The sequence below is a fragment of the Pinus tabuliformis genome, chromosome 7, assembly GCF_031772625.1.
Source record: "Pinus tabuliformis cultivar Carrire ecotype Pingquan chromosome 7, CPIR1, whole genome shotgun sequence".
NCBI lineage: Eukaryota > Viridiplantae > Streptophyta > Pinopsida > Pinales > Pinaceae > Pinus > Pinus tabuliformis.
In genome coordinates, this window is record NC_142293.1 from 1,191,413,150 (window position 1) to 1,191,557,328 (window position 144,179).

Consider the following 144,179-nt stretch of genomic DNA (forward strand, 5'->3'; position numbering starts at 1 on the left):
TGAGTTCATATTATGGAAATCAATTTCTGCACTGTGTAAAAATGAAATTGTATGCCGTAAATGAGGAAGAAAGTAGAAAACATCCATCATGCGTAGCAATTCCTCCCCCTCTCTGAAGAATTAGCATGTCCTCATGCAATGCTAGAAGACAAATAGAGGTGGTTGCTACCAGCTGTTGAATTCTATGCTTGGTGTAAAACAACATGGAATAAGGGAGGTGTTGAGAAGGAATAAGAATAGCAATGGATGATAAAGAATATGAATAACATGGTTATAAGGAAGAAATGAATGAAAGCAACACTCCCCCAAACTGAAAGATGATATGTCGCTGAAAAATGGGAAGTGGTACAGATGTGGACTGAAGGATGATAAATAATGCTCAAAATGGATTTTTATGAAATTCTCCTAAATTTGTAATAAATCAGAAAATTATGCGATTTTACCTCAAGTTTTACCTCCAAAAATGTGGAATGACATATATGGACTGGCATTTGTTGAAGCTGATGTAGGCAGAGTTGGTGCTGAAAGTGATGCAAAAGGTGGAATCCAGGTAAGCACATCATGTCTGAAGAATTGTTCACGTTCGCGAGCCTCTTCTGTTAAGTGCAATAGTGTGGTCATGCTATGAATAGAATTCTGCCCATACTTGTTGTTTTCCTGTAAACAAATCACTATTTTGCATACAATGTTCTTGAATCCACAATGTTAGTTTTGAATAGCAATAGATTAAGATGCATGCAAAAAGTTCAATCAGATATTTTATCAAATCAACAAGTTATGGTAGAGTGTAGTAATCATATCGCATGCAATCCCATAATGCATACATTCCCCCCTCCAATTGGAAAAGGGATTCCATGACCATAAAGCATATGAAAGGTGTTGTGCTAAGAGCAAGGCAAGGGAATGAACAATACAATAGTAAATTAAGCAGAGTACACATATCAATGATAGGACAGCGGGATTTATGGTTATAATGAGAGTAGAGTGTGTAAAGATAGTTATGAATAAGAGATATGACGCTTTGGATTGATGATAAGTTAAAAAAGAGAAAAAGGACAGCAATATGCCAAAAATATGTTTGACTAACAGCATTCTAGCTGAAAATGATGCGATTGATCTGAAAACAATTTCTCATGCATAAAGGTTCAAAACAGGGAAAATTAAGGAAATAACTTCTCTGATAAAAAGAAAAAAATAAGAAAAAGGTATTATAGTAATAATTGACGATAAAATATAACTTCAATACCATAACCAGAGCCTCTGCTGCCAGCAGGCGTTCATAGCCTCGGCAGGGTTGCTTTTTAACCCATATGAGCCAGGATCCTCAATTTATAAATGGAGAGTTCCAGTGCTGTTCTACAGAAAAGATCAGTTTGTTAGTGTGGTAACCAAATAACCACACTGCCATTCACTAGGATGTAGCAAAAGTGATCAGGTCGGCTCGTGATGAGACCTCCTGTTCCAAAGATAATTTGGCTATCCAATGGATCATAACCCTGGTGTGGTGGCCATAATGAGAATGTCACTTTGTTACAGCGTTATGAACATGGTAGGCTGGCTCGTAATGAGACCCCCTATCCTCCATCTGCGAACAAAATTTTGTTATTATTACACATTTTTATGATAAAAAGAGGGAGGCTCAGTACTCCTTAAGAGCAGGGATGGTGGAAGAAGTTGAACATGTCAATAGAAAAGTATACCCATAATCTCATTTATTACAGACAGAGAAGATTATAATCCAGAAGAGTGGAACCAGCATGGTATTAAGATGATCAATCAACATCATGTTCAATAGAAAACAATGCAATAAAGTAGTATATAAATAATTGTGTCCTTTTTGAAAATAAGTTATCATCAAGGAGTTTTCCTCTTAAAGATCATAACATGAATGATATTAACTCGCTTCAAAATAATCCATAATTCTTGTCCTCATAAAAGTAGTGTACTTCATGCCATGAAAGAAAATTAGGAAAATGTGGTTGAGATAAACTAGGAATCATTCCACAAAAGGAAGAAAAGGTTGCTCTCAAAAATACTCCCAAAGGGTTGCTCTTTTTAAGGAACAACAAAAACACTCAAAAAGTGGTGTTCCGTGTAGGAAACAGCAAAGGAAATGCACACCAAAAAGCAAAAATACACATAAAAAAGTGTGAAAATGCAAATGTCGTTCCTTTGGAAAAAGGAACAGCAAAAACTAAAAGTGTCATTCCTTTAGAAAAGGAACAGCAAAAACACAAGTGTCGTTCCTTTGAAAAAGGAACAACAAAAATGACAAGTGTCGTTCTTTTGGAAAAGAAACAGCAAAAATGCAAGTTACGTTCCTTTGGAAAAGGAACAGCAAAAAAGACAAGTGTCGTTCCTTTGGAAAAGGAACAGCAAAAATGAAAAGTGTCGTTCCTTTGGAAAGGGAACAGAAAAAATGCAAGTGTCGTTCCTTTGGAAAAGGAACAGCAAAAATGAAAAGTGTTGTCCCTTTGGAAAAGGAACAACAAAAACGCAAGTGTCGTTCCTTTGGAAAAGGAACAGCGAAAATGAAAAGTGTCGTTCCTTTGGAAAAGGAACAGCAAAAATGAAAAGTACAGAAGTGTTGTTCCATTCGAAAAAGAACAACAAAATGTGAAAGTGCAGAAGTATTGTTCCACTTCGAAAAGGAATAGCAAAACGTGCTGCTCTATTTGGAAAATGAACAGCAAAATGGACAATCATAAAATGCAAACATGTAAAAAAACAAATTAGTTGTTCACGGCATTGATGCTGAAGATATGTTACAATTTGAATGAAGCAACACCTGAAACACAAAATATAAGAGAAATCAGAAAAGAAACAACCAAAAATAGTATGTAAATAAATAAATTAAGTTACAACCGCTATGATGTTATGTCAAAAAAATGATTTATTCGAAAAATGTTTTGGCAGCAAAGACATGACATAAATCTTCAAATGGAAATCAATTCTTCATTTCTTCTATTATGAATCCGTTGGGTAATGAGTTGGATGAAATTCCTTTGTTTCATTTAAAATTTATTTCAAAAATCACTCGTCCATAAATTGACGACCTTTATTTTCCCAAGACCTACAAAAAACGAGTATCTACTTGCAATAAAACATTAAATCATAGAGAAAGAGAGGTGCACGGGCTCCCCTAATCCAAGAATTATGAAAAAAAAACTAACAAGTAATTACTCTGTAGAACAAATCCACGGAGAAAATAACAAAGTAAAATTTATTTGTTACCTGCGGGAGAGCAGTGGCCAATCATGCTAACCTGCAGTGTTTTAATCATAACTTCTTTGTTTTTCGTCGAAATTGAGTGATTCCAAAGCCAAATGAGAGCTAATTCAAAGGTTTATCTCCAGTAGAAACAGGATTTAAATATTCAATGATATGATATGTCAATTTTAGTTAGAACAACCTGCATAATAGAGTCATTGTCGATTACCCGGCTTAGACCAACAGTTGATATTTCAAGCGTAACTTTTTCGTTTGATGTCAGATTTGAATGATTCAAATTAGAAATGAAAATGGATTCATTTATTTATCTCCAATAGAAATGGGTTTTGAAAACAAGAAAAATTGATAGATCAAATACTATAAAGAACATCCGGAAAGGCAGGGTTTTAAGAGTGCTGATTTACAATAGACAGTCAGTATTTTGATCATAACTTTCCCATACGATATCGAAAATGAGTGATTCCAATTTCATTGTAAACTATATTCATAGGGGAATCTACCATAGAATCAGGTTTTAAAAATTCATTCATTTAGGCCTCCACAAACTGACTGTCCCAACTCTGTTCCTGAGTTGCCCGCTAGACATCCGGTCAATGTTTTGGTTCTAACTTTTTCATTTCAAATCCAAATTGAGTGATTCAAATTGGGTTGGAAAGTATACATCAAGGGCTACTTAGGATAGAAACAGGTTTTAAAAATATTCCCTTTTGGTCCCTCAAAACATGATTGTCCCGACTGTTTTTGCAAAAATTCCATCAAGCCCACAAGCCAAAAAAATATGATATTGAAGCATTTTTTCAAATTGGTGATAAAAGTGAATATGAGTGTTTGTAGAACTATTATTTCCATTATAAGTCATCTACATACACAAATGAATTAAAAAATTATCACCAATGTTGATTTGCATAACATATTGCAACAAAAAACAACTAATTTTACATAAAACAACAAAATGCATTTATTTATTCCCTTATTTATTTTATTTTCTACACTAACCTATTTTGATTTGAAAAATGAATATGACTACGTATATGAGTACTTCCAGTGGAGCCATTTTTGAAATAAGGCTTCACGTATACACATACCCAAATTTGAAAAATGCATATTAATGAAAATTAGGGTATGAGAAGCCAACTTCCCTTGAAAAAATGGTATCAAAAATTGTTGAAGCATAGAGTGATGTTGCAAACAAATGATGGAGTGAAACGAATCTTCAATGTATCCGTTACTTTCTTGATTTCTCATATCCATCAGATCATGAAGTTCTTGAGCTTTTAAAATAGCTTGTTGATACATACTATAAGAAACCTCATTTTCTTCCATAGCTTCTACAATTTTTGAACTTAAAACATTCTGAATCTCATTGTAAGTTTTCTCTAATGGCGCATGTGAGATAGAATGGGTGGGAAGGGTGGGTAAATTTGGCAGTTCAACATTGTAAGCATGTTGTACTGGTTTATTGTGGTGAGGGTGTGGAATTAGTTGAGCAAGAAAATGTGTAAGGAATGGAGCATTGTGATGATGTGGTTGGTTGGGTTGAGTGGATAAATTTGATATGCAAGCATGATGTTGTGGAAGAGCTGGTGGAGAATATGGAAAATGTGCTTGTGCTACAAGATGAGGGATAGTGGTCATGCAATCATAAGGTGAACCATGCCAAACTTGTAGATAAGATTGGTGGTTATATTGAAATTTACATGGCTACCCTAGAACATGAGTATTCCATAATGGATTATGCAAGTAAGAGAATGGAGAAGATGTGTTTTGAACCATACCTGTAGGCCATGATTTCCATGGTTTTAACCTTGTTGCAGCTTCCTCACCTCTTTGATATGATACTTCCATCCTAGATAAGGAAGAGTAACCATCTATGGTATGCTCCTTTCGGTCATGAACAAAAAACACTTCATCAAATTCTTGATTTTTATGAACCTGCAAAGCATCCAATTTTGAACTTAGAGAGGTAATAAAATCAACTTTAAAATGTTCAAGTAAATCATTGATTTCAGCTCTTATGTCTCCTATTCTTGTAGCAGATTTGGAAAAGAAAGACCAAACATCTCTAGAATTCTTACCAACCTTGGAGATTCATCTTGAATACCTTATGCACAATTCACAAACATCATCATATGATAACTGAAAAACATCACCTTTTCCTATCAGATTTAAGAGTTCTAGAGATTCATCTTTGATCCCTTTGAGTAGGAGTGCTTTTAAAATTTCTTTTTCCAAATGCTTATGTTTTGATTTTTGAAGGTTGTATTGAAATCGATCTACATAATCCTCCAAGCTTTCATCTTCCCCTTGTATCATATTGAAAATATCTTCAACGGCCTTGCAATAGTCTTGGTACTTCTTCGAGAATATGTTCTTCATGTCCTTCCATGTTTGAATGCAGTTCCCACCTAGACTCATGAACCATCGGAGAGCTGCTCCTTTTAAAGTAAGAGGAAACACTTTCAATCTTTGATCATTAGTGTAATAATCATATCATCTACAAAGTATTTCGAACTCAAATAAGAATGTATCTGAATCTTCATTTGTCAAGCCATAAAAATTTGGTAGAAACAATGGGGGAATTATGTGCATTTGTGTCACTCCTCCTAGATCTTTGATAGGAAATTCAAAAGTAAAAATGTGATCCATTTCTTACCATAATAGAAGATGTTCTTCATGTGTTTCTTCAAGCCTCCTTCAAATGTTCCTGTCAATCGGTTAGTGAAATGGGTGGTGCTTACATCACCACTTGAGAGAAATCATGAGATTTGTTTTTCAAAATTTCTATTTTTTTTTTCTTTTAAGTCATTCACACAAAAATTCAAACATCTATTTCTACTCTAGGTTCTTTAACAGTTCTGCTAGAAAGCGGGCGGGGGAGCAGGGCTTTTACATGCTCCGTACGCAGGTTCTTACTTTCTGTTTTTAATACCCAATTTTCTCCTAACAGGCACTCATCAGATGCACACTACTCTTTAAAAATGGCTACACTCTCCCCGGCAACGGCACCAAAATGTGAAGCGATAAAAAGGTGTCTTTTTAACGCCTAATTACCTTCACATTAATTGTCAACCCAGAGACGACTTTTTATTCCAAGAGTGTACTCAGTCTGAGGCGGCTATTTACTCAAGAGTAATGTTTTGCAGTATAGTGCTTAAAATCCAAAAGTAAATGAATGCTTGAAACAAAATCTAATTAGAACAGCAAGAAACTCAAATGCTCTGTAATTAAATCATTCATTCAAACAACCATCAATTGAGGATACAGTGGCAATAACTCATTCCTCTAGAGATTGATGCAATTGAAATCAAACTGGAACAAGACAATCAATCTGGGAACGAGGAAGCAATAACCAATGTTCTCTACAGTTAACAGTCCTGCTTTAAAGCAATTAAAAGGAAATAGAAATTGAACTAAAGCTGCTATTGAAAGTAAACTAGGAAAACTCTTCAAAAGCACTCTTGCAATGAATCAACAGAAATGAACAGCAAAGCTTCATCTAACAAAAATGATTTATTAATGGAAAGGAATAGCAATGCTAAAATACTAGAATTAAATAGCAATCTTAAATGGAACCGAACAGCAAAACTAAGTAATTAAAAAGACACAGCAACTATAAATGTAATTGAATCAGCAACCTTAGCAGCATGAACATTAATCGCAGTTATTGAAGCAACAACAATCGTAGTTATAATTGAATAGTAACTTAATTGAACAACCATTGCAATTGTAAATGAGCAGTAATTAAATGAACCATAGTCTTAATTAGATAGCGCAGTAGTAGATCAGAATTATCAGCAGGACATTTCAAGTTATAATTAATAATTCTATCACTGACGTAATCCAATTATGATTTCAACAAAATGTTCATAAACAAAAGATTACTGAACAAAACAATTTAAAGAAATGAAAAGGAAATCAAACCATCACACAGAAGCAATTGTAAAGATATGATACACAGCAGCAGCATACTCCACCAGAGGCTGGGCCCTTAGCCGCCAGCGGATGCTGCTGGGCTACTTCAGATGAAGAGAATGAATAACAACTCCCAAATCAAGTATTAATCATTAAATGGTAAAATCATTACAACAGCAGCAGCTTTGAGACTTACAGCCTGAAACAGTCATTTCTTCCTCCTATCCTATCATGAATTCTTAATTCTAAATCCTCAATTCCATCATTTTTCCATCCCCCAATCATCCCCATCCCTGATCTTTGTTTTCATTTAAATAGGGAGAGATTAGAGAGAAGTTACAATAAAGATAAGTACAACATAATTTCTACTACAAAATTAGATTGTTTCCAACCAATTGATCAACAAGAAGATATATTTCCATCCATCTTTCAACAAGAGCAAGACGAATTTGGCTTTGCAACTGAGATTTGGAGGACGGTCGCAACAACAAATCTGAGAAAATCATGCTCAAAGAACCATGTGTTTCTCTCAGTACAAGCCGAATTTGGGCAAGCCGTTCTGTGTTAAAATTAACTGGGTCCGTTCTGGACAAAACCCATGTTTCGGATTTTCCATATTCTGCTTCATTTGCTCAAAATCTCAACCGTAAAACTGTCACTTATTATTCCAGCACATTTCTGAGTTGGCACTTTTAATGATCAAATCTTCAATCTAGAAATTATCTTGAAGGCTAAAAAATGGTGAATAATATTAAAACCACTTTATTTAAACTATAATTGATAAAATCATGCATAATAATCAATTTATTAGAAATAAAGGAGAATAAATAGCATTTGTTCATAAGAGCATAAATCATTATAAGATGGAATTATATAATAAATTATAATAAATGATGTGATGAAGAATGGTAGAAATGGGTGGAATAAGCGTTCAAAAATGACAATAATAATGGTATATTAACGACCCAACATAATAATGGTATACCTCTGCAGCTGATAGTGCCACTGCAGATTGTTTCTTACTCATCCAACTGAATGCACCTCCAAATAGGTTAAACACATGCCCACTTGTAGATCTTCTTTGATCCAAATCTCCAGCCCAGTCTGCATCAACAAGGCCACAAATATCCAACACTCTGTCCAATCCTGGTCTTTCTTACTTGCACCCCTTGTGAGCCCCCCCGCTACGCAATCGGCGCAACGAAGGGGGAGCTCTGCCCCCCTTCTAACCCCCCGTTAACCACGTGGGCTAGTCGTGGAAAGAATATAACAAAACCCAACATTCTCCTTTACCAGCAACACCTTTTTGTCTTCTATCATATCCCTAACAAAGTGATACTAAACATCAATGTGCTTTGTCTTTGAATGATATGCAGAGTTCTTTGCCAAAAAAAGTGCACTTCGGCTGTCACAGTCTATCCTTATAGCTTCATGTACTAACCCCATACTTGAACACAATCTCTACAACCAAACTGCTTCCTTGCTTGCATGAGTGGCTTCCATGTATTATACCTCTGTAGCTGATAGTGCCACTACAGATTGTTTGTTACTCATCCAACTAAATGCACCTCCAAATAGGTTAAACACATGCCCACTTGTAGATCTTCTTTGATCCAGATCTCCAGCCCAGTTTGCATCAACAAGGCCACAAATATCCAACACTCTGTCCAATCCTGGTCTTTCTTAGTAGCACAAACCATAATCACTAGTGCCATGCAAATACCTGAAAACTTGTTTCACTGTTGTCCAGTGCTCCTTCCCTGGTTTCGACATAAACCTGCTCAATACTCCCACTACATGTGCAATGTCTGGTCTAGTACAAACCATCGCATACATCAGGCTACCGACTGCACTTGCATATGGAACATGGGACATGTCCTCTTCCTCTTCTTGTGTCTTGGGACATTGTTTAGCAAATAATTTTACACCTACAAGAATAGGAACTTCACCGATTTACTATCCTGCATATTAAACCTATGCAATATTGTCTCTACATTCTTCCTCTGGTTTAATCAAAGCTTTCTCTTTGTTCAATCTCTTTTAATTTCCATGTCCAAAATATAGTTTACAGCACCAAGATCTTTCATGTCGAATTTGGAGGACAAATGGGTCTTCAAATCCTGGATAATTTCTTTGTCATTTCCAACCAGCAACGTATCATCCGCATACAAGACCAGATAAATAACACGGTCACCAATTAACTTAAAATACACACAGTGATCTGCTTTGCTTTTGGTGAAGCCATAATGTATCAAATTTCTGATACCACATCCTTCGTGATTGTTTTAACCAATACAGAGACTTCTTTAACTTGCATACCAGTTTTTTCTTACCCTTCACCTCAAAACCTTCAGGTTGTTTCATGTAGATCTCCTCTTCCAAATCCCTGTAATGAAATGTTGTCTTCACATCCATCTATTCTACCTCAAAATCAAAAGCAGCAGCAACAGATAAAAGTAATATAATACAAGCTACCTTGGCAAAAGGAGAAAAAATATCACCAAAATCAATTCCCAGCACCTCGGAATAACCTTTTGCTACCAATCGAGCTTTGTATTTCTCCACCTTTCCTTCTGCATTTGTCTTCTTCTTGAACACCCCTTTTCTTGCATTAGGTTTCCTTCCAGCCTACAACTCCACCAGATCCCAAGCCTCATTTTTGTGCAAAGATGCCATTTTATCGACCATTGTCTCTTTCCAGAGTTTGTCATCCTCTGAATCTACTGCTTCCTTCACAGTTTTTGGATCATCGTTAGTAATAGATAAAGCAAAATTTGAACAGAAATTAGATGGACTATAATTTTTTAGCTACCTTCTTTTTTGAATTGATCTTCTCACACTCAGAGTTTGTGGCTCTTCATATTCGGATTCCTCCTCTACTGTAGAGTCTGATTTTTTCCTCTTAAGCTCAAACTCTATCTTCTCAGGTTCCTTTGGTTGGACTTCATGTTTAATAACATCTTTCACCTCTCTGAACACCACATCTACACTGTACACAACCTTCCTTGTTACTGGGTTCCAAAGCTTATAACCCTTTAAACCATCGTTATACCCAATAAAGATGCATTTTTTAGATTTACTATCCAACTTGGTTCTTTTCTCCTTTGGAACATGTACATATGCATCACATCCAAATACCCTCAGATGTGAAAGAAAAGGTTTCTTAGCAGTCCATACCTCTTGTGGAGTCTTATCTTCCAATTTTGATGAAGGTGATATGTTGACCAAGTAACGTGTTGTCTCCACCACCTCTGCCCAGAATTGTTGTCCTAACCCGGCACCACTGAGCATGCTTCTTGCCCTTTCCATAAATATCTTGTTCATTCTTTCTACAACTCCATTTTGCTGAGGTGTATATGGAGTAGTCTTCTGTCATGCTATACCACACTTCTTACAGAATTATTCAAATTCCTTACTGCAAAACTCTCCACCATTATCTGTCCTCAGCACCTTTATCTTCTTCTCTGTCTAGTTTTCCACCAGAGCCTTAAATTCTTTAAACCTGTCAAAAACTTCAGATTTCTTATTAAGGAAATATATCCATGTATTCCTTGACTTCATAAATGATACATAGTACACAAACTTACCCAGTGATGGAGCTTTCACAGGTCCAAACACATCACTGTGCACAAGCTCTAATATCTGTTTCGCCTTCTTACCACTAGAGGGGAAACTCACCCGATTACGCTTCCCATATACACAATTTTCATAGAAATCAAAATCCAGAGAGCTATTACTCATACCTTCTACCATACCTTTACCATGAATTATTCGAAGGCCCTTCTCTCCAATATGTCTAAGCCTTTGATGCCATAGCATGGTCTTCTCTCCAGAGACCACTCGATTTTTTTCTCCACTTTCAAGAACCACGGAACTTTTGCACCCATCAACAACAATGCTACCTTGCAGCTTGTATAGAGTTCCAATCCAAACTCCTCACATCAATACCAATGCTCCCCGAACCATCTTGCAGGTATCCTTCTCGAACACTATTTTTACACCTGCATCATCCAGCTTGCTTACAGAAATCATATTTCTGGCTAATGCAGAAATATGCAGAACACCCAGAAGTGTTCTAACCCTTCGACCTTGTAACTTCAACTTTACTTTTCTGCGACCAACGATTCTAGCCTTTCTGTCATCCCCCAATAAGACATCACCACCATCATATTTCTCATACTCGCAAAACCACTCTCTATGGGGAGTGAAGTGAAAGGATGCACCTAAATCAATCAACCATGCCTCATGATCTACATGTGTGCTTGAAGAAGCCAAGTACACATCCCCACCTTCATCTGATGTGGTTTTCACCTCTGCAGAAGGAGCATCATCAGATCTCTTTCCTTTATCAGGAGCTTTAGATTTACAATCCCTTTTGTTGTGCCCTTCCTTTTCACATTTCTAGCACACCACCTTTACAGGTTTCCTTGGAGATTCAGATCTCCCTCTAGATTTAGGTCTCCCACTCGATGACTTATTTTTGTTTCTGTTCTGGGACCGTCCTCATATAAACAAGGCATCACCATTCTGGCTCTCCATATTTTTCCGTCTCATCTCCTCCGTCAGCAAGGATGAGACTATTTCATCAAACTGCAAAGCAGTTGCATTGCTACCTATTGCAATAACCAGACTATCCCACGAATCTGGTAGAGAACACAACAAACTGATGCACTTATCTTCATCTGAAATTTTAATATCAACAGATGCTAACTGACTTACCATAGTATTAAAAGCGTTCAGATACTCTGTCATCGAGTCTCCATCTTTCATCCTGAGGTTATACAACTTTTTTCGCAGGAACAGTTTATTCACCAGAGACTTAGATTGGTACAAAGTCCCTAACTTGTCCCAGAAAGCCTTCATTGTAGCTTCCCCTAATACATTGAGCAATATTGAATCCGAGACACACAATCGTATTGTGCTCTTAGCCTTCCAATCTAAATTCTTTCATTCTTCATCAGACACTCCCGTTGGTTTAGTACCAAGATCTACCGTGATCCACTGATCTTTATCCACCAACAAATCCTCCATCTTGAGTTTCCACAACTCAAAACTCTAACCATTAAATTTCTCGATCTCTATCTTTCAACTGCTCGCCATCTTCTTTCACCACCAGAATCGATCCCACAGATCTCCCACTGAACAGGGTCTACCACAGGCCCGAGCGAAACCCCTCGACAACAAAGGCATCCCCTTGAAGCCAAAACAACTGTGATACCAAATGTAGGTTTTAACCCTGTACAGAAATTACCTGCATACGAATTCTAAAACCTAGAAAATAAACAATGAGAGAGCATAACACATAAAACACATATACACGAAGATTTTCCCCTGGATCCCAAAACTGGGACTACTAGATTGATTTTTCATTATGTTCCTTTCAATGTTACAATACATATTTACATGCCGAAGCATCCAATACCATGGACCGAAAACCATCGCGTCCAAAACCATGGACCGAAAACCATCACGTCCAAAATCATGTGCGAAAAATCATGCACAAAACCATAGGTAGGTCCCCCCCATCTAATATAGGGTCCAAAAACAAAATTTTCCGGGGCGCTGCCTTGAACCCCATAGAGTGGGGTTACCTGCACCCCTCAAACCCCCTATGACCCCCCGCTATGCAATCGGCGCAATGAAGGAGGGGCTCTGCCCCCCTTCTAACCCCCCGATTAACCACATGGGCTAGTCATGGAAAGAATATAACACAACCCAACAACCATCTATTGATTGGTTGTTGGTCGGAGAACTCCTAATAAATCCTCAGACTCTAAATTCAGCTCGGGGGTGGTCAACTACAATAAATATTGCAGTATAGCTAGCCTACAGTTGGGTGGAGAGTTGAAATTCCTCCCTCGGTTGCTAATCATTAAGTTATATAGATAAGTGTATTACTTGTACATTTGTTGTATTATGAACGTTGGTTTTATTGTTATGGATTATAACAATTAATGTAGTAGCATTGCTCATGGAGGAATTCTATTATTCATGGTTTCTCCCATGGTTGGAAGGGGTTGCAAGTCCCTATAATTGTTGATAAAATCTTGAATGCTTGGTCACTTACCTAGTATGTATTGTTAAATTGCTAAGTTCGACTAATTGCATTGTGTGTGATTTTTATGGGTGATATATATGAATGATATGAATGTTTTTTATGCATAGACGAGTGGAAATTTATGGTTGTTGTAAGGCATGCTATATCAATGAATCTAATCATGCTTGTTGTAGAAACATGGGGAGTTTGTCTCTCTATTATGGTTGTGTTTAACGTCTGGAGCGTTGGTGTGGGAATGAGGGATTTATCCCAGCTATATTAATGGTGTGGAGTATCGTTGATCATCTAGAACAAATTCATGAGCCATTGAAGTCCTTAAAACTCGAATTTTGGTTGTTGTTGAATTATGGGCTTGCTCTCGGGATGGATGAAATTCATTAAGATTCACAAATAATCAGAGCCTGTGTATGGCATAGGGATGTCTGTCAGCACATTGAGATATTCACATCCTGGGAATCAAAGATTTGTCTTTGTGGGACAAGGACTTAGTGACTATGACAAAAGTCGTAAACTGACAGAGGGCGTGGGACACGAAAATACATATCACCTGCCGCTAGGATTTATGTCATGTTGCGAAGGAAAGACAAGGATTCGCCCCTATCGTGAGTACATTGGCCATGTTGAAAAATTGCAAGACAAAATGCCCCCTCCCCTTGTTGAACAGGGAAGTGTTGCTTTCAATAGAGATCCGGGAACCAGTGGGGCCTGGGATTTGAGCTGAGGTAGTGGAAGCCACAAAGGACACTGACGATGTGAACCTATGATATGACAAGGATTTCAATGTGGCATGTTGTCAACATGACATGTGGCAAGCAGGTATTATCCTTTTGGGATGCCAAGTGGCCAATTTTTGGATGAAATGTGGCACCTCAAGAGGATGTATCATGGATGGGTGGCGTCACCCTGACACCATCATGACATCGACAAGACATTGTGGAATTGGATGACATGGAGGTTGTGTTGACAAGAAAGTAGTTTTTGGTGCCACCTAACATGGGGTGCTACATGGTGTTGTCAAGGTAGCACATGTGGTTGAATGCTACAACATAGTGGGGCTCAGGACTGCGGAAGTGCTCACAGTGTAATTCTACTATGAGGCACAAATTATATAGAACTCGCAGGATGATAATGTCAATTAAGTGATGCTAAAATGTATGGCGCACCGCAGAAGACCAAGTGGGTTTGATTCTTAAGAATTTGCTTGGGGCGCAGTGGCATTAAGGTGTTGTGACATGGAGGGTGCCACAATGGACTCCACTTGAGGTGGTAGTGCCACTTGAGTTCCACATGGTGAATCCTTGTTGATGTAGCAGTGTTGTGGGGCTGAAACTTCAAATGGGCATAACTTTCAATCCAAAGGTCAGATTGAGATAAAATTTATATCGTCAAAAATCTATCGACGAGTTGAACGTGATGGTGTTATCCAGAGTGAGTTCAACACATTCTAGTTGAGAAGAACTTTTGTAACTCCATTTCCATAATGAGACCATGGAGGTTGGGTTAGCTTAAGGTAACACCTCCCACTCTGCTAGAAGACTCTAAGGGGGTGGGAGGGAGCATTACACCTAGTAGGAGTAAATTCAAAAATATGGATCCTTGGATGCATTTTAAAGTCTTCTTTGGAGACAAGGACATCGAGGAAAGGATGATTTGCTCATGGATTGACACTTAGAGAAATGTGTGGTGTTCATATTTGCTCTCATCCATTTCTCAACAACAAGACCCCTCCTTGCTTAATGCTTGTCCTATTCTCTCCTTTACTCTATTTTGTGACCCTCCATTGTTTGAAGCTCTAAGTATTGTCTTTGATAAGTTCATAGGTTATTTTAACACATTCATCAAGCATTGAACTTTCTTAATTTGTTGAGCAAAGTGCCAGATAGTGGTCCCTTCTATCCTTTTCTTGACATAGCAACAATTATTTGATTTTATTATTTTTTTCATTGAGTGTCTCAACATTTTAATGAATGAATAACCAATGGGTGTGGGTATCATATGGCATGGCTCAATTGGATATCGTGCAAGCATCCCTCTCTAAATAAGATGCTCAAAGACGTATTCTATGTGGTGATTGTTAAACCTTAAGGGAGTTAAGGTATCTTAAGTGTCTTTGTATTTTTATAATAATTTGGAAGAAAAATATTTAGCATAGCAATGGAGTTAGCTCGTGCAAAACAAAGATGCAGATCTAAGTGTGAATAGTGATAACAACTTGGGGACAAAATTCCCCCGTGGGATGCTGAGAACACTAGAATCTCATGTCATTACACCTTTGCTTGTAAGAAACCTACAATAGAATGTTACATGTTAATAAAGTAGAACTTATCATAGAGACAAAGCATTGCTCAAATCAATCAACATAAAGATAAGGTGGAGAGGATGGGTAATTCAGAGGACATAATGTCTCATACCACTCCCTCAAAACTCATCTGGTCTTATCATGGAAGAAAGGAAATGAGGGTTTACCTACATCTCACATGATTAGCTTAGGACTACTATATAGGTTGTGTGGAGTTATAGAGTTAAAGTAATAAAGCATTTAGCTTCATAATTCACTTTAATTATCAACTATGTGGTGTATAAACTTTAAAAGTGTTGTGCGCTATCTGTGTAAACCACATAGATCTGATCAACTAAGGAATAAGGTGTTGAAAAGGTCCCAAATGCCTTAGTTTTTTATGCAATAATAAAGAATTTAACTACCTATTAGCTAACAACATAAATCAACATAGCTCCATTTAACTTAAGCTAGAAGAGAATGGTTTTTCTTACCATCTCTTACTTAAATTTAGATGATGTCTTATATCATTGCTCCAATGAAGTGAGGAGTTGTGGTAAATAATTAACTTGGTTATTCTCTTTTCACTCACCAATTGAAGCTTGACAGAGCGACAACATTTACATCCATCAAAAATAAAGAATTCACAAAGCTATATGATACAATTATTGTAATTAAATTATCAAGTAATGCAAGAAATATGAATCAAACAAGATTTTAAGTAGTTGAACTAAACATAATGTGAACAAGATTGTAAGTAGTTGAACTAAACAAGAATTTGAACAAATTGAATTAAGAATGTAAACAAACTAAACTAACCAATATCATAGGATTTGTGCTATTCTTCCATTGAATAGGCTCTACCAAAAGGAGTCCTACAAACTCTATCATGGATTCTTAAATCAAATTACTGGAGCTAAATCCTTACTCAACAATGGTGCAAGAATAAAATATTATTTAAAAATGGTGCAGGAATTACAGAGATATCAACAAGTCTTTGTTCTCAATGAAGCAGTTCAAACTACTAAGATTCACAATGCCAAAAGTGGCATAGACTTGGAGCCCTTACTCTCCCATCTCAAGTCATATATATCATAAAGTTCCTTAGTTTTTGAAGAGACCCAATGGTTCTATCACTCAAATCCATAAATTATAGGAGGAAATTTATCTAACTAAATCATATTTAGGCATCATTGAGTTGAGTTTGAATACTATGGTTTGTATCTCCTAATTAGACCTAAGTTAAAATATTGTTGAAACTCAAATTTGAACTTCATATGAATCAATAGAAGTCTCTTGCAATTTGATTGTTTGTTTAGACATCCCCCTCGATTGAGGTGACATGATTCCATAAATGACTCATATTGCTTCTTAATTAAAGTACTTTTGCATCTTTTATATGTGAATTAGCTATATAGAGGAGTGAGCCTCTTGTTGGTGGAAGACACTCAATCAATCACAATGATTGATATACTAGATTTTGCAACACACCTTAGGTTTCCAACAATCATTAGTGCATCACATTTCAATCATCATAATAAGATCAATTATCCAATACATACCATGTACTCATCACATTTATTTGAAAATAAGGCAAACACATTAATTTAAATAGCAAATATTAAAAAAAAAAATGAATTGGGACTTAGAATTGGTAGCTTTAAATTTTGGGAAGGAATATAGCTCAAGCCTCCTTTGTTTAGGGTGAGACCTTCCCATTTATCCTAAAAAATTTACAACATCCTTTTGATTTCTTCACAATATTATAAAACTATATCAGTGATTTGTCATCTCCCATTAATACTAGAATCAACACCTATAAAATTATGGTGACATGAGTGGTTAATACTTCTTCAAACCTAGTGCTCTCATCCCTCACCCAAAAGCGAGTAAGAAGTTCATTTTTAATATCTTTGGGCCTCGTTGAACCCACTCTATCTATTCTTGCATCCAAAAAAAATCTCAATTACACATCCTCCACATATGGATTGTGAGACCACTTCATGGGATCGAGGATTGCATAATTTTGGAGATAGAATTCATATAGAAAATTCATTTCCTTATCATCACACTGGTCGTAAACTTGCATTACCTTATTATATTTGTCCTCGTATTACCTTTGGTGAATTTTTACTCTTTAGCTATTTACCTTATATTTATAGTTGATTTAAGTTTATTTATTTTTATTTGTCATAATAATATTCTGTACTAATAATGTTATATTTATTTACTTATTTTAGTTTTTTTAGATTTTATTTTATTTATTTCAAAATAAAAATATTTAACCGTTCTATTCATTTATTAATAACCTATTTATAATCCATATATATATATATATATATATATATATATATATATATATATATATATATTAACCTTATATTGATAGTTGACTTAGGTTTATTTATCTTTACTTATAATATTAATATTAAAGATTAATAATATTATCTTTATTTACTTATTTTACTTTTATTTTATTTATTTTACTTTTCTTTTATTTTTTAGGTTTTATTTTATTTATTTAACTTTTCTTTTAGATTTAGGTTTTATTTTATTTATTTAACTACATTTTTAAAATTTTGTTGTACTTATTAATAATATTTTTGAGTCTTAATTTTATTTGATTAATATATATATAGATAATTATAATAGTTATATATTATTTGAACAACAAACAAACTCATAACAACTTATAGGAGGCGATGGAGCGAAGGAACCTTAGCGGCGAATTGCATAGCAAGGTGTGGTTTTCTTTGAGTTTTTCTTCCTCCTCCATTGTAATTATACTATTATATTGTTTTTCCCTCTTTCGAATATGGTTTTCTTGCATGGAGTGAGGACCAGGGAGGTTGGAACCCTTGTCCCTTGGTCCATGCTTCACAAACTTTTTATGGAGCTAGTGATACTATGTCTTCCCTAGAGGGCGTCTTTGTTTTTGCATGTTTTCATAAGAGATGTGGATGTTTGGTTCTCGGGTAGACATGGGGTCTTGCTCATTACCTTCCTGCTTTTCTCTAGTCCTACGCTGCAGTTTTTCTTATCATCTGAGATCGATGTCAGCTCCTTTTCTTGGGCCCTATGGCCTCTTTCTTCTACCATTGAGGGTTCATTTTATGGGCTCCTAATGCAGGATTCTCATCTCGGTTGTTCATCTTTGTCCCTGGAAGGTTTCTTTTTGGCTGTTGCGGTCTTCCTTTGGGCATAGCGGCTCTTTTCTTCTTAATTTTTCCAGTGTCTTCCTTTTGAAGTTAGCATTGGGGTTTGTTGATATTCCTGGGGTGTTGCTTATATTTCCTTGAAGCATTGTCTCCTTTGGGGTTTTCCGACTCATTTGTTTATTGGCCCACTGTTTGATGGGTTTTATTGACAGGTTTTCTAAATGTAATGATCGTCTATTCTGGGCTTCATGGGTTTTTAAGTGGCCTAGATGCCATGTATATTGATTTTTTTTTAATATTTTTTGGATTCATGGGTTTTTAAGTGGGCCTGGATGTCATGTATATTGATTTTTTTTTTAATATTTTTTGGATCATTATTGCATAAGCACATCATGTTTCTACAAAATGTAATTTTTATTTTCATTAATAAAAATTACAAAAAAATATTCAAATAAAAAAATGATGTATTTCTAATAATTATTTTATTTATAATAAATTATTATCTATTTAATCTTAATTTTGATATATATAAATTATTAAAAATATATATAATTAGAATAAGTTTTTTTAGTCAATTTGTCTAAGATCTCAAGAGATTATGGTGAAACTTCATTTCCACTACCATTACCCATTAAACTACCCCAAGCGGACTTATATTTATTTATTTTGAATTATCATAATTATTTATATTATTTATTATTATTATTGAATCTTGTATTATATTATTTTTTCTAATGGTTAATTTCTTTGTAGTTTGACTTTTGACCTAGCTTCTTCTCCTTTTTTATAGATCTATTGGATTAGAGTCCATTTAAATCGTCATGAAGATGGAGCACCTTGGCTGATTTAAAAAGCGTCGACAATTAATTCATGTATGTAATGGATCTCGAAGAGAGATATCTAAATATTATGGCTTATCAATACTACATGCCAAAAAAACCATAACTCATTTGATATGACATGTGTTCATCACATTTTTGTGCAAGAAAGACATTTAAAAATAATACAATAATACTTACATTAATAAATTAGAAATAGCAATAACAAAAAAAATCAATATGGACCAAAATAAAATACTTCAATTTTCGTCTTAATTTCAAACCAAGTTTATATAGGGACAAAGTAATTGGAAATTAAGAAAGACAAAATATATTTTAGTATAATGGAAAATTATATACTTTATTTATTATTGACATTATATGATGTGTAATTCATTGTTATATTTATTTAACAAGTAATATTTAAAACAAAAATTAGTGTTATTCATATCTAAAATATTTAATTTCTATATTAAATGACATAATTTTATATCAATTTTATACCAAGAAAATTAAAGTAATTTAAATTAATAAATTTCTTATATTTTCACTTTTCATTACCAGAGAGATATGTAATTTATCACACTCTTAATATGGAGATGATAAATAATATTTTAAAAAAGGTTAATAACCAAGAAAATTTAACGTTGGTTATAAATTAAATATTTCAAAAAGTTGAGTAAACAATTTTAACATGAAATATATATAAAAAGTGAGTTTTTTTTTTCATTATGACTATAGATAATATGACTTGACCTGTAACATTTTAGAAAATATTAATAACAATTATATATATAGACACACACAAATAGATAGATAATAAGACAAATATCTAACATTTTAATAAGGGGCATTTATTAACATTTTAATGTGGAGAATGTGATTCTTATAGTTAAAACATTACATTAGTATTCCCTCAAACAAGAATCAAATTTCTCTAGGTGCAAACATTTCTCCAAGTTTTGCACTTAAATAGATTTACGTCTTGGCATTTGGAAGATTGCAAGTTAAAATGGATCTATGTTAATTTTTAGTTAATAAATTTATTTAAAAAGACAATAAATAAATGCTTTAAAAATAAATCTTAGTTTTTTTTTGTGTATACCACTGAAAATATTTTAAAATATTTGATGGAGGTTAAATTCTATAATCTACCAAATAATTATTGATAATTAAATTAAAATTTTAAATATATTATTCCAAAATAAATATTTAATAATTATAATTTATAATTAAATTTAAAAAATTTAAAACCTTTATTACAAAATAAACATGCTTATAATAATAATAATAACATACCATTGTTTAAAGTGAGTCAAAGAATAACGATTACTCCCATGGTGACTGTGAGAAGGATTGCAGTATGGCTCAATCGAGGGCGAAAGTGACTAAGAACGATTACTACCATGGCGACTACGAGAAGGATTGCAGAACTGCTCAATCTAGGGTGAGAAGAGAAGATGTGCAATTCAATAGTGCAATAAGGACAAGGTATTTTCATTCACAAGTAAAACACTCCTAATGTCTTATATTTTCATTGTAAATCCTTTAAATTTGCAAGCTAAGGATTTAGATTGGGATTGTTCTATTTTTGTGCAGATACAACGCAATTTTCAAGGGTTTATTGTTGGTTTATTCCTTTCATGCGACGACCATGGGTAAAGAAGAAAATGCCAAAGGTTTGATGGGGTATCCATGGGAGGAGAAGCAATTTGGTAGTGTTGCACTCAACAACCATGGGTAGAGGAGCATGCGCCATCATACAGGAAGTTTTCTTGATAACATTAAAACACATTAGAGGTCTCCAATTCCATCTCCTAGAAACCAAACGTAAGCAAAAAAATATTGTGCTTCTTTGGCAGGGTTAGGGCAGATGCTTCCATTGAAAACTTGCTTTTCTAAAGAAGGATTTAGGGTAAAACAATGATCACGACACAAAACTAAGGTCAATATTCTAGGCTTTCTTTATTTGTTGCCTTCTCATCATCTTGCTTATATTATGGAACATTATGTTTTGAACATTGCTAGCATAATCTCTGAAGGTCATTGTTATCTCTGTAAGTTTTAGAATTTATTTGAAACAAAATGCATGATCATATCCCTATTTCTTAGGGCCCTTGATTTAATTATAGCAATCTCGTATCCTTTTAGATTGTGATGCTTATGACTATAAGCAGAGTACTTAAGCTCGATTGGACTTCTTATTACACAGGATTCTTTAAAAACAAAAAAAAACCACGTGTATCTTGTGTGAAAAAAAATTGTAAGCTTGTAAATCTAATTCGTGGGAATTTGAATCTTGAATGTTATATTTTAAATAATACTTCATAACACGTTATCTTCAATTGAGTTTCCCTCATAGCCTTACATTTCCAACAATTGAGCTGCTCTCATGGCCTTAGCAATAGGAATTTTAATTTGACTTAAGATCAACTTTTTTTATTTTTTAGTATTAAAAAAATGAATTAAACTAATCTCTATTCCGTCCCCACAATCAACTTTTTTTATTTTTTAGTATTAAAAAAATGAATTAAACTAATCTCTATTCCGTCCCCACAATCAAATATGGTTACATTGGAGTACATGATAAATGCAAGTCAAACATGTGTAAGTATTGAGTGTACACATTGGTGGAAAGGTTATTGTTTGTCTAGTTATCAACGTAAATCTTTGTTAATTTCAAATTGTTTGTAAAAATTTTCTTATACAACTAGGATCCAAGACATTATAAGGATATTCATTATAAAACCAATTTGTTACATGTTGAATATTTCTCTCATGTATTGGATCTACATCTAATTGACAATCCATATATGTATATATATGGATATGAAAATGAAATTTGTTACTTGAGGTGAATATTGTAATATTGTTTTGTTATTAACATATTTTTGAAATTTGTGTCCACTCCATGTTAAGGTTCCATGTTAAGGGTTGAAGGAATTTTGCATCTCCTTAACTTCATATATATCTATATATGGTATAATCCATTTCAATGTATGATAGATTTGGAGTTAAAATGGATCATATATATATATATATAAACCAAATGTATTAATTTGGGCCTTAAAGTACAAAAACATCTACTTTCCTCCATTACTCTTACTACAACCAACCACTAAGGACCACTATCTCAGATATAGCACAAGAAATGGACACATCAATTATTGCCCATCTTCATACCCACCAATTATTGAGTACTCCTTACTTTGGGGAATAGAGCCAACACAATATGTCCAAACTCTCAAGCTAAAGACTAAGCCATTTAATCATATCTCAACTCTTAGAGAATATTGTTCAGCTCCAATGAGTTGATTCCCATGCTTTATGGATAACTCCCCCTCTATGTTGAGAGAAATCTCAACCAAGAGAAAGAAACCAGTCAAACAACCAAATGGAAGCCAACGTTCCTCTCAAGGGTTATTATTAAGGAATAATCTACCTCGGTCACAAGATTAATGAGCTTGCAATCCACCAACATAACTACAAAAATTACCAAAAGTGAGCATTTCATGAGTGTTACTACGCTTATCATTTATAGCAAAGCAATTGAAACTTTTCATTTTCCACAATATTATTTAACATTTATATATGAGTGACATAGATGCTACATGCCCTCGCAACTATAAAATCTCCATATGATAAAATTACAATAATACTCCTTGCATGCCAAATAGGATGGTCTCCAAACTTCCTAATTAATTTAAATAATACCTCAAATTGACAGATGGAGTTTGTCTCTCTAATATCAATAATAATAGTGAATTGAATATGTGATCGACTACAATAATCTTTACTTCATGTTACATTCATATATGCTACAATACACATACCAATGCACCATGGTAAATCACATTCTCATTTACCGTATTACAATGAGGAGATCTATAACGTTAGGATTGGTATACTTCCACTAGGTGTCTTACACCTCCACAGAGCATAATGGAACTACACAACCCTAAGGATCCAACACCCATGAATTTGTAACCAAGAACCAATATCTCCAAAAATCAACTGTGGCCCTGAACATTATTTCTCTTACCATGGAGTTCAAGGCACCTCCCTACCGATAGGGAGAGGCCATAAGCGAAGATCAAGTTAATGAATGCATTGCACTTTTCAAAACACTATTTTGATGACTTACAAACTTGCTTACAAAATCAACTTTCTTGGTTAGATTTCTAAAGCATAAAAGCATGTGAAATGGCATTGGTGCATGTTGCATTGCCACTTGCCCCATTAGGATTGATGAAATAATCCAACAATCAAATCAAATAATGAAATAATCCATAATTAGTCAATCTAAACACAGTTATCAATAATCATTATTTAACATGAAATTAATTCGACTTCTCAAACCCATGGTGTGGTTCCTAGAATGTCTAGGTTCATGCAAAGATACCATAAGTATATTATTTTTTGACAAAAAAACATACAATGCCATCCCCAAGGTCAACTCAAAGCTTTTGTTCCCAATGGTGTCCCTTCTTGACAATAAAGTAATGTAGGTCAATTTTTTCCCCAGTAACAATCATACATACCTCAAATCTCTACAATCATACTCAACAAAGCCATCAATAAATCATACTCAACAAAGTCATCAATAATGTTAAGGTAAATACATATGATTAATGCAAAACAAAAAAACAAAAAAAAATTTAAAAAAAAAAAAAAAAAAAAAAAAAAAAAAACAAAAGCAAAAACAAAAAACAAAAAACAAAAAAAACAAAAAATTCAAAGCTATTAAGTATTGTAAATTGTTATCTCACATTGTAGCACATCCAACCAAAATAATCTTGAGGACAATTGGTGTAAACAAAGCAAAAATTGAATTGGATATAAAATAGACAAAGCTAAACCCAAAGTCATAGAGTACACAAAAATTGAACTTCAAATTTACTTATATATGGGTCAACCTCCTCTTAATGATAATCACCTTACTTTAAAATTTATCATGCTTTCTTCATTAAACTAACCTTTATGACTATCACACTTACCTTATGTTCATTGGTGACAACTTTTTTAATTTTACTTCCATATAAACCAGCATCCTTTTTATGATAGTTATCTTACATTAAATTATCACCCTTTTGAACTTATTTGTTAATCAAATAATCACCTCCACTCAATCTTAACATCCTCTCCACTCAACCTTAACATCCTTTTAACCTTAACCTTACATCTTTTTAACCTCAACCCATAACAATTTTAAAACAAATATTCAATTTATAAATAACAATTTTAATACAAATATTTCAATTTATAAATAAACCAGGATAATTATCCCATCATTAAATTATCACCATTTTAAATTTTTTATGCTAGTAATCTTACCTTAAATTATCATAATTTTGAACTTTTCTGTTAATCACGTAATCATCTCCACTTAACCATAACCAACCTTAACGTCCTCTTAACCTCGACCCATGACAATTTTAAAACAAATATTTCAATTTGTTAATACTGTCGGTGAAAAAATTAAGAAATTTAAATGTAGAAGCTTGAATGACTGAAGATTTTGAGAGGTTCTACAAAGTTCTTATTACACTTTCTTTTGCCAACTCCAATAGCGTTTACAAAGTTCTTATTACACTTTCTTTTGCCAACTCCAATAGTTTTGCGTATTGTATGGATTAAATAAAATGGAAATGATTTCGAATGAAGTGTGGAATCTACTTATTTCTCAAAGTCATTTTCTTTTAATTTCAATGACGTGAATATATTAATACTTATTGGTTGCAACGAGGCATAACCATTTCAAGTTCAAAATTTTGATGGGCGTAGAGCTCTGATATGGGCAAGGAAAAGTGTTTTTCCTGGCAACATTATCAAAAATACTTGAACATAGTAAAAAAATATTTAAAAATATTAACAGTAAAAATTGATTTAACTAAACATTAATAAAATACTTTATTCTAGATTTTTATCTGATAAGAATGGATTCTTATAAAAAACACACATATAAACCTACTTATAATTATCAGTTTAAGTGACTTTTAATGAATTATTTTCATCTTTGTTTTACAGTTAATAAATTATTTTCTCCAGTTTTATGATTATGAAATTTTACTATTTGAAATTGGACACATTCAAATACAATGATTACATTAATTTTAAAGTTATGACCAAGCCACATACTAAATTGATCTATGGGATCTCCTTATTTGTGAGACAAGGGATCTACCCTGCCACTTTGACTACTAAAGTCTACAGAGTCATACATACTCTGTCCCTTCTGGATTCCCTTAAGCTGTGACCTCTTATGAGAAAGCACATATTCTTAACTATATTTTTAACAGCATGATAGAAGATAAAATATCCAATTAATCACCTCTATTCAGTGTACATCCAAAAAAAAACTGAGTATATAGACTGAATACATAGACAGACCTGAGACAAACTAACATTCAGCTCTTACATAAATTATTTTCTAGAGGGTAAACTCTAGACATCAATGATAATTAGAAAAGGAATATCTAACCCCTTGACAAAGGGACAAACTAATATTTAGCTCCCACATAAATTATTTTCTAGAGGGTAAACTCTAGACATGATAATTAGAAAAGGAATATCTAACCCTTTGCCAAAGGAATTAAAATTTCAAACAATTTGATGTATGGTTTTTCCAAAACCAAAAGCATCTGCAATCTTACACCTATCTGTCGCCAAAACGACAGACTTTACTGTACATACTTCCATTTATGTATTAAAGTTACCAAATTACTCGAAAGCAAATTACTGCCTGCAAAACATATTATAGTGCTGGTAAAATACAAGACTAATTACAGAAGCAGCTTGACTTTTGTGAATGAATGCATATACATTTACAGAGGTAGTAATTTGTACATCAGCTTTGCCTGGAAAAGTTCTTGAATATTGGTGAACTCTTCTGCTAGATTGCACTAAGAAGAAGAAGACTGGCTGGCAGCGGAATCTTTTCTTCAAATGCAAAGTTATGCACTTCGATAGGAACTTACACAAATGAGGTAACAAAGAATACAGAATTGAATCACATGGTGACATCCCTCATTATAATTACCAAAACCTATCCTTGTTGACACTCAGATAACCTGCCATAACTTTCCCACCAGTACTTCTCATGCCATCTATAAGGAAACACCATGTTGAACCGAGAGCCCCAATAAAATAATCTGCTTCCGCAGCCATCAAGAAGTTCACTAGAGGATAGTTGGTACTGGTTTCTCTTCCCAGACTAGCCTCATAAGCTGGCATAGTCATGTTTCCCACCTGGCGTGTAACATTCGTGTAGTAAAAGTTCCACCCAGCATATGATTTTGTCTGGTCGATGACTTCCTGCAATATAAAGAATAAATTAGGCTACAGAGACAACTCATGATCAAATCATTTATGACAATCAAACCAGATTTCTGTATAATCACGTCAATGTATAGCTGAGAATCTCTCCCATATTGTGGTGTTTGTCAAGTATTCTGATACTACATCTTAAGAGATTGACCAGATAATTTGACAAATGAGGCAGTTTAGCAAAAGTTTGAACGACGACACCTTGGTGCATTGTTTACAAAGTCGCCACTTATTGAACAAGCAATGGTTACATGCTAGGCAGCTGGAAACAATGATGACAATCATAGAATTTGGAATTCAAAGATATGCTACACATTACCACGCATATCCAATGACAACAAAGAACATTAACAGTTGAGAGAGTGGGGGTTGATGAGGTAGATATAGAGACTGATCAATCAGCTACCGCAATTCCAATATCGGGAGAGCAAGAGTTATTTCTTGTGTGGTCATGTTTAACTCGAAAATATAAAAGAAGAAGTTCCAAATGTGTTATGAAAAGTTCCTAAACAAGGGTTATACGATGTAAATAAAGAATTATGGAAGTTTCCATGTTGTGACCCACTTATGCATCAAGACAAGAACAGATCTAACCGGAGAAATAGTGGGAGACACAAACAATTTCATACCGAAAACTGAAGCAACTGAAAACGCAACTGCAATAAGTTGCTAAAGTTATCTAGTAATCGCAACTAGTCAAGAAAAAGAGAGTCCCATTATGTGAGAATTGACCACTGCAATATAGAGTTTTAGGAGGAAGAAGAATCATTACTTCATTGAAAGGTCGCACGGAGCAGGAGTATTTTTTGAGAGCTGGAACGTCGGGAATGTCATTTTCCAAAAATCCTAGGGAGTGGAGCATCCCATATATATATATATATTCGAAGAAAAAAAAACATCTAAAATGCCAAATTAGTTGTAGAATATATGAAAACATGCATCTTTGCACATGAATGAAGATAGAAGTGGCATTCATAGTAAATTAACAATTAGGCATTTGAATATCAAACCATCTAGAATCTAAATTCTATCAAGTACAAACAAAAATACAGTAACTTACAGATGAAATAGGTTATCTAGCAAATGTCGACAATAACATCATCACATCGTTATGTGTACAAAATAGGACTTCTACACACTCGAATATGAAGACTAACAGGTCCAAAACAATAAATTAAGCTCATTGTTAAACACCTCTTACAGAAGAAGTGTTTACCAATTGTGAAAGAACCCATGTTGCCAAATGTTGTAGCTATGGGGTAGCACCACCATGCATGTTCCACAACTTCTTGACAAGCAATGTTCCACCATTGCTTATATCAATATGCTAATCAATAATATCATTTTTCATTCTTTTCCTTTTGTTTTGCCATTGCTTCTACATCGATCCTCTATGGACAACAGTTAACACAACGCAATTTTCATGAAACTATCTAATCCAAACCTTCAGATATAGTAGAAAAAGCTTAACATGCCTCATCAATGATTTTGGTTTAAGTGAAGGGTACATTTTGGCTAAGGCCATGACAAAGGAGTTCAACAATCAACACCACCAACATTGGGATACATATAGGGCTTGGTTATCTTGATTAGAAGACAATCGCATATCCTCATACGTGATAGAATCCAATGAAATGTTGCAATTCCATCGATCTTGAAATCCTGAAAACTATTAAGTTTGCTGAATTTTGAATGGGAAATGAAATTTGATTTTATCCATATGAAGTCTCAATGAGGTTGGAACCAATGGTAATGTTAAAAATTTAAGTTAAAAAAATTACTTTAAGAATTTAACATTACCATTAGGGAGAGCCTAGGGAGTATCTAGGGAGCGCATTCATTGGCTCTAGGAGCATCACAGGGAGAGCCACGCTCCTAAATTGGTAGGAAGCATGTCCAAAAGTTCGGAGCATGCTACCAATGGCACTCCTTGAGCATTCGCACTCGAAGCGCAATTCCATGGCAAGAAGTCAAGAGGGGTGACAGTTCATGCAACCTTGCTTCAGTAAGTAAGAGTTGGATGGGTTAATTTGAGAAAGATATCATTTCTGAGGGACATTAGACCAAGTATAAACTAACATCAAGATAAATGAATTAGCAACTTATGACTCTACACTATCAACCATCAACATACCCATTTCAAATAACTTGTACTCATTTTGGAAATAGAAACCATTTCGAACTTCAAGAGATTTAGTTGTATGGCCATCCCAATTTTTTTCAGATGGACCCCTTTGCATCCAGAGTCATGTTTAACAAAATATTTTTAATCTCAACCATTGATCTAAAGAGAGGCGAGATCAAATCTTGCTCGTCAATCACTTTGGAGCTTAGGGTTAGAAAAGCAAGGCTAAGCAAAGGATAAAGACACACCATACAATAACACAAGTCATTGAGAAAGACATCTCAATGGTGAGTGGAGAAGGACTTCCATTCTAGTGTGTCGAGTTTGAGAAAAGTGCAAAAGTGTAGCATTGGAGATCCACATCAACCAAGGAGATCAAGGACAGATCTAGGGCTTGATCAACTAGATCAAATCCAAGTTATGTTGTAATTGTATTTTCTTCTATTGGTCCATTAGCCTAGGACAAGAGCCCAAGTAGTTTTTGATTGAGTTATTAATGAAAAATTGTTGATTGGGCAAAATTGGTATGTGTCACTTTTGATTGAAATTGGTGTAATTCTTCTTCCACTAATTGTGTTAAGGACCTAGTTGCGCATTTATTTAGTACATATGTAATCTAGTAAAGTGTTAGGCCCCTATACTACTAGTGTAACCCCTTATTGTTATTAGTACAACCCCCTTATTATATTGTTGTACCCATGTAGTCCCCATAGAAGCCCACTATTGTTATTATTGTGCCCCATAGAAGCCTACTATTGTTATTATTGTGCCCTTACATTATTATTGTTATGTCAGCTCTGATTATATTATGGCCCCTTAGACTCCTATATATAGAAAGGAGGTCTTGTCATTTGTATCATCCAAGAATTGTTCATTTGTGTAATGTAAAGAAGGTTGCCCCCTCGAAGAGGCTGAATCTAAGGCATTGATCTATCTTTTTTATCTTTTTGTGAGCTGGTTTCATAACATAAAGTTAATGGAGCATTGGGTGTTAGGTTCACGAAAAATTAACATGGTATCCAAACGAAAACTTTGAGAATCAATCTCAAGGTGCCAAATTCATATAGGCATTGCAGGGTCCAAGTTCAACCACAACTATACGTGGCACAAAAGAAATTTATCTTGCAGGATCGCAGAGGCCCATATGTAGGACAAAAGTCATATAGTGTTGAGGCTAAGTCGAAAGTTCCATTATTAAAAATTGGGGGCCATACAATACAAGGTAGCAATTGAAAATGAAGTTAAAATTTAAAAATAAAAATAAAAATAAAAGTGCGCCACTAGCCAACAAGCTAACACCTATGGGGTTGTCAGCCTAGACCAACCACGGTCCAGATGCAAAGATCCATGTTGACAGGCGTTATAGGCCATTTTGTCACATCTAGTCAATAGACCTTCAACTGGATCAGTCAACATCCTTTGACCTCCTTTTCATCATCCTTGCACAAGGCCCTAGGCATGACTCATTATAGTCCCTGAGTTTCTACTTGAAAACACCTTGTTTCAATCATTTCAAGGCCCAATGCTCCCTGACCTCCTACTAAACAGCATTGAAATCCAGGTTGCTCCATTGTGGACTGCGTTGATCACCTACAAGTTGCTCCACTATGCACATGTGTTGGTTCTAGAAATTCGGGAAAAAGAGAGAGAATCCTAAAGCCGCTTCTTCCAGAAGCTTCCAAGATCTGTTGTAACCATTTACCTCAAATAACAGTCTTGACTCTTGAATACTATCCTATCCTACCTTGGATTTTTCATCAGTTATCCCTTGATCTCAAGCCCTAATTAGTAAAAGGATAAGAATTCATGAACTACCTCCTTCACCTATATATTTACTGCCATCCATAGGCAATGGATTGGCTTTTGGAGAGTGATTCTACCCTTATGTTGTTGTTTTGAGAGATATCTTTCCATGCATTAGGTTGATTAGAGTTGCACTTTGTGACAAGAAAAGAACAAGTCAACTTGGAGGAGCTCTTTTACAGGATCAACACCTATTTTTGGTTGTAACTCACTCCATTTCTAGTAATGCAAAGAGTTCTTTGTTTTCCTATATATGATGTAATGGTTTCATATATTTCAATACCTTGTTGATCTATTGAATACAGTGAGTAGATGATGCTACATAGATTGACTTGTGTTATCTGACTGTGTTGGTTCTAAAAATAGTGATTGAAGCTAGGATTGGAGCATTCAAGCCAAGGAAGGAAAGAAGCATACAACAGATTCCAGGTAGGCTTCATCCCATTATCTATTTACTTTAATGAAAACATTAGTGCCTTTGTCTTTCTGGTGTTCTAGGTCAGTCCACCAGGGCTAGGGAAAATATTTATGTCCGCAGTTGTAGATTCTGCATAACAAATTGGCGACCATAATGGGAAACAGTGTATTCCCTTGGTAGTTTATTTGTCCACTGTGTTTATTTTACCTCTTTTCCGAACCTTTACTGTCATATCCAGTCAAGGATAGACCTAGGAAGACCTTTCATTGAGTCTCAATTGTGATCCTTGTGCTGGAACTTTGCATCCCTAGACCAACGCACCCTCTGGTCCTCTGATAGAGCATTGCACCCTAGATGAGCCTTCTTTGTGCCTGTGTTGCATAGCATTGGTGCCTTCTTTGCACATGTGTTGGCCCCTGTTCATGCACAAGTTTGCCCTTGCCTTGATTTTCTCTCTGATCCAGCATGATTCTAGCTACTCTTCCTTGAGTTTCTGAGTATCTTGTGGTCCCTTTGAAGCCTCCATTTGGTTTTCTTTTGTTTTTATACCTTTGCTAAGGATTGGTTTGAAGATTTTCCTTTGTCCTTATCATTAGGTTGTTTGCAAACTAATTTTGTTTGATCATTGAGTGCTTAGATGAATTGGTGTTCTAGTCATTGTTCTAAAAAGCTTGTTTGAATCAATGATTAGACTTTGCATCTTAGTTTTCTTCATTTTTGAAAATCAAGTGACTTGAAAAGAAAAAGCTTTGCATTGGCATTTAGGGTTTTGTGTGTGCATTGAAATTGGAATAGTTACATTGAAAAGGGAATTACATTTTGCATATTGTTTGTTGCATACTCTTTGTCTCTTCCCTTCATTAAATAGATTTTCATTGAATGAGAAAGATTCCATTTCTTCATGCTAGTTTGCATTTTAGGATATTTAGGTGGCATTCACGGTGAACCCCAAAACTGAAACTTAATTGAAGATAACCAGTAAAATTTATTAAATTAATCTAAGGAGCATTTGTAACATTAACGCAAACATTTAGAGGTCTCAGCAAGAGACGCGTTTTGGAGTCGTTAAACACAGGAGTTGTCGTTGTTTGTCAGCTTTGTATCCCGGGGCTGAAATCTCGTTCCATGTACATGAGTGTATAGGATCGTTCTCCACGTACCTTTGCATATATTGGACAGTGCCCCATGCATGTAAAGTATATGGGAACGCTCTCATCGAACAGTTACACATTAGACAACACTACTATGCACTGCACTTCCACATACCATCGTATATTTTGGAAGTCCACCATAGGTTGCTATTCTCGTCATAGGTAACTAAGTCAGTCGCCTTGTATACCGTGATACACTGAACACAACATTCGGAGATATTGCTTGCACGTATGTTAAGTCCTTGGTTCCCCAAGGTGTATATTGCAATTCACGGTTGCTTGGTAAACCTTTATGCTTAGTTACCCCTTCATTTTATTTTGTGTTGTTAATTTCTAAAATCAATTAATTGACCACGAAATAACATCCTCTTCGTGAAAAAACTCCTTAGTAGATCTTAGGTTGAGACTAATGGCAATGGTTCCCGAGTCCACCAATCAACTCCTCTGACGACAATCCTGGTCATTTTCCTTCTTTTGGAAATATTGGTGCTCCTTATATGGCAACGTTGTCCCCTTCCTGGATTTACCATTGGTTTACCAGTTTGGTTGTTTTCGACCCCTATCAAACGAGGGAGATGTCAGTGCATCCATCTTTGGGTTTACCCATAGATGAGGTACAAATAGATGTAGTGGCAGCCAACGAAGCTGCAACATTTTCAGGTAGCAACCCTCTTCAGGAGTACATAGATAGAGCTTGCAGCATAGTTTGGCCACTTGTACCCATTGCAGGAAGAAAGGCAGGACTTTCTCGATGGATATTGCTGACCAACTAGATAGGGCGGCATGAGTTGAGCATGGACCAACATCAGCATAGTAGATTTGTTCCTTACACAGGAGTCCATGACTTAGATAGGCGGGAGATCATGAGTTGGCATCCTATTGATAGAGTATCATTCTTAGTCGGGAGCAATGTACTGCAGGAGCCCTTAGAGGTGAGGGATATTAGATGCTCTAGTCGACAGCAGAAGGTGGGTTGGCCACTCATCAATATCTCAACGCAACATCAATATAGTGAAACTGGCCTTGGGGTATGCCAAGGATTGGATTGGAGAGAGGTGATGAGCTGGTACACAGTTGGTGGGGCCACATTTATAGCCGGAGCTACAACACAACAAGAGCCATGGAGCATTAACACACCTTCTTGGTGGCATTGGGATCCAGGTGGATCTACTGGCAGCAGGATGAGTCAGCAATGGACATGGGATCTAGGTATTGGAGGATCCAGCCATGTTTCGATAGCTTGGAGACGTGACGAGGACCAGTGGTTCGTATGGGATCCGAGCATTGGGTCTCAATGGCCTTGGACCACCAGATTGGACCACAGATTTGGATTGCTTGAGGGCAAGCAATCTTGGGGCGAGAGGACTGTCATGTCCCCATTTGTATTCTTCTTCATAGTACAGCCAGGGTGGATTTCCAGGACAAGGGATGATCAAGTCAGTGCAACAGGTTTATGTCATCAAGGGTCTCGATGGAGTTTTGAGGAGTTTTTATGGGATTTGATGGCATTCGCTTGGCATATTCCATCATCAGCACAGTTTGCCTTTCGTTCCGTTGCATTCCGACAACTTTCAAAAATCAGCATTATTATTGGGCATAACTTAATTAATTATGCTCAAGGTGGCATTCTAGGGAGATTAATTGATGGAACGCCTCAGTGTAGTAGATCATTGGAACCGGAACAATGAGATCTACATGATGGGATTTTTGGATGTGAGTTTCAGTGACCTGAGGCGACATGGTGGCCAATTTACCCTTTCCCTGCATTAAAAGGAATATTTTAATTAAAATAAAAGAGGGAAAAGTGCTCCGTGGTTAAAATAATAATAAAATAAAAGGTTCTAGAGGGGTCCATCAGATTTATAAAAGAGGAGGAGGAGGCCATTGGAGGACATCTTGGATTGAGTATTGTTTCTTGTATGAGAGGTTGAGAACCCAATTCTCTACTCCATTGATAACCCCAGGACGAAAACCCTCTGGTGATTGAGAGAGATTAGGCGAGCACCCATCTCCCCTTGGTGGATTCATTCAAAATCCACAGGTGTAGTGATTGTTTTTTCTATTTCAATTTCGACATCGGAGGGTCATTCCCAACGATTGTATTCGCATACATCTATATATAATAAAGATGGATTTTAGTTGATGCATTTCTCATTGTTCTTCATGTTGTGATTTTTAATGAGATTTTGTGCAATTTATAGATTTATGATTTGGGTTTTACTATTTACATGGAAATCTTCTGGAAAATGCATGATAGTTTTATATGAAGTGTATGTTCCAAAAAAATTGATTTGGGACATTACAATCTAATAGAAGAAAAAGAATTGATCCAAGGGTTTCCCACTTGTGGGGTTTTGCCTTGGTCTCTTACCAAAAACCTGGTGTCTCTATTGTGTATGCTTTTCTTATGTTGTTCCTAATTGTTCCACTACATTGTTGATGTTATTGTTCTCTCTACATAATTATTAATGATGATATGGTGTTATGGGGTGAACGTAATGTAAAATTGTTGAAAAGTTTAAAAATGCAATTATCTACAACAGAGAACAATCTAGCCCTAAAAATTAACAGTGGGGCACTTTAGGTTGGGTTTTATCTTTTGTTTTTATCATGGTGGAGTTTTGCTAGGGAGAGCATATTTGATTTACATGGTACAACAATTTATTACAGTGCACCCTTCATTGGCACAAATATTCATGGTGATTTAATCTATTAGTGACCATTTGGAGGGGCACCATGGTTTTATTTCAGCACTAACCTTTGTGCACACATGTTGAGGTTGATTTAACAATTCTAATTTATCCAAATTAAAGTAATATCTTGGGATCCCTACTTCATTGGCTTGGTAAGTTGGAATTGGATGAAGCTTTCCAATGGTGCACCTCCCTGCTTGACCATAGTTTCCAAGGTATTAAATACTCCATTTGTTTCTTGGAGAGGTTGGCACACTTCTCTAGGGCACACTCTCATGGATCAGTTGGACATTTTTATTTTATTGATGAGTTCTAACCACCTTGGCACATTCTCCTAGGGCACACTTCATTGGAGACTATTTTATTATTTCTAGGTGGTTGACATAGTTGCATGGATCACTTTTCTAGGGTGCATCTCTCTAAGTGCTCTCTCATCTTTACTGCATTGTTATTTTAACTACATTTGTCATCCTTTGACCTTCATTGAAGAGCACCTTCTTTTTGACTTGGAACATATATTATTTTATTGGAGATGGTTATGGAAGGCTTTTATTTGGAATTAGGAGGTATTTGGCATACTTGGAGGGCCACATGTGTCGCTTTTGCATACATTTACTCGGTCATATTACTGTTCTTGAGCATATTCTTGGAGCGCACACTTGTGGAGACACTTCTTGTTCTTCTTGGAGATGCATATTTTATTAGTTGATAGAATTTGGCATGGTCAAAACCCTAATTCGCATTTATCTCCTTGGATTTGTATTGTCGGAGATGGTCCACTTACTATTTTGGAGCTTTGACTACTTCATTTCTTGTGGAGCACTCCATATACTTGGCGTCTTGCACACATTGATCCATGGAGTTGTTTTCCTTGGGATTCGCTCATATGGATTGGTTGCATGCATCTAGTGGACCTCTTACTATTTTTGAAGGTTGTTGTGGAGCATTCTCCTTGGAGGATTATTATATTGTTAATTCTCTTGTGTATCTTGGAAGGTGAATTTACAGAATTCTCCCAGGTGAACCTTGGAGCACATCCTCCTATGTGGAGACTTATTTCCTTATATCTTGCATTTGACTTAGTTTGGTGGCTATTTTGGTGGTGTTCCCCCTTCATGAGCATTATTTGTAGATGGGGCGAGTTGGTTTGGAGAGGTTTATGTCCACATATGTTTGATTTGGTCAATAATGGACTACGGAGATATCTAACTACTCCATTATTATAATATTTGCTTGACTTGTCATGGAGTTAGTTAGCAAATAATAATATTTTATTGTATGAGAGTAGACTCACTCTATTAAGAGTAGCTCCCTCTCCATTAGAAAGTTGATTGGGAATTTGGAGATTGAGGGACTCTCCCCTTGGCTACATTGTACATCAAAATCTTTGTGTATGATTGGAGATATCATTTTATCATGTGTGAGGTTTAATTTTTGCATGCTTTTAATGTTGTTGGATAATTGCAGGAAACTCTAGCAAAAATAGGTTTTATGAACACCTTGTAAAGGAATATTTTCCATTTAGGTAGGAATAATGTGAGGACATTTTCTTTCTTATTTTGTTTTGCTGTTATATTTCTGCATATATCAATCCTTTACCTATCAAAGAAGTGGTTGTTATAATTAATATCATTATAGGGCAGTACCTTCATAACTTGTTCAAGAGTGGCACTGATAGGGCTCTCCAAGAGTTATTTCTTAGTCATTTCGAGCACTAGTAAAACTGATTGCAGCATACTATTTGCAGCTCTTTCCTCAATTATTCACAAAATAGCCCTCTTTGGAGTGATGTTCCTTGACTATTTTGCCCAAAACTTGGTAGGCACTAGTCTTGGGGTTTCCGTCACCTTTATTGTTCTGAAGCCATTCACAGTTTCACTACTCCTAAAAAATATTTGTTTTGTTAGGGATTACTCTTCAAACATCACCTAGAACCTCCACTACATAGCCTTAGCAATCCTACTTAGGGATACCCCCCTTGAGTTGGAGAAAAGCCAACCTAAAGAGAGAGAGAGAGAGAGCTACCAAGGTGCCACTGGGTAGCCTTCATGAGTTACACAAAGCTAGTACTTGGCACTTGGGACTTTACACATTGTGGCTGCTAGATTTTTTTGTAACAGTACTAATACTAAGGCAAGAATATTAATTGTACTGAGTATACGGCTCGATGAGCATGCTTAACAAAATAAAGATGATGAGATTATCAGTTATAAAACCCACAAAAGATTACATCAAAACATTTTGGAGAGGTGGAAGAATATGTTACCTTGAGTCCTTAGCAAGATGCTGAATAACATTATTATGTTTGATCCTAGTTAATAAGATGATGCAGTTTGATCCTAGGACATGTTTCCCTCAGAGCCTAGAAGTGATATGTAATGACTCTTTGTCTTCATCACAGATGTTAGCTACCACACATATATGGATCTTCTGAAATAATCCATAAAGAAAACCGTGGAGGGACCTCCCAGTCAGTTTCTTAAAGTCTTTATAAACATCCAAAATATTATCAGCATCTGCATTTTTGAGCTTGTCAACTTTTATAATAACTGCAAAGGGACTAGAAGATGGTCCTAATACTCAGGAAAGAATAATAATTGTGTTAAGTATGTAGCATGATGAGCATGCTTAACAAAATTTGTTATATTTAAAGAGCATGAGACTATAAAATATAGCCACCCACAAAATATTATGTCAACATTTTGGAGAGGTGGAAGCGCATGTTGTCCTTAGCAGATGCTGAATAACATTATTACGTTTCTATATGATCACATTTAATATGAAAATTATTTCTTAATAATAAAATATTATTAATTGTAACAGCATGGCTCATAGTCATTCCCTTACAATAGATATTAACTTGCTACTACTGCTTATAGCTAATAAAAATGCATCATGGTGCAAAACATAAATAGTTTGACATGGATGGTCCACCACTAAAGCATGCTAATGATACAAGACAAGATTTGTTCACAGATGGAAAAGCAGAGGTATAATAGCAAGTGACCAGCTTGACATATATTTTCTTTAGTTTCATAGCTTAACATGAAACTCAATTGAATACCATGCAAAGTATGTGGAAAAAAATAACTTCAGGTCTTCACAATTGTAAATGCAAACGAGAGATGAAGAAAAACCTTGAACAAGAGATCTTAACTTACATAGCTCCCCAGCCATAACAATGCAACTGAATTCTCTACTTTTGACTACAATTTTTATATTACCTGCATCTCTGTAGATAGCCAAATATTTTGAACATCTGGAAAATGTCTGCGAATTTGTTGTGCAAGATTCATGTAGCCTGTAAAAGACACTAAGTTCATTTCTGCTGCTTTGTCACCAAGTCTTACATGTATGCTCAAAAGAGGTTGTGGAACCCAAGGCTTATGATTAGACCAGACATAGCGTTCAATCTCTGATTCAGACCTTGAAATATCAACCTGTACAACAATTCTACAATCAGTATCATGTCCATATACCAGCACTCTTCAAAAATAGAACAGAAATAATGTGTTAAATATTTCATAAGGATGCAGCCTTCATAAGATGTAGCTCCATTGAAATTATTTTTCTCTACTTTTCGTTTAAGAGAGGTTTAAAGTTATAGTGCTCAACCCTTGGCACCCAACCACAACCACATCAGATCAACCTATCCACAAAGTCTAAAATTTAGATGAAAATGAGCTAGCCATCAGTTTCAAGTGTTCAAATAGTGTAAATTGTTGCATCTTGATAGTTTGAAACTGAAACCAAAATTCATAGACTCATATTCCCTTTATTCTTATTTTTCTGGTTTTTCTCCTTTTGAAGGTCAATAAGGATAATGCATGAGAAAAACATCTGTAACTACATGCATTTGAATTTGACTTAAAAGAAGAAAGTGTGCACGTCTATATGAGTGTGTGCCTCATAAAAGAAAAAGCATACGTATGTGCAGGCCATGCAGAGAGAGAGAGAGGAAAATAATTTTATTAATATCCAAGGAATGACCACAAAAGTATGTCAATGGGATTGAAAGAGTACCATAAATGTAATATGAGAGAGAGAGAGAGAGAGAGACCTTTGGCCACTCAGGAGGCAATGTTTGAAGAACCATTTTTGCAGCCTTCATTCCAAATGCTTGATGGCGGGCAATATTTAACAATTTGCATGTGTATTCACTTTTAAATCTCATCAGATAGCGCACTGCCTACAAAACAACACACTAAGATTTAAAAATTGCATCGGCAAGAGCAGAACGACAAGCAATTTGACTAATTGGTAAATTTATTAAAAAAACAGTATCAGCATCCACTGCCATTTTAGGTGATCTTTACAAAAGAATTCCTAATATGCAAAAAGATCACATATAATAGTCGAAAAGTCTAATGATAAACATCATTGTTAAAGCAAACATGTTAGATATCAACTCTCACCAGATTTTAAACAACAAACAAGATAGTCTCTAACATTAATTTTGAGTGAAATGAGAAGCTTTATTAGAAGGTACAGATTAAAAAAAAAAAAATACAATATTCAAGAGATTTCATTATCTTTTCAACCATGAAAATCAAGATTTCTTAAATATTCCAAAAGGACTGTTACACTTGCATCCTGTTACAATTTTCTTGAGGATTCTCTGCCTCTATTTTTCATAATCACTTTAAGTTCCAGCAATCTGCAACACCGTCATTCTTCAACTAAGATGCCATGGGTGAGGGGTATCTATTCTGTCAAAATCACCAAGAACATGCCGTCTTCATCGACAAGCCATATCTTCATAATTCATTATCATTTTCCTTCCATTGATTTTTTGGACTCTAGAGAAGTAACTACACTTGCTATACAAAAGTGCACATGCCACATAACAACACAACTGACAGTGGTATGCCATGTAAGGGGTGAACTAAAACACCATGCCATGGGCATGTCTGTCACAGAGGGTAGCTGAGATCCTTGTACCACTGAAAAAAAGGTGTCGCAACCTTGAGCCATACTGTCAATCGAGTTCAAATCTCTCATTAAACATAGACCATAAGAAACACATATCATATGAACATTTCTCTAATAATTTGAAAATCTCCCATCTTGTGTAACAATGCCCAAGGACTTAACCACCAAAGACCACAATCAACCAAAAAATCCTTGATAAAAAGCAAAATATTACAAGTAGTTTACGATACATGGTGATGCATACCCAGTATGTGTGGAAACTGTGCCACCCCCCAGCCCCCTACCCAGGCCAAAAATAAAAATAAAAATTGGGTACGATAGGTACAAAACATAGGGGACTCTGCCCCAACAAATATATAAAAATAAAAAAAAAAAAATATGTTAAATTACAAATGATTAAATATTCAAGCTTTAAACTAAACATTCTCCCTTCGACAATGAAACATTGAAAAGTTGGAACTTGAAAATCATGAGCACGGAACCTGACAAATCATAGATCATAAAATCAAAATTCAAATTTCATTTGCACATTAACGTTGCAAATATCTCCTGTTTCTCCTAATATTTCCTATTTGTTTAAAGATTTTCAAGTTGCTGATTTTCAGTCTTTCCAAGTATTTCAGCACCAAGCTTATGTTTTCTGATATTTTCTGACACTTTCCAATGAGTTTTTTCTATACCCATGGCAATATATTCCCCAAAACAATGTTTGCAACATCATTGCACATTTTGTCATTTCATATCTAAGATTCTAATCAATCATGTGTTTGTAACTCTGAATGTGCAACATTTCATACACATGTCAATAGTTATAACAGAAAGTATATTGAATGATGGGTCAAATCTGTTGTGTGTAGAATTCCAATGTAATCACACAAATGGCAGCTCTAATTCACACCCAAATACTATCAAAGATCTCATAAACCTCCCCAAGGCCAGGAAAGTATGTGTTTGCAAATCTAGTGACCTTTCCTACAGGGGTTCTGAACAACACCAAGTATTTCAAATATACCCACCAATAATCACCTGAATCTCCACCTTTTTCCCCTCATTTAACTTGGAGTTTGGCCATCTATTCCATTCAGAGCTCGCAAACATCTTTTGCAATGTCACCTGCACCTCAATATCTTTTCCAATAGAAGAAAACTTGCATATCAAGTTTCAATGGGCTTGAGCACTTCCTTCCTTAAATAACTCCTGCATATGGCTAAAGAGCTACAGTGGTTGCAAATACAAATATGCACATATTTCGCTGCTTTCACCACCTCTGATATCCAATCAATCTTCCCAATGTCCTTCAATGCATTGTTGATTGCAAGCACACAACATGGGATCCAAAGGATATGTATGTATCTATCCTAAACCAATAGCCCTGATGATCTACAATCAGTTGTTACATTTATCACTAGTCTACCTGCACCACATTCTGTGGCCCATCCTCTTCAATCACCTGCTGAAGAAACTCAAATTGGAGAGGCATGTCCTTGCCTTTCCTGAACAATCAACTGCCCTAAGGAAGAAGGGACCAGCAGATGTAACAATAATGTTGATGGGTGGACAACCTACAAATATCTGTCCACCCTTCCATCACAATAGACCATCCCATCCTTGCTCAAGCCTCATGATGCATTCTCAACTGTAGATTGATCCTTGTGTATTGTTTGTCTAGAAGGGAAGTCCTCATCTTAGGCTCCCATAGGTGCACGTATTAAGTTCATGTTGCTGCAATATTCCTAACCATGTCTTATAATAAGAAGAGTGGTTAAGATGGAAAGAAATGCCATTGAAAAAACAAAAATAGGTCAATGGCATCATCTTAATCCTCATGAAGTTGTCTATTATAAAATCATGTAATTGATGCAGTGTGAGAGACTAACTTCCTCATCTTTACAGGTACTAGCAGAAGACCCTAAACCTGTATTTTCAGTGTCTTAACAATCCCTACATTGTGTTGATATTTTGAACTAGAAATCATACCATCTGCCTCAGTTTGCAACCTAAGCATTTCAGGTTTTTGAATCACTGTCATTTTTTGCAAATTTGGAACCTTGGCCAACAAAGAGAAGAAAATGAGCCTTCACCCTACTATAACTCCCAAGCAAGGTTGCACGAAACGGGGAAACGGGTACGAGTTTCCGAAATGGGCACGGGTACGAAAAGTGACCCCCCCAAATTTTGGAAACGGGGAAACGTGAATATATATATATATATATATTAGGACATTTAAGAAATATGTGCAATCATAAAGCATATATGATACATTCTAATTTATTACATTATGATAAAATTGTCAATTGTCAATGCATAAACTATAAGTCTCTAAATTTACATCACATTTACTCATGAATGAACACATAATGAAAATAGAAATATCCAAAATCAGCCACAAGGAATTTCTAATTTCTTGTCTTGTGCTTGATTGGGAGTCTCCTCCTACATAGTCGAACGACCTTAGTGCTCTTGATTAAATACAAGTTTCATACCCTAGTACCCTACATGCTCTTGATTATTGGGAGTCTCCCTTGCATAGAGGGCTTGGTTCTCTTGATTAAATACAAGTTCCATACCCTAGTACATGATAAAATCCAACGGAAACATTGCAATCCCCCCAATCCTAAAATCCTGAAAAACATATAAGTCTGCTGGATTTTGAGTGAGATCTAAAATTCTACTTTCTCCATATGAAATCCAATGAGGGCGAAACCACTCTCAAACATCCCGAGTCATTTCATGGTAATGTTAAAAATTTAAGTAAAAGTGATATTCTCCTTTATTTTTCATTTTTACTTTATGAATTTAACATTAACATGAACTGCATATGCCTCAAACTTCCTGATGAACTGCATATCAACACTAGGGCAAAAGTTCACTTTTATAACTTTAGACAGGTATCTAGAAGCAACTAGAAGGCATTAGAAAAACCTAATTAAAAATTAGAAAACAAATTAATAAAAAAAATTTAAAAAAAAAAATCAAGTTGCACGTGGAAACGGTGTCGTATGGCCCAGAAACGCGTTTCCGGCCATACTGGCCACGTTTCCACCTCAAGAAACGTGCCAGTACAGCCAGAAACGCGTTTCTGGGCCGTATCGTACGCGTTTCCGCCTTTCGTTTCCATTTCCATATGGAAACTCCTCCCCTACCAGCATTTCTTGCAACTTAGCTCCCAAGCCAAGTATGAGCTTAAATGTGGCAGATCCACTCTTTTGAACCACCATCGTTTTTGTGCTTGTTTTGTGTAATGTGGGTAACAAATTGAAGGGGTTTTTAAGGGTTATGAGGGCCCTTTGTGTAGTATACAAAGGTAATTTTGTACTAGGGTTTCAGATAACTAGGGTTTCGAAATTTCTTTGCTCAATTAAGTAGTGAAAAAAGTAGTCCATTCAGTGGTACAATATGATCCAAACACAATCTCATTGTTCCACAATAACATTCAACACAATGTTGTCACAGTCCAAAGATGCCAATACAGCCCAAGTTCAATAGTTCCAGTACAAATGAGTTCCACGGACTTAAATTACTATGCAAATCAAATCCCAGCTATTCTGATCCATAACTTCGAAACTATTCTATTAGCATTATCTAGAGACTAACCCATCGAGGACTTGTTACTCACCACCTGTGGGTAGTGTGTATAGGAGAAAAAATTTCTCCTAGATGGTCCTCAGTCGGCAGTCAGCAACCCCTTGCAGCCACTAGATAGTTCGATGTGCCATTAACTCCGCCACCTGAGCCAGCCATGTGGCCCCTCGCCCACTTGTTATGATTATATGTTTGAAGGTGGGCCTCCCAACCCCGAAGGTATGGCTTCTCACTGGTATAGTTGAGTAATTTTCCTTACTTATCATGGGCACTTTTGGGCATGGATTGGTGGGGGGATTTGGCGAAAAGAGTGGGTAGTTTTGTATCCTTGTCCCCATTGCCCGATTTGGTGGTTAACCTTGTATCCTAGTCCCGTGGGATCTCCTTTACTGGCCACTAGCTTTAGGGTTGGCACTACTTGGTAAATCTCAACTTTGGTTGCGTGGCCTCACTTCCTGACACCACATACATCATCCCCTTCCACTCATTTTAGCCTCATTCATCTCTTTTCCCATCCGGGTCCACTGGGTCCACATAGGGTTAGCCTCCCCCTCCCCTTGTCCACACCTTGGATCGGGCCTAGAACGATACCTTGGAAGTTGATGCAACAAAAAAGAAAAGAAAAAGCATAATTTGGCCACTCTCAACAGGAAATGTACCACAAAATGCAAAAGATGGTTGAGACATACAAATTTAACACGTGGGCAAAAGCCAAACATGAGCTCTACCCCTTATCCATGGCCATCACCCTGGTTCCTATGGGCCCTAAATGAGCCCCCTCCATCATTAAGGAACCCATGATTGTCCCAACCCCTGGTGGGAAATGAACCGCCCCACCTTAAGGGGGTATCCACTGCCACATACTACACATCATGCTCTCATTTCCTAGAGCCCTGAGCAGTTATGAAGAAAAATCAATCAAAGGCAAAAGGCATATGAAGAAGGGTGGAAAAACAAAGGTCGAGGTAACTCATGTACCATGATTTGCTCCCTCCTACACTCATATACCCAGGTGTGGGCCTCCCTCACTATAGCTACCCTTGTACCATGACATGTGTTCTGGATGATTCCCCTGGTCCCCAATCCATTCCATTACTATATCATTTGCCACCTACCACTTGAGGGATGTACCATGGACATGTCACCCCCTTTAAAGGTTGAAACCACCTAATAGGGTCCTTGATTAACCCCTTATTGAGCTTGGATACACTTGTACATGCCAAAGCCTACTATGGAAGGGCATTCCACCATGAAGTGCCCCATTGATTCCATGACTTGTAAGCTCTTTTACATTTTTATTCTAATAATTTGTTGTATTGGAAGGCAAGGGGATGCATTGGATCTTATGTGGGATTGCAAGTGGGTCTCCATTTTGGGGTTTGGTCTCCCTAAGGGGTCTTAGCCCTCCAAAGGGCCACATTGGCACTTGTAGAGTGAGCATTGAGAGCCATGGGCCTCTGGCATAGCAGAAAGTACTTCATGGATCCCCACCACCACTCATTGATTACTCATGTGCCACGTTTTTGATGAGGATGATGCACCTGGTTCACCATGCCTAGTCGGCTCCACACTTGCACCATACACTTGATAGATGTTCCAAGGTCCACAGGATCTCTCCCGCTACAGAGGGAGGGCTCTTATCATTATCCTAGCCCTTACAGATAGTCTAAGGGCATTTTCGATCCACTTAGAGACCCATGAGGATGTCTTTGTACCCCCACACCCACTTGAGAGCACCACAAGTTCTTGCTTGGAAAACAAGGGACCAACCCTTTGTCCACTATGTTTGGAGTCCATTTTTACATCATGGCAGCCCTTGGACTTCATTAGTTCTCCTCAAAGGCCTAACGACTCACTATATTGATCATTTTGCCCTCTTAAGAGGCTTATTCTTAAGTTATAAAGCTATTTTGGTGGGCTTGTCACCAAACGTATTGTTATTTGCACATTATTTTATTTTAGGGGCATTGTTAGTCCAAATTAGGCCATTCGAATTCCTTAGAGGATTGTATAAATAGAAGCAAGATGATTCATTTTCATCATATCACTTGGATTGGGTTATTAGCTCTTGTGAGATTTTCGCTATCCCTTTTGGAAGACGAGTTTGGATGATATGGATGAATTTTGATGTTTGGATATTTCTCTCTTACCTTGGACTCTTGGAGCTTAACTATTGGCATAATATGATGATTGGATACACTCTTTTGCACATGTAAGTATATTTTCATACTAGTTCTTGTTATTTAATTTGTCACATGAATGTTGTTGGGATTTTCGCTATACAAGTCTGAAATTCACTGCTTTCGTGTACAAAATTGTGGAAATTTTTATCTTTTATAGCATTGCATCATTGCATGGGCCATGTGTGAATGGGTGAATGTTCTTAGAGATTATTTTGTCAAAATATATCTTGATAAGTCATCAATTACTTCATATCGAAGTATAAAGATCTCAAGTAGTTGCTCTCATGCCCTAATGCCATGTGAAGTTGCTTGAAGACCTCCTTGATTAATTGAACCTCTTTTGAACAATAAATTCTCCTTGACTCCATCTCTCCCAAAGGACAAGGCATTAATCCTTCCATAGGTGATCACTTTCAAAGCTTATATATCACACCTCTCCTTCTCTTTCTAGGCCTAGCCTTCATAGGTTGCCTAGGGCATCATTTATCTCGCATTTTAGCCATCAAAATACTTCAATGTCTTGCCAATTACTGTGCTAGGGTTTCCTCTAGAGGCCCTCCAAATTTTACGAAATTTCGATGGTGGAATCTCGAGATATTACAAGCCCTAGCCGAAAGATCGTCTCTTGCCCTAGGTTTCCCTTGGCTAGTGACCTCATTTGGATTATTGCATTCTATTCTAAGAAGATTTGTCTAGTGACCCCCTCTCTTCCACAATTAGGTCAAGCCCCTGCTTGAGTGATCAATTCCACTTCCTTGACCTAATTTCTGGTCCACTTGGTCTCGTGTGGTCCCGCAACCTAACAACTCTAATTCCACAAAGATCATACAAAGACCAATTCTCGATAAGGATTTATGGGCCTAAGAATCATCTTTACAAGATATATTCCCAAACCTTAGCCTCAAGAATCCTCTTAGCCTTCCTAGAGAGCATATCACCTAGCTTCCCAAACAAGAAATCCATAAAATTGAGTCTCTCTTATGAATAGGCCTTAGGAAACACCCTTCATCCTTTCATTGGCATATTCATCATTGTGATTCTTCATATATCGAGTCTCCTCCCATTAGTGAAAGTCAATAAAAAGTAGGGAGCCTTAGCTTTGGTGACAGTGCGCTATCACTCCATTGTTGTCACTGACCTGGCAACAATGCCTATCTAGTTTGAGTGGTAACAGAATTGATAATTTTCCTTTCTGTGTATATGCCTATCTTCAGAGCTCTCTAAACCCTTTTTACTGCTCGTAAGCTACCCCAACAGATCTCGATCTCATGACAAACTTAGATCAGAATCTTCGCCAATAATTCTCTGATTTGCTACAGGTTAGTGTTACCATCCAACGGTCTTGGAGTGGAGGGAAAAAGGTGACATCTACTTCAAGCAAAGATTCAGCCTCAGATTTGGTTCATACCCCACCTCAATATCTCAGATCTATTGCAAGTTAGAACCCTCGCACTTCCCCGGGGACTCTATTTCCTTAGTTATTGGACTACACTATATACTTAGGACCTCAGACTTGTGGAAATCGGCTTCAAAAAACCCTTTGCATTAATCATAGGGTAACAAATAATATTCTTATCCTCAAAACATGTCCGGTCTGCTACAAGACCCACAAGATAATTCCAAAAAGTCTCGCTCAGCCTCAAAAATGTTGAAAAATGTAGCAAGAAAGTCTCAATTTGATTTTGCCTTAATCAAATTGAAGAAATTCGAAATTCCACATTAGCAAACAACTTGGAGGAGTTAAACTGAGGTGACATGACTCTTGTCACTCAGCTAAGAACAATCAATTCGAGTTGATGAGTTGAAGTTCAGTTTGCATGTGTTGATTCCTATTTTATAGGAGTCTAGCTCAGTTAATTCAAGTTAGGGGCATGAAGTTCAGTTGTATGTAGTGATTCCTAAATTTTAGGAGCCTAGGTTGAGTTAATTTCAGTTGTAATTAGTTAAACTAGTTCTAACTGTTAATAGAACTAGTTGGTGGTCAATTAAGTAGTGGGACATTAGTCTAACTCAGAGATCATCTAGTTAACTGATCAATCAGCTAATAATTAGCTCATGCATGCAAAGAATACGAGTTGCCCAGTTGTGGTGGAGTTTCCAAGGCAGTTAACCAACAGTTGTAAACTAGTTGAGTGTACAGGTGTTGCATGAGGTCAGGTGGACCATCCTTGGGAATTGCGCAATGAATTAGAGGAATTTCCTATTTAATAGGGGCTCAATTACTCAGGAATTGTGCAAGCAAATAGGGGCTCAAGCAGAGGCAGAAATTGACTAAGTCTAGGTTAGAGCTTCTCAGTGAGTAGAGAGATAGGTTATGCACTTGTAGGTTGTGCTCAATTGAGAAATGCAATTCTAATACATCTTTATTCATCAGATTAATGAAAGAAGGCATTGGGGCTTTTAGCAGTTTGCTTTCCCTGGGAAAAAAAAATTGCATGTGTGTGATTTCTTATTGCATGTCTGAGCTTTTTGTTCTAAATTGTGATTTAGCTTCCGCAGAGCAGTAGAGTAGGTTAGTGTCTTGTGATTTTGATTAAAACTTCGTGAGTACTACACCATAATTTCTACATGGTATCAAAGCAAGATTCACATTAGAACCAGTCCTTGAAGTCCTCATGTACAATGATCATTGAAGAACTAATGAGTTGTTAGGAGGTAGAGTTATGGAGCCCTAGTTCAGGGCACATCCAAAAGACCCTATGTGCAGACTTCTTAATGGAGCTAGAAGGTTGTTAGTGGGTAGATTAGTGAGCCAATGTTTAGTGACACAAAAAGGAGTTGTGATCATTGATATTGGTAGATTGAGGAGCAGCAAGATTTCCCACAGGGAGATCGAAACTCAGAGGGAGTCTAGTTTTAAAGGGAGCAGCCCTATGGAAGCTAATACTTTAGGATCTGGGGAGATCAAACTCATTATTGCAGTGGTTGCATCAACAGTGCAGAAGCAGCAGTAGAAACAATAGTATGAGTAGATCAAATTTAGCCATGCATGCAACTATACCTCCAGGTGTGGTGATGTAGAGCCCAAGTCCCAAAATTGCAGAAATTTGGGCAAGGTCCATTGAATCATTCTCCTCATGGATCATTACCTTGCTAGGGGGTCCACAATGTTCAATAGCAGGAGGATCAATGTCATTCAGATATTGAGGAGTACAAAGGAGTGTTGGCAGCAAAGCAGGAGGCTCAGTGGCAGAGTCAATAGCAGCACAGTTTTCCCAGTAGACAGTTGTAGACAGTTGATTCAATTTTTTTAGTTTTCTTTGGATGCTTCTCAGTTGCAAATGTTGCAATAGCAGTAGCAACATTGGGAGGTGTTGCATGCAGTACATTCCATAGGTGCAGGATAGGGTAGTTGATAATCCCTTTCTTGCTGAGAGGGAGTGTTGAAAAATGCAGCAAAAAAGTCTCAATTTGATTTTGCCTTAATCAAATTGAGGAAATTCGAAATTCCACATTAGCAGACAACTTGGAGGAGTTAACTAAGGTGACATGGCTCTTGTCACTCAGTTAAGAACACTCAATTCGAGTTAATGAGTTGAAGTTCAGTTTGCATGTGTTGATTCCTATTTTATAGGAGTCTAGCTCAGTTAATTCGAGTTAGGGGCATGAAGTTCAGTTGTATGTAGTGATTCCTAAATTTTAGGAGCCTAGGTTGAGTTAATTTCAGTTGTAATCAGTTAAACTAGTTCTAACTATTAATAGAACTAGTTGGTGGTCAATTAAGTAGTGGGACATCAGTCTAACTCATAGATCATCTAGTTAACTGATCAATCAACTAATAATTAGCTCATGCATGCAAAGAATACGAGTTGCCCAGTTGTGGTGGAGTTTCCAAGGCAGTTAATTAGCAGTTGTAAACTAGTTGAGTGTACAGGTGTTGCATGAGGTCAGGTGGACCATCCTTGGAAATTGCACAATGAACTAAAGGAATTTCCTATTTAATAGGGGCTCAATTACTTAGGAATTGCGCAAGAAAATAGGGGCTCAAGCAGAGGTGGAAATTGACTAAGTCTGGGTCAGAGCTTCTCAATGAGCAAAGAGATGGGTTATGCACTTGCAAGTTGTGCTCAGTTGAGCAAAGCAATTGTAATGCGTCTCTATTCATTAGATTAATGTAAACAGATATTGGGGGGTTTAGCAGTTTGCTTTCCTTGGGAAAAATATTATTTGCATGTGTGATTTCTTATTGCATGTCTAATATTTTTGTTCTAAATTGTGAATTAACTTCCGCGAAGCAGTAGAGTAGGTTTGTGTCTTGTGATTTGATTAAAACTTCATGAGCAGTTGCAAATCTACACCATAATTTCTACAAAAAAAAACTCAAATTACTAGCACTAGATGTCTCGGACCAAGGAATTTGGCCTCAGATTGTTTCGATGTCCAGTGCTATAATATGTCCACAGGAATTATGTCTAGCACAGGAGTTCTTCACTCTTCCAGCCTCAAGAATTGTGGTATGCTTCAAACGAATTTTCACCAAGATTTGCCACAAGTACTATGATCTATCCATGTAATTAGCTTCTGAGGAATTCGACCAACCTCACAAATTTGTCTTGAGATAACTCGTTGTTCCTTGTATGAAGAAACCATGTGCCAAAACAACAAACCAATAGAAAAGAAAAAAGAGAGTGACTAAACAGGGTGGGAGCACCTCCACTAAAACTAGTCCAAGACTAAAAAGGGGTCTTAATTTTTAAAGCCTTAGAGCTTCAGGCTCAAAGAAAAACAGAGATAAAATTACCCAATCTAATGATACCTCAAATGCTTCTTAGCCTCTTGTATTTATAGATTTCCATGAGGGGGTTTTTCTCTTTAATTAATTGAGAGATGTTCAAACCAAGCCCCATCTTTGGGCCTTTTTTCCCTAGTTGCCCCAAAACTTGCCCAACAATGGGTATTTTGGCATTTTCCCCTTTATCGAGGACTATAGCCTATGAGGATTGATAGGCTACTTCATCTGTTAAGTTAATCATCCCTCAAGAACATTACACTTTGCAAATTCAATTAGAATACTTAAAGGACACTTAAACCTTTGCATTTCTCTTTTAGTCCCTCCATTTCTTGTTGCTAGAGATTAAATTTCCACTACTATTGCCCCACAATCTAGCGAGGGCCCTAGGAGGGGTGCCTAAGGGATGACTACTAGACCAAGTGACAACAATGGGACAAAGACCCGCTATCACCTCAAACAGTGTACCCTACACTTTATGGACTTTCAACGATGGGAGGAGTCCCAGTATGAAGGAAATCACCTAAAATAATGGGATCAATGACTAGGTATGATGTGATTTCCAAGGCCCATTCAAAGGAGAGGTTCAAAACAAGGGCTTATATAAATATCACTAGGTCTAAGTCTCTTCCTCATAGGTCTTTCTTGAAAAGCCATTAACTTCCCCTAAAGCATGATGCCTAGGGTCAAGGCTCCAAATATGATAAGAACCTCCCAAGAAGCTTTGCAAGATGATTGTATACCTTTCAATAGGCTCTTGTTATGCTTGAGAAGGACCTACAATGGGACCACACAAGAACTAGGGTTTATCAATAATCGTGGGAGAGGGCTCTCCAAAGTGCTCTCAAGGTCAAGGTGGGATAGGAGAAAGGGTTTGAATGATTTATTCCACCGAATACTATGTGCAAAAACCCTCAAGAAGACTTCTCACCAAGACGTTCAATATGATTTCCAAAGTCAAAGTTAGGGCTTGATTTTTCTTGCAAATCGACTGTGGGAATTCAACCAAACCTAGAGGATCAATAGAGAAAACACCAGCGTAGTTGCTTTGTCTAGACGGGTTCGAGAAATAGTCCCTCTAATGGATTTCACATGCAGCCCTAGCTCAATCGCCTAGCTAGGAGGCCGAAATTTTTGGCAGGGGAAAAAGAGACTGGAAAAAGGGGTGATCACCAAATTTACTTGGATCAGTGCCTTATCCTTGGGCTATGGAGTCTAAGTGATTTGAAATTTGGCCGAAATTGTCTTCAAGGAGGCTAAAAAGTGATGCCCTAGCAAGCACTCTTTAACATTTACCCACCCAAGATCTATGGACTTTCATGGAAGAAAAACAAGTTTTACTCCACTAGGAACATTCATCTATTTGTTATCAATGAGTAACATGCACAAATTTGCAATCTACTAATCTTTTACAATAATATTCAATAATTAGGGAACAAAAGAAAAAGGTAGTCACAAAATTTCCACACATTAGACATTTTTCATGTAAAAATATTCAACAAGATTACTTACAAGATAACAAGAAATATATCCAATCCAACATCAGGAAGATGGCTCCAAGAAAGAATGAAATTTCAGCTCCAAAAATATTGAAATGCATCAAGAGATCTCCAATAGACAACCAAGAGAAAAGTGTGAAACTCCTCCAAGAGAGCTAATCCAAGAAGTGATGATGATGAACAATACAAATGAGGTCTCGCTTTATTTATACGAGCCTCTAAAAGTTCAATTTAGCCTAAGATGCCCCTAAATTTACTTTAATGTGCAAAATAGCAATAACTTTGGTGATAAGCCGACCAAATAGCTCAAATGTGTAAGATAAGCCATCCAAATGAAGGCGAAATGATAAAATAATGCTACAAGAGGTTCGTTGGAGGGCCTAGTTGAGTCCACAAGTGTCATGATGAAGAAGATGCCTCCATGAATGATGGTCGAAGGGGGTCGCCCCTTGATCTCCAAGCAAAACATCATGTGGTGCCTCAAGTGGCTCTAGGGCACAAGCACTGGTCTCATGGGTCTCCAAGTGGCTCATCAAGTCGATGCTCCATCAATGAGGGCTAGACGATGACACATCCCCTCTCATGTCTCCCTAGGAAAGACAACCTCCTATGGGCCTTGGAACAGCTATCAAGTGTTGGGTGCAATGTATAGCCGGTTGGGGCAACATGGTTCAAGTGCATCATCATTTTTGAATAACTACGGCGTGAACAAGCAAATTGTCGTGTTCAAACAGCCCATGGTGTGGCAATCAATGCTCCACATGGATAGAGGCCCATGGCTCTCGATGCTCACCCTACAAATGCCATTGTGATCCTCTGGAGGGATTGGATCCTGTATAGGGAGGCCAAGTCCAAGATGAAAACCCACCTGCAATCTTGTATAAGATCTAATGCATCTCCTCGCCTTCCAATACAACAATTCATTAGTGCAATTGAGTAAATAAGCTTGTAAATCAAGGGCAGAAATGGACACTTCATAGTGGGTTTCCCTTCCAACGTTGGGGCTTTGAACATGTACTAATGTTACATTCTTGGGTGAGAGAGATTAATGAAAGACCCTATTAGGTGGTTTCAACCTCTAAGGGAATGACAGGTCCAAGGTACACCCTTTAAATGGTAGGTGTCATGTGAAACAATGATGAAATGACGTGGGGGCAAGGGAAGGCTCCAACCACATGCCAAGGCACAAGGGTATTTGTGATGAGGAAAGCCCACACGTTGGGTATATTAATGTAGGAGGGAGAAATTGTGGTACATGAGTTACCCCAGTGTTTGCTTTTCCACCCTCCTTCATATGCCTTTTGCCTTTTATTGATTTTTCTTCATTTTACTACTCAGGGCCCAAGGGGATGAGAGCATGATGTGTAAGTTATAGCAATGATTACCCCCTTAAAGTGAGGCAGTTCATCACCCACCAAGGGTTGGGACATTCATGGGTTCCTTAATGATGCAAGAGGCACTCATAGGGGCCCTAGGAACCAGGGTGACGGCCATAATAATAGGGGGTAGAACCCATGTTTGGCTTTTGCCCACATGCTAGAATTTTTTGTCCCATCCATCTTTTGCATTTTGTGGTACATTTCCTGTTGTATGTGGCCACATTATGTTTTTATCTTTCTTTTATCGCTGCATCAAGTTATCAACCTCTAGGGCATTATTCCTAGCCCAACCCAAGATGTGGACAAAGGGAAGGGGACTCTGACACCTTGTTGACCCAATGGATAAATGTGTACCCAGATAGGGAAAATATAAACGGGGCTTGGAATGAGGGGAGGGAAGTGAGACATATGGCATCGGGAAGCGGGACCTCGCAACCAAAATCAAGCTTTCCCATGTAATGCCATTCCTAAAGCCAATATCCAATAAAGGAGATCTCACAGGACTAGGATTCAGGATTAACCCCCTAGTTAAGGTAAGGGAACAAGAGTACAGTCAAAGCCCGTCCTTCTTCCAAATCATCTAGTAATCCATACCCAAGTGTGCCCAAGAAAAACAAGCTTAAACACCCAATTACATAATGAAGAATCATACCTTTGGGATTGGATGGCCCTCCTTCAAACATACAATCAAGACAGATGAGCAAGGGTATACAATGGTTGGCTCAAGTGGCGGAGAAATGTAGCACATCAAAGCTACCAAGGGGTTGTTGGTTGTTGGTTGAAGACAAATCTAGGAGAAAATTTCTCCTATGGGGTCACCCACTGGTGGTGGGTAACATCTGGCTCCAACTGGGACATGAGCTCTCAGTAGAGTGCATGAACCATGTACTCGAACGAGGAGGTCATGAGAACACCAGCAATCCTCTAGGACCACAGACATGTTACCTACACATCACAAACAAACAAACAAAGGAAGCACGTGTCTTGGGCATACTTTGATCGCCCATGTTTCCATCGAATAAGAAAACCAAACATGAAATAAAATCTATTCTAAATGCATCTAATCTAACATGAGAACTGTTGTCGCACAAACTAGTAGGCCTTGTGAAGAGGCAAAATCTAGATTGCACAACAACAACTGGGACAAAGGCCTACTGTCACCACAGCCTAAGTCCCCTACATCTTCTCGGATTTTCATCGATAGGAGAAGTCCCAGTAATACTCACCTATGATATGATCTTCTTGATAGGTTAGACGTGAGGAAAGGCAGCTCATTCAATGGAAAGATTCAACAAAGATGCAAGCCTTGGTAGAGGCTAATAAGACTTTCCCTGAAAAACCCTTTTTGAAATGACTACACAAGACCTAGGGTTGAGAATTGACATGAGAAGATCTCAAGGATGACACATGCCCTCCCATATCTCCCATGTTATTTTGATAAGTTTCTTCTCGTAGCACCCAATCTCATTCAACTTATCCCTTCCATGCAAGGATAAGATTAAAGTTTTTGTGTTTTCGCAGGTTTGCATTGAAGAGTGTTTGGAATCCTGCATGAAGAAATTTTCTATCAACATTTCGGGCTAAGTATCACAACCCATCATCAGGGGATACACAGAAGAATCTCGTATTTATTTAGCTGACCAAATGTGTAAATAAATAGTAATTAATCTATAAAATCAAAGGTATTATGTCGGCCATATTATCTCTACAATTTTTTAGAAATGTAAGATCAGCTAAATATTGTGATATTTTGATACGTTTCTTCTCAAAGCACCTAATCCCATTCAACGTTTCCCTTCCATGCATGGATAAGATTAAAGTTTTTTGCGTTTTTGTTGGTTTGCATTGAAGAGTGTTTGGAATTCTACATGGAGAATTTTTCTATCGAGGTTTCAAGCTAAGTATCACAACCCATCATCAGGGGATTCAAAGAAGAATATTGTATTTATTTAGCTGACCAAATGTGTAAATAAATAGTAATTAATATATAAAATTAAAGGTATTTATGTCGGCCATATTATCTTTGCAATTTTTTTAAAATGTAAGATCAGCTAAATATTGTGATGTTTTGATTCATTTTTAATTATTATTAGTACATTAATTACATTGCATTTTTTTAATTATCATTTTCTAATTTTAACTACATCTTTAATTAACTTGGTTTTAATCTTTGTTCTTATTATTATTAATTACTTTACATTCTCTTATTTGTTATTACATTTTCTAAATTCTTATTAACTTCTTTTTAATTTACCTCTTTTATTTAATTTGGCAACACAATACCTTCAATTTTATAGATTAATTACTATTTATTTACACATTTGGTCAGCGAAATAAATACAAGATTCTTTTGTGAATCTCCTAATGATGATAGCCCGAAAAATTGATAGAAAAAATTTCCACGCAAGATTCCAAACACTCTTCAACTATTTAAAATATATACAAGACATGTATAGGGGTCACTTGGAAAAGGACTCTAGGTATGAGTGTTCGCCCATGATTCCTGTGAGGGAATGGAAGGCCCTCATTGTCGTTGCGGAGGAGAAGAAATAGAGAAAGGTAGGAAAAACACCACCTAGTGCACCAAGGTAAATTACATTTTCAATTCAATAGTTTTAATTTTCTTTAGTTTTAAATTGTGGTATATAACATACTTGAAATTTTTCATAGGCTCCTTGACACTTCGAAAGCCACCAAGGCAAGGCTTGAGAAACATGGGCAACACAAACTAGGCCAGGACGGCTATTCGTAGTTAGAGGCACAATTTTTAAGTACCCAAACATCTTAACAGTATTATTTGTTATATCGCCTTCCAACTATCTGGGAATTGCACTAGCCAATAACAAAAATCAATACTATTGGATTGGAGGACGATGAGTTCGGAACCGAAGCCACATGCCCTCCCATGTCTCCCATGACACAACCTCCTTTGGGCCTTGGATATGCTGCCAAGTGTCGGGTGCAATGTGTAGAAGGTCGGGGCATCATGTTCCAAGTGCATCATCTCTCGAATAACTGGGGCAACAAACAAGCTAATAGTGGTGTGGAAATCAATGCTCTACATGAATGGAGGCCCATGGCTCTCAACGCTCACCATACAAATGCCACCATGATCCTCTGGAGGATTTGGATCTTGTAGAGGGTGGCCAAGTCCAAGATTGAAACCCGCCTGCAATCCTATATAAGATCTAATATGTCTCCTCACCTTCAAACACAATAATTCATTAGTGCAATTGAGTGAATAAGCTTGTTAATCAAGGGTAGAAATGAGACTTCATAGTGGGTTTCCCTTCCAAATTTGGGGCTTTGAGCATGTAATGGTGTTACCTCCCTGGGTAGGAGTGGCTAATAAACAACCCTATTAGGTGTTCCCAGCCCCTAAAGGGAAGGACATGTCCAAGGTACATCCTTCAAGTGGTAGGTGTCATGTGGATAATGATGAGGTGGATTGGGACACAGGGGTCTCAAGGCCAAATGCCATGGGCTCAAGGGTGGTAATGATGAGGGATGTCCACATATTTGGGTGTATGAATGCAGGAAGGAGCAATCGTGGTACACGAGTTACCCCAACCTTCATTTTTCCACCCTTCTTCATTTGCCTTTTGCCTTTTATTGATTTTTCTTTTATTTTACTGCTCAGGGCTCCAGGGGATGAGAGCATGTTGTGTATGATATAGCAGTGATTACCCCCTTAAGGTGGAGCAGTTCATCGTCCACCAGGGGTTGGGACGTGCATGGGTTAATGATGCAGGGGCGCACTCATAGGGGCCCTAGGAACCTGGTGATGGCCATAATGATAAGGGGTAGAGTTCATGTTTAGCTTTTGCCCATGTGCTAATTTTATTTTCTCAGCAATCTTTTACATTTTATGGTGTTAATTCCTTTTGTATGTGGCCATGATATGTTTTTATCTTCTTCTTTTTCTAGCTAGATCAACCTCCAAGGCATTGTTCCAAACTTGACTCAGACATGTGGACAAGGGGAGGGGGAGTACCAGAGCCTTGTGGACCCACAGTGGGGAGATGATAAAATAGGGCATGTAATGTGCGAAAGGGAGGGAAAAATGTGGAACAGGAAAATGGGACCACGCTACCAAAATCAGGGTTTCCCAAGTAGTGCCCATCCTAACGCTGCAAGCCTACAAGCCAATAAGGGAGATCCCATGGGACTAGAGTTGAGGATTAACCCCCCCAGTTAAGGAAAGGGAACAAGCTTACAATCAACACCCTTCCTCCTTCCAATTCAACCAATAATCCATACCCAAGTGTGCCCAAGAACACCCGCTTACATAATGAAAAGCCATACCTTTAGGATTGGATGGCCCACCTTCAAACATACGATCTCGACAGATGGTCGAGGGTACATGATGGTTGGCTCAGGGGACAAAGATAAAGTAGCGACTGTCAAGGGTTGCTAGTTGACTGAAGACAAATCTAGAAGAAGATTTATCCTATGGTGTCACCCACTGGTGGTGGGTAACAAGAACATGATATGATGATGTTAGCTATGTAGAAATCAATATGCAACGCATCCTACTCTACCATGCATGTTATATTATGAAATACTAAGTGTAATCATATAGCCAATGTAACCAATATATCATTAGATCAATATAAAAACATTTTGCCTTATGATTACTCATACAATAAATCCAAGGGAAAAGATAGGAACAATCACGCACAGAGTCACAAGGGTGGAAGGTGGGAAAATAAGACAACCATGTATCAAGAATTATGGGTGAGGAAAGAAAAGAGGAATTTGACTTGTGCAATTTTTCTTGCAACGACAAAATGCAGAATTTAATGACCAAGCTCATAAACTTTTGATGAAGCGCAAGCTCGGGCATATGCTCCTTTTTACATGAAGAGATAGATGGCTCATACACATCCACAATCACATCATCTTGATTATTGGGTAATGGAAAATGTGGACTACAATCATCATATCTTGGGAAGAACCACAACCCCCTTTTAGGGCTTTGGGAAGGCTCCTCAATTTCATGGCTCTCAAGAGATTCATTAAGAGGGGCATCAAACTCATCTTAGCTACTAATGATATCATGATCATTGGATCAAGGATCGTCATCTTGAAAGTTGAAACATATAAAATAGGCCTCTCCAATGAGCCACTTATTTCCATGCAAATTTTCTTAAAATTTTAGATATGGAGTCGCCAAGGTGAACTTGAAATGTCTTGAGATGCTTGTTTTACCCTACAAGCATTGACTACAAAGTTTACTGAAGAACTAGGGCTTCGTTCTTCCAATGGAGTCGCCAAATAAGGATTTATATTGTCGTTAAGGAAGAAGGTGAATATTTCATAAGGGTAGACTCGCTTCTTCCCCAGCAACAACACCAAAAATGTTGCCACACAATCTAGCAGGGGTCCAAGAAGGGGTACCTAAGGGACAACTACTAGACCAAGCAACAACAATGGAACAAAGACGCATTGCCACCTCAATCAGTGTTCCCTACTCTTTACGGACTTTCACCGATGGGAGGAGTCCCGGTATGAGACAATCACCTAAAATAATGGGATTAATGACTAGGTATGATGTGATTTCCAAGGCCCATTCAAAAGAGAGGCTCAAAATAAGGGCTTAATGCTCCAAGAGAAGCTAATGGCTCTCCAAGAAAGACTTATGAGGAAGAGACTTAGACCTAGAGCTTATGATATTCAAATAATGACAAGGACCTAGGATGGGACCTAAGGTTATGCTTGAGAAGGACCTAGAATGGGACCACACAATACCTAGGGTTTATGAATAAGTGGGGGAGAGGGCTCTCCAAAGTGCTCTCAAGGTCAAGGTGGGATAGGAGAAAGGGTTTGAATGATTTATTCCACTGAATACTATGTGCAAAAACCCTCAAGAAGAACTCTCACCAAGACTTCAAGATGATTTCCAAAGTCAGAGCTAGGGCTTGATTTTTCTTGCAAACCCACTGTGGGAATTCAACCAAACCTTGAGGATCAGTAGAGGAAACAATGGCATAGTTGCTTGTCCAGAGGGATTCGAGAAATAGTCCCTCTAATGGATTTCGCAGGAAACCCTAGCTCAATCGTCTAGGTAGGAGGCCAAAAAAATTGGAAGAAAAAGAGAAGGGAAAAAGGGGTGATCACCAAATTTACCTAGAACAATGTTTTATCCTTGGGCTATGGAGTCTATGTGATTCAAAATTTGGCCAAAATTGCCTTCAAGGAGGCTAAAAAGTGACGCCCTAGCAAGCACTACATTTACCCACCCAAGATCTATGGATTTTCATGGAAGAAAAACAAGTTTTGCTCCACTAGGAACATTCATCTATTTGTTATCAATGAGTAACATGCACAAATTTGCAATCTAATAATGTTTTACAACAATATTCAATAATTAGGGCACAAAAGAAAAAGCTAGCTGCAAAATTTCCACATATTAGACATTTTTCATGTAAAAATATTCAACAAGATTACTTACAAGATAATAAGAGATTTATCCAATCTAAGATCAAGAAGATGGCTTCAAGAAAGAACGAAATTTCAGCTTCAAAAATGTCGAAATCCATCAAGAGATCTCCAATAGACAACCAAGAGAAAAGTGTGAAATTCCTCCAAGAGAGCTAATATAAGAAGTGATGATGATGAACAATACAAATGAGGTCTCACTTTATTTATGAGCCTCTACAAGTTTGATTTAGCCTAAGATGCCCCTAAATTTATTTTATTGTGCAAAATAACAATAACTTTGGTGACAAGTCCACCAAATAGCTCAAATGTGTAAGATAAGCCATCCAAATGAAGTCGGAATAATAAAATAATGGTGCAAAAGGACCACTAGAGGGCCTAGTTGAGTTCTCAAACACCATGATGAAGAAGATGCCTCCATGAATGATAGTCAAAGGGGGTGGCCCCTTGATCTCCAAGAAAAACATCATGTGGTGCCTTAAGTAGCTCTGAGGCATAAGAAATGGTCTCATGGATCTCCAATTGGCTCATCAAGTTGATGCTCCATCAATGAGGGTTAGAAGATGACACATGCCCTCCCATGTCTCCCTAAGAAAGACATAACCTCCTCTGGGCCTTGGAACAGTTGCTAAGTGTCGGGTGCAATTTGTAGCCGATTGAGGCAACATGGTCCAAGTGCATCATCATCTTTGAATAACTGGGGCATGAACAAGCGAATGGTGGTGCTAAAGATGCCCATGGTGTGACAATCAATGCTTCACATGGATGGAGGCCCATGGCTCTCAATGCTCACCCTACAAATGCCATTGTGATCCTCTAGAGGGTTTGGATCCCATATAGGGAGGCCAAGTCCAAGATGAAAACCAACTTGCAATCCTGTATAAGATCCAATGTGTCTCCTCACCTTCCAATACAATGATTCATTAGTGCAATTGAGTAAATAAGGTTGTAAATCATGGGCAAAAATGGACACTTCATAGTGGGGTTCCCTTCCAAATTTGGGGCTTTGAACATGTACTAATGTTACCATCCTAGGCAAGAGAGGTTAATGAAGGACCCTATTAGGTTGTTTCAACCTCTAAAGGAATTACAGGTCCAAGGTACACCCTTCAAATGGCAGGTGTCATGTGAAATAATGATAGAACGAAGTGGCGACAAGGGAAGGCTCTAAGCCACATGTCATGGTAGAATGGTAGCTATGATAAGGAAAGCCCACACCTTGGGTATATGAATGTAGGAGGGAGCAATCGTGGTACATGAGTTACCTCAGCCTTTGTTTTTCCACCCTTCCTCATATGCCTTTTGCCTTTTATTGATTTTTCTTCATTTTACTGCTCGGGACTCAAGGGGATGGGAGCATGATGTGTAAGATATAGCAATGATTACCCCTTAAAGTGGGGCATTTCGCCTACCAAGCGTTGGGACATTCATGGGTTCCTTAATGATGCAAGAGGCACTCATAGGGGCCCCATGAACTAGGGTGATGGCCATACTAATAGGGGTAAAGCTCATGTTTGGCTTTTGCCCACACGCTAAATTTTATGTGCCGGCCATCTTTTGCATTTTGTGGTCCATTTCCTGTTGTATGTGGCCATTATACTTCTTTCCTTTTTAGCTACATCAACCTTTGGGGCATCGCTCTTCGCCCGACCCAAGATGTGGACAATGGAAAGGGGAGGCTAACACCTTGTGGAACCAATCGAAAAATGTGGACCCAAATAGGAAGAATGTAATGAGCGCTTGTAATGAGCGAAGGGAAGTGAGACATATGGCATCGGGAAGCAGAACCACGCAACCAAAATTAGGCTTTCCCATGTAGTGCCATTCCTGAGCCCAATAGCCAATAAAGGAGATCTCACAAGACTAAGATTCAAGATTAAACCCCTAGTTAAGGTAAGGGAACAAGAATACAGTCAAAGCCCTTCCTTTTTCCAAGGCACCCAGTAATCCATACTCAATTGAACCTAGGAAAAACAAGCATAAACACCTAATTACATAATGAAGAGTCATACCTTTGGGATTGGATGGCCCACCTTCAAACATACGATCAAGACAGATGAACAAGGGTACACAATGGCTAGCTCAAGTGCAGAGAAATGTAGCACATCAAAGCTATCAAATGATTGGCAAGGGGCTATTGGTTGTCAGTTGAAGACAAATCTAGGAGAAATTTTCTACTATGGGGTCTCACCCACTGGTGGTGGGTAACAACTTCCATTTCATTTTCAGAATGGGATCAATCTTGTTGTCGTTGCTGGTTGAATGAGACATTTTTTGTATTGTTCGTTGGCTCTTGCATGGTTTTGTATTGGTTGGATGTTGCAAGGTTTTTGGTTTTCCTAGAAACAAAATTTCACTTATTTTAAAACTAAATTCTTCAAGCTTTCAGCAAAAAATACGGAATTGTCCCTAAAAAAATTTAAATAGAAAATTTCTAGGAAATGCCACCCTACAAATGCAAAATCAGATGGAAGCAATCTAAAAATATTTTGCTAACAACTTCAAAGGAATACCAAAGACCCATTGAATGCCCAGCACCAGCAAAATGTCCTAGAAGTAAACTATACAGGGTATATCTATGAATGAATAGATGCTAGGTAGAACAATTAGGGTTTAAGGCAGTCAAGAAGTTATTAAAATGTGTTCAAATTTACATACGGTGGGTTCGATCTTCAGTTTTTTATTTTATTAATTTCTTATTCTTTTATTGTTGGCCCAACCCAAACACATGGGATGTGTGGACATCCCTCATCCCATGGGGTATGTCAACACATTCAAGACACAATTAGGGGTGGGGATGTAACCCCTATGTCCCCTGTGTACCCTCAAGTTTGGTACGACCTAGTGTACCTAGTGCATACCCCACGTCTCCAAGACGTCATCCCACTCTAGGACATGTATCCAGGATGTGGGTATGCATACCCATGTGTCATTGATAAAAAATCTTGAATGGTCATCATAGTTTTCCAATGAGATGCATTTCATCAACCATCTACCTGAATCCCAACACTAAGGACATGGCAGAAACCTTGATGAGATGGAACTCATTAAAAGACAAAGAATTTGTCTATTAGCAATGGCATAACCACTTGAAGAACTCCACATAAGATGCGAAAGCCTAGATTTGTGCACTGAAGCGAAGATGACGTATTGGTTTTGATCCTTAACAAAGACTCTGACCACTAAAACCCGATCATGATGAGCATCTCCCAGTGAAAACAAGGGCATTACTCTTCAGCAAAGTCTAACCAATCCCAGACCCCGCTGCAAATTACAGATACATAAACCCTTCTGTATCAAGAAAACATTAAATGGGGATTAGTTATACAGAGAGAAAGTTATAGATAAAGCAATAATAAATTCTTCTAGTTGTTTCAAGACGAGAAAATTCAAATAATGTCAAAACCAACCAAACAACCATTCAATTCCCCTCCCAAAAATGCCTAGAATTAAACAACAACAAAGGGAGAACGAACTGATGTCACTACAAGAGCTACCTCAAAAGAAGGTCTAGTAAAGGAACAAAACTAATTACAAATTCTTAGGGCAGCCCAGAGAGCCTCCCTCCTTAGTCAAGATTGTCTTGATAATGTTACTATGGCCATATAAGGATTTCTAATAAAAAATTACGAAGGAATGCAAATCAAATCCATTTTCTTGCCATGAATGAATAACACTCAAATAAATAAAAACATATCTCTATGACAAATGAAGACCCTATGGTCTAGATATTGAAGTCAAAAATAATTATAACCCAAGACAACAAACTAAATAGATTTGCATCTAGCCCTAAATTTGTCTTCGAAGTAGCAAATTGTAAACAAATGTTGCAGCAAAATGTAGAAAAAGTACTAAAATTATATATTGCTCGGTATATGCCTTTAGGCATTATGAATCTATGCTACTAACAAAATGTTTGACTCTATATAGTATAAAATAACTCTTAAGATTATTTTTTCAACACTCCATAATGAAAACCTCAATCGGTGGAAAACCAACAAATGGGGCTAGGATCCCTGTCTATCACCATATCTGAACTACTTGTGTTGGGCGTGAAAACCCCACCTTAATGAGAGGGCTAAACATTAAACATTTTTCTATGCTTTGGGGAGGGAGAGGGGAGTTGAACCCTAGTGGGGCAATTATCACCACCCCTACTTGACCAACCAATGAGACCCTCAATAACAGTTACTTATATAATATAACCCATGCCAACTTTACAACCATGAAAATGCTTCTCAAAAGAGATTTATTTAATCATTATCTGTCACCGAGTACCAATATGGCTAAACATGTCAGTTATGATGTGGAATAGTAGATGCTTGTTACCCACCATTTTGTGGGTGATATTCCTAGAAGAAAATTTTCTCCAAGATGGTCCTCAGTCAGCAGCCAGCTGCCCCTTGCAGCCACCAACTAGTTCGTTGTGCCATTTCTCTGCCACCTAAGCCAGCCATGTGGTCCCTCACCCATCTGCCATGATCATATGTTTGAGGGTGGGCCTCCTAAATCTAAAGGCATGACTTGTCATTTTGAAATTGTGTATTGTTGTTTGCTTATCATGGACACTACTGAGCATGGATTAAAGGGGGGATTCGACAGAAAGAATGAGCTAGGTTTGTGCTTTTGTCCCCTAGACCCCTTTTAGGAATTAACCTTCGATTCTAATCTCAAGGGATCTCTTTTACTGACCATTTGGTTTCAAGGATGGTATTTCTCAGGAAACCTTGATTTTGGTTGCGCGGGCCCGCTCCCTTATCTGCTTATATTACCCTTTTTCCACTCATCATTATCCCATCCATCATTTTTCCCGCCTGGGTCCACGTTCCTCCATTGTGTCCACACAGGGTTAGCCTACCCTTTTCCCCTTGCCCACACCTTGGTTGATGGACTGGAATGAAGCTCAGAGGTTGTTGCAGCTGAAAAGAAAATTAAAAGCATATATGGCCACATTCAACAGGAAAAGTACCACAAAATGCAAAAGATGGTCGAGACAAAAACATTTTAGAATGTGGGCAAAGGCCAACACATGAGTTCTCCCCCATTATCATGGCCATCACCTTGGTTCCTTCAGGTTTTATGAACCTTCTTCATCATATAGAAACCCATGATTGTCCCAACCCCTGGTGGGCGATGAACCACCCCACCTTGAAAGGCGGATTCTTACACATCATGCTCTAACCCCTTGAGCCCCGAGTAGTTAATCAAAGAAAATCATAAAAGGCAAAAGACATATAAAGAAGGGTGGAAAAACCAAAGTCGAGGCACCTCATGTACCACGATTGCTCCCTCCTACACATTATAAACCCAAAGTGTGGGCTTCCCTCTTATTAGCTACCCTTGTACCCCAACATGTGACCCAGGGTTGCCCCTTCTCATCCCCTACTTCATTCATCTATCTATCCCATGCCACCACCTTTTGACGAATGTACCTTGACTATATTATTGAAGAAACCACCTAATAGGGTGCTTGGTTAACCCATTCATAGTTTAGGAGACATTGGCACATCTCGAAGCCCATTATGGAAGGGCGGGCCATTATGAAGTCCCCACCTATGGTCCATGATCAAGTAAGCTTATTTACTCAATTTCTCTAATGGCTTGTTTTAATTAAAGGCTAGGGAACGCATAGTGAAATTTAGGAAAATACCTGTTTGTTTTTCTTTGAATTTGATGTCAATCCCAGACTGTCCTCGTTCCCAATTTTGCTCTTGTTACCAAATGACCGAAACCTCCCAGTTACCAAGGATTGTACCCAGTTTGGCTAGGAGGTTTCGGTCATTTGGTAACAAGAGCAAAATTGGGAATGAGGACTGTCTGGGATCGACATCAAATTCAAAGAAAAACAAACAGGTATTTTCCTAAATTTCACTGTCTGCAAAACTAGAAGTATTTTCATAAATTTATGTACTTAGAGACCTTACACCCTGGGTCAAAGCAACATCTTTGAGTGAAATAATTTCGTTGATCCTTCCCACCTTGTCTGGGATAAGAATATCGTTGATTGTTTCATACCTTCCTCATACCCTAGGCTGAGTTCACTTGGCCCTGTGTGGTCCCGCTCCTTCAAAGGACCATTCTTCAAGAACCATCTGGGATACCAATTTGAACAAGGATTTAGGGTGTCGGGAACTCCTTTCAAAGCCTATTCTCATACACTCAACCCCCAAAATCCTCTTCCTTTCCCTAGAAGCACATAGTACCTTGCTTATAAAGCACGCAAGCTCCATCCTTCAAAACCTTCTAGGGAGGGTTTGGGTCACTCATATCCATTAACTTATCATTCATTAGTGACTCCATACATATCGAATCTCCTCCCATCGGTGAAAGTCCGTAAATAGAAGGGAGCCTGGGCTGAGGTGATAGTGGGCTAAGGCTCCATTTGCCTAGCATTTGCTCTTTAGGGGTTCCCCTTAGGTCCCTTGCTAGTTTGACAAGTAACATTTTGGCATCGTTGTCGGGTAGGAAGAAGGTCTACCTCCTTAGTGAATCATTCAAGAATTGATTCATTGATGACATTTATAAATATTCCTCTGGCGACTCCACTCATTGTCCAATCCCCTGGTTTACTTTAAGGCGACAACATTCCTCCTTTGACTAGGGTTGCTGCAGAAAGGGAAAAGCGATCTCCATCACCTGTTGGAACCTCCCTTTTCCCCGAATTCGAAAAGGTCAGTGATCAATCTCCAAAAATGGCATCTACTTCAACCACTGACTCCAAAAGGGATTAACCCAAGATGACCAAGAGTGAAAGACACTTAGTTAGTGTCTTTGCCCCTTTGAAATTAAGCAATGATCCCAATCCATTACCTGAAAAATTTAATCGATGGTTGCCCAAATTCAAAGGGGATGCTACTTGGACTGCCCATGGTTTTATTGAAGAATTCTACTGGAAATTGTCCCCTAGATTGATATTTGATGAAGATAGGATCATGATGCTTTTTGCCTTATCACTTGAGGGGCAAGCAAGAGATTGGTATCTTAGCCTTCCCCCTAGGTGCATTAAGGAAGATGAATTTGAGGAACTATTCATGAAAAAGTGGTCATGCAATGTCCAAGGGACCTTCAACATTGAAAAGTTCTACCAAACAACCAAGGGAAGGGAAGATGTGCGAGAATTCATTCAAAAGTTTGATAGGGTAGTCAAAGATATACCTAATCATTTAAAGCCATCTGAAGCTAACATTCTTTACAAATTCATAAAAGTCGTGGGTGGCCACCTCATGTATGTGTTGAGGGATAAGAAACCATCCATCTTGGTTGAGGCTAAGGAAATGGCAATGGAAGTTGAAGAAAACCTGCAAATTTCAAAGGTTGATATCAATGACCACCCTAGAGCTAAACTTGAAACCAAGAAGGAGAAGTCCAAAGATCAACACGAAGAAATTATCCTCGTTATTCTCAAAAAGATGAATAGGTTCACCGAAGAAGCAATGCATGTGACAGGGTTGTCATGAATAAAATCACCGCCTTGGAAAGGGCCCAAAAACTGAGTTATATCCCTAAAGGAAAGCCTTTTCCCAAAAAGCAAAATGAAGAAGATAGGTCGAGCTCTTCTCAAATCCCAAACACATTGGCCCCAACTAATGTTGTTGAGCCAAACCCTTCATCGAATGATGAGGAGAGTAAAGAGGATGAAAGTGAGAATGAGCGAACGGAGGAGCAAGCCAATCTCGTGGAAGTTGATGTCTTCAACATTTTGCTAGGAGGATCATACACACATCTTCCCATTAGTGAGGTCACCCTTAAGGAAGAAAAGGAAGAATCCATTCCTAATGCTAATAGCCAGGGAAGATTCAAAAGGATCCAATATTCCCTAAAGGAAAAGGACAAAGACCCCTTACCTCCTAAGGAACCACCTAAGGAAGATCCATCACCTAAGCAAGCCCCTCCTAAAGAATCCATCACCAAAGTCCCTTCCCAAGAAGAATCCTCCAACAAAGGTCAATCAAAAAAATGATCCTCCTAGGAAAGAATACAAAAAGAAGGAAAAGGGGAAGGAAGTTAAACTTGAAAATAGATATAGGGTTTTATGTGGGAAAGATGACTATACCTGTTCCCCTAAAGGAAATTGTTAAGCTTCTCGAGTAACAACAACAACTCAAGACATTCCTTGGGATTCAAGATGAGGAAAATCTTGAAGAATTGCAAAACATTCACATCCCTGATCGAAACCCAAGGCATAAACCTTTCTTGCTCACTTTGGCTATCAATGACCTCTTCTTACACAATTGTATGTTAGATTCTGGTGCTTCTGCCAATATCATACCTTTAACTATTATGAAGCAATTGGGTCTCAACATCACTCGACCATATAAAATGGTGTGTGGTTTTAATTCCAAACCTGTGGAAGTAGAAGGCACCATTAAAGACCTTATGGTCTCTTTAGCTAGGAATCCTGATATATCCCTCCTCATGGGTGTTATTGTCATTGACATACCTAATGTGTGGGGTATGTTGTTGTCCCGGAAATGGGGAGCTATTGTTGGGGGGCATGTTCAAATGGATTTATCATATGCAACCATTCCCCAATCCGATGGCACCCCTTTTATCCTTTATAGGGAGCCTGCTTATTCGCCGCATGTGATCAAGCCTAGACCATATTATGAGACATGTGAGAGCGAGAAACCTTCCCATATCCTCCCTACCAGGAAATCTGAATCCTCAAGTGACCACTCTCTCAAATGAGCAAGAAGTGGAAGCCTAAGAAAGAATATAAGGTTGGGGATTTAGTCTTGGTAGATAAGGATCCCGTACCCGTCAAGATTCATGGAAGGGTTGGGGATGACTATTACTACATTGCTAAACTTAATGATGAACTTTGGCCTGAGCCGGTCAAATTAAGTCATATCACCTCCTTCCTTGAGACTTGACATTGTATTATATGCATGGTAGAGCAGGGTGCATTGCATGTTGATGTTTGCATTAGAAATAACTTCATATGATATTTATCATGGTAGATTAGCTGCATTTAGATGAAAATTTGCATTTTTTTTATTTATTTTCTGTTGATTTTACTGCCTAACAATAAGCATGGGTGATCATAAGACACTGTGAAAAACATGTTTCCCCGTCGGTTCAATCATTGATATGTGCAAGTAACAGGTATACGGTAACCAAAAGATTGTTGGAGTTCTCATTACCTCTCGTTCGAGTAGCTTCGTCCATTTCTTCAAGAGATCACATCCCAATTGGAGCCAAATGTTACCCACCATTTTGTGGGTGATATCCCTAGGAGAAAATTTTCTCCAATATGGTCCTCAGCGAGCAACCCCTTGCAACCACCAACTAGCTCGTTGTGCTATTTCTCCACCACCTGAGCCAACCATGTGGTCCCTCACCCATCTGCCATGATCGTATGTTTGAAGGTGGGGCTCCCGAATCTAAAGGTATGACTTGTCATTTTGAAATTAAGTATTGTAGTTTGCTTATCATGGACACTTCTAGGCATGGATTAATGGAGGCATTCGGCGGTTAGAATGGGCTAGGTCTGTGCTTCTGTCCCCTAGACCCCTTTTAGGAATTAATCTTCGATTCTAGTCTTGTGGGATCTTTTACTGACCATTTGGTTTCAGGGATGGTATTTCATAGGAAACCTCGATTTTGGTTGCGTGGTCCCGCTCCCTTATCTGCTTATATTACCCTTTTTCCACTCATTATTATCCCATCCATCATTTTCCCGCCTAGGTGCACATTCCTCCATTGGGTCCACATAGGGTTAGCCTACCCTTTCCCCTTGCCCACACCTTGGGTCATGGTCTGGAATGAAGCCCAAAGGTTGATACAGCTGAAAAGAAAGTCAAAAGCATATATGGCCACATTCAACAGGAAAAGTACCACAAAATGCAAAAAAAGGTCGAGACCAAAACATTTTAGCACGTGGGCAAAAGCCAACACATGAGCTCTCCCCCATTATCATGGCCATCACCCTTATTCCCATAGGTTCTATGAGCCTTCTTCATCATATAGGCATCCATGATTGTCCCAAACCCTGATGCGCAATAAACCACCCCACCTTGAAAGGGGGATTCCACTGTTATATCTTACACACATCATGCTCTAACCCCTTGAGCCCCAAGCAATTAATAAAAGAAAATCATAAAAGGCAAAAGGCATATAAAAAAAGGCGAAAAAGCCAATGTCAGGGCACCTCATATACCACGATTGCTCTCTCCTACACATTATAAACCTAAAGTGTGGGCTTCCCTCCTATTAGCTACCCTTGTACCCCAACATGTGACCCAGGGTTGCCCCTTCTCATCCCCTACTTCATTCACCTATCTATCACATGCCACCACCTTTTGATGGAGGTACCTCAACTATATTATCCCCTTTAGAGGAAGAAACCACCTAATAGGGTGCTTGGTTAACCCATTCGAAGTTTAAGAGACATTGGCACATCCCGAAGCCCATTATCGAAGGGCAAGCCATTATGAAGTCCCCCCTGTGGTCCATGATTAGGTAAGCTTATTTACTCGATTTCTCTAATGACTTGTTGTACTAGAAGGCTAGGGGACACATTGGATCTTATGCAAGCTTGCAGATGGTTTCCATTTGGGGTTTGGTCTCCCTATACGGGGTCCTAAGTTCCTAACCCTCCAAAGGGCTACATTGGCACATGTAGGGTGAGCGTTGAGAACCATGGGCCTCCACAATAGCAAAGTACACTCCATGGATCCCCATAGCCATTCAGAGATTTCTCATGGTTTACCTATTGGATGAAGAGGATGCACTTGATCCATCATGCCCAGTTGGCCCCAGATCTACACCCTACACTCAGCAGATGATCCAAGACTTCCACAATGATGTGACATCACCTACGCCATCATCCTAGCCCTTGAGGGCGACCTACAGGCATCCTCGATTTGTTTGCAAACCCATGAGGACACTTGTGTGCCCCCACATGTCATTTGGAGCACCACAGGTTATTACAAGGGGCCAACCCCTTGTCCATTGTTTTTGGGAGTCCTATTCTTCATTGTGGCACCCATGGACCTCATTAGGCCTCTTAGAGGGCCCTACAACATGCATAGATTATTATTTGACCTCTTGAGAGGCTTATCTTTTCATTCATGAGCTAATTTGGTGGGCTTGTCACCAAAAGTTGTATTATTAGCACATTATTTTATTTTTGGGGCTTATGTAGGCCAAGGAGGCTAATTCGAACTCCTTAGATGTGTATAAATACAAGTGAGGTGAGATCATTTCTCATCATCACTTTGGATTGAATCTCTCTCTTCTTTAGAAAATTTAGCACTTTTTTCTAGAGGATGAATTGGAACATTTATAGATGAATTTTGATGTATGTTTTTTGGTCTATCTTCTCTTGGAGCTTCTCTATTGTCATTTGTGAATGGTTGGATATACTCTACTGCATGTAAGTACAAATTTTTTATGTTATTCTTGTTACTTTTGTCACATATGCTAGATGGGATTTTCATTGTTTTAAGGCTAATTGCTGCATGCAAATTGTTGCTTAATATTGTGGGATTGTCTCTATTATAACATTCTCTCCATGTATTGACCCATGTAGTATGAGTGAAATCTCCTAGGGGTAAATCTGACCTTGATAAGCCATTCCTCTTGTACATTTGAAGTATAAAAGCTGCAAGATTGCTTTCACTTGACCTAGAGGGGTTTGTGAAGTAATTTTGAGGCCTCCTTGACTGGGAACCAAGAAATCTTACACATAATCAACATAGACTCCATTCTCCCAAGGATTAAGGCATTGATCTACCAAGGGTGGTCACCAAAACACTTATTCTTTCACCTTCTCCCAATTCTAGCCACATTGGGGTGCATAGGGCATCAATTTCGCGACAAGTTAGCCACTGAAAAAGTTCGATATCCTAGGGTCTCTTGCACTGGCCTTTCCTCTAGCCCTCCTCCAAATTAGAAGACATTCTAACAGTGGAGTTGGAAGAAAAGCCAAGCCCTAGCTCTGGGACCAAAATTTGCCCTTCCATCCCAAAGGCTAGCACTTCCCAGGGTCAAAGCAACATCATTTAGTGAAATACTTTCTTTGATCCTTCCCACCTTGTCTGGGGTAAGAATATCATTGATTGTTTCATACCTTCCTCATACCCTAGACCAAGTCCACTTGACCCCATGTGGTCCTGCTCCCTCAAAGGACCATTCTTCAAGAACCATCCAGGATACCAATTTTAACAAGGATTTAGGGTGTGGGGAACTCCTTTCAAAACTTATTCTCATACACTCAACCCCCAAAATCCTCTTCCTTTCCCTAGAAGCACATAGTACCTTGCTTAGAAAGCAAGCAAACTCCATCCTTCAAAATCTTCTGGGAAAGGGTCTAGGTCACTTATATCCAATGACTTATCATTTATTAGTGACTCCATACATATCGGGTCTCCGACCATTGGTGAAAGTCCGTAAATAGAAGGGAGCCTTAGTTGAGGTGACAGTGGGCTAAGAATCCAATTGTTACCCTTTGCCTAGCATTTGCCCTTTAGGGGTTCCCCTTAGGTCCCCTGCGAGTTTGAGCAGTAACAATGCTCACTTCAAAACCTAACCACAATTAAAGTGAAGGAAAATAATATTTGCCTCACCATGACTATCTATTGAATTTTGTATTGTGTTTAACCACAACATATTTAATAGGCACTAACTCTATGTCCATGAACTATTTTGTCAGTAAGCTCATGATTCAATATTAATCTAGCCCTAGACCTTTATTGTGTCGCATTATAATACTTGTAAAAGGCCACTTTTACATAAGAATGGCTTTAAGCACTTTTATTAATAACTAAAGCTTTATGGTAGAGCTTAGACCTAATATGGGCATAAAGAGGGATTCCTACCTCTCATTTGTGTCTCTTATCATTCTAAGTGATGCAATCAACTTGGACCCCTCAATCCCCTCCTAGATCCATTGGAGATGAGAATGAATCCTAGGACCCCGAACTATATAATCCTCTTCTAACCACTATCTCCAGCTTTGCTACCTCCTCTTGAAGAGTGACATTATGAATGTCCATCATCAGTTGCTGGGAAAAGAAACTTTGCTGATAAAATGCCCAAACTTTGAATTGCACGGAGTATTCCACTTTAGTAGTTCTTCAAAAGAGTTTATGGAACTCAATGTATATAGCCTTCTAATTTTTTGTTTTCTACTTCTGAAACAGTAAACACTTTTCTGTCAACATAAGAGATATTTTGAAACAAAGAAAGTATACAATCAACTTTTGCCATTGGACAAGACTTACTGAGTGCAATCACCATTAGGTGTGCAACTGCCCCCAACTTTTTGTGTTATTGTTGTTATTTTCTATTATTTGTGCTTTACTACCATCATATCTTTAGTTATTAGTTTCAATTAGCATTGCAAATATGTTTGATTTCTCCCAAAATTTCCTATTTTTTCTGTGATTTTCAGATCCAAGTTTATGCTTTGCCAATATTCCAATAAGTTTATTTCCAGACCCTCAGATATATATTCCCTAAAACAATATCTGAAACATTGGTTTCGATTACTCATATAGTTGCAGTGCTTGTGCTATTCTGGATACAAGCACACTACAAGTTGGTATAAAAGCTACAGTGGATTTTTGCTCTTACTGAATACCCAGAGCCTTGGGGTTTGACTAAGGTCTAAATGAATGAAAACTTCGAATGTTTTGCAAAAGGAATGCATTAACTTAGAGAGAAGATTGTAATCAAGATGAGCCCTATGACGTCCAACAGATCCACCTGTTCTGGAAAGGCATGAAAGTCAAAGGATGCACTAAGAAGTTCCAAGTCTTGGAGTTGAAGTTCAAACTCTCCGCAGATCTAGTGAAAAAAATCTACATCTGATATCTAAGGTCAGAAATCCACCGAGGTAAGAAGGTTTGAACTTTGAACTTTGAACCCGAGTTTTTGGACAAAGCCATTATAATACCTAGAAGACAAACAAGCCATGTTAAGTTAAAACATGATAAGTTAAGCTAAAGGTACTTGACATGTTAAGATAAAGGTACTTGGCTCCAGTAAAAAGGGTGATGTATATGATAGGAGGGCCAAGGAATAGGGAAGGCTGAAACATCACAACTCGGCAACCCTGATTGTCAGTCTATCCAAAATCTAATCCCTCAACCTCAAATATCTGTCATACATGCTTTCAACCCTGGTTTAGGGGGCATATCTACTTTAATCACTTTCTGAGAACATCTTAGTTTTCTCACCCCTGTCACAAAAAATGAACCTCTCACTTCCAAATTAATGATCGTTAACCCAAGGGGGGTCTCCCTAATGTAATCTTGCTGATCCAGAGCTTGAAAATATGCAACTAAATAACTTAAATCAGCAAATATTAAACATTAATATGCAATTGAAGATTGCAAATCACCAAGCAGATTCTCAAAATCTGTCGGAACTGGTATCTTGGTTTCAGCACATGAAATAGTTAAAAATATGCTTGAAGCTCATTAGTGGCAGATGACAAGTCCAGGTGGATGAGAGAAAATGGAATAGAAAGCATTCGAAGAAGGCAAATCCAAACCTGATCTTGCGGATTAAAAGAATCCAATGTCTGAACTATGAAAGCAATGACAGTGATCCACTATTGAACTCTCACAGTAAAGCATCTTTCATTTAACCAGACTAGACTTCAATTAATCAGAGATGATGAGAGTACATAATCCTGACACAATTTTAGATACAAACTTGCCCTAAGGAACCTAAGGGGACAGAATAATAATCAGTTGAGAGTTTACTGATGTATGAAAGACATCAGACTGTAGCCTTTGGACTCAGAAATCGGACAAAGAACGAAGAAGAGACGAATATTTGCAGAAGAAGAGTGAAGGATGCACTGATGTCTGCTCCTCCTCTTGCTCCTATATTTTATAATCAAAATTCTGTTCCAAATCTGAAAACTTTGTGTTTTTCTAAAGAAGAATGTTCTAAATTTAATGTGTTCTCTATAAAGAATAGCAATCATCTGCTAAAAATAGTAGCAGTCTGCTTGTCTAAAAATATTCACAATTGTTTACTGAAAATAGTAGATTTGCTTTTCTAAAATAAGCAGTGACTTCTTCTCAAAAATATCAGTAAATAACACCATAAATGTAGTGTCTTGCTCTCCAAATCAAAACAGCAGGTTACTATTAGAAACAGCATCCCTTTCTTTTATTAATAGCAACAGCTCTATATCCATAAGTAGCAGAACCCACCTTCTCAGCGGACAGTAATAAATGATAAATCCCTCATAATCACAACACCCTATTCATCAATAGCCAAAGGCTTTAACAGCGAGGTTTACAAAAATGCAATAGCAAATCCTCTCAAAAGAGGCACACCTTCTACCTCACAATTAGCAGCAGTCTGCAGACTTCATCTTGCAAAGCCCTGAACTGGTGATCACCTGCAAACATCTTGGAAACCTCTTTTGTAGGTCCCAAAGTTGCTATCAAGCAATCTGCCGTTATGATGCTTATTACTCCCAATTTTAAATTGATGTCTTCATGCAAACAAGCTGAAGGACCATGTCATATGATCTACATATAAAGTGCTTCACAGACCCAACTTTCACCTCAAACAGCATCACTGGACTTAGGAGTGGAATCTATGTCAGATTTATCAAGTTTGTGGGCCCTATGCCTTCATCAGAAGCAGCACTCTATAAGACTGAAGATAATCTCTATTTCTCTTCAAAATAGTAATATTCTCAACTTGGATATGAACTATATAAAAGCATTTTCATACTTCCAGAAATGTGTTTGTCATTTTAATTTGTAGCGTTATCTTCCCCTTGAACTCTAGACTGATTGGTCTACCAATAGAAGCTCATTTTGCTGATGTGTCTAAGACTGACCCTGAGACAATGTAAGGTACCCCCTTGGAATATCGCGAAATTCCCACTAAAATTTCTGAATTTGTTTGGGTTTGTCACTGAGGTATTTCGTCGAAACAGTTTGCATGCATATGGCTGTAGGTGTGTTCTTTTATATTTATTACTTTTTTTCTAAAACAGTCATACATAGTACAAAATAGATACTCCAGAGTCCAAAGTACTTCAAACAGCAGTATATAAATTTAAGTATGGGGGATTTACGCAGTGCATTATATTAGATATCATTTTTGGGATTCAACTGCGTTAAGTAAGTCATTCAAACGTATGACCATTTCCATGAGAGGTAGTCGTAACTGACTAATTTCTCATGATTTTTGAATAGTTCACTTAGCACTCATTGCATCGGGTGATGCTCACAGGGGTGAAGAAGTGGGATTGAAACTAGTGAAATGTGGAGAACGAATCACATAGCATCAATCATCACTTCCGGGGCTTGCACCCGGTAACCAGGACTTCCCAGGAGGTCACCCATCCCAGAACTCCTCTGGCTCAAGCGCGCGTAAATCCCCCATACTTAAATTCAAAAAGAGTCAAGGGATCTCTACTTGAATGGTTCATGAGGCACAATACTTGCTAAGGTTTTGCAAATGGGGTAGCAAGCTAAGTGGGCTTGATTGTGGGGAAAAACTCCACAGTTAAGCGCGCTTGAGCCAGAGGAGTTCTGGGATGGGTGACCTCCTGGGAAGTCCTGGTTACCGGGTGCAAGCCCCGGAAGTGATGATTGATGCTATGTGATTCGTTCTCCACATTTCACTAGTTTCAATCCCACTTCTTCACCCCTGTGAGCATCACCCGATGCAATGAGTGCTAAGTGAACTATTCAAAAATCATGAGAAATTAGTCAGTTACGACTACCTCTCATGGAAATGGTCATACGTTTGAATGACTTACTTAACGCAGTTGAATCCCAAAAATGATATCAAGTATATAAATTGTATTAAGTTCAGAAATTACAGATACCACTAATAGAAGCTCGCTACAGCAGTATTAGATGAAATATGACGATAAATATCAGCAGATGATGCACAAACAGTTAGGCTGTAAGATAACCACTCAAAAGATAAATCTGGAAACTCGGCCCACAAGGATAAACTGGTCTGATAAATGAAAATAGCATCAGCCCTTCCTCAAACACATCCTCAACAAATGAAGACTAATTCCTGTAGCAGCTCGAATGGACCCAAGATAAGGAACTCGGCCTTCTTCAAATTAGCAGCTAGGCCTCTATGGATTGTCTGCAACTCAACCTCTGAGTAGAGGCAACTTGGCCTGCAGCAGTTAACCACCCAATGGCAGTGATCTCGGCCTCTCTACAGCACCAGAGATTTGGCCACCCAACAGAGAAGATAAACTCGGCCAAATACTTCTACAAAAACAGTAATAACTCAGCCCCTTCAATAATGGTAGTCCCAGCCCTCAATAAAATATCCTCAATCTCCTCAGCAGCTAGACTTTCGGCCTGCAAAGAAGAGAGCCTCTTGGCCCCTTTTAAATGATACTCTCAGCCTGATATAAGCAGTGGATTTCAACCTCTTTGCAAGGTATAGACTCGGCCCCCAATATAGCACAAACTCAGCCCGTATAGAGAAAAAGGAACACTAAAAGCCAGATTATATAATCAACTGATAACAGTTTCAGATTTGCTTCATTTCTACCAATTCCTTCTTTGTCAACAATGAAGTGCAATGTCGGAACCTAAGTGATTCTGTTCCAATACTAGCTACAACCAGAATGAGGATTTCCAAAACCCTAGACTCTCTTCTCAAGAGCTCTCCAAAATTCTAGTTTTCAAGTTATCAAATGCAAGCATGAGGAAAGACTCTTCCTTTCCCTTTTTTATAACTCACTTGACCATTTTGTTAACCTTTTACCTTTTATTTTAAGAAAGACATTTTAGTGAGTTTTCTCACTTTATAATTTAAAAGCGACTTTTTGTTAGCCTAGGACCCATATCCCCTTTTTCTAAACTTAACTTTAATAAGGTTTTCTCCTAGGTGAATTGTGTTCCCTTGGTTAATTTTCCCTATCTTAACCTACAGGAACTTAATTAGGCTAGCAGAATTTTCCCCTTATGTCTCTTGAGTGGATGGGAACATTACACACAAACTCATAAGATCTCCCTTATATAGATAGATATGGCCTGAGTTAAACACCGATTATGTCTACTGGACATCTCACATATCCATATTGATCTCTATCTCCATGAAGGCGTTAGATCAGGGTCTGTGGTTCCCAACTTTTGTAACTGTATTATCTTCCTTTTAAAATATCCTGTGCCAAATACTAGGAAGTGATAACATCTACAATCTTAAGAATCATTTTATGGTTAAAGATATATGCCCTCTTATGGAATCTAAACTAAGGAGGATACTGAGTACTCTCACTGAAAAAACAAATAGAAACTCAGAGCCACAAGACCAATACCCCCAACAACTGGAAAAATGCAAACCCTCAAACTCCCTTGTTGAAATGGGTGTTAATGGGTAGTCTTCATACCTTTAAGTTTTATTCCTATCTAATTGTGAGCCGACAAAACAACTTGAACATGAGAAAGAAGTATGGAAGTGCAAAAAAAAGATAGGTGAATTGTACATGCCATACACTCTATATTCCATTAGATAAATATAAAAGTACAAAATTGTCGTAGGTGCAGGTGGGCAAAACTTATGTGAACTTACATGAGATTTATGCGAGAGATAGGTAGAGAGGTAAATCAGATTTACAAATAACTCCGAGAACAAGAGTTATAAAAATAGATAGTACAAATTTGATACATTGTTGACTAAATCGACTATGACTAAGTACCATCATTTCTTCACTGCTAAGAGGAAATTGTCCCCAATTTCTGTTTATGCTACATCCTTTCGGACATAATAGGATGCAGGAATTATCTAAATGTGCTCTCTGGAGAGAGGAAAAGGTTAATCTCTTGGCCTTTTCATTACCCCCAGCTCTCTTATATCTCATTGTAACTTGACTATCAAAGGGCCTTTTGGCCAAAGAGGTGAGGATGCACAGACAGGCATGAGCTGCATCATAACAGAGATTGCCAAAATGAGAACTGAGCAACCATTCAAATGTCAGTTTTTCCATCTGGGGTTCCAAGGCAAAATCTTTGTGTTTATGGTGTGTTTGATTTTACTGTTGTGCAAATTCTGCACGTGAAATATACTTCTCACAATTTTGTTTAATGTGCTGCTCTGAGTGTATTAATGGTGACAATTAAGAATGGCAAGGATAGAATACTTTGTATGAGTTATCGCTGTTCTTGGCTATGCTTAATATGTTGCCTGTTGTTGAATTCATGATTAGAATGAAGAATTTCCCATTATTTATGTCCGTTCCAGCTTCCCTGAAGACCATAAATACTAGCGTAGCATTGGGCTATCATTTATCCCTTGAGGTTCTACAATTCAATTGTTGGATCTGTGAGCTGTTGGAAAGCTTGCCGAATGTTTTGCCAGAGTTGAGTGGTGACGTGTGGCTGTGCCACTAAACACAAACCTGAATTATTTAATTCATCTCTTCATTGTTTGGCATCCTGTCAGTTAAGATTATGCGGGCAGTCCTAGGTAGTAGGGAGAGTGGTAATTTGTGCCACTAGAACGGAACCCAAATTATTTAATTCCTCTCTTCCTTGTTCGGCATCTTGTGGGTTAATATTGCATGATCATAAGAGTTGGCTTCTGTGGGCTTGTTTTCCTCTCCGGTTTCATTAAAAATAAAAGCTTTACATATAGATTTAATAAATGGTACTGAGTGAATTAAGAAATTTCCATCTCTTATATGGTTCAAGTAATGATGGATAAGTCGAATTGCAGTTGATCATAAGAACAGGAAACTGGTGAAGGCACAATGATTTACATGATGATTGCCAATGAAGCTTCATTCATGCCATTACAGTCACTTGAGAAGAATACTTTCATATTGATGAGCAGTGCCTTGCAATGAAAACCACAGTCAAAGCTTGTGTACATGCTAATGGTGGTTGCAACCAAAGGTAGATTGAGCTGTGTTCTCATTTGTCCAAATAGCAATGTTCATTAAGTTTGGAAACAAACCTACAGACTATGCATTATTATCATAAAACATCGAAGGTTGATCTATTGCTGGCAATAGAAGCAAAGTCACTTGAACTCATTGATGGCTATTATTGACGTATGGCACCAAAGCAGTAACCAAACCTGAACCCAAGCCTAAGAAAAGCCTTCATGCCCATAAAGCAATCAAAGAAGCATAGTCTGAGACTTGATCATCTAGATAGATTCACCTCAGTTGGATATCAACGCACAAAGGAATTACACCAAAGACAAAATTCGCAATAGAGTATTTGCAGAGTCTTGGTTACTATTGTGTTATTAGTTGGTTGATGTGTGCAGGTTACACCAGAGAGTAGGCCATACATACCTCTAAACCTAAAGAGTAGCTGCACTTAGAACCAAAACAAAAATAGAGGCCCTTTAGCTATTCATAGAGCAAAGATCTCTGGACAAGTTAGAAAAAACATCAAAAAGCTAATTACACAAAGTACCATGTTGGTGAAGCAAGTGAGCTAGGTCCCTTGTTTGTGAATCAGGTTTCCATGGTAAAACCTTTGCCTCCATTATGATTCATTACTATGTTTGTGGTTGCATATTTTATTTTGTGTGAGTAGCATAGTTCATAGCCATATTCAACTCTCTATTCATTATATTAAAGGTCATAAATAAAACAGTAAAACATAGCCACTGACTTCTGTGGTTACGTCAATGGCAATCTCCAATGTAGGAATGTTCAGTTGTTGTTCTCATAACTGGCATCCCCACAAATTATTCGCTACTATAACTTAACCAATTTGTGGATCTCTATTGTGAAGGATCAGCAGTAAGCAATTGTTTGAGATCAGTCATTTCAATACTCAACTTCCATGTATCGCTTGGGACAACTCCCACACATATTCCTTGTCATGCAATTCTACATAGTGCACACACACAGGAAAATGTTGTTACCTACAGCATCACTAGAATCCAACAACTAGATGACTCAAACCAATCCATCTAAATGAGATGAAGAGATCAATGGTGGTATTAAAAGTGCTGTTGCATTTTCCCATTGGAATTTTCATTCTTAGTTCCTTGTAATCAGCAGTTTTTTTAATCTTATCAAATCATTTGGCAATTGAAAGAGTTGTACACCTTTCCTCGTGGGGTTTTACTGTTGCCTGTTCATCTTCTATTCGTCACTAGCCTCACTACAGATGAACTAAACAATTGACACAGTTTTCTACTTCCTCATAACCCATCAACCCCAGTTGTATAAGAAATTACCACCCAGTGATCTTTTGGCAACTCATGGGCATTTGCCAGAGCAATATGCAGTCAACAATTGGGTTCCTCAAGGGCTGGCAGTGAGTGAGCTTCCCAAAATTCTAATTGATTCATTTGATGATTGATTGAGAAAGAGCTGAGTTTTCTTTCAAGGGCAAGCTCTCGCCAGAAAGTCAAAACCAAGCTGCAAGTATCCCCTTCTCCTCATGCTGGGTTGAGTCACAATTTGCAGCCAACAACTAATGCATTGAGTTAATTTTGGGTTTAAATGAACATGCTCCATTAATCAGTTTTGCAGCAAGGCAATGCACGATTTTTTTGTAAATGATGGCATTCTCAATGTTTGTCTCAAATGTGAAAAGACGATGGGTGTGATATGCTGGGCAGAAAAAAGCTCTAATTAAATTGAGACTAATTAATGCTGAGGGTATACTAATACCAGGCTGAAACAGATAGTAGCCACAGCACTTGCCATTAGTCTAAAATGCCATACTACATGTAGCTACATGCACCTGCCAACGAACAGCCATTACTGGAAGCTAAGCTTTGATGAGCTCTAGCATGAACCTCTATCCAATGAAAAATATGTTAGAGAGTAACATCAGTACTTATGTGCTTTACTGGAAGAAAGAAAATATTTAGTTTAGTTCATAGTTTTAAAAATCTGCCAGTTTGAACTGGTAACCGGTCAAACCAATTCACGATTTTAAAAATTTAACATCACAGTTTTAAGATTACTATTTTAACAATTCACTGAATTGCAGTCCTTTCTTGAGGAGCACATACAGGAGGGTGAGGGTTGTCTCCATCACTTTTTTATCTCCTTGCTTCTATTCACCGATGATGTGATCCTCTTAGCCTTGCCACCTAAGAGCTTCAAAGATAAATTGATGCACTCTTTGATTTTTGTGAACTTCAATAGTGGATGGCCAACCCTAGTAAAGATAAAGTCAAGATCTTCAACATTTTAAAGTGTGCCCTCTAACTACCACCTTCTTTTCCAAGGAAGCAAGATGAAGATTACTACAACCTACACTTCCTTAGGCGTTTAGTTCTTCAGGCCACAGTTCAATGTGAGGAATGCTTTTCAGTGCTGACTTTGCAAGGGATATGATTCTCTTACCTTGCATGAGAGACAATGCTTTTGGCTCTATTTCCAGGATATGTTGTCCAAGATGCACCCTTGGACATGATCATCAAACCCATTGTACTTTATAGCTTCAAGGTCTAGGGGCCTTGTTTGTTGAGAACTGATTTGGCTAGGAATAAGAGTCTAAATTCTCTTGTTACAAAATATGATCTATTGCAAATAAAGTATTCCTCGTGATGATCATGTAGGCCAAGTCCATTGCACATCCTTTGCGACTTGAGACTTTGTTTACATGGTCTTCTTGCTCGATAGGATATGATCTCTAGGAGACTTAGCTTGTGAACGAAAGTGTTGCCTCTTCCTAGCTCTTTGCTTCTTAGAGATTGCTTTTGCTTGTACAGGCCACCCTTGCACAATGACAATGTTGGTCTTTAAGAGTTCTTTGCTCCTCTAATCTATTGGTTTTTCTATTGATTGTCTCCCCAATTTTAGATATTTTCTTAATGCATTTGGCCACCTCTTGACCCCCAAACAAGAGCTGACCATGGTGATGAGAGTTACAAACAATATAATTTGGTTACATGGATTACACCTCCCAAGGACCTCAATCCTGACTCCTAAGATGCCTTTCTATTTTGAGTACTTTCAATTTTTGTGAACTTCAATAATGGGTGGATGGCCAACCCTAGTAAAGATAAAGTCAAGATCTTCAACATTTTAAAGTGTGCCCTCTAACTACCACCTTCTTTTCCAAGGAAGCAAGATGAAGATTACTACAACCTACACTTCCTTAGGGGTTTAGTTCTTTAGGCCATAGATCAATGTGAGTAATGCTTTTCAGTGTTGACTTTGCAAGGGATATGATTGTCTCTCAAGGAGATTGAGAGACGATGCTTTTGGCTCCATTTCTAGGATAGGATAGGTTGTCCAAGATGCACCTTTGGGCATAATCATCAAACCCATTGTCCTTTATAGCTTCAAGGTCTAGGGACCTTGTTTGTTGAGAACTGATTTGGCTAGGAATAAGAGTCTTGATTGAAGATTCTCTTGTTAAAACATATGATCTATTGCACATAAAGTATTCCTCGTGATTATCATGTAGGCCAAGTCCATTGCACATCCTTTGTGACTTGAGACTTTGTTTAGATTGGTCTTCTAGCTCGATAGGATATGATCTCTAGGAGATTTAGCTTGTGAATGAAAGTGTTTCCCCTTCCTAGCTCTTTGCTTCTTAGAGATTACCTTTGCTTGTGCAGACCACCCCTAGATGATGACAATGTTGGTCTTTAAGAGTTCTTTGCTCCTCCAATCTATTGGTTTTTCTTTTGATTGTCTCCTTCCTTTTAGGTATTTTCTTAATGTTGGCCACCTCTTGTCCCCCAAACAAGAGTTGACCATGGTGATGAGAGTTACAAACAATACAATTTGGTTACTTGGATTACACATCCCAAGGACCTCGATCCTGACTCCCAAGATACCTTTTTATTTTGAGTACTTCATGAAGTTAAGGGATGGCCTTATTATTAGACCCAACCATACTTGGAAACATTCGAACCACATCCTTGGGATTCCTTTAGACCAATTCAAATTTCAGAGGATATTCACATCAGCTTCAAGTTGGCATTAACCACAACATTTCGAGGTTTGAGAGGATTTGTCAATGTTTTCACCTTTATGACATCATGTTGGGCCACCTTATCTTCTAGTGTTAGGTATACTATGAGATAGGGATGGGGTTCCACTACCTCTAGAGAGAGTTAGGGGATCCTTTACTATGATATGTGGGGGCATACTTCATGCCAATGCCTTTTCAAGAATGCAAACCAGACAATATATGTTATCTGTCATCCAAGAGACCATGGGATTATGAATTGTCTAAAGATTAAGAGTGCTAATGTCAATCACATTCAAATGGCTTCTTTGGTGACCACGATGTCTCCATAAGTGACTTTTTCCAAATAGGATGTTTGGTCTTGGGCGTGTTTTATCCCTTTACTCGAGTTACCCACTATGATTGATGTGTCCCAAAGTACCTTTAGACTCTTGGTTGGTTTGCACGTTGTTGATTTTTCATAGGATCTTCTAACTGATAATTACTTCTTATGATTTCTTACGTTATTCATTTCTTGCATTTAAATTCATCATAAAGCAATTACACATAAGGTCTTCAACAGTAGAACAAAATTGACAGTAGGATCATAAGAAGACGGCCAAACAAGAAACACAAGTATTTACCCTAGGAAAACCCACTTGGGGGAAAAACCCAGCAACCTTTTCCTTAGAGAAATTATTCAAGTCAACAGAGATACATCTAAGTCAAACATAAAGTCAAATTGACAGCCCTGATCAAACTGCCAACCAGACAAGTCACTCTGCTCCCCAACAAATTCTGCCTAGTCTGATCTGGCAGGGCTGAATTTCGGCCTTCTTCACCCAGGAAAACTTGGTTCTGCTGCCCAGATAAGCCCAGAAACTCTGCCACAGATTCGTTCTTTCTTTGCCTCAGATTTGTCCTTTCTCTCTGCCTCAAATGGTCTGAATTCTGCCTCATAAGTGATCTGAATTCTTGCTATATTGAGAAGAACGAATGGCGTATATATAGGCATTTCAAGAGCCCGAATGGGCATGTCCCTTCACTGGGGCCGTCATCATCTTTTGGAGGGCCGAATTGTCATTTGGAGCCAAAAAATCAACTTTTTGAAATTCATTTTTTTTCTCTTTTGCAACTGACATGAAGAACATGTCTTATATTAGTTATATAATATATTTCAAGGGCTAAAATATTAGTTATGAAGACCAACCATAGCTATAAAATTCAACACGTGTTAATGTCCTTTTATAAATGAATTTGTGGATACAAGGTAATAGGGTGATCAATCCATAAAAGTACTAATTACTTATTAGTAGACCAAGTACTAACTAGCTTATTAGTTACATAATTCACTAATCACTTCTTAAATTAAAACGTGACTCAACTAGATAATGAAGTTGGCCTATAAAAATAATTCCACTGCAAACCCATATTTTTTGCTATTCCTAAAAATTCCCTGCTTTCATTAGACATTGTATTGGCATCAGTAATTATAGTTCTAAAAAATGCAGTGTAGATAACAGAGATCTAATGCACGAGATGCCCGGGGCCCCATCACACTATATGAATGTTGAATCATGTTGAAAGGGCACTATGGTTTGCAAGGAGAAAATAGAGAACAAATCACTGAATATTTGTTAAGAAAAGAAAATTATGTCAAATATAGAAGAATTTCAGGTTGAGATTCCTACTGCAAGAGAGTAGCTACCATTATCGTGTTTCTCATTTAAACCTAGTGACTGTTCAAGTACCTGTGCTCGCCACCATCTCCTATCTTTTGTTCGATGATGCTTAAGTAATTTGCTGTCTATCTCAGTCGTTGGCTGCATCCTCTCCCAAGGTTTACCCCATTGTCTGAGAATACACTTTTACAAGACCAAGATTAGAAAAGCAAGGTTTTCCACAACAGAGATTACCCATAGTAGCATAAAGAATTCAAAGCACCAGATTAGAAAAGAAAGATTTTCCACAACAGAGATTGCCCATGGTAGCATAAAGAATTCAAAGCACCCTCATTATGCAACTAGGAAAAAAGGGGCATCCACTAATGTTTGACATCCAAGCTCGTATATTTGTAGTCTACCGAAACCAAGAAAAATGTATATTCAAAGTAAGCATGAAAACTAATGTGCTCGGGCCAAAAAGTATTATTAGGAATAGGAAGCACTTAACACCTTGGTATCTTGCCAACCCAGATTTCCTTTGTAGTATAACTTTCTTTCTTTGTTATAATGCCTTGCGTCCATGCATCCTCTTGCAAAGCCAGATCCAAGGCACGTTGCTTGCATTCTGCAGATGTTTCAGGTAAAAAGTAGCATGACCAGTGGGAGCGAACAGAACCTATCAAAGAAGGAGGAAGGAATCCATGTTATAGAATTGACTATGACACAAATAAATGCGAAAATATATTTCAATCTCACAAATTTCTCTTAACGTCTATTTATACAAGTTTCTGATTTTCTCCTTAAAATCTAGTTTAATGAAAAGCTTAGAACTTGGCTTCAGAACTAAAATAATAGGCTCTAACATCAAAAGCATGGCATGCAAAAAGAAACGTTCATTTATGTTCTCACAAAAATAGACCGAAATATAAGACGTGCGGGGACTATCAATGACAGTGCTTTTGTGTATACGGACTAGGAACTTTGAAACATGCTTTCAAATATCAACCCTTAAATCAAATCGTGCTTAAAATGAAAAAGATATAATCTTGATACCTAACAGCCCATGTTAGAATATAAAACGTACCTACACAGCCTTCATGGTCAGCCCGATTGGAGTAATTTGTAACCAGAATTCTCTTCTCATTTACAGCAAGAGCAAGCATTCCTGCCATGCCAGCTATTTGTGCACCAATCCCAAAACCTGGATTTCTTTCCCAATCAGTTAAAAGAAATCTTAAATGAGATTCATGGCAGTTTCTTGGATGCTGATGCAGCCATAGATCCCGCTGTACACGCCTAGTCATTGGAAGATTATCCTCGTCTCCTCCTTCTACCTACTCAGGCAGTACAATCACATGTTAGCAAGCACAAGTGTAAGTCACGAATATACCAAATTATCTTTTGAACACGATTAAATATAGCACCATGCAGGTATTTTTCTGTTAACCACTGCATTTTTTATTAATAAGCAATAAGTTATTTAACAAGTAAAATTATTGGGAGAATGGGGACATGTCCCAAGCCCAAAAAGGGGAGGGTACGACGATGTCCCAGTATTAGGCATGCCGGTACTGGAGTCTGGTACCAAGACATCATGGGGATGTCCGAGACGTCCCTGAGACATCTTACCCCAATCCCCACCCAAACAAAAGAAACAAGGAAAACCAAAAAAAAAAAACGCTTTGGAGATGTCTCTTCCCAATGTAGGGGTGTTCCCAGAAGGAAACCCTGCAAAACATTCTAAAAAAGGAAAAAATAAAACAACATAAAAATAGATCAAATCTGCTGACACGTAACACTAAATGCTCCTTTTCATATATTTGAGGCTTGAGCCAACAAAGGTGGGAACTGAAAATATTTATAAGCAGTGGTTTACAACTTTGCAGCTGTGGACACAATGTGGCTGTAAGCATCGATTTCCGGTAGTGGGCAACCAATTCCTTGCTGTACATTATTTTGATGTAGGAATCAAGCTCTTACTGGATACCAACCATTTTGCAGCTGTGGAGACAAATTTGTCATAGTAGGCATTGATTTCCAGTAGTGAGCAGCCCCTTTTTTGAGAGAATATGTCTTCAAGGACAACACCCCCAATAATCACGGACTCTATAGATATCTAAAAATTAATATCAATTACAGTTTTCAACCTGTTACTTGAAATCAGTCTCATACAAATTGAAATTACATATAATGGTCATCAATATCATGCAAGACTTACGGCAATATATTGCACACAAAATCTCTCCGGTATGCTTATTATGTACTTACCCACCAATATAGTGACTTCAATAAAGTGAATCTGAAGTGGACAACTCTATAGCAAGTGTTAAAACTTGAGTTGAAATGCTTCTGGACACGCCTAACTTTTAATTCCGAAAAGAAAATCTACAGCTCAAAAAATCATTGCTTTCATCTCCTAATAGATTTCTAATAATTTATGCATCAAACTTTTAGGAAATACATTCAAGTCACCATTACACAAAATTGCTGCATGGTTCAGGAAGTTTAAATTATTCCCCTGACTTGCGAGAGCGCTGGGAAAACAATCGAGCACAGGTAGATGTGAAGAGACTCTTTGCCAACTTACCATGCAATTTGTGCCTTTGACTATGCGGGTTAGCAAAATATGCAATTTAAACTTTTCCCTTCCACTTGAAGCGATTTGAAGTGCTCGACTAATCTAAGAAATGAGTCTATTAAGTTGAAAAATTTTGCCTACATACCCATGGAGGATATGGACCATCGGGTATAGTTTTATGTTCTAGCAGCAAATCCTCTTCTTCATCCTTCGGTACTGTGGACTCACCAAGCTCAAGACCTAGATATCCCTTCCAAATTGTCCAAAACGGACGACTTCCGTTTTTTCCACGTGAATCCAATTGTTCGCTAGCTTTTATATAGGCCTTACAGTCCTGTATGTGGGGTGCCTTGGGCACATTAGACCAATCAACTCCAATTATATTCCAAAAGGAATCAGTCTTTTTCCTAGAATTAAGAAAATACTCTTCCCACAAAGAATGTAATAACGATATCTTCTCCTCTTCGAGAATTTGATCCTGAAACATCTGTCCTCTGCTTTTCTTAAGGTCCTTGCCTCTTCCTGTGTATAAACCATCTTCTGACTCTATGATTGAAGATTTGAGACTTTCCATCCTCCGGAAATTTGACCCTGCAAAAGCCAAATAAAGTTACAAATTTCAAATTATTGAAATATACCTATCTCTAGTATGCATTAAGCAAATAGCGGCCAGATATAGCGATTTCAAAAATAAGAGAAATATGAATTTGAAGAGCATCTTTGTGAATGTGTGTTTGCACTTCTGCTTGTTGCAGCCCATGGGAGATGGTCATTTAGATTCCTTCATGTGGGTTTCATCGATCAGGGATCAAATTTGAAAAAAAATGTGAATATTCGGGTCTGGTGGGAAGAATTCCAGCAAAATTTCCCAGTCTACTCTATTTTTACGTTTCAACACACTCTATTTAACACATCACAAGCGGGAATCCAATCTGTGTTAGGAGAATAATGAACCATCCAAGCTAAACCGACGGCCAACACATAGTTTTCATTCACAAAATTTACTTTCAAATTTATCTAATTTTAGTTAAACCAATGAATTATGTGCCAGATACTCTGAAAATATATTTTTATAATAAATTTTAGAATATTAGTTATATAAAAATAAACGAAAAGCAAAACGACTTTACAAATATCATTTCTTTCTCAAGAACATAATTATCATGTGTTTGGTTATAGTGTGCACAGTTGCCACTACATGAATATGGACCCATTTCAACCTAATATCTATTAAGCTCCCAGATGAATAGAACAAAAACAGGTGCAAACCTCTTCCTAAAAATTGAAGGTTACAGCAATTAATTAAAAGAAATAGAAGGTTATAGCAAAAAATAAAGAAATAAAAGGGCTGCATTTTTTTTAAGAATTCAATAATAAATAAAAATTAAATGTTCTTCATCATCTTCTTTTTCCTTTTATTTTGTCAAACAATACCAAAGGAAGTGACAGACCCTAGGCTGTCAGAGCACTTCACTTGGTGCACAAAATGTAAACTCAAAAAGCACTCAGCTGTTCGGTTACCTTGCCTCTTATCCTCTGCTGCATTTTTTTTAAGAATTCAATAATAAATAATAATTAAATGTTCTTCATCATCTTCTTTTTCCTTTTATTTTGTCAACAATACCAAAGGAAGTGACAGACCCTAGGCTGTCAGAGCACTTCACTTGGTGCACAAAAGCATATTTTATTGTAAACTCAAAAAGCACTCAGCTGTTCGGTTACCTTGCCTATTATCCTCTATGAGTTTGTTTGTGTCAAGAGCAAAGATAATCTGTATTAAAATGATTAGCACCCTTTCCCATAAGCTGTCCTCTTTGCATCATTCGAGATTTATAAGATAAGATAACTTTAAATTTTTTTATGGAATTAAAGAATATAGTCAAATTAAGTTAATGGAATTAAAAAATACAGCCAGTATGGACACACAATGTGGGAGTGCAAGGGCAGCTTCAAATGATCATAAAAGTAGGTTAATGGAATTAAAGAATACAGCCAGTATGAATACAATGTGGGAGTGCAAGGGCAGCTCGTAGCCTCCTAAAGAATGCTGAAAATAACATAAAAAGCAGGTGAGAAAGCAGAAAACGTCGTTTCTAATTGCCAGGCACTTGTGCAAATGCTGCTCCTGATTTCTTGATAAAATCAGTTCCATGCTCCTTGCAGAATTTTTATTTTTGAAATTATTATGATAATTTTCCTTTGAACTTTTAAAACCCAATCACTGTCAACATGATCCACCTTACATTAGTAAAGTGGAGCATTGTTATTCTCATTAAAGTTCAAATCTCACGCAAACAAGTACATCCCTTATTGGGATCTTGCCTACTCAAATATGCATTTCATGTGCTTGAAGCCAATGGGGTACTTTTGACAAAATAATATCCAGTGCCAACATCTTAATTGAGGAATTGCTTCATGAATGGTGAGAGGAGACTTTGACAAAATGAAGTACCTCAATCCCAACATCTTAGCCGTAGCATTGTTTTCATCAATTATGAAAGAATGTAATGAATCATAGGTGGAAAAAGTGATGCAATAATTTTTTATGGAAAAAATGTTTGCCTGAATGCTGAAACCATCTACAAATTAATTAATTAATTAATTTATAAGGCAAAAAACAAAAAGCAGCAGCTGACCATACCGGACTCCTAATTACTGAAACCTAAAAATAAACCCAAATTTGTATCCAACCAAACAAAAAACTCAGGATGTCTTCACCATCACCCTCAAATGGCGCGGGTCATTTTTCTTAAATGGCTTACAGTAAGGTTTCATGTCATTTTTCTTAAAGGGCTTCCCACAAGTTTTGACGTCATTTTCCTTAAATGGCTTCTTTTAGAAGGTTTTCAGGAACGGCCCATTAGAACTAAGAATTAAAGAATTAAAGGAAAGGAGTCGACTGAGGAAACGGAGGAATCGGAGGAATGGCTCTGAAGCCAAAAAATCTCGATAAAAAAATTCAAAAATTTTTATAAATTTTTATAAAAATAGTGTTTGAATTATATTTTTATAATAAAAATAGATTCAGCAACATCAAAAACTTTCAAGATATTTAAAATTATAAAATTTCACTAATGTCAGTTAAATTCGGAAAAATTCCTACAAAAATTTTTTCAAAATATGACTGGCATTAGCAGAAAGCATAATCGTTAAACTACGGCTAAAGTAAAGGAAATGAAGGATACCAAATGAAGTACCAGAAGCTTGTGCTTTCTGCAGGGTCTGATTATTCCCAATGCGATCCTTCAAATGTCCAGCAGAGAGTGATTGACGCAAGCTGTGCATTGACACGACATCAAATGTAAACAAAGTGGGAGTGCCTTTGAAAGACGTTCCAACAGCAAGCAATAGCAGATAAGTGACACCAGCACCGCACAAAAACCCCACCCAAAGTGCTTTGCAGTGAAACAAGGCACCACCGGTCTGCAAAGCCTTGTGAGAGATCACTCTGTCCATTGATTTCTGTGAACTAGCTTGTCGATACATCTCGCGCTCCCTCGCAATTGAATTTGCTCGCTCAGTTCCAAGAGATTTCTGTGGCAGTAACCGCTCCATTTCTACACCAAATTTGCCCAAGAAACTTACTGCATAAAAGATGGAGTATTCAGTGCCGAGGGGTAGTAAATGGAACTGGTAGTAGAGTAGGTGGACTAGAGGCGCAGAATGTGTAAGGCGTGACCACGCCTGGCAGCATCAACCGTAGCGGAGACAGCTGTTAATTGTGCTTTAAGATATGCAATTTCAAGACTGCCCGACAAAGAATGTTGCATTATATTAAAGTTTTGCTGGAGAATTTAATCACACGCCGGAGTATACAGATACAACGGCCTATATATATAAAAAATAGCTTACTGTACCTTCACTTTTTTATGTATTTTGGGGAGGTATGAACAAATTTTCTTTAACGATGGTGTGTGCGCATTTCGACGAAAATTATTAATCTGTATTTTCTAAAATTTTAAATTTAGTCAAATTGTTAATTGATGATTGGATATGTTTTACTTAAGAATGATCTATTCATCTGGAAAATGTTTTTTTTTCCAATTAATGTTATACACAAATCCCGTCAAGTTACATTGGAAAATTTAGTTTTAGTTATCTTAATCATTTATTTTTATATTATAAATTTATTTAAATTAAATCATTAATCTAATAATAATAATTTATTGTAGTTATTATATAATTTTAAATTAAATATAATAATATTATTTTATTTTAAATATTATATTATTAATGTAATAGTAATTTTCATTATGAGAGTGGTGAGTGTGGGTTATTTTTATTGATGATGATGATGATGATGGTTAACGTCCACGGAGACCAAATAATGGTCTATCGGACCTAAAGAAACAAATTATCTATTTTGATTTAAGATTTTATTTCTATGCTCAAAAAGCTTGGAGAGAAGCCTCCCGAGCTCACTATAATTTTGACATTGTAAAAGGCTAGGAAGGTCAGTATTGTAACAAAGATTGTGAAACTGAGATCTAATGTGGTTATATGCGGGGCACTCTAAGAGGAAGTGTTTTTCATCCTCGATGTTCCTATTCTCACATATACGACAAATCCTTTCCGTCCATGGTGTTTTAGGAACTGCCCAACAACCTGTTTCACTATGGAGCTCATGAGAATTCGTTCTAATCTTTGTTATATTAATTTTCTTCTTTGAGCTAGTTAAAATAGAGAGATACTTTTGATCTTCTAGGGTGGGGTTGATGACCTTCTTATAATAACTTAATTTTCTTTTAGTCACTAAGTCTTTCTCACACCACATTTTTTCTTTGAACTTAGAAGTAACAATATCTTTAATGTTATTTATGTTTTGCAATGCATCATTTTCATTGATCTCCCAATAGTTTAACCAAGCCCTTGTGTCTTTATGCCACCCTCGATTGAGCGCTAGGTGGTTTTGGCTAGAATTTAAAGCTAGCTTAGGAAGTCTATGATCGTCTATGTTACTGATTTTGTGCTTGTACAACAGAAACCTAAGCATAGCTAGGCTCTCAATAGGGGAAAGACCTGCTTCTATAAGGAGAATAAGATAGGGTGTATTACTTTTAATTTTCAGGTTATAAGTTATAAAACGCTTCTGGATTTGCTCAATCTTTCTCCATGATTCTCTGGAGATGCTGCAACCCCAAACCTCACAGCCATATAAGATAACAGGAGTGACTAAAGTTTCAAAGAGGAACTTCTTTTTATCCCACATTACAAGGTTTGTTATTTTACAATTATTTTCAAGACCAAAGTAAGCTTTCCACCCCCATTAATCCTTTTCTCAATGCTATGGTTCCAGTTGAGCTTGTGATGAATATCAATTCCTAGGTACTTGTAAGAATACACTTCCTCCAAGTTATTATTCTCATACATAAAATTAGCGTAAGTGTCCTTCTTGGATTTGATAATCATAACTTTTGTTTTGTCAGTGTTAACAGTCATACCCATGGTAGAGCAGAAATCCTTAAGAAGCCTGAGTTGCTTATTAAGATCAGATGGGCACCTTGCAAAAAGAACAATATCGTCAGCATAAAGAAGAAGGATGACGACTATCCCAGCTAAGATCGTGCCATCACATCCTGCTTCCTCTAAATAGCCTTCGAGCTTATCGATGTAAATGCCAAATAGGGTAGGGGAGAGGGGGCAACCTTGTTTAACTCCGATGTTACACTTAATATCTTTCGACCACCCTTCATTGCTCTTTAGCTTGGCAATTACATTCTCGTATAACCTTATAAGGGCAACTCTCAACTCGAGAGGAACCTTTAGCTCTTCTAATCTATTCCAAAGGTTGTATCTAGGAACCGTAACGAAAGCCTTTCTAAAGTCCACAAAGCAACAAAATAAATTGGATTTATCATTACGACATTCCTCCGCAATGATCCTAAGCGTAACAAGGTGGTCTATTGTTGAGTGATGCCTTCTGAAACCTGCTTGGCCTTTAGCTCGCTTACCTTCACTTTCAAGCCATATGCTTAACTTCTTTTCCAAAATACTACCATATAACTTGGCTAAGAGAGGGTTGATCATAATTGTTCGATAGTTAGAGGGGTTATTTGTATCCCCACTTTTAAAAATAGGGATAATGAGGCTCTCAGTCCAAGGTTTAGGGAACCCTTGCTTGACTGCTTGATTGAAAAGCTTGTGGATGTAGGGGATGAGGACAGGACCTCCAATTTTCAAGCATTATAAAGAGATACAAAAAACTTTGATAATAAAAAAGAAAAACTACAAACCTTAACTCTTGCTTTAATAATTAAAAGGGAAAAAATAAACTTCCCATATTAATAATGAGATTTTTTAATAAATTATATTTATTTTGCCATGTGAACTTTATAAATTATTTATTTTATTTTTGGTTAATCATAAATTAATTCAATCTTTCACTCCTAAATGAATGTGTTATAATGATATCAAAGAGATATAGAACAGTTGGTGAAGGAGCGCGCTGTTAAGGTGCTCCATATGCAAAGGTCACCGGTTCTAGTCTCGCCGATACCAAAAAATCCAGCATGGTTTCCGCTGGTGCGGCTCAGGCCGGGTGCGATCCCCGGGTGACTTTGACGGCTTAGATGCCCCTGAGTCGTGGCCTCTCAGCCACCGGGTAAGAGTGATTTTCAGGATTCACCCACTTATCAACAAAAAAAAAGAATGTGTTATAATGATATATATAATAAATTATATTTATATTACTATGTGAATTTTATAAATTATTTGTTTGATTTCTGGTCAACTATAAATTAATTTAATGTTTATTTTATAAATGAATGTGTTATAATAATATAAAATATGCAATTTGGAGATTTAATATTTGTAATTAGGTATTTTTAAAGGAAATTTTTATGAATAAAATAATTAGTCACATTTCAAATATCATAGAGGATTTGAAAGAATAAAATTATGAATAGGTTGATTAGTCATATTCTAAATTTCATAGAAAGATTTGAAAATATAATATTATGACGAATTTTATAACCAATAAGTATGTCACTTAGTTTTTTTAATTCTTTGGAATAATGATGATGGAGTCATGAAATTTGCATCCTTTGTAGAAAATCATGTAGATTCACAAGTTAATGCAATTTGCTAAAGCAAGAAACAAGAATCTACTTCTACTCTCTACACCGGAAGCTCATAAACATCGAGCAAACAATAATCAATAGAGGAAGATAATCAAATGCACATAACACAATAAATATTTGCGGAAAGTCATAGCTCAAAACCCCACTATTTGTTTTATATTAATACGGAAAATCAAGATGAAATTACAATGCTTGTTCTCTCTAGAACAATCCCAGCACTCAGCAAATTCAATCTCCAACTCATAAGCAAGCTCAAGGCCAAAGCTTAGCCTCTTCACAAGCTCTCCAAGTCTCTATTCCAATGTGCCCTTGGTCAAAGAATTCGGATGAATACAATATGCTATGCTCAACCTTGAGCTTAACCTACACAAGTATTTCCTATCCTCCACTTGATGACTTCCTTTGGCCAATACTTAGCCAAATTTCCAAGCCTCCAAGCTTCTAATTCTTTGCACAATTCCTGAGAGAATTAGCTCGTATTTAAAGGGAAATTCCTCAGTTCCTGAATGCATGCACTATCAATGCAACTCAAAAAAATCTAAAACAAATAGTACATTGTCCCTGCACTCTAGTCTCAATTGGGTCTTTCTCATAATCGACATGCATGAGTTTCTGATGAGGGAATATTCAGTTAACTGGAGTAGCACTAGTTGAGTGCACTAATGCATCAACTGACTATTAACTCACTATTAGTTCCTCAAACAATTTGGAACTAATTTAACTGGACTTAACTCAATAAACTGAGTTAACTAATTACCACTCATACTTAACTCATCATGGACCCCTATAATATAGGGAGAACATATACATGACTTCAGAAAGACTTCCAACTCAAAATTCCTAAGTTAATTAAACTTAATTAACTATTTACAAGTTGCTATGAGAAAAGAATTACAATTTAATTCAAGGATAAATTAAATTGGAATTTATGGATTCTATTTTTAACATTTCTTATTGTTATTTTCAACACTCCCTCTCAACAAGAAAGGAATTCAACTTGATTCTGATCCTGAACCTTTGGAATGTTCTGCATGCAACACTTCTCTCGAGTGTTGTAGCTCCAACAACTCCATAAACAAAAAAACATCCAACATGAATCATAATGATGTCTCTGTCATCAAAGTCTCTGACTACTATTGTCTCTATCGACTGAAAACTCTGCGCTTATGTTGACTCTGCCTTTCTGCACTTGTTGTCAACCCTCTCTACACTTCTCAGTATCTGACTTCTCTAGCCTCTATCACATTGATCTCTGACTGCATCAATCCCACTGATTCCTCCTGCTACTATGTACTTTGGGCTCCCGTAGCAAGGTACGATCCATGAGATAAAACCACTCAATAGGCCCTGCCCAATTTTAGCCCTCTTGGGACTATCACTTCAAATCACCGCACCTCATACCTAGAGGTATGGTTGCATGTGATCCCTCTGCCCACCTGGCTCGAAATTTCCCCCCACTGGAGGTTTGTGCATGACTGGATGCCTCCACTCTGTCTCCTCTCGGCTTCTCCAATTGTTGCTACTCCACAATTATCTGAGACTTCTTTTGAAACTGCTTGAGTGGATCTCTCCACTCGGTCTCCTCTTAGCTTCTCTGGTTGTGGCTGCTCCACAACTTCCTGAAGCTGTTTTAGAGGCTTCTTCTGGGGCTGCATGTTGAGAGGTAATTTACTCTCTCTTTCAACCACCAAGTCTCTAACCTTTGACTTGCTTCTCAAGGCTTTGCATGCATCTTGAACCTCAAGAGCATACAGGTTCTTGGCTAGCACACCAATCTGTTTCATTTGTCTTGCCGTAACGATTTTTTTTTTGGAAAAAGCGTTGATTTTAAGTTAGCGATATCACCCTCATCCAAACTCTGATTCAACTTTTTTTTTTTGAATTTGGGTAGTTTTTCACAAAGAATCCAAATCTTCTATTTGTTTCTAAAAATTTTGTACAAAAAGTTTTAGATCTAATCTACAAACTCGCGGCCCAAAACTCAAAACTTTGAAATCCCCTCTAGTATATTGTTCTCAGCTTCGATACCATGTAGAAAATCCTGTAGATTCACAAGCTAATGCAATTTGCTAACGCAAGGGACAAGAATCTACTTTTACTCTTTACAACGAAAGCTCATAAATATCGAGCAAACAATAATCAATAGAGGAAAAGAATCAAATGCACATAACACAATAAATATCCGGGGAAAGCCATAGCTCAAAACCCCACTATCCATTTTGTATTAATCTGGAAAATCAAGATGAAATTACAATGCTTGTTCTCTCTAGAACAATCCCAACACTCAACAAATTTAATCTCCAACTCATCAGCAAGCTCAAGGCCAAAGCTTAACCTCTTCACAAGCTCTCCAAGTCTCTATTCCAATGTACCCTTGGTCAAAGAATTCTACTGAGTACAATATGATATGCTCAATCTTGAGTTTAACCTACACAAGTATTTCCTATCCTCCACTTGACGACTTCCTTTGGCTAATACTTAGCCAAATTTCCAAGCCTTCAAGCTTCTAATTCTTTGCATAATTCCTCAGAGAATTAGCTCGTATTTAAAGGGAAATTACTCAGGACCTGAATGCATGCACTATCAATGCAACTTAGAAAAATCTAAAACAAATAGTACACTATCCCTGCACTCTACTCTCATTGGGTCTTTCTCATAATCGACATACATGAGTTTCTGATGAGGGAATATTCAGTTAACTGGAGTAGCACTAGTTGAGTGCACTAATGCATCAACTGACTGTTAACTCACAATTAGTTCTTCAAACAATTTGGAACTAATTTAACTGGACTTTACTCAATAAACTGAGTTAACTAATTACCACTCTGTTGTGCTTCTCAACAACCATCCCATTTATTAATATTAGTAATAACATTAATAAATGGCGACCCTTCCAAAAAATCAAATCTTAGCATTTAATGTTGCCTTTTTGTTTTTAGAATAAAACAAGATGCCAAAGTGGAACTTGCTAAAACATGGAAATTTACTTTTTCATACTTTAAACGCATAAAACTTCACAAACTATGAGTTTTTTTATAAAAAGTGCTACATGATCAAAAAGCCTAAGAATAACTTTATAACGGAAAATTGTGAATATTAAAATAAAACCTTTAAAAGACCCACTTTAAGAAGATTATTCTCGCATCGCAAAACAATTACGGTGGGCTCCCTTATAAGAGTTACCCCTTGAAAATGCGATCCGCGAAAATGCGAAATCATAAAATCCTATAGCCTTATCGCATCGCACTTTCAAACGCGCAGCACTACTTGATAAAGCATAAGCAAATATTGCGAAATGCGATAGCATCTCGCAAATCGCATATCACAGCAACTCATATGGCGATGGTTTTTAACGAAAAGAATTTTTGCGATATAGAGATCTGCGATATTGCAAAGCAAATCGCAAAACCGCTTTTATCGCAACTCAAAGGGCTTAGGGTTCTAGGAGAGTACTTTCCAACTTTCGATGGAAAGTTATGAACATTAAAGTTAAGCATGATGGTTCATTAGTGGTCATTTATTAAAAGAATGATTAGGATCAGTGTAAAGGACCATTTGACGCAAGTTGATATCTTTTGATGTGATTCAGAATTAAAGACCCTCCGTCACCTTATTTTCGTCCTTCTATTGATTATTCCTGCATTCACTATCATCTTTATCATATTTTTCTCTCCGCTTTCAACTTTCAGGAAGAACACGCAGAGCACAACACACGAAGAAATGGTAAAGAAAGGCAAGGCTCCCATGTCTGAGAAGTCAGAAATGACCCCGTTATTCACAGACACTACCTGTAATCGGGATGCAGGGACATCTACGTGGGAAACTATGTATCAGTTATTGGAGGAGGAACAACCAAGAATTATGGAAGTAACAGTTACAGCGGATGGATGCGGTTCTTTTGATGCTTCTTTGACTAAGCTTGCATGCTCATTTTTGCACCGCATTGCTGCAAGGCCAAAGATACTCCCTTACACCGACATGGTTGAGTGGATTATAGATGATGCAGACATATCTGACAAAGGATTCAAGACAACAAGCCAGGAAGTCATGGGGTCATTTACTCCAGACAACCTGAGGCTCATGTACCATCTACCAGAGCCCCAAGCTATCTACAACAAGCAATTTGTCGAGAAGTTTGCCAAGGAGAATGAAGACTTAGCAGAATGCACGAAGCACTGGTCAAACAATGAGGAAAGACTCAAAAAAGATAAAAACGGTATGTACGCCACTAGTTCTCTTTGTTCCCCTTACTGTTTTGCCATTGCTATGTTATGTAGACTGTTTGGTAAACCAGACAGCAACAAATTTTCATCAAAATGGTTACCACTAGTGGATGCAGCTATCAATTCCACAATAATGAATTGGGCCCAAATCCTGTCAGATAATTTAGCCACTACAATTTTAGAATATAGAAGAAAAAGAAGCATTGCTTCGAGGGTTTACCCTCCATTTTTTTTAGCGCCTATGTTATGGACACTATTTGTTTTGTTGCCAAATTTCCTGTTATGGGATGGAAGTGAACGGTTCAAAATCCACTTCCCATTCAAATTTATCATAGTCATGTGGGAATCAAGTTTCGTGCCACATTTCTTCAAAATTTGTCACGGAGTTATACTCTCAATCCATAAAAAGATCTACAACAGAGATGCCCCAAGGTTTTCCCAAGAAGCTGAGGTAGATATTCTCCCCGTGGCAAGATGGTTTGGGGAAGAATTATTCATGTATATCAGAGTGTTTGGCAGCATTGCTTCACCCCATGTGCTACCTTTTTATGTCCCAAACAAACTGATGGCTAGGGAGATAGTCTATCAGACTTGCGGCGCGAGGGGAATGAGCAAAGTACTGAAAGATTCCAAGAAGGCCATTTGGCCTCAATTTCTTGTAACATGCGGAACATTTGCATTGCATGACTTAGGTCATGCTTTCAAAGAAGTTAATAATGTATTATCTTTACAACTACCCAAGTTCCCGGGAAGGCAATATGATCCCTTTGGTATTGTAAAAGATTTTACTACAATGGTTAAAATAAAAGTATTTTCCCATGAAGAAGATCCCTTTGACGATGTTTTCCTGCAGAAAAACATCTTCAAAGAGGTGCAACATACAACATGAATTCTTTTTGACCAAGAAGGTCTCCAAAATTTTGATAATTACATAAAACAGAGGTTATCTAAGGTCCCATTGGACCAATTACTCATCGAATCAATAAGAGATCCTACTCCCAACATTAGCATAAGTGAGGATTCAAAAGAGAAGTCCAAAACAATTTCTGAAAAAGAATTAACAAAAAAGTCTGGCAATCAATCTAAGAATGAACGTAGCAAGAGCGAGGAGTTAATAAAAGACATAGCTCAATCCACGACAAATTCTGATCAGCAGACTTTGTCTGAAAGATAAGCTGAAGCCTCAAATCCCCTTACAAAGCAAGCCAAGCCGCCCGTAACTGATCTAGAAGGGGAATGGGAAATTTTTAATAAGATAATTAACACAAAAGAACAAAGCGGAGAGCCACCAATGAACCCAAAAGAGACGACCACGGAAATGGTAATAGAAAGGGTTGTTAACACTCAGGAAACAGAGCACATTCCCATTGCTCCCTCATCTGAGATTGTACTAAGAATAGAGGAAATTCCTCCTCTAGATAGATTCTACAACCCTTAACATAAAGCCATCGTTAGAAGGCAAAGAAAGAAAAGAAAGTTGGATTCTGTGCTCGCTCCTGAGGATGAACCTCTGGATGTTCTTTGGAAAGACCCTTCTACAGACCTATCGGCAAATCTCACTAGGCTCTCACAGGTCGCAGGTGGATACGCTTCAGCAACTATTGACAAGGCAGCAAAGGTGCAATTGCTGCTTAAAGAAAAAGAAGATAGGATTTTGTTTTTGGAACAACAGTTACAGCTAGTCAACATCAACCAACAAGCAGAAACACAGTTGAAAAAACTTCAGCGAGACTTTCAGCAAATGCAGTTGGCACATCATAGCAGTTTAGCTAGTAAAGAAGAATAGTTACAGAGTATAATAGAATTGCATAAAGATGATCCCAAAATTGGGCAGTTCGTCACAAAGGCACTTGGTCTCAATTCCCAGCTCTTGCAACAGAAAGAACTACTCTGCCAGAAAATTTCGCAGTGGAATTCCCATTGCGAAATGAGAGATAATATTACAAATCAAGTCGTGGAATTACGACTTGAATATGATTCATTTTTTAAGAAAGTCTCAGACGTCTTAAACTGGCAGAAATCCGAAGAAGGGAAAAGAGCAGACATTCCCAAAATTGATGAATCACACAAAGAGATTTTATTTTCGAAATGGGATTCTCGGTTAAGGGAGGTAGGATAGGCAATGGAGGATGTGGCGGCAGTAGCAAACAGTGTCATCGAATGCGTAAATGAAAATCTACACAAGGCTAATTTGGTAGTAGAAACCACCCTTGGCTTTCTTCCAAAAGCACAACAGCTTCAAGTAGTGTGGAAACAAGCAGCGGAGGAAAGGGCAGAGGCAATTAAACAAGTAAACAGATTGAATTGGGAAGCATACTGGCAGTACCTGGTGAAACCACACAACCAATGGATGACCCTGAAGTGCCTGATGACTTCCGTCGAGAAGATGGTGCCAACTCTCACTAATGTCGTATTTGTAGGACAGTTGAAAGTTGAAGTCGGCCAACCGACACTCTTAAAATTGATGCTGGATATTTGCGATCTAAAGAATCAGATGCAGGATTAGTCATAGATACAATTTATTTTTGTTTAAAATGAGGCAGGTCGTTTAAACCTCCTCATCTATTTTTGTAATATTTATTTTTAGATTTCATAGATTAGTATTTAAACCCCTCTCATGCATTTAGAGAGGGGTCCAGAGTTTTATCAAAAACATTCTTCAGAACGTGCATCTTGCCCCCCACTGAGGAGGTTTTGATAAAATTAATGGAATGAGATTTATTTTCTATTTGAGTTTAACAATCTTCTACTCAAATTGCACTTTTGTATTCTTAGTTGATGTTAAGTGATTTGAAGATAGATCAATATTGCTATAGCTCATGAGAAGGACGTATTACAGGTAGTACTTTTATCTCTTAATGCTTTTTACTTGTGTGTCAAGCAATAAATCATTTTAGTTATTTATATATGGAATTTTAAATGTTTAGTTATCATTATTGCACTTTTGTATGGTGATGACTTACTCTTTATGCTGAATATGTGAATGATTCTTTATGTGATATATTTCTCATATTGTTTCGGCTAACTTTTTATACGAAACAATCATTTTTAAATGGATTCTCTTCTTATTGTGATTGAATGATCTTCATTATCAATCGCTTTTAGAAATCATTTTAGATCGCATATGTAAACATTACTCCCGGGATAGTTTTAAACTTAGATGTTTTCTTTGATTATGATAGATTGCATATGATAGTTAGAAGATAGATTAGATTTAGAACAAGTATTCACCCCATAAAACCCCAAAAAGAAAAACATCATCCCGTTAGCACAAACATCATAAATAGATTGGGAAACTGGTCCCATCATCCCCAGTCGGAGCCACTATTCCAAACGGAAAAGGAGCTGCACTAAGGTCCGGACCGGGTGGTTATCCCCCTTGTTGGAGTCCTGATTTTTTGAGCCTTCAACATATTTGGTGCTAGAAGGAGGGCCTGACTGTGAATGGCAAGTAAATCTACATCTTCACGCCATTCTAAGAGTAAAACTCCCTCACCATCACCCTCAACTTATCGTTTGCATTCCAAATCTTCCATCTTTGAACCCTAAGCTAAAAAGAAAAATTATATAGCACATTACTGAAATCCCAAACAAGTCAGATCATTCTTCTTTAGACCCCCTTGAGTTACAAAATTTAATTCATAAGTTACATGGGATTTCCATATCTCAAGAAGAATCTGAGTTATCCCAAGGTAGTGTCACTTCTCATCTCACCCCATCTCAACGACTGACTAGAGCACAAAGCGAAAAGCTAGGAATCCCACCAGTTGAGTTTCCTTTACTGAGTCGTAAGAAAGCTAGGAAAACACCAACAAAATCTCAGAGTGAGGTTCTATCATCATTTTCGTCTACCATCCCATCCATATCATCATAAGGTCATTCATCCATCCTTCAACTCCAGATCGTGGTTCACGCAAGTACAAGAGCAACATCCTCCTCTATCCAATCACCTTCGACTATTGCCACACCTCTTCCTACTCATACTCCGACGATGGCAGGAAATCCACCACCAAGGCCATGGGCCAATCCAGGGGCTGTAAGAATGCCTGCACCCTTATCTCAATTACCAGCTCACCCTGAGAAATGGTTGCCCAAATTCAATCCTGACAATGGCCAACTAGCTGAAAAACACATAAATAATTTTATTCTATCTATTAATTTGAATGGAGTAACAGAAGAGGACGCAGTTGTATGATTATTCCCCTATACCTTACAAGGAGTAGCAGGATCCTGGTATTTTTCTTTACCAGCAGGCTCCATTAATAACTGGGATACATTTCAAGATCAGTTTTTAACAAAATTTGGAGATGATAGGTCAACAACAACCTTAATAAATGACCTCTCCAATTTAAAAGGCGAACCAAAAGAACCAATTAAGGATTTCAACTCTCACTTCAATAAATTATTGAACAAAATACCAACAGCGTCTAAGCCTAGTGATGAAGTCCAAAATGAGTGGTATATTTTTGCTTTACCTTCAAATTTAGCTATCTTTGTAGATAGAGTTGCAAAGCCGACGTTAACAAAAAACATGAAAGAAGCAATAGCTATAGAGAAACGTATCCTAGCTGTAGAAAAGAAAAATGATGTAGATGAAAGAAAGTTTAAAAAAGTGTCTTTTAGAGATGATCCTAAGAAAAAACAACCAAAGGACCCATTCGACCTGGAAGGGTTACAGAAAGTCTTAAAGACCATGTCCAACGAAATGGTTGATATAAAGAAACAAGTAGCAGAAACTTCTTCCAAGAAACCTTTTAAACCCTTTAAAAGGAATCCTTCAACCGATCCTAAACCTCCAAGTGCTATAACGAACCCAAAATCAGAAGGGGAAGAGGAAGAAATTTCAAATGAGGAACAAACCGATGATGATGAAGTCGTAGAACTACAAGGAATGTGGAACTTCATTCTTCCAGATGAGGAAGATTAAGATGCATTACCTGCTTTCACTAGAAATAGAAATCAACTTAATCCTCCACAATCCAGTGCTAAACAAAAAAACCCAAGTCCGACTCCCGAGGATAAAATCGTAGGTAAGAAATCCTCACTAAAGTCTACTCAGACAAACCTAGTCCAATCTGATTCAAGGCCTTCAGCCAAAACACTTATCATCTCAGATGAAATGGAATATAACATTGTTGAAGATATGAAGAAAACCAGAGAAAACATTACTCTTCACGAGCTCAGTAAATTAAAACATCAACATAAATTACTCTTGAAAGAGCTGAATGCGATACATACCACGCCTCTTCCTGCCGTTGTAATTTCACAAGCTACTCATGAAATGGGAAGGCCTCCGACTGGCATTTCAAATAAAGTCAATCCAACTGACATTGCTCTGATTGGCGGAAGATCAAAATCCCATACTCTGCCATTTCTCCTTACTTTTGAAGTTTTCAATAAAATTTTGCATAACTATCTGGTAGATTCCGTTGCGTCATCTAAAATTTTACCTAAGACAGTTTGTGCAAAGTTAAACGTCCAACCTCAAAAATTCGCAGTATGAATAGTACAACTAGATCGGTCTCAAGTCAAGGTCATTGGTGAACTAAATCAAGTAACCATAAGGCTTTCATCAAATCCAAAGGTATGTCAAATTATTGATATACTTGTAGCTGACATTCCTGAATTCTATGGACTAATCCTCAGTAGGGATTGGTCAGAAAAGCTTCATGGTTACTTTGTGACCAATTGGTCTCATATGTGGCTCCCCTACAACGGCAAACCAAATCAGATCAAGGTTGTACTAGAGAAACATCAAAAGTATATAGTGACAGAGTTAGAAGGAGAAAATGAGCCTGTAGCGTATAGCAACAACATAATCGGAAACTATTTTGTTGATTCGTTCTTAGGGAATTTCAACGCTCATACTTCACCTTTTTTGGAAAATTCCGTTTTATCTCAGATAGAAAATTTCTCTCAAACGGACACTTCTAGATGCATCAATTTTGTAGATAAACATGTAAATAAAACTTTGATTTGGAAATTATTTTTTGATGGTTCTAAATCCAACGATGGAGAAGGAGCAGGTTGTATATTAGTTAGTCCAAAAGGAGAAAAAACCATGTTAACATATAGACTTGAATTCGATTGCACAAACAACACGGCTGAATATGAAGTATTAGTTCAAGGGTTATACAAAGCAATCAGGCTTAATATCAAATACTTGCAAGTATTTGGAGACTCTAAGATTGTTATTAAACAGGTAAGAAATACTATACATTGTCTGTCGGGACACTTGAAACACTATCAATATTTAGTACAAGACCTGACCTCACACTTTAAAGCATTTAATATTTCACCCATTCCAAGACTCCAAAACGCTAGTGTTGATCTCCTTGCTAATGTTGCTTCCAAGCTCATTCCATCAAAGGACTATAGCCCAGACAGATTCTCGATTGAATTAATATTTAGATCCTCTATTCCTGATAACATTACCAATTGGAGAGTTTTCAACAATGACCCTGATATTGTGATTTTTTGACTTCAGAAGGCTCTTACAATAATCAGATAATTGATGAAGACCAACATGACAGGCAACTGGAACAAGAAAACCGCAATAACGCTATACCAAAATCTGTGGTCATGTTAGAGGACCTATATGACTCAAAGGACAGATTTAAACGATCCACCAATTCAAAACTCCAGAGTTCAACTTGAGATATGAATTAGTAAATCTGGGAATAGACATAAAACCACAGAACATCAACCTAGGTCTTGGCCTAACATCCGAGGAAAAATCAACTTTTTATCGATTATTGAAGCAATACAAGAGTGTATTCGCTTGGAATTACAATGATCTTAAAACCTATGACACTTCTATTATCCAGCATACAATTCCTATGATTTCCGATGAAAAGCCCGTTCAATAGAAATTGAGGAAAATCCATCCTAATTTGGAAAGCCAGATTAAATCTGAGTTGAACAAATTACTAAAAGCCAAGATTATTTTTCCCGTTAGGCATTCTAGATGGGTCTCCAATCTCGTCCCAGTCAAAAATAAAAATGGTGATATTCGAATTTGTATAGACTTTCGCAACCTCGATAAAGCTTGCTAAAAGGACAATTTTCCACTACCTCCCATGGAACAGATATTACAATCAATCGCGGGGTCTGAATTAATATCCTTTTTAGATGGCTTTTCAGGGTATAATCAAATCTTGGTCCACCCGGATGATCAATTGAAAACTACATTTAGAATGAGATGGGGCACTTATGCTTATCAAAAGATGCCATTTGGGCTAATCAATGTCGGTGCCACGTTTCAAAGAGCCATGGACATTGCGTTTAAAGGATTAGTAAACAGGTCAGTAGTAACCTACTTAGACGATATAACATTATATTCTAAAAAACGCAGCAATAATCTTAGAGACTTAAAACAGATCTTTCAACGTTGTCAAAAATATGGAATTTCGCTTAATCCCAAAAAAAATTCTTTGTGCTAAGTGAAGGAAAACTTCTTGGATTCATAGTATCCAAATCCGGAATCCATATTGACCCAGATAAGATCAAGGAAATTTCTGAGATATCTTTACCCCATAATAAAAAAGCAATGCAATCTTTCTTTGGTCAGATCAATTTTGTTAAGAGATTTGTCCCTGACTTCTCAAGAATCGTGTCACCTCTCCAAGCCATGATAAAGAAAAACTCTCTCTTCAAATGGGGTCATGCACAACATGAAGCGTTCAGTTTGATAAACAAGCAATTATAAATGCCCCATCTCTAGCAACTCCAAATTTTTATGATCCCTTCAATCTATATACATTCGCTTCCAAGAAATTGTATGTTGCCATACTCACACAAGCAAATCAAGATAAAGTTGAAGCCCCAATTGCTTTCTTCAGTTCAAACTTGCAAGGAGTTGAGTTAAATTACTCTGACGTTGAGAAACATGCTTATGCTGTTTTCAAAGCAATTAAACACTTCAGACCTTTCCTTCTCAAAACACACACCAAAATAATAGTACCATTTTCAGCGGTAAGAAATCTTTTGGTACAAAAATATGTCGGAGAAAAGAGGGCAAATTGGGTCATAGCCCTGCAAGAATATGATGCTGAAATTAAACCAACAAATATCGTTAAGGGTCAAGGCTTTTGCAGGATGCTGGCAGGAGCATCACACATATCAGAAATGCAGTCTCCAGACAGTGAAGTACAAGTGTATGAGGTAAGCCTAAACGACTCTGAATCAAGGTATGCTGATATTATGTTCTACTTAAAAAATGGATATGCTCCTCCACATTTGAATCACACAAAGAAAAGGGCCCTGAGGCTAAAAGCTAAACAATATCAAATTGTCAATGATGTACTCTTTAGAATGAATTATGATTCTGCTCTCCTTAGATGCCTCGAGAAATCTGAAGTAGAAAAAGTATTGCAAGAACTTGATGACGGGCCAGTAGGCGGACACTATGCAGAAGATGCAACATCACATAAAATCCTGTGTGCTGGCTACTACTGGCCAACTTTATTTAAAGATGCACACAGTTACGTAAGGAGATGTCAGATTTTCCAAACTGCTGCAAGAAGACAAAAGAAGCCATCATTGCCATTACAGCTGGTCAACATCGATAAACCATTTGAACAATGGGGATTGGATATAATAGGTGAGATCGTTCCTCATTCTTCTAAACAGCATAAATACATCCTTACAGCTACCGACTACTTTACCAAATGGGTAGAAGCAGTTCCACTCAAGACAACCAACTCTGAGAGTATCATCGAATTTATAGATCAATTCATAATCACCATGTTTTGCTTACCTTCTGCTTTAATGTTTGATTATGCATCATATTTCTCAGGCAATGCTATGACAGAATTTGCTCTCAAAAGAGGTTTTAAACTCAAATATTCTGCTAATTATTATCCACAAGGAAATGGGTTGGCCGAATCAACAAACAAAAAACCTTATTAGAATCATTAAATGGACTATTGATCAAAATCATAGAAACTGGCATAAGTCTCTAGTGTATGGGCAAATCGAATAACTCAAAAAACCTCCATTGGCACTTCTCCTTTTAATTTAGTTTATGGGAAAGAAGTGGTCTTACCAACAAATTTAGCTATTCCTTCTCTAGCCCTAGTTCAATTCATTGAATAAACCTCATCCTCATCCTTGCAATTAAGACAATTGTAGATGCTTAAACTAGAAGAGGAACGAGAAAATGCCAGAATTACCCACACACATCATCAACAATTAGTGAAAGCTTCTTTTGATTCAAACTCAATGTCTAGAAAATATTTTCAACTTGGAGACTTAGTATTAAAATGGGATAAAGCCCATGAAGAGAAAGGAAAGCATACTAAATTCCAACGGATGTGGCTTGGACCATTCCAGATTGTTGAACTCATTGGTCCATCAACGTTCATGTTACAAGATTTAGCAGGGAAAAGGGAATCTTTACCTGTTAATGGACAGATCCTAAAGAAATATTTTCCATAGAAGATGATCTCTTCTATTTTTCTGTAAATTATAGTTTTAGTTAAGTTTTCTTTTGATAATAAAACAAGTTGAGAATGTTCACTTTTGGTTTCCACGAAAAGAATAGTGTCTCATTTCAATTTTGTTTTTTCGCTTGTATAAATGGGAGTGGTTATGAAAATTAATCTCCATTTATGAAACATATGGGTAAGTGCTATTATTTCGAAAAAAAAATTGCCTGTTCTTCTATTTCAACTATCTAAGTTTTGGTTAGAATCAACCTTAGGAAGAAGTTTTCCTTACATCAGTCACAAAAGGTATCAATAACAAAGCAAAGACTCTCTGCAGAAAAGCTATTTTTAAACTCTATAATTGTCGTCCAGGAGAATTCTTAAGGAACCAATGACTTCCCCCCCACTCAAGGAATTTGCAAGATTCAAGGAGTAATCCAATTATACATCTTAAACTTAAAGAATAAAAGGTCTCATCAAGAGCTAGCTTATCATGATCATAAAAATTATAACTAACTGACATTGCCATACTGCATATCAAAACAGGGTAATGGCTCGAGATTGTTTCAATCGAAAGACAAGGGGTCTCATCAAGAGCCAACTTGTTCAATTAAGTTATAAATCAAGTGAATGGCACTCTCAATTTTGGCCACCAAACCAAAACAATGTTCTTTAAGAAACAAAAGAGAAATAAGAAAAGAAAAAGCAATAAGTGTATATGAGGATTTATCTTTGAAAATTGTATTCTCCTCAAGATGGATACTGGATCATTGCTGGGTAACAGGTAACTCTGTCGAGACTATGAACGCCTGCTGGCAGCGAAGGCTCTACCTATGACAAATAAGTACACCAAAACTGATCTAAAGAGATGTTTTTGTTTTTATCTTTACAACCAAGTAATGACTGATATGAGTAAAATGACTAACTCTGGGAAGAAGATAATCAGAATGAAGATAGTTAGAACACGATGTTGTTATTAATAAATAGCACTATTTGCCATATATTTCGTACAATGAAGTTTCATTTTCAAAACCATCTCTATTTTGGAAGTTTTAGAAAATTCAAAAAACCCTCAGAGATAACTAGTTCTTCCAAGTGAATCGCCAATTGTTGTGCTTCTCAACAACCCCCCCATTTACTAGTATTAGTAATAACATTAATAAATGGGGACCCTTCCAAAAAATCAAATCTTAGCATTTAATGTTTCCTTTTTGTTTTTAGAATAAAAAAAGATGCCAAAGTGGAACTTGCTAAAACATGGAAATTTATCTTTTCATACTTTAAACGCATATAACTTCACAAACTACGAGTTTCTTATAAAAAACGCTACATGATCAAAAAGCCTAAAAATAAATTTATAATGGAAAGTCGTGAATATTAAAGTAAAACCTTTAAAAGACCCGCTTTAAGAAGATTATTATCGCATCGCAAAACAATTACGACAGGCTCCCTTATAAGAGTTACCCCTTGAAAATGCAATCCGTGAAAATGCGAGATCATAAAATCCTATATCCTTATCGCATCACACTTTCAGACGCATGACACTACTTGATAAAGCATAAGCAAATATCACGAAATGCGATAGCATCTTGCAAATCGCATATCACAGCAACTCATATGGTGGTGGTTTTTAACGAAAACAATTTTTGCGATATAACGATCTGTGATATTGTGAAGAAAATCGCAAAATCGTTTTTTTCGTAACTCAAAGAGCTCAGGGTTCTAGGAGAGTAGTTTCTGACTTTCGATGCAAAGTTATGAACATTAAAGTTAAGCATAATGGTTCATTAGTGGTCATTTATTAAAAGAACGATTAGGATCAGTGTAAAGGACCATTTGACACAAGTTGATATCTTTTGATGTGATTCAGAATTAAATACCCTCCGTCACCTTATTTTTGTCCTTCTATTGATTATTCCTGCATTCACTATCATCTTTATCATATTTTGCTCTCCACTTGCAACTTTCAGGAAGAACATGCAGAGCACAACACACGAAGAAATGGTAAAGAAAGGCAATGCTCCCATGTCTGAGAAGTCATAAACGACCCCGTTGTTCATAGACACTACCTGTAATCAAGATGCAGGGACATCTACGTGGGAAACTATGTATCAGTTATTGGAGGAAGAACAACCAAGAATTATGGAAGTAACAGTGATAGTGGATGGACACGACTCTTCTGATGATTCTTTGACTGAGCTTGCATGCTCATTTTTCCACCGCATTGCTGCAAGGCCAAAGATACTCCCTTACACCGACATGGTTAAGTGGATTATAGATGATGCAACATATCTGACAGAGGATTCAAGACGGCAAGCCAGGAAGTCATGGGGTCATTTACTCTAGACAACCTGAGGCTCATGTACCATCTACCAGAGCCCCAGGCTATCTACAACAAGCAATTTGTCGAGAAGTTCGCCAAGGAGAATGAAGACTTAGCAGAATGCACGAAGCACTGGTCAAACAATGAGGAAAGACTCAAAAAAGATAAAAACGGTATATACGCCATTGGTTCTCTTTGTTCCCCTTACTGTTTTTCCGCTGCTATGTTATGTAGACTGTTTGGTAAACTAGACAGTAACAAATTTTCATCAGAATGGTTACCACTAGTGGATGCAGCTATCAATGCCACAGTAATGAATTGGTCCCAAATCCTGTCAGATAATTTAGCCACTGCAATTTTAGAATACTAAGGAAAAAGAAGCATTGCTTTGAGGGTTTACCCTCCATTTTTTTAGAGCTCCTATGTTATGGACAATATTTGTTTCGTTGCCAAATTTCTTGTTATGGGATGAAAGTGGATGGTTCAAAATCCACTTCCCATTCAAATTTATCACAAAGTCATGTGGGAATCAAGTTTCATGCCACATTTCTTCAAAATTTGTCACGGAGTTATACTTCTGATCCATAAAAAGATCTACAACAGAGATGCCCCAAGGTTTTCCCAAGAAGCTGAGGTAGATATTCTCCCCGTGGTAAGATGGTTTGGGGAAGAATTATTCACATATATTAGAGTGTTTGGCAGCATTGCTTCACCCCATGTGCTACCTTTTTACGTCCTAGACAAACTGATGGCTAGGGAGATAGCCTATTAGACCTGCGACACGGGGGGAATGAGCAAAGTACTGAAAGATTCCAAGAAGGCCATTTAGCCTCAATTTCCTATAACATGCGGAGCATTTGCATTGCATGACTTAGGTCATGCTTTCAAAGAAGTTAATAATGTATTATCTTTACAACTACCCAAGTTCCCGGGAAGGCAATATGATCCCTTTGGTATTGTAAAAGATTTTACTACAATGGTTAAAATAAAAGTATTTTCCCATGAAGAAGATCTCTTTGATGATGTTTTCCTGCAGAAAAACACCTTCAAAGAGGTTCAACATATTGCACGAATTCTTTTTGACCAAGAAAGTCTCCAAAATTTTGACAATTACAGAAAACAGAGGTTATCTAAGGTCCCATTGGACCAATTACTCATCGAACCAATAAGAGATCCTACTCCTAGCATTAGCATAAGTGAGGATTCAAAAGTGAAGTCCAAAACAAGTTCTGAAAAAGAATCAGCAGAAAAGTTTGGCAATCAATCTGAGAATGAACACAACAAGAGCGAAGAGTCAATAAAAGACACAGCTCAGTCCACAGCAAAGTCTGATCAACAGACTTTGTCTGAAAAACAAGCTGAAGCCTCAACTCTCCTTACAAAGAAGGCCAAGCCACCCGTAATTGATCTAGAAGGGGAATGGGAAAATTTTAATAAGATACTTAATACAAAAGAACAAAGCGTAGAGCCACCAATGAATAAAAAAAGACGACCAAGGAAATGGTAATAGAAAGGGTTGTTAACACTGAGGTAACAGAGCACATTCCCATGGCTCCCTCATCTGAGATTGTACTAAGAATAGAGGAAATCCCTCCTCTAGATGTATTCTACAACCCTCAACATAAAGCCATTGTTAGAAGGCAAAGAAAGAAAAGAAAGTTGGATTTTGTGCTCACTCCTGAGGATGAACCTCTGGATGTTCTTTGGAAAGACCCTTCTATAGACCCATCGACAAATCTCACTAGGCTCTCACAGGTCGCAGGTGCATAAGCTTCAACAACTATTGACAAGGCAACAGAGGTGCAATTACTGCTTAAAGAAAAAGAAGATAGGATTTTTATTTTTTTTCGGAACAACAGCTACAACAAGTCAGCATCAACCAACAAGCGGAAACACAGTTGGAAAAACTTCAGCGAGACTTTCAGCAAATGCAGTTGGCACATCAAAGCAATTTAGCTAGTAAAGAAGAACAGTTACAGAGTATAATAGAACTGCATAAAGGTGATCCCAAAATTGGGCAGTTCGTCACAGAGGCACTTGGTCTCAATTCCCAGCTCTTTCAACAGAAAGAACTACTATGCCAGAAGATTTCGCAGTGGAATTCCCATTACGAAATTAGCGATAATATTACAAATCAAGTTGTGGAATTACGACTTTAATATGATTCAATTTTTAAGAAAGTCTCAGACGTTTTAAACTGGCAAAAATCTGAAGAAGGGAAAAGAGAAGACATGCCCAAACTTGATGAATCGCACAAAGAGATTTTATTTGCAAAATGGGATTCTCGGTTAAGGGAGGCAGAACAGGCAATGGAGGATGTGGCGGCAGCAGCGAACAATGTCATAGAATGCGTAAATGAAAATCTACACAAGGCTAATTTGGTAGCAGAAACCACCCCTGGCTTTCTTCCAAAAGCACAACAACTTCAAGCAGTGTGGAAACAAGCAGCGAAGGAAAGGGCAGAGGCAATTAAATAGGTAAACAGATTGAACTGGGAAGCATACTGACAATACCTGGTGAAACCACACAGCCAATGGATGACCCTGAAATGCCTGATGACTTCCGCCGAGAAAATAGTGCCAGCTCTCACTAATGTCGTATTTGCAGGACAGCTGAAAGCTGAAGTCGGCCAACTGACACTCTTAAAACCAATGCTAGATATTTGCGATCTAAAGAATCATATGCAAGATTAGTCATAGATACAATTTATTTTTGTTTTTGTTTATTTTTGCTTAAAATGAGGCAGGTCGTTTAAACCTCCTCATCTATTTTTGGAATATTTATTTTTAGATTCCATAGATTAGTATTTAAACCCCTCTCATGCATTTAGAGAGGGGTCCAGAGTTGATCAAAAACATTCTTCAGAACGTGCATCTTGCCCCCCACTGAGGAGGTTTTGATAAAATTAATAGAACGAGATTTATTTTCTATTTGAGTTTAACATCTACTACTGAAATTGCACTTTTGTACTCTTAGTTGATGTTAAGTGATTTGAAGATAGATCAATATTGTTGCAGCTCATGAGTAGGACGTATTACAAATGATACTTTTATCTCTTAATGCTTTTTACTTGTGTGTCAAGCAATAAATCATTTTCAGTTATTTATGTATGAAAGTTTAAATGTTTAGTTATCATTATTGCACTTTTGTATGGTGATGACTTACTCTTTATGTTGAATATGTGAATGACTCTTTATGCGATATATTTCTCATATTGTTTCGGCTAACTTTTTATATGAAACAATAATTTTTAAATGGATTCTCTTCTTATTGTGATTGAATGATCTTCATTCTCAAACGCTTTTAGAAATCATTTTAGATCGCATATGTAAACATTACTCTCAGGATAGTTTTAAACTTAGATGTTTTCTTTGATTATGATAGATTGCATATGATAGTTAGAAGATAGATTAGATTTAGAACATGTATTCACCCCATAAAACCCCAAAAAGAAAAACATCATACCGTTAGCACAAACATCATAAATAGATTGGGAAACTGGTCCCATCATCCCCAGTCAGAGCCACTATCCCAAACAGAAAAGGAGTTGCACTGAGGTCCGAGCGGGTGGTTATCCCCCTTGTTGGAGTCCCAATTTTTCGTATCTTCAACACACTTATACTTGATTCATCATGGACCCCTATAATATAGGGAGAACATATACATGACTTCAGAAAGACTTCCAACTCAAAATTCCTAGGTTAATTAAGTTAATTAAACTTAATTAACTATTTACAAGTTGCTATGAGAAAATAATTACAATTTAATTCAAGGATGAATTAAATTGGAATTTATGGATTCTATTTTTAACATTTCTTATTGCTATTTTCAACACTCCCTCTCAACAAGAAAGGAATTCAACTTGATTTTTATCCTGAACCTTTGGAATATTCTGCATGCGACACTTCTCTCGAGTGTTGTAGTTCCAACAACTCCAGAAACAAAAAAACATCCAACATGAATCATAATGATGTCTCTGTCATCAAAGTCTCTGACTATTATTGTCTTTGTCGACTAAAAACTCTGCGCTTATGTTGACTCTGCCTTTCTACACTTGTTGTCAACCCTCTCTATGCTTCTCAGTATCTGACTTCTCTAGCCTCTATCACATTGATCTCTGACTGCATCAATCCCACTGATTCCTCGTGCTACTATGTACTTTGGGCTCCCGTAGCAAGGTACGATCCATGAGATAAAACCACTCAATAGACCCTGCCCAATTTTAGCGCTCTTGGGACTATCACTTCAAATCACCGCACCTCATACCTAGAGGTATGGTTGCATGTGATCCCTCTGCCCACCTGGCTCGAAATTTCCCCCCACTGGAGGTTTGTGCATGACTGGATGCCTCCACTTGATCTCCTCTCGGCTTCTCCAATTATGGCTACTCCACAATTATCTGAGACTTCTTTTGAGACTGCTTGAGTGGATCTCTCCACTCGGTCTCCTCTTAGCTTCTGTGGTTGTGGCTGCTCCACAACTTCCTAAAGCTGTTTCAGAGGCTTCTTCTAGAGCTGCATGTTGAGAGGTAATTTATTCTCTCTTTCAACCACCAAGTCTCTAACCTTTGACTTGCTCCTCAAGGCGTTGCATGCATCTTGAACCTCAAGAGCATACAGGTTCTTGGCTAGCACACTAATATGTTTCATTTGTCCTGCCGTAACGATTTTTTTTGGAAATAGCATTGATTTTAAGTCAACGATATCACCCTCATCCAAACTCTGGTTCGACTTTTTTTTTTGAATTTGGGTATTTTTTCACAAAGAATCCAAATCTTCTATTTGTTTCTGAAAATTTTGTACAAAAAAATTCAGATCTGCTCTGCAAACTTGCGGCCCAAAACTCAAAACTTCAAAATCTCCTCTAGTATATTGTTCTCAGCTCCGATACCATGTAGAAAATCCTATAGATTCACAAGCTATTGCAATTTGCTAAAGCAAGAGCAAGAATCTACTTCTACTTTTTACAGCGAAAGCCCATAAATATCGAGTAAACAATAATCAATAGAAGAAAAGAATCAAAGGCACATAACACAATAAATATCGGGGAAAGCCATGGCTCAAAACCCCACTATTTGTTTTGTATTAATCTGGAAAATCAAGATGAAATTACAATGCTTGTTCTCTCTAGAACAATCCCAACAAACAACAAATTCAATCTCCAACTCATCAGCAAGCTCAAGGCCAAAGCTTAGCCTCTTCACAAGCTGTCCAAGTCTCTTTTCCAATGTACCCTTGGTCAAAGAATTCTGATGAATACAATATGCTCTGCTCAACCTTGAGCTTAACTTGCACAAGTATTTCCTATCCTCCGCTTGATGACTTCCTTTGGCCAATACTTTGCCAAATTTCCAAGCCTTCAAGCTTCTAATCCTTTGCACAGTTCCTGAGAGAATTAGCCCATATTTAAAGGGAAATTCCTCAATTCCTGAATGCATGCACTATCAATGCAACTCAAAAAAAACCTAAAACAAATAATACAATGTCCCTGCACTCTAGTCTCAATTGGGTCTTTCTCATACTCGGCATACATGAGTTTCTGATGAGAGAATATTCAGTTAATTGGAGTAGCACTAGTTGAGTGCACTAATGCATCAACTCACTGTTAACTCACTATTAGTTCCTCAAATAGTTTGGAACTAATTTAACTGGACTTAACTCAATACACTGAGTTAACTAACTACCACTTATACTTAACTCATCCTGGACCCTATAATATAGGGAGAACATATACATGACTTTTGAAAGACTTCCAACTCGAAATTTCTAAGTTAATTAAGTTAATTAAACTTAATTAACTATTTAAAAGTTGCTATGAGAAAAGAATTACAATTTAATTCAAGGACAAATTAAATTGGAATTTCTGGATTCTATTTTTAACATTTTTTGTTGTTATTTTCAACATCCCTTGAGTTTTTGGTTCACTTAAATGATGATGGGGTTAGGAATAACCTCTTTAATGATTTAATTAATCCATTGAAAAAGAATTTTGATAATGAAAATACAAAATATAAAATATGCACTTTGGAGATTTGGTGGTTGTTGTTACACATGATATTTAAAACTCTTCTAAGAGAAATTTGTATGAATGGGTTGATTTGTCATATTCAAAATATCATAAAAAGATTTAAAAGTATAAGGTTTTACTATTCTTTAAAAGGGTTAAACATTATGATGGATTTTATGATTAACTAGCTTAGATACATCTTAACTTTGTATCTACCAGTTGTCGAGAGAGATCAAATCTCTTTTCAGTTTAAAAGAGGTTTGCATCTCAAGAGATTTGATCCCTCTCGGCGCTTGGTAGATCTAGAGTTAAGATGGATCTAGGTTGGTTTATTTTATTTTTATGTAATTTGACTAAGTCAAAATGTCTGCAGGACATCACAACATCTCTACCATACTGGGCTAAAGAGTGTCTCTCAACACAACAAAGCTTGCAACCTAATTTTTTGAATTTTTTGTCAAAATGGTGGTTTGTGGGGTTAGGGAATTTGCAACCTTCTCTAAGTTTTTTATTTGCTTAACCTCCTTAATGATCCAATTAATATGCCAAGATAAGTGGCAAATCCACATGAGCATGCACTCGCATCCATTCCTTGCCAATGTGCACCATGTTTCTCAAACATTGTTGAGGGTTCTCACCTTCATTAATATTTGTAGAATGGGATGGTGTGGAGCAAGTGGATTTATGTTTAGAATTTGGCAGAGTACCCGGGATGGCGTGGAGCAAGTGGATTTATGTTTAGAATTTGGCAGAGTACCCATCAATATTTATATAACTTTCGAATGGGAGACTTGTATTCCTATCTTGTCTTATTATGTTAGAGTTTTATTCTCGTGCTTAGAAAGCAACACCACAAGGAAACTCTTTAAGACTCAAGTAATGTTCATTTTCAAAAAAAAAATTAAGCACTATAGATAATAGTGGGGGTTAGGATTTGTACAACTACTTGTGGCCATAAGTCTTGTTTGTAAGTATATTCTTTGTCTCTTTCCATCTTTTGGCCTTTGTTAATGTTTCATACTTTATGGGCTTACTCCATTAAATCCTACCTTCCACTTTAATCTTGGAGAAATAATGGAAAGGAATTTGGATTTTAGCATTAGGAGTAGGTTGTTTATCAATGTTACCAAGAAGCTTGTAGAGGACTCTCTTAGGTCTATATTGGCACAACAACAATATTTGTTTGAATTGGTTTGAGAAGTATAGGGTCTTTACTTTGGAATCAATCTCTAGAAATTCTAAAATGGGTGTTCATGAGCATGCAAATAGATGTGCATTGGTAAACACTCTACTATTCGAGATTCAATCTAGAGGTGTAAACTGAGAAAAATGATTGGGAATACAAGTATACAAGGCATCTAAAGGTCAACCAAAACCATTGTTCAAAATGAAAGCCTAGTTCAAAAAACACAAGAGGGAATTGTTTTTTCTAAAGTTGGGAAAGAAAACAACAAAACAAAACATCTTCAAAAAACTTCATCATAAAATAAAATAAAGTACTTGGAATTAGAACAAAACCCTAATTTTGAAAAGTTAACAACAACTATAATCCCAATAACGAAAATGTTTGATTTCCTTTATGTTTTTAAAATTTTAACTCTCCATAAAAAATTTGTAAAATTATATACAAGCTAGTCAATTAATATTTGCCATATATTTTTAAACAAAAAAACAAATAAAAATTAACTATTAATTACATAGATTTTTTTATCTCTATAAATAAGAAAACATTTGAAATACATTTTTTTCCTTATTTAAATAAAACAACATATTATTCATCTACTTTTTATATTATTAATATATATATATATATATATAAATTAATAAATTTAATTTAAATAATTATTAAATATTATCATTATATTAAATAAAATTAATTTTCAATAATTATTTAATAAATAATATATATATATATATATATATAATTATTTCCCTTCCATCTCATCCCTTAATGGATTTGTTTTAACATGATACCATCTCCAAAGATTTATTATTAAATTTAAGATATTTTGTCTTTTAGTGTGACTCTCTTTTTGTCCCATCAATCATTCAAAGCTATTTTGTAGCTTCAATGATTCTTAGTTGAAGCTAAAAAATAGCTTTGAATGATATCTGATTCTTAGTTGAAGTTACAAAATAGCTTTGAATGATTGATGGACAAAAAAACTTATAGGTAACTAATTAAAGCGGGCGTGTATGGTTAATAAATTTTACTCATGCAATAAATTAATTAAGATATATATTTTTTTACATGGTTAAAAAAACTTAATTTATTTGTAATTTATGCTTACAAAAAGAATAATGTAATAATTTTTTGATTTTTTTGTTTGTTAAGTTTGGCAGGTTTATTTTATTTTTTATTATATAATAAGCAAGTTTACATTACACAGATTAACCAGGTGGCCTTAACTTGCCCCGAGGGGAAACCAAGTATGTTGGCCACCGGTCAGCATTATAAGTCATCCAAAAACAATATTGTTTTAATCTTTCCAGCCATACTAGATATGTTTCCATCTCATGCCCATACACTACATAACTGAAAAAACTGACATTTGCAACATGAAAATTAAAAGCTAACCACATAAACCAAAATTATGCATGGGGATGAGTCCACTCCTTCTAATCCTCTGAGGTAGATGCGACAAGAGTTGGATCCTTGGTTGATGCCCCTGGCATGCCATACAACTCCAGAATGCAAGGGATGTGGCAGTCGATTCTGTCTAGCCTAATATCATGTTTATGTAGCTCGAAGAGAATTTTCTCCATGTCTTTATAATTCGGCATTCCCTAAACTGTCGCCACCATACCCATGGATATATGTTCCATCGCCTTGCCTAGTAAAACTCTTCATTAACCAGTACAAGTACAGTGTTTGCTTGAACTGTGTGATTCTCCCACGGGTGTTACTCGGATCCGGGACGAGAGTCCTCCAATTATCCATCTCTTCCTCCGACTCACTTCCTTGCTTTACCTCCTCTTCCCATTCTTTCAACAATTTTCGAATGCCAGCATTTGTCCCCTCATTGTAAGCCTCTGCTGCTTTGGTGATGAGGTTCTCTACTGATTTTTGGCCCTTTCGTGTTTCCGACGTGCTCGACCCCTTATCTGTCTGGGGAGTTGGGCCTCTCTTACCACACTTACGACCTCTCGCTGCTTGAGCCATGACCTGTTTTCCAGAACACTGGTTTCAGCAGGCGTCCGTCCATGACCGAGGTTCCTCCCGTTCCGTCGACCTTCCATTGCATTGTATCGCCACCGTTCTCCACAGCCTTTCGTTCTAGTGTTGCACATCGAATAACCTTGCTTTCCGCTAAACCCAGCCTTATCTCCTATCCCGCCACCTTGCCCACTTCCCCAACATGCATTCATGCCAAGGGTCACCGCACCCCCTACCTTGAGCATGTGGGGGACAACGGTATTAAGTGACCGAGTACTAAGCATGATTGCACCCAGGCTGTCCTAATTGGTGGCCCACATCCCGATCAGGATAATAATTTAATGATTATTATTAACAATTTTTTTAATAAATAGTTTGATGAATCAAGTTTTAATATGATTAATAGATTTAATTTAATTGTGAATTTTATTTGTTATAAAAATAATAATGTAATGTTTTAATGATTTATTATTAGTTTAAATTTATTTTAATTATGGATCTATCAAGCACGAGGATTAAATCTCTTTTCATTATAAAAGAAGTTTGCATATCAAAAGATTTGGTCCCTCTCAACAATTGGTAGATCTGGAATTAATATGGATATACGTTGATTTAATTACTAATTATAATTATCATTTTTATGTTTATGTTTATTTTATAATTTTAGTTTTATGTAATTTGATCGAGTCAAAACATTTTATTGATAATTATAATTATTAATTTTTGTATTTTATTTTTATTTTTATTTTATTTTAACCAACTCAAAATGTTAAATGACATTACAACCTCTCTACCTAAACACAATTCCATAATTATTCTAGATCCATCTTAACTCTATATTTACCAAAAGTATCAAGAGAGATCAAATCTCTTTTCACTCTCAAAGAGGTTTGCATGTCAAGAGATTCAATCCCTCTCCACACTTGGTAGATCCAGAGTTAAGATGGATCTAGGCTAGTTTAATTATTAATTATAAATATAAATATAATTATTAATTATAAATATAAATATAATTATTAAAATTATGTTTCTAATTTAATTTTAGTTCAAAATGTTTACATTACATTACACCATATCCTCTTGGCATAATAAACAATTTAATGGTTTTTTATTATATTAGTGGTTAAAAAATATTTTAATAATTCATAATTAATAAAATGTAAAAATAAATCAATACATAAAGAATCTTCCAACACAATTGTATTTTATTTTTGTTAAATATATTTAGTAGATTTTATATATTTATTTTGTAGATAATATAAAAATTGATATCATCTAATATTTTTTTTGGAAATTAGAATAACTTTTCATTAATAAAGTAAAAAATAAAGTCGAATAAGATAATGGAAGTCTCTAGTACAAATATGGAATCCTAGGTCCATGGTTGCAGAGTAAGGAAGGTTGACACAAGCAAATGAGGTGGCATGATTTGAGGAGTGAATTGGGTCCACGACTGATCTGGCATGAAGGGGAATCATGGAGGATGAAGAACTTGTTGACTATGAACTGGAGAAGACTGGGGATGGGTTAATCTCGGTAACTACCCCATAATTCCTGTCAAAATTAGTTGGGGCCAGTTACATGGACATTGAGGGTTCTTTTTCGGTTTCTCAAGCCTTACCTACATCTTTTGACATGGATCAAGTTTGGGGTCCAATTAGAGGGTTGGCTGCCAAAGCGTTCTCTATGGAAGATCCCAACCTAGGATTTCTTCAAACTTTAGTCTCATAAGTTGAGGTTTGGGACCAAACCCTTTCAGGCTTTTTATGGGGCCTCTCGTCACCTCCTCCTCCTCATTCAGATTTTATGCAGTTTGCTACTGATTCTTCTCTAGTAGGTCAGGTCGGGTAGTTTCTTCCTAGGGTTTAATGAGATTCTACAGTGTTAGGTCTTCTATTTCACTCTGATAGTTTTTGGCTCAAGGTCTTCCTCACTCGACTGATTCTTTTCCTACTTATGATGATAGTATTCTCTCTTGCAAAGGCCCTACAACCCACCTCTAGTAGTTATCTCAACGAGCTCTTGGTTGAGAAAGGGGAACAAGGACATAACTTGGTCAGCAAGGGAGATAGGCTATCTGGAAAGGGAGGCAATAAAGGTGTAGTAGGTGATTATATTTCCTTAGGAGAAAAGGAAGTTGGTTAGAACCAAAAGATGAGTCATTGTTAGAAGAAAAAACTAATTAGACGAAGCTAAAGTTGGTGTTGAGGGAAGACCTTATGATGAGAAATGTTGTAGAGTTACAGAAAAAATCCTAATGTGTCAAGCTCAAAGCTAGAAGTTTAATATCAATATTATTCGAGCTTGGGCAAATAATAATAATAATAATTTGAATCCTCAAATAAAATCACCCCCTCGGTATTATAATGCTTGTCAAAGGCTAGATTCAACTCAATTTTCATTATCATGTTGAAGCTCTATGGACATCTCAAAAGGTTTGGAAAATTGATTCTACCCCAATTCTCTTTAAGTTTTGGACCCCTCATTTTGATTCGAGTAGGGAAAAGATGGATGTAGTCCCTATTTGGGTTTGTTTCCATGGCCTTCCATCAAATTGTTGTGACAAGTTGATTTTTAAATATTTAGGTAATTCTGTTGGCACATATTTGGACCATGGCAATTCTTATAAACATTTCGGGGATAGGGCTATGGCTAGAATTCTTGTGAATATAGACCTTCATGATGGGTTGGCAGAAATGATGGATATTGGAGTAGATGAGGAAAGATGGAAAATTCATGACTACAAAGAGGTCCCTTTCAGATGTAGGAGATGTCACAAGTATGGCCATCTAGTCAAAGATTGTGAACTCCCTCTGAATAATAAAGCATATGATCTCATGATGAATAAATCAAAGAATCCAACCTTAAATTTACTGGACTCAAGGGGAGAGGTGCAACCGACTGAGGTTCCTGAATAGGTTCAGAGTGAAGGAATAGTTGGGACATCGTAAGTGCATATGATGGCTTATATTACTCAGGAGATGATGGTTTTCAAAGTGGCGAAAGTGGGCTGGAAACCGAAGACAAAGGAAGGTATTAATCCATCTTTGATTTCTACCATTTCTTCTTTTCTTGCTACTCTTGTGGTAAACTCTCTCTTAGAAAAAGGGGAAGTTAGGGTATTATTTTCCATAGATATTACTTTGTTAACATCCTTCGGGTTAGTCTCACTTCCCTCTCCGTTAGTGGGCACCTGCCCATGTCCTAGTGTTGTTATCGGGTTTTTTCCCATGTGGTCTCTATTTCAAAGCATCTATCTAACGAGGCAATGGAGGAGGACATCCTGTATAATCTCTACTCTCAAACAATATTCCCCTATACAGAAAGTATTTTGGGGGGTTTGGGGAAACTCTCTATTTCAACTCAAGGGGGGCAGGGAGGGGAAGGAAGTCACATCGGTCAAAAGCCAAATAAAAAGCATGAGAGGACCTTGTTGCAACAAATAACAATCCATTCATGGGGTGCTTTGAGTAATGATATCCCTTGGAGGAGTTGCCTAATGAAAGTTATGTCCTTCAATTGCAGGGGTTTAGCATGTCCCTCAAAAAAATGTGCTTTCAGAATATTAGTTGACTTGAATAAACCAGACATCATTTTGCTCCAAGAAATACTAGGAGATGGTATATCAATTTCATCTCTTTTGAAATATTTGTTTGGTGAATGGAATTTTATTAGCCTTGATGTGAGGGGTCATTCAGGAGGACTAGTTGTTGGGTGGAATTCTAGTAATGTCAAAGTCTCAATTTTCTGGAGATTGATTCGGGACAAGGCATATATATATAGATATAGATATATATAGATATAGATATATATATATATATATATATATATATATATATATATATATATATATATATATATATATATATATATTTTATGAAGATCTTAGAACTTCCTTAACCCTCATTAATTTGTATGGGCCCTATCTAAATATGATTGAAATTTGGGACAACTTTTCTGCAAAATCTATTGTGAACTTGAATAAGTTGATAATTGGTGGGGCCCTAAATTTTTCCCTTGGGGCTTCAAAGGTATGACACCCAAGGGCCCAGATAGATCCACTAGTTTAATACTTCACCCACAATCTTGTAAATTCTAAACTAATGGATATTGAACCTATTAATCTCAAAGTGACCTAGATAACTCGTCAAGTTAAAGCAGAGTGTATTGCAAAAAGACTAGAACATTTCTTGATTTATAAGGCTCTTGTTGATTGTTTTAATATGATCGGACAATGGGTTGGAAATGGGGAGGGAGTCTAATCATTCTCTAATTCTCTTGGAAGTCAAAGGGTGTGAAGATAAGCTTTCTAGCCCCTTCAAAATTAATTCTTCCCAGTTAAAAGATGAATGCTTATCTTCCTTAGTAAAGCGGCACTAGAAAGATTTTGATCATCATGTGAGTGTCTTTGTAGCTAGTCAGCTTGAGGTACTTATTAAGGTCATAAATGGCATCGTCAAGGACTAGGCCTTCAAGAAGAGACAAGTTAAGGAGCAAGAACTTATAGAGGTGTAGAGGGTTCTGATGTGTTTCTCAAATGTCAGAGGGGAAGGTTTTGTAAATTTTGATTCAAGAGACACCTTGATCCACTTAGAATCTAAAAGAAAATCCCTTTTGGAAGCAAAGGAAGCAGCTTAGAGACTTAAAAGTAGGGATACATGGTTGGAATATAGGGATGAAAACACAATTTTTTTTAGACATATACCAAGGGTCACAAAATGTGTAACACTATTTCGAATCTAGGGGATATGGATGGAAGAGAACTGTCAAGTTTTAAAGATTTGGAAGCTTTATGGAAGAACCATTTTCAGGTTCTTTTCAAAGAGGAAGAAGGGGTTTCCATTGCAGTAATCATTCGAGTGGCTCAATCCTTCTCTAGTTTTGATGAGGAGAAGGACGATAAGACCAGCATGGAGGAATTCTTAGAGGAATAACTCAAAGTTGTCCTTCATTATTTTCAAAAAGACAAAAGCCCAAGTCTGGACGAATGGTCAGTGATTTTTTTTTAGGTCTCTATGATACAATTGGGAACAATTTATTAAGAGTTGTTGAAGAATCAAGGAGGGAGGGAAGAATTATTCCAACTTTCAATTCTACCTTCATTGCCCTCATTCCAAAAATGGATAATCCTTTATACTTTGATGATTTTCGTCCTATTTCTCTGTGTAATTGCATATATAAGGTTATTACCAAAGTGATCATTGGGAGAATAAAACCCATTTTATCAAAGTCCATTTCAAAAGAACAATTTGGGTTTCTTGAAGGTAGACAAATTCATAAAGCTATTGGTGTCATTGAGGGAATTTTACACAACATTAAAGTGCACAAGCTAAAAGGGGTTGTCCTTAATATTGATCTCTTGTAAGTCTATGATTGGGTTAATTGGCTCTATATCAGGTTATTTTTAACTCATATAAGCATTAGCCCCACCTCTATAGTCTGGATTGTGAGTTGCCTATAAGTTGTTTTTTCACAGTCCTAATCAATGGTTCAACTTCTCCTTTCTTTCATGCTTAGAGGGGTTTGCAACAAGGGTGCCCATTATCTCCTCTCATTTTCCTATCAGTGACAGAAGGATTAAGCAGAATGTTAGTCGAGGCAAAGAGAAGAGGTGAATTTCTAGGAACTATTATTTATCACGCCTTACTTATTACTCATCTTCTTTTTGTAGACAATGTCCTTATTTTTTGTAATGGCTCTAGAAGAGATGTAGATAAACTTATTGAAATTATAACCCTCATTGAGAAAGCTACTGGAATTCCTATAAATGATAGGAAATCCTCTATTGATTTTCATAACTTGGAAGTTATAGAGATTCCACATATGAGAGGCGTATTTCCTTTTGAGCTAAAAATAGTAGATGCGCGGTTGAAATATCAAGGAATCCACCTCAAACCTAACTACTACAATAAGGAGGATTGAATCTGGCTTTTGGAAATATTGAAGAAAAGGTTAAAAAATTGGAGTCATAGATAGCTATCCAGGGTAGGGAAATTGGTATTGGTAAAATTTGTACTTGAGGCAATTCCAATATATTTGTTGTCATTGGCTTGGATTCCAAAATGTATTATGGAAAAGGCTAGAAGAATCTTCTTTAAGTTTCTTTAGGTAGGACATCAAAACCAATATGTTCTTCGCTGTGTAAAATGAGATGATATTATTGCACCAAAACTTCTTGGAGGTCGGGGTTTAAAAAATATCTTTCTTTTCTCCAAATTGTTGGTCGTAAAATGTGGATGGAATTTTCTGTCTACTCAAAGCCTCTAGACCATGGTCATCTATCATAAGTATATTTCCCTGAGTTTGCTTGAGGATTGGATAAGAAGACAGGATAAGACTAGGCCAAATATTTAAATTATTTGGAGAGTGGTTTTGAACTCATTTGAATTTACTGGATCGGGTCTTTCTTGATGCATAGGAAATGGAAGTAGGGTAAGGATAGGAGTTGATCGTTGGCCATGCAGTGGGGGTCATCATCTCCTTCTTCAACCTCTCATTGACTTCCTTAGATATAGAGGAATATCTAAGCTATCTCATTGGAAATCAGCAATCACCATGATTTGAAGTGAGGGATGGAAGTCAACAACTAATTTGGGCTGGAGGTTGGGTTTCTGGAAGTTTGGAATGGATATTTGGATGTGGTCAGAGAAGGCCACATTAGATTATTGGATACAGAAGATGAATAGGTATGAACCTTTTCTCTTCTTGGTACTTACTCCCCTAATCTTGGGTATGATTGTATGAATATGGTCAGAGAAAATGAAGAACCGAAATGGTGGTGGAAGACGATCTGGCGATCCAAATGTCCAACAAAAGCCCGCATTTTTATGTGGTGCATTTTAGGAAATAAAACACCCACTTGGGATGTAATGCAACGAAGATTCAAGATAGGTCCATGATGGTGTGTGCTTTGCAAAATGAATGGGGAATTGACTATTCATCTCTTCATAAGTTTCCCTTTTACTCTTTAGGTGTGGAACTATTACCACTCGGCTTTAGGACTGTCTTATGTTTGGAATGGAACTTCTATGGAGGATTCTTGGAGGAATTGGATTTCTTATCGCTTAATAAGATCTTTTAGAGAATTACCTTTAATAATATGTTGGGGAGTTCGGGTGGCTCAAAACAAGGCAATTTTTCAGGACTCTTCCCCTTTCCCTGATCGCGTCATTGTTGAAGTACTAGCTATTTTGGCTCACTTTCCTCAATCCAAAGACACTTATCCTCCACATTGTATCAATGTAAAAGACCTCGATGTATAAAAAACATGGGCATATTTTGATGGGCTTCATAAGAAGATAATCAGAACAATGGGGGTGGTTTCTTTCTTCATCTTTCTTAGTCTCATTCTTTTCATATTAAAATGGGCCTTTGTAGTGGATCAAACAACCAAGTTGAGATTTTTTCCTGTAAATTTCTGATGTGAAAAACTTCAAGGTTTTGGTGACTCCTTGCTAGTGATAAATTGGATCAATGGAGTTCAATAATGCAAAATATTTTTCTTGTTCCAATTTTGGATGAGATTATGTGGTTAAAACTTCCTTTTGACAATATTTCATGCTCACATATTTATGGGGAGAGGAACTCGCAAACTAATCATCTTTCCAAAGAAGGCATAAATCTCGAGCGAGACTTATGGTATATTTTTAAGCAACAATATAACACCTTTCATGAATTTTATACATGTCTTTCATTGAGCGATACAAACCAGTCGATCCTCATTGACAATTTTTCTTCTTTTTATTTTCTCTTTTCTAATATGCTATATGGTAGTGACACTAGTTTTTTTACAACAGTTTTGAAGTAAAATTCTCTTCACTTCTTTACAAGAAAAATGTAAATTTTGACATATGTAATGGCTTGTGGGTAAAACATTTTTTTCTTTTTTGACCATGTAAAAGACAATTGTATCCATGGGATTGAAACGAATACACAAAACAATGTGTATATGTAGAAAGTAATTTTGTATCATTTTGCTAATGAAATAAAATTACGATTTTTGTTTTCAAGGAAAAAAATAAAGAAAAAATATATATTTAATTTGATTTTTCAAAGTCCAAAAATTGTCGATTATTATAAAAGGACTACAAATCTTGGCCTATCAAACAAATATACTAGGAAATCTAATAATCAACAACAAATTATCATAGACTAACAATTAAAATAATTACAACAAAGAACATATTTATTCTTTGAAGATTCACGATGAAAACTTCATGGTTTTTTCGGTTGAGAAGGAGAAAATGCCTTCGATATTGGCATGAATTTGCTTGAGTTAAATAATTTTTATCCATCTTCTCGGACCAAGGTCTTAATGCTCTTGTGCCCCTTTTTATGTCCTCAACCATCTTGAGAGGATATTTGAAAGATTGTGTATGAACTTTTAAATGGGGATTTGAAGAAATCAACCCAGATTGAGCATTATTTGTTTAATGGTATGACATGGATTGTGAATATTTGCTGAGACAAGTCTTTTCCAAATAAATCATGTGTGAAACATCAAAATCAGGGAAAATTTTTAAGACAAAAAAATATCTTAAAGTTTATAAACATTGGCGAATTTTGCTAGTCCTTAATATGCAAATTGTAAAATGTTTGGTGAAATTTTTATAAAAATATTCAAATTTATAATGATTTTATATAGTATATATAAAAATGTAGCCATTTGTTTTTTTGAATCAGAGCGGGTACTTTATATTCAAAATCTAGATTACACAGCCATAACCATTTTTACATCATCACATCAAAAATTGCTTCAGTCTGTGTAACTGCTTCCATGTCCCAATACAACTACAAAAACTATTTTCTCCCCCCTAAGAGCCTTATGAACTGTAAAAAAACATTGATATCTACCATAAACTCGAAAGAATAGACCTAATATCAACACATAACGACAATACATAAAAAAACATTAACCAGGGTTGGACTTCCCCGCATCCTCGCTAACTGCTTTGTCTCAGTTACTCAAACCCACTCTAGAAGCGCCTTCTCCCCCATTTTTTGCCAACTGGGCCACAATGTCCTCAGGTAACCCCACTATAATCTCTTTCACCTCAGCAAATATATTGTCACTAATCAAATCTGAGTTGGAAGTGAGCAGGTTTGTTTGTATCTTCATTATCTTTCGCTCTAGAGACACCTCAACACTCTCAAACTTGGCATTAATTCGTTCGATGTTGGCAACACAATCTTTATCTAGCATCTCCACTCGACCAGTGATTAGGCCGAGCCTTCCGATTATTAATTTAAATAGGAACTAAACGACCCTCTTCCAACGAGCCAGGTCTTTATCAGGGGATTTTCCACCTTGAACTTCACATGTATCCATACCAGTGTCCCACCAAACCACATAGTTATCAAATCAGTGCTCCATACTTGTAACAACGAGTAACTCGGGGGAGACCTTTTAGTCCTTTAATACACAAATTTATTCATGCGCACAATTCTCATATGCTCGTGTCATAATCGTGTGGATATCCTCAATCTTCAAACCCATTAAATAGGCATCCTGTCCAAGGGATCTTTCAAACTATTCATGCAACCAATTCGCTCAATAACGAGATGACTCCTTGCCCCATCCTCTCACCATTAATTATCCATTGTAATATGTGGCCCTTATATTTCTCTTATATAACAGATTCTCTATGGATTCCATGATCTAAGTTAATACCCACCTAATGCCTTGCAACTTGTTAGCCTGGGATTCCGAAAAGATGCCAAATGTTGGAAGCGCTCTGTACTTCCCCCACCTGTCCCACCTACCAATTATAATTCCCACGTCAACCCTTTGTTATCAACATTACTAGAGATTTTTATTACTTCCTCGACCATCATTCTTTTAAGGAATGGGAAGATTACCCATATCTATCCCGTCAACCTCATATTTACCTGCACCCAAAAGCACTCCATGATTCTCCATCTCGTCAGTGACCTATTTTAGGTGGTGAAGAACATGGAAGAACGAGTGTTATTCTAATTTTTCCAAATGATAAGATATTATTTTAACAATAAAGGGTTTGTTACCATCATATTGGGTGTTTGATGAGGTGAACATTCTTATAACCATCAAGGAGTCTGCCACAACATTTATTTTCTTTATTCCAAGTGATAGAGCAAGGTCCAAGCCTTTCCACAAGGCAAATAACTATGCCTTGTTATTGGTGTCCACTCCCAAGCCTCACGCCACACATATTTTATCTCATCTTGTTCGTCGGGGCAACATAATACCCCTCCTGCTCTTGTTGCCCCTAATTTTTTTTTTTTTTCATTGTTAAGGTATAATAATTTTATATTATAAAATTTAGGTGAATCATTTTTAGAAAAAATGGAAATTGACAAAAAATATCTTAGAAAAAACATTCAAAATTAACCCAACTGCGAATGTTAGCCCCTAAAATTTTCTCTAATCGAAATCCATGTCTTATAGGATGTCTTCAGCCTCATCATCTTCCATTACTAAGCTAGTTGGATCATTTCGCAGAGGATTTTCCAAATTACCTTACAAATTCTTTTTCTCGGGTTTTGTTGGGGGTGGCAAAGATGCAGAAATACCTCTAGCAATTCACTGAGGGACTAATTGATTAACTTGTTGCGTTGGGGTCTTGTTCGGAGAGGAAAGAAATGCAAATCAATTTCCTAAACTAGGGTTACAATCAAAATTTATGGCTCCCTAAGGTCTCAAATTTGTTGCCCTTTGGGGTAATTTTCCAAAACCCTCTTTCTCTCTATGAGTTGATTTATCTACTAGTAAAACTTTTGCAATCGGAGGACAATCTCTAAAAATATGCCCATCTTCATGATAGTGCCTACAACTAAATGGGACATTTCCATAACCCAATGTATGTTTCCAAAGATAATCCTTATAATAAATGTCTGTTGAAGCTAGAAGAGGTTGTGAAATATTCATATAAACATAAATCCTTGCATAGGATGTGTATCCCATCTCTTAGTTACCTCAAAAACCTTAAAAAAGCTACCAATGGCATTGCAATGTCTTCAAGGATTTCTTCCTCCCAATATTCCTTTGGAAGAGAAAAGAATTGAACTCATACCTAGACAAAAAGGAAATATTCCTCCTTAGAATTGTATCATTGTTTCCAAAATCGCATGAAGAACTAGACATTATTAAAAAGTAAGGCCCTCATTCAAAAACCATCATTCTATCTTCCAAGATGGAAAAAATTATTGTGAAGAACCCCTTTTCTCCTAGCTTTGGGTCTATTTGTCCCTTGAGATTCTATTTATTTCGAGTCTGATTTGTCAAGGAATTTTCAAATGGCCATAATCTAACAAACTTGCATATCAGAGCATGATCCTACATAATTATGCAATCTTGTTAGTTATGATCTTATATTTTAGATCTTACATTGCTTTTGGAAAGAAATGCCCTGAAGGATGGGGTTGATCTCTCCCTCATGGAATTGGTCATGTACAACTAGTTAGAAGAAACCCTAATAAGAAAGCCTCAAAATTCAATCCATCCGAGTAATAAAATCACGATATAAATTTTTAATTATATTTAAATATTCCCCTTAGCAGATTCCCCCACTCGAGTTGTTAATCAAGCTAAGTGACTCAAGAGGGATCCCTAGGCACTCACAGATGCCTCTAATTTTGTTTAATAATAATGGTCTGCAAAAGTGGTTGCTTATTTTGTTGGATGAAACACTTCTGTTTTTGGATGGTCTTTGGTTATTATGTGGATGTGTTAGTTGTGTCAAGGTTTTGGACTTGCTCTGCAAGTAATGTCAATTATTTCTATGATGGTCTTCAAGTCAATCCTCCTACCTGTCTTGTCAATTTTGGTCCTAAGAAACTCTTCTTCTACCATTGATCTGGTTTACCTAATAACAAACCATAACTTGAAATGATTTAGATGTACCGTATTTTCTAAGTTGATAAATGAAATTTGAAATTTATAGAAAAAAATATTTTAAAAATTATATATATATATATATATTTGAATAATCATTCCCCGATCAGGTGCGACACAGTTTATGGATCATCTTGGGATCCTCGTCATGAGTACGTCAGTTAATGAAAGGGAAGGAGGGTAGCTTGGCCCACGCCCTCGTATGCTTAGTTATCAATGCTGGCTGGCAGCGTGCATGGTAAATCTTAATGGTGATGCGACAAGCGGTGTGATCTTTCCCTCCAGGTGGTAAAGGCTCGCAGATTTAAGTGTTTCACAATTTCATGTTAGGTTTCAGTTCTTTATGGTGGTCGAAGGCTCTTGGTAAACACATTCTCATCTAAAAGAAAGGTCAGGCGGGTCAAGTCCTCCAACACAACTAGTTTCCTCAGTTTAATGACTTCTTCTGTCTGGTATGTAATTCTCTTTATTCCTTCTCTACGACCGTCCTCTGCAAATTACTGTACTGTCTCTTGGAACATTAAAGCCAGGTTTAGTAATATGCTATTTGTAAGAAATTGGTATCGTTGTCTGGAAAATTGGAAAGTTTGTGGTGTCTTGTCCTATATGATGTTTTCTTTTTTTGTGATTGTATCTATCCTCTTTGGCATTATTTTATCTCGCATGGGAATGTATTATATCTCTATGCTTTGGATTTATCTGGTTGGTGCATGCATGTTTGTTGGTGCTGGATATATCATTGAATTATTGATTATGAGAATGGAAAGGAGAACAAACCTCCTACATTTGATTCATTGCGCTTATCTTGTGGGTTTTACCTAAATTGGGCTCAGGGAGCCAGTCTACAAAGCCTTCTTCCTTAGGCAGCAGACCCACCTTGGCTTGCCTCTATATCTGCTTTTGCTTGGGCTTAGGAAGTCAGAATTTAATATTTTAGGCCGAGGTTGGTAGTCCCATTCGACCTTCAAGTTATTTGATAGGCTTGAGCCTAATGTTAGTTGCATATTGCTTCTTTGTGATGTTATTTTGTCAGGTTCTCATAGCCATTGTAAATTCCCTGACTCCAAGCGGACAGGTTGGCCTGAGTCTATGATTCATTCTGTGAGGCTTAAGGCTTTTGGTGTCTCTGTTGTTTGGTGGAAAACCTATATGGATCGCCCAACCCCCGGTGCTAGTTCTTCAGGCATATGTGGCCGCGGTTGGGGAAGGAAATCAAGGAAGCGAGGAGGGGACAACCCATCCTCAGACTGCTCACACTATCCGAGATGCATCCGAGGCTTATGAAATAGGTACCATGGCTCAACTTCAACAATTGATTTCTAATTGGGAAGCTCAAATGAATCAACGTGCAGAAGTTGAAGTTCGCGTGGAAGATTGGCATGACTTAGTTCCGGACCCGATAAATTTCAGAGGTCGCACGATCCAATATAAGAAAATTGTTCACCTCTATTGGCTGATGAAAATTATTATGGCCAAGACTTTGATGACCTTTCCAGAAGGCTCTGTTAAATCTAATCCAAGATTTCAACTAATTTAGTTTCAAATTCAGCAACAAAATGTTCATCTCAGTTGCATTGAAAAACACTTTCTATGTCTTTCTCAGTCTGAATTACCGGGTTCAAGTGAAAAGAACCCAACTCCTGTGGAGTCCTTTGATAATTAGTAGTTTTCCTGTGTATGGTTGCACTTGTTTTTGTTTAATTTTCTATGATGGATATGTCGACTAGGTTTCTTTGCTATAGATATTTAGGATGTAGGTGGTTTCCGGGGATTTAGTCCTACAAGGCATTGCTAGACAAACTTAAAATATTTTATTTTTGAATGGCATATAATGTTGTTCGGTGGCCAACAGACCTGGTTTCCCAATGGGCAGGTTGAGCTCACTGATTGTCTTGACTCTGGTTGTAACATGCTTTTGATGAAAATGAATGAATGAAAAGGTCCTGCCAAGCTTACCAAAAAAGAAATTGAATAATCATGAGATATATTTCTCTATTATTAATTTAATTTATTTGAATACGAAGGTATTTAAAATTTAGATCATCAAATTTTAACCTTTTCTAAAATTAGAAAATTTATTTATTATAGATTTAAATAATTTTTTAATTTTATTACATTTATTGTAAGTTTTATAATTCCTCGTTGAAATATTATAAAAACATATATTATAAATTTTATTAAATCTAATTTAGTATTAGGGATAATGTCCATTAGACTTTTCTATTGTTTTTTCAAACAAAGAGACAATAAAAGAAGTTCTAAAAGCTTATCAAAGGGAATTGGCATATATATATTGGAAAACAAGTGGAATTGTTGTTAGACGCCTAATCCTCTGGATTAAGTTTGGGTCCGTCTATGTTATGGTGAGTAGTTATTGGAGTCCTAGAAACCTGGGAAACCAAATCAACGGTTTACCTATTGTCTTAATATGTACACTATGTACAACATTCTTTGAGATCATCATTAATAATATAGTTAATTTGGTTTCCAATCTTGTTGTCTTACAATGATATCAAAGAGGGTGAAATGCTTTGTTGAATGAGAGTGGAGGTTACTCTGCTATGTTGATTAAGTTGAGCCACCAGTTTTATGGCCTTCCAGAATTGAGCCACTAGTTTTGTGGCCTCCTTCTTTCTCGGACCTTGGTATGAAAATTAGTGTTCGGGAGTTTTGTCCAATACAACGCATGTTGATAATGAATGACCTGCACTAACAATATGTGAAGGCAATATTCCATCGAACGCCATGGAGCGATGATGATAAATGAAATACCATTGCAGAGAACAAAATGAAATTGGTAGTGCGGTTTTGAAGTTTGGAAACTGTTTAGCGGTCAAGAAATATTGTGATAGACTGTGCGCAAGAGGAATGACCGCAAGGAGTAGACCTGTGCAAGAAATAATACACAAATTTTTTCGTGGGTTTCTTGATTTCGAACTCGATTCCCATGAGGGTTATAAGGTAACCGTCATTGTGTCACTAGAGCCGCTAGCGGTGCAGTGTTCATAATCCAGTAACATTGAGGCATCTAGAAAAAAAATTGTGCTCAGCTACTACTGTTCAGTTTTCTTTGTTTTTTATTTTTATGGAAGAAATCACAGAAGTTTTTAGGCGTATATACAGGGGCTATTCAAATTCAAATTAAAAAAGAGGTTATGAGCCACTATTTCTTTTAATTTTAATTGAAGTGTTCTTATATAGCAGCACTACTACATTGTTGATTTGTTCAAGGAACACTTGCTGATATTTTATGAAACTGGGTAAGTATCCCAACGCTCTCGAAGACTGCCACTATAGGTTTATCGATTATCGAGGTCAGATGTTTTTTATTTGATATTTTTTGGGTGATTACATTTGATTTGTTGTAAACTACAACCAACCTTAACCAAGCTCCTGGGTTTTGAGTCTATTAGCATGATTCCACTATGTTGCAGTAGTAATGAATGTACCTATCTTTTAATCAAGCATGCAGTAAGTCTGATCTAGTAACCATAGTAGGAGGAAAACTCACGTTTTTTTACTCTAATCGGCTTTCGACAGTGGGTCTTTGCCTATACACTTTAGGGAAAATACTCGTTATGATATAGCAATAATGAGAAGTCAGGAACCAAGGACAATGTGAAGGATCAAAGTATTTATGTTTGCTTTGACTCAGATTTCATGCATTTAAGAGACATGTGTCAAAGCCCTGGAAACGACCAATTCTTTTGTCAAATTGCATAATTGGGTAAGTTTGGCTGTTCATTAACTATTTTTGTATTGAAGTCTGGGCATTTATGGATCGTGTACATTTGGATTCATTTTATCTGGTTTCGGTGGAGTCGACATGGTCACTGTAAAAACTAATACAGGAAGGCTTGGTGTAGCCGCGTCGTTGAGGTACTTAAATTCTTCTTATTGTTGTCACATGCAATAAACTGCATTGCTACTGCACATATGAGTCACCATACCCATTAGTGAAATTTCACCACAACAAAAGCATCAGTTTTTATTCAATTTTTTTCGATCTTGGCATGATAGAGCCTCTACTCGTCATTGTACTCTCTCTTTCTTGGTGCCTTTGTTGAAATAAACTAACATTATGTTATAGGAAATCATGAATTGAGTTAATGTTGAATGGGTGGAGTTTTTAAATATTTGTAGTGGAATGTAATATCTCTATCATCCTACTAGTATGCCGATTTATTGCAATTAAGTTTATTGAGTTTGATGCTTCATCGCTTCACGTCTCTATCATCTTACTAGTATCTTGATTTATAGCAATTAAGTTTATTGAGTTTGATTTTTCATCACTTTGCCTAAGGAGACATCACGCGAGAACTATTGTTTATCACTCGAGTAGGTTAACAGTGGAGTCACATATCATATTTTTGGTGATTTTTTTGATATAAGGGTCAAAGTTAAAGTTATAATCAATGTTCTAATTGGAAGATGGGTGCATGATCAATAGAACCCGACACTTGGTTAAATTATTGTAAACTCGCTTGTATTGGGTGCATTCTTGGTGGTAGCCAACACGTTTTCTTTTGAAAGCTGATTACAAGTGTTTTCTAATAGCGATTTGGAGAAAATGGTCATAGTTGATGATTTGTTGCAATTATTAAGTAGTCTAATGTCGTCTATAGTTCATAACAATGTCCAAATCAGCAAAGACACCATGTCTAACATTAGAAATTGTTTGCAAAATGCACAAGAAAAGATTGAGTTTTTGCAACTCAAATCTCAATTTCAACAAGATGAACTACATAAATTACAAAAGAGGAACTCTGAACCTGCTCTTGTTCAGAACAACAGTTTGTTTGAGCCTGATCATCAATCAAAGAATGATTAGAGTAATGAAGTGATTTCAAAAGCAATTTTGGATGCAATGGAAAGTAATGTTCAAGCAAGGTTATGCAAGAGCCGTTTGCATATAGCTATGAAACATATAGTTTCCAAAAGCTTTAGAAGACTGTGGGAAGAAATTGTACACAAACAAAAACATAACTGGTTTGGGATATAATAAGGATGTTTTGGATGTATCTTTTCATGTTCTTGATTTTTCTAAACCTATACAATTTCATAGTGGTGGATTTCTGAATGATGTTGTTCCATAACAAATTAATCGATGCCAACATTGTGATAGAGTTGGACATGTGAAGGAATGGTGTTTTGATTTTCACTCGTGTGAGCATTGTGGAAAGCACAATCAACATTCAAATAGATGTTCGAGAAATAAGACTACTGCAATAGAGAAACTAAATTTTGGATGGATTGCTTCTTGGGATTGGTCCAAAACAACCAAGAATTTTTACAGGTCATACCATAGGATATGTTCGAGAGTATTGACCAACCTTGCAGTGATGAAGAGTAATTCATCTTCTCACCCTGTATCAGACAAGGGGGGAAATTATGGAATTGATGGTCTACTATAAGTTTGAAGATTTTTCAAGTGAGCCTGAGACAAAGGTCAAAATTTTGCTGCTACAGTCTAAAGTCTAAGTTTAGATCCAAAGTTGTATACAGAGTTCTTACATGTTTTTAGCATGATGAGATTTGTGAACGAGCACTTCCACTAGCAGAAGACTTCAACTTCTAGCTAGATTCAGAATTGTTCGAGGAACTACATTGATGGTTCTAGAGTTGACATTTTTTATTGATCTGAGAACTACTATGAAGGTTCCAGGCATAGTTGAGACCTTGAGTTCTCCCACATTTTTGGTATCATTTGTGGTTTTCTCTTAAAAACCACCATCCTAGGTTTGTGGTCATCCTTGAAAACCATGTTTGAGAGATATTCAACTTTTGGCTAAGATGCAATTTTGCATTTTTAGCTCTCATTCTTGGACTTTGATACATCCCTTCGAATTAAGGGGGAATGTTAGACGCCTAATCCTTGTGATTAAGTTTGGGTTAGTGTGTGTTATGGTGAGTAGTTATTGGAGTCCTCGAAACCTAGGAAACTAAATCAATCGTTTACCTATTGTATTAATATGTACATTATGTACATCATTTTTTGAGATAATCATTAATAATATAATTAATTTGGTTTCCAATCTTGTTTTCTTACAATTGTCGTGAAGGAAACCAAAACCACCACATGTAATGGTATTAATAGACTAAAAAAGAAAGATGAAATTAAAAGACATTATAGTTATAAAGTTGGACATAAAACTTGAGGCTATGTGTTGGAAGGAGACTTCTTTGCTAGTTCTTTCGAAGTGATGTCAATTGGGTAGTCCTTGGAGCCACTTGCAGAGTTCGAGAAAACATTCCTTTTGTGCTTTTTCACAAGCCATAAACAGAGGGTTACAAGAAGATAAACTTGTTTTTCAAGTTTTTTAGGCAAGCTTTAAGCTCATAGCATTTTGCTTCATGACTAGAAAGCATGGGGAACAAAAGTTTTGGTATGTGAATATCATTGTAGAGTCCTTTCAAAATTTAAAATTTTAGTGCAAGTAGTTCCAAATCCAAAACAAAATCAATAATCTATAAGTCTATCTCCCTATATGCATGTTCAACCTTCATATTTATGAACAAAAACATAATGAAAAACATGAGTAGCTTCAATTGTTGCAAATTCTACACAAATTCAAGTTCAACTTCAAGAACTTAGAGGTTGGACAAGGTCACGCAGCCATGAAAAATTAGACAAACCGGAAATATATACAAGTGAATGAAAGAATATAATTTTGTAATATATACATATATGGATAAAGTAATTAAATAAATAAACACAATAAAAAGTTAAAGATAAATGTATATTCCCCATTTGCCTTTGAAAAGAAGAATGTTTTGTCTCCATAGTTGGTGGGCAAAAGAAAAATGTTGTCTCCTCCAATTCTTTCATGCTTTGTATTTCCCAAGAGATATAGCGTTGTACGCAATCATTCGAAGTCACGGGCGTCGAAAGTCACGGACGAACGTTTTTATTGGGAGTAATTATGTTCAAACTTTCATACATATCCCAAAGTTATACATCAACATATTGTTTATTAATCTCTTTTTTCACGTTAATAATTTTTATGAGAATTTTGTTTATTAATCCATGCTTTAAATGAACATGGTGTTTGGTCGAAAGTAAAAATGATTTTATTTTTTAATTAAACTTATGAATTTTCAATTTTTGTTTATGTTTTTTTTAAATAATGGAAAAACTGAATTTTCAAAATTTAACATTGCAAATTTTTTATTATTAAGTATCATGAAGCAGGAATAAATACATTTAACTAGAGATATGTGGTGATATATATGATAATAAATATATTTAACAAAAGTTACATGGTGATATGTCATTACTTATGTTTGTATATATATATTGTGTGATTTTAGTTTATTTAGTTGAAATGATATATATGAAAATGAAATTATTGGAAATAAAACGAGTTTTTATTAGTTAAAAATAAATAAAAAACTTTTATTAAAAACTTGAAATAAAAAACTTTTATCAAATATATATATATATATATATATATATATATAGTTTTTAATAAAGGTTTATTTATTTATTTTTAACTATTTGTTAATTTTTTTTTCAAATATCCAAAAACTTTAACATAAAAATATTATTGCTTTTATTTTTAAATTAATAAATAAAATTGCATTTTACTTTACTTTTTGCAACTTCTCCAAATTAATCATTTAAAAGTTCTAATAATGTTATAAAACTAACATCTCATTCATTACTTTTAATCATTAGTTTTGTTGTACTTGACTTATTTAACAATATTTCATTCTTATCCAAAAAAATATTTAATTTTATTATATATAAATAAATAAAATATTAATTTATAATTTAATAATTAAATTTTGTTATTCTAAATTATTTAGACTAAAAAATTCTTAATAAAATAATTCTATATATTTTTAATTAAATTTTATTATTTCAAAATATTTAGACCAAATTTTATATAAAATATTAAACTTATTTATATTTTCTTAACAAAATGTCATATATTAACTTTATGTTGAATGGAAAAATAATTACACATCTAGCATTTTTGAAAAACTTTTAAATCTCAGTTGCTTTTTATATGAAATTTATATATAATTTTTTTATTATTTAACATTACTTTTATATATATATATATATATATATTTTTTTTTTTTTTGGTTTTTTTTGTAAGCTTAGCAGAGCTTACATCGTGTCCATTATATCTACATCGTGTCCAATTGAAAGTGAATCGGGCAGAGAGTGTCTTAACAAAGCACTCGATCACCATCTCATCATCTATCCAAGACCCCATAAACCTTTTTGAGTTTACTTTAAATTAAGAAGAATTGATTATTATGTTTTCAACATGATTCAATTCTCAAAACTACATCAAGAATAAAACTATTTAAATTGGTTAAACAAATTTATAAAATTAGAAAAATCCACTAAGCAATTATATTTTTATATAAAATTATATTTTATATAATTTAGAATCCATATAAACAATTGATTTTATTGAATTTTATATTAACTTAAATAAAATTTAGATTTTATTTTTTTAATAATTTTAAATTATTGAAATAGATTAATAAAAATAAAATAATAAAAAATATATACCTGATACACTAGTGTCCATATTTTTAAAATAATAAGTGAAGAAGTCAAAAATGTATGGCTAATTGGTACGTTATCAAAGACTTAGTTGAGGTCGTGGTCTTACTTCTTCAGATAAACATGATCAACAAAGCTCAGAGGTTCGAATTTCGACTAGTCGTGGTCGGGGTCCCATGTCCTCACGCAAACAACGAATCTAACTTCCTTGAACTCGACTAGTCCTACATGCCAACGTTTGTCTTGAAGACTTGACTTCAAACTTGCACATTTCACTTCCAAAACTGTGATTACAAATAAAAGTAGAATAAGTTCCCTTATGCAAAGCCATGTTAACCGCCTTAGATCAAATATTATTTAAAAGTTTTGAGTGTTTGATAATTATATAAAGAATATTTTAATAGTGGTATATTTATTTATCAATTATTTTATACCAAATAAACTGTATAAAATATACTTTAATGAGAATTGATCAAAATTCTTATTTTTTATTTGGGCTTCTGTTTTTCATTGTTGTATTATATAAATTTTTGCTAGAAATAAATGATTCTTGGCTTGCTAGTTGGTTGACAGATGCGGTGAGAATGGAAGAAGCTCCACTTACACAATGTTTAAACATATATTTAACCTTATATTAACATTGACTAACTGTACAGTAATTTCTTTTTAAGATTAAAAATGCATTTTAGCTAATTACTCTCTTGTCATGATTGAAGACTGAGCTTCATCAAAATTACATCTCAACGCTCACAAGTTTAATAGTGGTAATTTTAGATTTATCAAAGGTTTTATATATGAAACTTCTGCTTTAGTATCCCATAATAACTTTCCAAAAAGAAAATTAATTGACCCAACATGAACAATAGTGAATGTTCGAGAAATCTGAGTTGGGTTGTTTATTAAAATGATGCCATCCATTTTATTTCAATAAAAAATAAGATCCATTTTAAAGTAGCTTGCACACTAGTTATGAGATTCCTGAAAAATATCTACTGGGGGACGTGTGGGTGATCTCTAGCCTTCCCGCAGAGGAGAGCATTGTGAGGAATATTGAATTCATCTTTCAGCGATCGCACAAGAGACCTCACTCTTGCATATGTTTGCTAACCCAAGAATTGGCGTGGCCATGTTTCTTAATTCAGGTTCCATATTCTTGCATTATAAAAAGTTTAAAGGATAGCAGTCCATGACTGTGGATAAACCTGCGTTGAAACAAAACAACACAATAGTCATTTTATTAGTTGCAGTGGTTGTGGCTATAAAAAATAAGAGAATGACATTATTAACATTGTAAATTTATCTTTCATGCTACAATCTGAGTAGTTATGAAAATGTTCATAAAAAAGAGGACATGCAATCGAATGTCAAGGTGGATTCGGTGTCGTCAAAAGTGTTGGAGTTGAGATTTCATTAAGAAATCATTCAAGAGGCAAGTTTGACATTTGACTTCTAGTCGACCTTTGGAGCCGTGATGTACGAGCAAAGAAGGAAAGGAGGACCATGCCTAACCCCAACCTCCCAACTGGGAAAGCCCTATTTCCAACCCTATTGCATAGTAAATGCGGCCTGACATGGGGCCGATATAACACGATATAACACGCCGCGCGGTGATGAGAGAGAAAAAAAAATAGCGGCGTGTTATATCGGCCCCATGTCAGGCCGCATTTACTATGCAATAGGGTTGGAAATAGGGCTTTCCTCCCAACTACTCCATTGGGATCCACTCCGTTGGGACCACAACATGGAAATTTACAAGTGGTTGTTTTTAATTTGTTAAATGAAACTTAAAGGAAACAAGGCCATCCAAATCAAGCTCTCCTCGTATAATTTTCCAAACAAAAATTTGTGCAATCTCGACCAATGATTTGTACACTGTAAGCTGCAAATGTCATGAGGCCCCACTTCACAAATTCCATGTACCGTACTGGTGTCAGAAGACGCCCATGTGTAGAAATAAATCAATATTAAAATATTGCACACATGTTAACACTGGTAGCTGATCATGATCAAAATATGTGTTGCTACTATTAAAGATATTTTTTTATTCATGTCCAACAAAATTTGTTTAAAGGAACAAATCACCCAACCATAGGACCATAGTCCAACATTAATAATTTATTCCCGAGGGTCTCTCAATTCTCAAATGTGCTCTCTCAATTCTCAAATTTTGGGCTTTTGGACCTAGATTTGAGGTCGATTTTGAGTAGAAATTGTTATATTATAAGCTTGACGTTATCAATTCAATGTGGGTTTGAGGTTATATTAATGCAAACATGACATGAAATTAATCGTTGGGCCCTATTATGTTTTTGTGGGCCTTTGGGTTCTGCATTTCAATGAATTTGGACGACGGGGATTGAAATATTGTTGATCTACCCGGAGGCACTGAACCACTGTAATTTTGAAGTAGAGGTGCGGAACGCCGCTGTAACACCCTCCTCCCACATCCACCCAAGTAACCATGCCAACCAGGGTGAACATGAGACGAGAGGCTACTATGATCAGATTTGACCTCCTAGGTGACCTTAAGTAAGTGGAAACAATGGAACATCACACGCAATCATCCAACATCATCAACAAAACCCTCAGAAGACAAGTCAACCACTCAAATAGCCTGTCCCTAGGTCCCATTGCGATTTTGGACTTCTGAGGCCATAGTCGCTCTCATGCTATGGGCAAGGGAGCGACTATAGACCTAATGTCACTCTCATAGGCTTGCATGCCAACGACTATGGACCAAACTTGCCAGTTCTGTGCCAGTGATCCCGAGAGTTAAGCCACTTTTTCAGGCCCAGAGCTCAGGCCATTGCCCAGAATGGAATGAAAGATTGAAATCAATAAAATTACAGGGAAACAATGATGCAAAAGCAATAAGTTCAACAAGATCTTGACCAAACCCTTACTAGCCATAACAAGCATTTCATCAAACATATTGTCAACTTGTAACCTAAAGGTGTAAACAACATAATTAAGTGTAGGGATCTCATATTTATCTGAGAATCACTATAAACCATTGTTTCCTCATGTCATTTGCTACGTATTCATCTATCAGGCCATAGACATATTATCCATTCATATACAAATAAAAACATGCTGAGAGCCAAACATAGCTGTTGTCATGAAGTGTACATATAACCAACTTAATAGGAACATAAATACCATAATCATAATAGCCATTGAAATCTACATATACATCAATACATTTGCACATGGAAATCAAGAGAATGAATTTATCATTAATGAATGCAATAAACCAACCGGAGATGGGACTACCACGTTCCACCCGACCATAGAATGGTTGAGCCAAATCTCTTTTCAGCCATTCACCCCCGTGCCATATTCCAAGCATGAATTTGGGATTCAAACCATAAGAACTCAACCAGGGCATACTGAGGCTAAAACACCTTACCCTCATCAATAGAAACCAAGATTTATCGTAATCCATCCCGGATCACTAGGCCAACATAATGAACACATCATCAAAGCTTTACCGTGATCTCCACCTGATCACTAGGCCAAACAAGAATGGATGCCACCGAATTTCTCCACCTACACCGTGAGGAATTTTCCAGTCTCCTAGTCTCTCAGGCTTTACCGCAATCCAAACCCGGATCACTAGGCCCTACGCCGAGACCCCAATCTCTTAGGCTTTACCGCAATCCACATCGGATCACTAGGCCCTAAACTGAGACCCACTCTCTAGGGTTTACCGCATATCCCAACCCTGGATTACTAGACACAACGGAGAACAAACCACCTCTAGGATTTA

The 144,179-nt window shown here is 36.8% G+C and overlaps 1 protein-coding gene across 2 annotated transcripts; it reads right to left on the reverse strand.

Annotated features, from left to right (window-relative positions):
• Window positions 1-26,034: 26,034 nt before the first annotated feature.
• Window positions 26,035-91,614, reverse strand: LOC149251704 (uncharacterized). Of its 2 annotated transcripts, none has more exons than XM_089459537.1 (8): window positions 90,996-91,614; window positions 87,944-88,389; window positions 86,305-86,554; window positions 85,731-85,896; window positions 85,308-85,410; window positions 39,032-39,160; window positions 38,196-38,411; window positions 26,035-26,769 (listed from the first exon to the last, which is right to left on the reverse strand). In XM_089459537.1, the coding sequence occupies exons 1-8, from the start codon at window positions 91,351-91,353 to the stop codon at window positions 26,491-26,493; spliced, it is 1,947 nt and encodes a 648-aa protein (XP_089315663.1). In that variant the 5' UTR covers window positions 91,354-91,614; the 3' UTR covers window positions 26,035-26,490. The 2 variants fall into 2 exon arrangements, with proteins under 2 accessions (XP_089315663.1, XP_089315662.1); XM_089459536.1 differs by having other exon boundaries at window positions 90,984-91,614.
• Between the last annotated feature and the right edge of the window lie 52,565 nt (window positions 91,615-144,179).

Excerpts from the sequence above, each read along its gene's own strand:
- LOC149251704 (XM_089459536.1), bottom strand. The coding sequence starts at position 91,353 with ATGGAGCGGTTACTGCCACAGAAATCTCTTGGAACTGAGCGAGCAAAT. Across the intron at positions 88,390-90,983 it reads AGCTTCTGGTACTTCATTTG|GGTCAAATTTCCGGAGGATG; the intron begins GTATCCTTCATT and ends TGGCTTTTGCAG. Across the intron at positions 86,555-87,943 it reads ATGGTCCATATCCTCCATGG|GTAGAAGGAGGAGACGAGGA; the intron begins GTATGTAGGCAA and ends CTGCCTGAGTAG.